General features: G+C 39.7%; 3 protein-coding genes across 7 annotated transcripts; 2 read left to right on the top strand and 1 right to left on the bottom strand.

The window, feature by feature from the left end:
- Window positions 1–9,204: 9,204 nt before the first annotated feature.
- On the top strand, window positions 9,205–76,708 carry CCDC175 (coiled-coil domain containing 175). Of its 4 annotated transcripts, XM_032344359.1 has the most exons (22): window positions 9,205–9,368; window positions 9,647–10,030; window positions 12,133–12,218; window positions 14,220–14,331; window positions 18,371–18,506; window positions 21,078–21,306; window positions 23,051–23,173; window positions 26,151–26,260; window positions 30,117–30,198; window positions 35,285–35,421; window positions 37,435–37,545; window positions 39,878–39,949; window positions 40,886–41,021; window positions 41,619–41,750; window positions 47,599–47,737; window positions 52,763–52,842; window positions 64,332–64,484; window positions 67,423–67,525; window positions 71,662–71,705; window positions 72,973–73,135; window positions 75,783–75,929; window positions 76,458–76,708. In XM_032344359.1, the coding sequence occupies exons 2-21, from the start codon at window positions 9,874–9,876 to the stop codon at window positions 75,872–75,874; spliced, it is 2,397 nt and encodes a 798-aa protein (XP_032200250.1). In that variant the 5' UTR covers window positions 9,205–9,368; window positions 9,647–9,873; the 3' UTR covers window positions 75,875–75,929; window positions 76,458–76,708. The 4 variants fall into 4 exon arrangements, with proteins under 4 accessions (XP_032200250.1, XP_032200249.1, XP_032200251.1 ...); XM_032344358.1 differs by lacking the exon at window positions 9,205–9,368 and having other exon boundaries at window positions 9,571–10,030; XM_032344360.1 differs by lacking the exons at window positions 9,205–9,368; window positions 18,371–18,506 and having other exon boundaries at window positions 9,571–10,030; window positions 21,083–21,306.
- Window positions 76,173–103,608, bottom strand: JKAMP (JNK1/MAPK8 associated membrane protein). 2 transcript variants are annotated; one of them, XM_032344364.1, is made up of 7 exons: window positions 103,485–103,608; window positions 100,922–101,013; window positions 100,194–100,348; window positions 91,916–92,122; window positions 89,465–89,646; window positions 85,794–85,870; window positions 76,173–77,222 (listed from the first exon to the last, which is right to left on the bottom strand). In XM_032344364.1, exons 1-7 carry the CDS (start codon window positions 103,486–103,488, stop codon window positions 77,004–77,006), a joined length of 936 nt encoding a protein of 311 aa, XP_032200255.1. In that variant the 5' UTR covers window positions 103,489–103,608; the 3' UTR covers window positions 76,173–77,003. The 2 variants fall into 2 exon arrangements, with proteins under 2 accessions (XP_032200255.1, XP_032200256.1); XM_032344365.1 differs by having other exon boundaries at window positions 100,922–100,995; window positions 103,485–103,574.
- A 37-nt stretch (window positions 103,609–103,645) lies between these two features.
- Window positions 103,646–116,860, top strand: L3HYPDH (trans-L-3-hydroxyproline dehydratase). The gene is made up of 5 exons (XM_032344362.1): window positions 103,646–104,255; window positions 108,751–108,920; window positions 111,789–111,911; window positions 112,001–112,138; window positions 115,564–116,860. The coding sequence occupies exons 1-5, from the start codon at window positions 103,748–103,750 to the stop codon at window positions 115,687–115,689; spliced, it is 1,065 nt and encodes a 354-aa protein (XP_032200253.1). The 5' UTR covers window positions 103,646–103,747; the 3' UTR covers window positions 115,690–116,860.
- Window positions 116,861–117,305: the final 445 nt, after the last annotated feature.

Genomic DNA, 117,305 nt, shown 5'->3' with positions numbered 1-117,305 from the left:
AGACACACAGACCAATGGAACAGAACAGAGAGTGCAGAAGTAAACCCAAGCAGATGGTTAACTAATTATCGACAAGGGCACCAAGAATACCCAGGGGGGAAAGGAGAGTTTCTTTAATAAATGGTACTGGGAAAACGATATCTACGTGGAAAACAATGAAATTGGACCCTTATCTTACACCATATAAAAAAATCAATTAAAAATGGACTAAAGACTTAAATATTTGACCTGAAGCCATAAAACTCATAAAAGAAAACATAGGGGGAAAGCTCCTTGACATTGGCCTTGGCAAGGATTTTTTGGATATGACACTGAGAGCTCAGGCAACAAAAGCAAAAATAAACAAGTGAGACTACATCAAACTAAATAGCTTCTGCACAGCAAAGGAAACAATCCACAACATGAAAATGCAGCCTATAGATTGAGGGAAAAAATGTTTGAATGGTGAGCTCACCTTACCACTGCACTGGGCAGAGCTCTCAACAGAGGGAAGCAGAGCAGGTGTGAGTCTGAGGGTCAGGCCAGGCTGACAGAGAGAGGGCCTAGGCCAGTGAGCCATACTGCTTTTCCTGTGTTTCTGTGTCCCCTCCCTATAGTCTAGGGCAGGAACAGAGCTGCTTCAGCAAGACTATTTGGTTGCTAGTAAAGTAAAAAACCACTGAAATATAGGAACCATAAATAGGCATTTATTGGAAGAACATAGGGAGTCCAAGGACTTAACTGCAGAGGATTTGAGTATTTTCCCAAACACACAATTTTGCAGCTTTGACCTTGGTGGTTGAAGATGGAGGTAGTTAAATTCAGGCGTTACCTAACAACCCTGCCATCAATAGAGGCAAAAAAGAAAGAGCACAAATCTGAAAGAGCTCTCTATCATGGCTTAATTTTACATACGCATTCATCCTGAACCAGAACATGCATCCACATTGCAGCAGAAAAAGAAATCCTCATAGTTGGAGCCATGGTGCCAATTCATTCGTCAACTCTGGAAGCTCATTCATCTGGAAGAACTGAGAATTCAAGTTCTCATTAACTCTGAAATCATGGTTAAGTAAGAATTACCATTTTTAAAATAATAACTGAGTAATAATTCTGGCACAGTAAATTTTACTTAGGACCAAACTTTTAACTATGTACAATTTAATCTGGTGATTCAAAATGTTCTTCAAGGTCTTATAATAGTAATGGCCATCAAGGCTGTCATGATTGTCAGCTCCTGCCATATGGGGCTATATATAAGAGTGGTGTGAGACCCTCAGGAAGTTGCCTTTTGCCTCCAGCACTTGTTTTCTAATAAATCCTGAACTGCAGAAGATTTTTGAATTCTACATTTTTAAAAGTTCTGAATAGATGAATCTTTCCTATTACCCATTTCAGCAACATCTTCAGCATCTATTATGTGCAAATTGCTGTGCTGGATGCTACAGGAGATTCAACAATGAGTAAAACACAGTCCCCACTTTTAAAGAGTTCATAGTACATGGATAATAGTCACAACTTAATTTATGGAGTGGCTCATCTTGTCTCAGACATTGTTTTAAACACTTCATGTTAATTTATCTAATTCCCATGAGTACCTTACAATGAAGGCCTGATTTTACAGATGAGAACACTGAGGCAGAAAGGTTACAAAGCTATGTAGTAATAGGATACTATGCAAAAAGGTATAAGACCATGGGATAATTTGCCACCCATGAAGTTTGAACAAAGTGCTTTGGAGGCTCTGGGATTATTGGGATCAAGGAAGGATTTATGGATGAGATCCCTTTTGAGATGGGCTGGCAACAGTGTGATTTCAGTAGGCTGAGAAACCAACTGTAATGCAGACTCTGATTTTGAACAGGTTGAATTTGACATGCTGTAGCTCAGTGGGATGAGAATGTTTAGTCTACAAAACTAATTAATACTGAGAGAAAAGATTGGGCAAGAGATACAGAGTTATTCACATAGATTCAACTGTCATGGGAGGAATTTAGAGAGCATGAAGAGAAGACCAGGTTGGAGCCCAGGCAGAATGCCCCTTCTTAGCAAACAGGAGGAAGGGGATGAGGAGCCAGCAAAGGAAGTGAAGAAGAAACAGCCAGAACCGATTAGGAAGTAAGTTTCTAGGGAAGGGCTGGGGATACTGGGTAATGGTGTCTAATCCTTCAGGCAAGAAGATAGTGGGAATGGGGCTTGAGAAAAGGCCATTAGAAGATGAGGAAAAGAATTCAGGGTGACGAGGTACATAACCACTGAGAGGTAGACCATACCTTTAAGAAGTTTGGTAATGAAGGGAAGTAGAGAAAGGGTGGCAGAAGGGTTCAGTAAGACGCCTGGGCAAGAGTTCTGAAGAACACATGAGGTGAGGGGGAGCTGATTGAGAAAGGTCCTTGAGGGGGTGGGAAGGAATGGGATTGAGAGCTGCGATGACTTACTTATATTTTTATTTTCCAAATGAGTCTGGAATGTCTCAACTGTAGCCATATATGGAAAGAACAGTCAGCCAGTGTTATCTGACATTTTCTAAATTTGCTAAAGACCAAAAAAGAGAGAGAAGACAGATTTTTAAATCAAATGGAGAGCTTACCTACTTCCGTGATCTTTACTGAATCATCTTCAGATGAATCATCATATCTAACACACTTTTTAAAAATAATTAAATTGATTAAAATAAGGGAAATAAAAATACTGCTACTTAAAGATCTTGAGTGTTGGAAATATCTATAAAAATGCTACATGAACTTTAACGATCATCATTGCTACTTTTCTAACTGAGGAGACCACCTGAAGCATCAGTGACTTAAGAGAATAATGAAGACATTCTTGCTAAAATGGCATTTTTGTTTCAGGCCCAATATCATAGTGGATTACTCTACAGATGCTCACTTAAGAAAATCACAACACCTGTAATTGATTATGATAATCTGTCCTACCATAAAGTGTTACATGAGGCAGACATAAACTGAACCACCAAGCAGCAGCCAGCAGGGAACAGCTTCATCTGTTCTCCAACAACATTCTCACAGCAGCATTGTGTGCACCACCAAATCCAAACTCCTGAGTTTAGAATTCAAGGCCTTTTTCAGTGAAATCACAATCCAATTTTCTTGCTGGGCTCCTGCTTTTCTTCTCTGCGCCCTCCATGCTCACCAGCCACACACCCCCGTGACTCTGCCTACATCTTCACCCTAGCCCCAACTCCCTGCCCTGGTGGTGTAGACCTGAGGCATCTCTGACACAGCTAACAGTGTCTCAGACCTGGAGTCAGAAGGATTGTTGTGTCACCGTGCCAAGGTTAGCCCCAAGATGATTGACTCTCATCTCTGTGTGATTTTCTGAAATATAGGATCATCATAATAATCACCCTGGAGAGTTATGATAAAGACTTCATAACTCATGGAGGCAGTTCTAAAATGTACATTTTATAAAAGCACAAAATGCTTTGGAAGTGGGGTACTACACTGCACCATACAGGAATTACATCTAGTTGTGAACTGTGCTTCAAAACCTAAACTTTCCCCTACCTTTAAGGCCTTTTTCTTGAGAACAGGGACCAGATCACATCCAAGTGTTTAACCAAAGCACTGATTAGTGCTGGTATGTGACAAAGCCTAATTGATCTGGATTGATCAGAGAAAGTAAGCTTGTAGAGAAGGAAAACGCAAAGAAAGGAGGATCTTGTGAGGTTGGCAGCTGACTTCTTTGCATTCCCACTTTTACTCTCTTCCTTTCCTCTTCTTTCACTTTCCTCTTTCTGTCTTGTTTTTCTTGAACTCTGTCTCCCCTTCACAAAGAGAATAAGAAGACTGACCCCCTCTCATGGTTCAAGTCTCCATTCTTCAGAGAGGCCCATCCTGGTGCTACCCATAGGTCTCTGTTGTATGATTCACTCAACACAATGTCCAGCACACAACAGGCAAAAAACCAACACATGAAACATGAAGTCTGATGTTGGCACGTGTGTGCCCATGGCTTTCTCTGGTGCCTGGCAGGCTTCTTTCCCTCTCTGCCAGCATTAAGCCTCAGAACTTTCCCTAACTGAACACTCCAGGCAGTCACTGCTGTCCAATAGAAATGACAAGGAGACAGAACCAATTTCCCACCTGTGGGACTGCAACTCTTGATTTAATTACAGTAATTTTCACAAAGAGTTAAATGACTGAGAGGTTTAAGGAAGGTGAGGGATATAGAAAGGACATTAGCATTTGTATTTCAGAAGAAATGCTTTTTATTTTCCATTTAGTAGAAGGAAAAGATAGGAAATACCATGGGGTCTGTGGTAAGGACATCGTTATTCTGCTGAAGCTTTGTAATTCCAATGTGTGAAGTTCCACTTTACAAATGAAGAATGGAGATGAAGAGTTTAAACTCCCTAAGCCAATCTAAAACCATTAACAAATTATGCAATTGGTATTTGATCCAAATCTCTCTAGCCCCAAGATATTGTTGATAATGGATGACAATAAGGAGTCAAGAGACAAAGGTGAAAAGGAGAACTCCGAACCAGGTGTTGTTCCAAACACCAACGTGGTCTGCCCACAGCATAGTTCCATCAAGGGCACTAATCCACCTATTTGCTTTCTAATAATCTGCCATTACCTAGGGGACTTGCTCTTCCTGCCGTTTTGCCATAACTAACTGTGTGATGGAGTCACAGAAGCTGAGAATTATAGTCTAACTATGTGACAGGCGCTTTAGAGGCAATGAGAAGTCCAAGGGGTAGGGAATCTTTGTCTAATGTATAATTGTCTTGCAGACCTAGTTGTAACGTCAATGCAAAGTCTTAAATGGGAGAGATCCTACCAATATAGGAAAGGACCAAGACACCCTTTCTATTCACTGCTAAAAACTTCACTAATTTCTTGGCAACTCTTAGGAAAGGCCCACCCAGCCAGCTATTTGGGGCCTGATGTTGAAGCTAATAAATATTAGTCTGGAGGACATATGTATGACTGACATTCCACTGGTAATCCTGTAGCTGTTTTGAAGCCTCTTCTCTCCTGCCAACTCTACAGAAGCTGGAAATCCAGACATTCACTGTTCTAAACCTCCTTTTCATGGGTGGTCTTGTGACCCAGCTCAGGCTACTGAGAAATAAGTGTCTTGAAAGGACTCTGGGCAGATTTCCTTCCCTGATGAAAGGAAAAAAGGGCTTCTACATGTCTCCCCTTTCCACCGCTTCCCAATTTGTACAAGGGCATGATGTCTAGGCTTATGATAGCCACCTGTGACCATGAAGCAACAAGCCAGAGGATGAAACACAACATGCTGAAGATGGCAGTGCATTAGACAAAAAGATCCTATTGATCAACCACTAATGGGGAGGCAAGCTCATGTGCCAGATATTAGGCCCTGTCCCTGGCACTGGTAGCGTCAAGAGTGAGGAAAACAGAGACCTGGTTTGCTAGAATCCTCACTTCTTTAGAATTTGAGCATGATGCAGTACTGAATCCTCATGGCTCCTGACATACTGAACACAAAGCATTGCAACCTGCAACCACTTTCCATAGGGGAGATGTTTGACACATATATCAAGAATGGTACTTTGGGGGAGCCTGGGTGGCTCATTGGGTTAAAGCCTTTGCCTTCGGCTCCTGTCATGATCCCAGGGTCCTGGGATTGAGCCCCGCATTGGGCTCTCTGCTCTGTAGGTAGCCTGCTTCCTCCTCTCTCTCTCTCTCTGCCTGCCTCTCTGCCTACTTGTGAGTTCTGTATGTCAAATAAATAAATAAAAACTTAAAAAAAAAAAAAAGAATAGCGCTTTGGCCGTGGCGGTCTAACCCAGGGTCTAGAAACAGAACTAAGAGGTTGAGGTTTTCCCTGGAGGTACTAGATTTATGGAAAGAAGCAACAACAAGAACAAAATCATTCTTGAAGACTATATAAACCTCAGATACTACAGAAATTCCAACGAGCCTAAATACAGGGGTATATATATTCCTGCACAAGTTAGGGGTCAAACTCCAGGCAGCAGCTGGGTTCTCCTGGCCCTGTCAGCAGCAAAAGGTAAACAAACAACTTGCTAACCACAACTCAACCAAAAAATCAACTTCAGCACGGGACTGGGGAATTCTAATATATTGTCCAGGCTACTAAGCAAAAGTCTGCCTTAAAAGTATTAACGGAAACAGAGATGCCTGGCTGGCTCATTTGGAAGAGCACATGACTCTTGATCTCCAGGTCATGAGTTGGAACCCCACATTGAGTATAAAGATTACTGAAGAAATAAATAAATAAACTTAAAGGAATTAACTGGAACATGAATGTATCATACTACTGAAATAAAAAGATGCACAAGAGAAGTAAGATGTGGCTTTTGACTCAGTGAACAGCATCTATAGCTAATGAAGGCTCAGAAAGCTTTTTTATATGCTCAACTATATTAAATTTGTATTTTGTTTTTTTATTTAAAAAAAGCTTTACTTTTTTTCTAATCACAAAGGTATACATGCTTATGGAAAAATATTTAAATACAGAAATAAAAAGTTCAATTTACCCATTGTATTAGTTTCCTATTGCTGCTATAACAAATCATCACACATTTAGTGGCTTAAAACAACAGAGATTTATTATCTTACCCTTCTGAAGGTCAGAAATCTCAGTGGGCTAAGGTCAAGGGGTCAGGAGGGCTAGGGTTCCTCTGGAAATTTGGGGGGAGAATATCTTTCCTTGCCTTTTCTACTTTCTGGAAACCATCTGCATTCCTTGGCTTATGGCCCTTCTTCCATTTTTAAAGGCAGCAAGGTAGTATCTTTGAGTCTCTAACCCTGATACTGATTCTCCTGTCTCTCTTCTTCACTTCTAGGGACTCTTGTGATTACAGTGGCCCCATCTGGATAATCTAGAATAGTTTCCCTATCTCAAGGTCTACTGATTTCAATCCCTAATTCCATCTGCAACCTTAATTATCTCTTACCATGTAACATAACATAGTCACAGGTTTCAGAGATTAGGATATCTTGAAGAGGCATTATTTTATCTACCACACCCATAATTTTACTAATCAGGATTAACCACAGTGAACATTTTAGTGAATAATACTTTCCAGACCAGTTTCCATGCATATGCATATAGAAATCTACTTCTATATGTTTATTTATGTGTGTGTATATATATATATATATATATATATATATATATATATAAATTGAATATTACGCTTGTCTTTTGCTACTTGCTTATTCCACTTGAGCTCTTGGGAAATGTGTGTGTATAAATTTATACCCATTATTTTTAATAGCTATCACTTTATCATTTTACCATTGAATTATGTTTTTTGAGTATATACCATGTGTTAAACACAGCATTAAGTGTTCACTTAATTTAGTCCTTACAACAATATTATAAACTAAGAGTTATTATTACCAACACTAACCCTTCAGAGCAAGGACACTGGAGGGCATTCATAGAAAGATCAACTTGCTCAAGAGACACCTCTTCCGTTTAGTGGTAGTACTCATTTGAACTACCCCATAATCATGTTCTTCACCATATGGTGACCTGCTTCCTAGGATATGCCAAACAGATGTCCCTTGGGTTATTTAAACCTAGTGTCCCACTATAAACCATTTTGGCTGTTTGTAATTTTTTACTATTAAAAGTAGCACTGATAAAACAAGATCATATGCATGTCCTTGGACATACCTATGATTTTTTTTTAAGAACAATTCTTCAAAGCATTACTATATGCTAAGATTCTTTATATGTATTTCCAAAATGTCTTCCAAAGTATAGTAATTCACACTCCCAGTGTCAACACTTTGAATTATTATTCCTTTTAATCTTAATAATATAATGAGGGAAATTGGTGTATAATTTTTTCTTTGATAATTTCTTTAAATGTTCTTTCACTATATTTTGGAGGATTTTTTTTTTCCTTTTATGAAGTGCCTATTCATGTTGTTTGCCCAGGTTTCTATTTGGGAATTGATTAAGTTCCCAAATAGAAAGAATGGTTTGGATTTTGTAAAGGTCATCCCACACAGAAGGAACCATGAGTCAAAACAGAAGCTGAAAATACCTCAGAAAGCATGTTCAGGAAAAAGACAGAAAATAGACACAAGTCATAAAATCCAGGGAGCACAGGGTGGCTCAGTCAGTTAAGCCTCTGACTTAGCTTGGGTCATGATCCCAAGGTCCTCGGATGGAGCCCGGCTTTGGGCTCCATGCTCAGCGGAGATCCTCCTTCTCCCTCTGCCTACTGCTCCCTCTGCTTGTGTTTTCTCTCTCTGGGACAAAAATATAAATAAGATCTTAGAAAATAAATAAATAAATAATAAGATCTTTAAAAAAAAAAAAAAAAAAGGTCATAAAATCTAAAACAAATCCAGTAAGGAAGGGGGGGTCACTGAATGCCCCCTTAGAGACTGGCCTCATTCATAGGCAATGGAGAGCAATGTGGTCCATATGAGGGATAAGTGGGAAGAATATGCTGGTAGCAGCATAAATTTTGGCTTGGGGGCGTCCAGTCTAGGTAGCCCATGAAGAGAGGAATTTCTCCCGGGGAATGTGCTACAAGGGCTATAGAAACGCAAGAGGACGTCAGGAAGACGCGGGAGAGGACAAAGCTGCCGCACCTTGCACGGCTGGGGCATGCGCGCCCCGACTGCTGTGCCCTGGCAAAGTGGGGGCGGCACCGCCTCCCACTGCTGCGGTCTCTGGAGCCCCCAAAACTACTGGGACTTGCACCCTACTGGGGTGGCCTGAAACTGCCACTCCTGGACACAGGAACAGAAATGGCTTCTTGGCCGTCTCATGTCCCGCCCGTGTCCCGGGTTGGCGGAACTTAGGAAACCATCTGGCAAGAGTTATTTGCGACATCTCTTTTCCAGGCTTCCTGCCTCTGCCACACCCGGGAGCGCCCAGAAAAGCAGGGAGAGATCTGAACGCCATAGACCCAGTCTCGCAAAAGCGGGGACCCAGGAGAGTGTCCCCGTCCGGGATATGGCTCTTCCCGGATTCTAGAACTAGTTTTGTTACCGACGTGCTAGGTCTTCTCCCAGGCAGTCCAGCGGAGTGATTCGGGGCAGAGGCTCAGGGTCCTCCAGGGAAAGCAGAAAATGTAACTACCTCAGAAGATTTTGTAAAAGTTAAAAGGGTTGTTGTAAAGGACTAAAAAGGTGCCTGCAGTGTAGTAAGCATTCAAGAAATGATAGCTGGTGTCGCTGTCACGATCTGATTTTAGCTTTGCCATCTGCAAACTTAAAAGAACAGGGTTAAGTCATCTTTGCTGATTTCTTGCCGGCTAGAGGAAAGAGGGACTGATCGTTGGCCTCAGTCTGAGCCTGGCACTGGGCCGAATTTTGGAGATGCAGAGAAAAATAAAGAATATCCCTGCCTCCAAGAGCTCACGGTTTGTTAAGAAGGAGGAAAACCACTGATTCCAGGTAAAACGTGCAAATGATAGACTAGATACAAGGAAAGTTCTAGAAGAGTACTGAGATGGGTTTGGCAGCAGAGTGGAAAGATCGATACGGACTCCACTTTAAATCCAAAATTATGCCCTGGGACCGTGGGCCGATCACTTAGTCATCCCTCCCAGTTTCCCAGTCTGGGAAAGCGGAGCTGGCAGAACCGGCCTCACAAAGCCGCTGTGAAATCACAGCTCCTCCTGGAGGATCTGGCACAGAGATGCGTTCCCAAGTGATCCTTATTATGATTCCAGGGCTCCAGACAAACGTCCAGGACCCGAACCAAGATCTGCAAACTCAGGGAGGAAAGGGCGGCTGGAGAGCGGCCCGCCCTCCGGCATCGGTTAATTACCGCCGCTGAAGTTAAAAGAACCTGGGAGGCCCCCACCCCGGGAGTCGCGCAGGGCCTCGGCGTCCCTGTCGCCCGTGGCAACCGGCCGTCCTGGCTTCAGGCCCGAGAGGCTCGGCGCAAAGCAGCAAGATGGCCCTGAGCTCCTGGTCCCCAGAGCTGGGGTTCAGCGAGAAGACGCTGCGGGCGGCGGCCGTCTCCACCGGCCCCTCCCTGGAGTTATGCACCTTCCCCTCCACCCTGGGCTCCTCGGTCGCGACCGCGGCGCTGGAGCAGCTCTTTGTCGTGGGTGAGAAGCCAGCGGGCACCTCGGAGGTGGCCCCTAGCCGGCACCTGGGGGGGTGGGGGGGTGGTGTCCTCAGCGGGGACCTCCCCGCGGGAACTCGGGGTGTCCCAGGCTAAGGCAGAGCCCTCTCAGACTCCTTGGCGAGGGGAGAGAGAGGCAGCGCGGTGGGACCCAGGGCTCAGCTCTCTTGTTCTAACGCCACGGGAGCGACTTGGCCCAGTTCACTCTAACAACTGGTGGCAAACTCCAGGCAAAGCCTGGTCGTGGCGGCCACTGCCGTTTGCCTGCGACTGGAATGCCCACCTGCATTTAGATTATACCTCTTAATTTCCGCTTCTCCCTTCTTTTCTTGGTAAGTTAACTTCCTCCAAAAGTTTGTCATGATAAAGTGGAGAGTTTAATAGGCAAACAAGAAAGGGAGTGTTTAAGAAGCTCCTGTTGTATTAGACAAGGAAAATTAAACAAGGATGTTTGGGAGATGCAAACATAGTAACTCTGCCTGGGGACAGGTTAAAATGCTTCTTTGGTTAGAAAGCCGAACCTGTAATCAAGGCACCTAAGTTTAAGGTAAGACAGGGTCCAAGAAAGGGCATTTCTTGTTGAGCTCATAAACCATTTCGGCCCAACAATAAGAGCTAGGGTCTTGAACTCTTCTTCGTACTTGATCAGCAGGTGCATTTCATCCCAGTACTTCTGTGCAAATATTTTACTGCTAATAATTTCTGAACTCTCAGAAAGTTTTTTGTAGGAAGAAACTTCATTAAGCCTCTGGTGGGAATTAGAGGATATGCAGCTTTCCAGCCAGTTTGCAAGTGGGAACAACTTGTGCTCATTCATTCCATTAGAAGTAGGGGAAGGCGAAAACAGACGAGACCTGTCTCTTCTAACACCTGCTTGCTTGCAAACTCAGTAACTGACTTTCTCCTGGTTTGAGAGCTTAGTTCATTAAGAGGATCTGAGTTTCCTGGAACTGAGGCCAGAAATTGTTTTTTAGGGGTGCCTGGGTGGCTCAGGTCATGATCTCAGGGTCCTGGGATCGAGCTCCACATCAGGCTCTCTGCTTGGCGGGGAGCCTGCTTCTTCCTCTCTCTCTGCCTGCCTCTTTGCCTACTTGAGATCGCTCTTTCTTTGTCAAATAAATAAATAAAATCTTTAAAAAAAATTTTTTTTTCCTTTACTCTTCTGAGGGGAGAGTATGGCCATTAAGGCTAAGGGCTTTGGAGTCAAACTTGAGTTTGCATCTAGACTCTCAGTGATGGGCTCTGTGACCTTGAACATATGATACACTCTCAAAAGTCAGATTTCTCCACTGTGAAATGGAAGTCATCATAAGATTATAGTAATCAACTTAGATAATGAATGTAAAGCATTAATCTCATCAAACTTATCCCACACATAAAGATGCAGGCCTGGAAGTCATTGGACAAAGTCTGGGTAACTTCCTGGCACCAGAGCCAAGGTAAGTATAGCTCCCTCTGTTCTCTGCCTTATATTCATTTTTCCCCTTCCTCCTTTCCATTTGGTACATATCTGGTCTTCATTACCATTACTAACATTTCATAAACCTCTCTTCTTATGTGCTTCCTACCTAGAGTGTGTGAAGGAAGAGAGACACCTTTCGTATGTCTGTCTACCTCACGCCTACCAGTTTTACAAATCTTTACTCTCATCCCAGGATTTAAATATTGGCACAGAAGTAAAAATGACATAAGGGACTTTGAAACCGTTAATTAAATGAGTGGATTTTTTGCAAAATATTTATATATGTACAAGTGTATGTACTATGAAAACATTCTCAAACCTACATTATAGGCCTGTTATATTTATTCCTTTCATAAAAATGCATTGAATTTTTTGTCCTGTTCTATATAAATTCCTTCTTTCTCTCATGAGAGAGGCAAAGATGGAATATCAAGAGGAGTTTGTCCTCAAGAAGCAATAAATGCATACCTAAGTGAGAATACTATCAATTAGGAAATACGTTCAGAAGAGATTCATATAAGTACTATAGGAATTCAGGTATCATTTTTAGCTGTGCGGGCATTTGTGCAGGCTGGACCAAAAAATAAGAGATCTTCATTTTCTAATCTTTTTTCTTTTTTTAGAACAATCATTGCAAAGTGACTATTTTAAATGCAACGAAGAAGCTAGGACCTTTCTTAAGGACATTGCTATCGCCGTTAAGAAATTGGTATGGTATTACCTATAAGAACTATTTTTTTTCAATCTTTCACTTATTTCTTCATCAACTTTTAATTTAGCACCAAGTCTATTCAAGATACTTGAGTAGCTGAATAGGGAAAATATCCCAAGTGAAGAAAATGTTTATCACAAGCATTTGCACAGGTGTTGATCAGCTGGGGAGTGCTGCCTGATTTTCCATGAAGAACCCCGAGTTAAGGACCTGTGCTGTGGATGGGGGGGGGGGAGGTGTTTGCATTGCAACCTGCTGAGGAGAGCAATACTGGTGATGGCGTTGCTCCATGAAGGGGCGGGCCACATGGGCAAATGCTTGACCCCAATATAGAAGCCATGTATGGTCCCTATTCACTCAGTTCTCCATAAGCAATTTCTTACATAACTGCTGAGAGATGACTTGGTACCTGTTCCACTGAGGTACAGTACTGGTCAGTGAAAACAAACCAACTCTTTGTTATGCTCACTGGGCCCCATCAAAGAAATAGTTAAAGAATTTCCTTTTGAAGCATCAGGTGTGTCTATATGGTCCTGGGTGATAGTTACAATGCTTCCCCAGCGGGATCAGGAGGGTGACGTCTCTTCATCTGATTTAAAAATATTGAAGAATCAACTGCATATCAAGTATCTAAAAATGTAGACACGTGCCTCTAAAGGAGTTTGAGTCTAAAGGCTGCTGAGAAAAGTTCATCTCCTTGATATTTTTCCTGTGATTATATGTACATGAGTATGTAGACTACAGCGTTACGCTCTATGGTCCAGGTAAAGCCTGGGAGCTGCTGTGTGTGATGCCACTGTGGCCCCGTGGAAACCTGCCTCTGCTTTGTTCTTTGAGTTTTATTTTCCTCCTGGGTTTGAAGGGGTCAAGATATTTAGTGTGGCTTACTGAAGTATCTAGTATGTCTCCATGTAATATATGAGGGGTGAAATCTCTTAGCGATAAATCCCTCCATCTTATAAAGCAATTAATTTTCACTATTCTGAAAGCACAGCATATTTACCCTGGGGGAAAAAGTTTTTTAAATAGACAAGTAAAAGGTGGAAAGTAAAAACCACCATACTCTCAGCACCCTAAAATAATCATAATTAACTCTTTAATGAATGTCTTTTCTACTTCCAGGAAATAGGCAATGCCTGTATTGAAATCTTTTTAATAGAAAAGTGATCATGTTATGTATACAATGAAGTAATCTGCTTTTTATGACTCATAAAATATAATGGCATTTTCGCAGGTCAAAAAAGAACTATAGCCATCACAACCAATTATTTAAGAGAAGATTTACCTTTTTTTTTTTTTTAAGATTTATTTATTTATTTATCTGATAGGCAGAGATTACAAGTAGGTAGAGAGGCAGGCAGGGGGCAGGGGGTTGGGGAGCGGGAAAGAAGGCTCCCCACTGAGCAGAGAGCCTGCTGCGGGGGCTCCATCCCAGGACCCTAGGATCATGACCCGAGCTGAAGGCAGAGGCTTTAACCCCCTGAGCCACCCAGGTGCCCCATGTACCTATTTTTTTTCCACTAACAGATTTTTTGGATGGATTTCCTTTTTTAAAATAAGCCTCACCAAAAAAACAAAGCATAAAAATCCCCACCAGACTATTTGTTTGGATTCATGGGTATGTATAAAAAAATATTGTTCTTTTTATACCTAAACATTTTTATAGGCATTTTCCATCTTTTAATTAATCAGCTTTTTTCCTCAGCATTACCGTTGTTTTTGGAGTCTCTCCTTTTAAGTTGAAATTGCATACAAGAAACAGAAGAAAAGATAATTTCTGAGAGGAAATCAGCAGAGATTAAAAGATGTCTTATTTTAACAACTGATTATAGAAGAGTGATTTTTCACACTTCCTATTCCAAAAAAAATACGAGCAGAAGGTGTTGAACAGAAATCAAAGCTTGATCTCTAAAAATATTTATAATAGGGCATTGCTTAGGAAATCAATTTTATTAGTTTACTGCCTTAACTTTTTAAATATATAATTCAAATTTTCAGGAAGAAATGAGAAAAGCCACAATCGATCTCCTGGAAATTGAAAGCATGGAACTCAGCAGACTATACTTTCTACTGGAAACTCTTCCTACTAGCATTGGCCGAGAATTGGAAGGTACTTTTAAGGTTATCAACCATAGAAATTTAGTTTATCTTACAAGAAAAGAGAGCCTACTACTTGTAGGAAGACACATTTAATAGTTAGGTCATGTCAAAATATAGCTAGAAAGCGTGCATGCACAACACAGAGATCCATATTAATTTCCCCTTACATTTTAAGTGGAAATGATATATATAAAACTTGAATTTATGTAATTTAGTATCTAGATAGACTAACGATATATAGATCAGTCCATTCCAAATTGGTATTTATTCAATTAAATTAGGCAGCTTGACTCACCTAAACCATTATTCTACTTTCTCTTTATAAATTTCAGAACTATAGTTGCCTCATATAAGTGAGGTGTCATATGATACTTATCCTTTTGTGACTGGCTAATTCCACTTGGCAGGTCTTCAAGATTCATCCATGTTATAGCATGTGTCGGAATTTTCCTTCATTTTAAGGCTGAACAATATTCCATTGTATGTGTATATGGTTTTTGGTGTATCTCTTCATCCACTGACAGACCCCTGGGTTGTTTTCACCTTTCAACTATTGTGAACAAAGCTGTTATAAACATGGTGATGCAAATATATGTTTGAGCCCCAGCTTCCCATCCTTTTGGGCATATATACAGAAGGAAATTGCTGGATCATATGGTCATATTGTACTTTTACTTTAAGTGTTGAGAAACTGCCATACTGCTTTCCCTGGTGGCTGCAGTAATTTACATTCCCACTGCAATGCCCAGGGATCCCAGTTTCTTCACATTCTTGTCAACCTTTGTTCTTTTCTGTTCCTTTTGTTTTTTTAGATACAGCCATTCCAATGGGTATGAATTGGTATCATGGTTTTGATTTGCATTTCCCTAATGACTAGTGATATTAAGCATTTTTTCATGTGCTTATTTCGAAATCGGCTTATCTTCTTTGGAGAAATACCTATTCAGGTCCTTTGTTCATCTTTTAAATAGGTTGTTTGGTTGTTATTGAGTTGTGGGGATTCTTCCTCATGGACTCTAATGTTAATCCTGTATCAGATGATTTGCAAATATTTTGACCCATTCCATGGTGTGCCTTTTCACCTGATATTGACTATCAATGTACAAAAGTTTTAAATTTTTAAAAAGATGTTTTTTATTCATTTAAGAGGGAGAGGGAGAAACAGACCTCCCTGCTGAACAGAGAGCCCAAAGTGAGGCTCAATCCCAGGACCCGGAGAACATGACCTGAGCTGAAGGCAGACACTCAATCCATTGAGCCACCCCTGCGCTCCCAAAAGTTTTAAATTTATGAAGTCTTTAAGTTTTAAATTTAAATTGATGTAGTCCATTTTATCTATATTTTCTTTTATTGCCTGTCCTTTTGGTGTCCTATCCAAGAAATCATTGCTAAATCCAGTGTCTTTAAGATTTCCTCCTATGTTTTCTTCTAAGAGTTTTATATTTTTAGCTCTTGCATTTAGGTTTTTGATTTGTTTCTGATTACATTTGGTATTTGGTGTAGGGTAAAAGTTCAATTTCATTTCCCCTGCTGTCCGGAGTGTTGGCTGAGGCTCACAGCTCAGGTCCTCTACAGGAAAGCCTACAAAAGCTTGACACTGCCCTTGGTCCCTTGTCTCCTCAGGTGCATCCCACGTTCAGGGAACAGTCACGGTGAAGAATAGAAAGGGTTGCCTCCCTTGCTCAATGGAGAACAACTACCAAGTGTCCACACAGCTCCAAAGCTTACTGCCGTTTAACCGCCCCCTCCCCCACCCAGGGGTCTAAATTAAAAACAAACAAAAGCAACAACAACAAATCACTTTTTAAGTCAATGTTTCACTTGTCCATTTATTGCCTTGCAGCTCCAAATCTACCTTCCTTTACTGTTAGGAGAGCTGGGCCTGTCTTTACCCCCTTTACCAGCCAGCACCATGTCGAGCTTTGTCAAGAGAGGGCACTGGAAGGGTACTGGAGGGAAAAGGGGGTCTCCTTCTGGCCCCAGAGTGCTCAGCTTGGCCTGTGCTTGCGGTGCACACAGCTGCTGCTTGTCAGGCTCCCATAAAGCCTGGCAGCTCTCCTCCACCACCACCACCCCACCCCCACCAAGGCAGGTTCCGCCATTCCCCACCCCAGGGCAGCTTCCTCCAGGACTTCCCACCTCCCCCCACACCTTAACCTGCAACTTCCTCCAGGCCCCCTGGGGCAGCTTCATGGTGGATTGCTACCAGTGAGGCACCACTGTGAGCAGCTTTCCTAGCACTCTTCAGATGGCCTTGCAGTGAGATCTGAAGTGTGGCAACTCCCTGTGGACAGGACCCCTTGATTCCCCCAGAAGGCAGATTTCCATAAGTTCTGCTAGCTCAGCATCTCGTGAATTTATTTGCCATCCTGTGAGCCACAGCCCTCTCCAATGAGGCCTGGATCTCAGGGCTGGAGGGGCTGTTTCCTCAAACTCTTCTCAGCCCTGAATCCCTTAGAGTTCTCTTCTCTCTCTTACTGTCCAATCCCTCATTACTCTAGTCGTCTCTTAGGCTTACTAATTCTCTATATTAAAATTTTCCTGTTCAATTTATAAGATTTCTATCTCCCAATTAGACATGGAATGATAGTCAGTTATAAAACAAGATGCATGGTGTTAGTGTGGTGTGCCAGGGAAAATACATAAACTCTATATACAGGGGAAAAAAAAAGACTTAGAAGAATCTGTGCTGAAGGCAGAATTAAAACTCTTTGTCTTAGTTTTATCATCAGGAAAAATATTTAGAAGGAAAAGCACATACTAGCATACTAGCTAAAGCGGTTCTTGATACCTACTGAATACCTAACCACATAAATTAAACTGGTCTTGCATTAAAAAACTCTGCTACTCAAAGTGTGATTCTTGGGTCAGAAGCATTAGCAGCACCTAAAGGCTTTTTATAAAATGCAGAATCTCTAGATTCTACTATATCAGAACTACTATATCAGAATTTGTATTTTGTATTAGGGGCACCGGGGTGGCTCAGTCAGTTAAGCATCTAACTCTTGGTTTCAGCTCAGGTCATGATCTTGGGGTCATGGGTTCGAGCCCCATGTCGGGCTCCATGTGGAGTCTGCTGCTCTCTACCCCTCCGCTCCTCCCCTCTCTCATGCACACTCTTGTATTCTCTCTCTAAAATAGATAAATAAATTCTTGAAAAGGATCTGTATTTCAATAATATCCCCAGGTGATATTTATGCATATTTGAGGCATCAAAGTTTGGGAAGTACAGCTACAAGTGAACTTAACAAGTAGCCTTGGAGAAATCACTTAGCTCTGTCAGGTGGCACTACCAGCTCGTCTAGAGAATTTTTGGTGTAGAAATGGGTAGTCAGTACCTTCTAAACATTGGTGTGAAAAAATACATTACTCCATCTATTGCGCACTGAGGTAGACCTCTGCAGGCTTACGTGATTACACTGATGTGTTATTTGTTGAGGAATAGTTAGTTCTTTAACACGCCGAGTTCCCCAGAAAACAGAGCGGGGGGCTTTTGCACTGTTATTTGGGAGCACAACCCAAGGGGGAGGCGAGCAGTATAAGGAGACCAAAGCAGGAGGAGGGAGAGCGGATATGGGGTGTAACCGGGTACTGAATGACGCTGAAAGCAAGTCCCTAAGCACGGGAACACGCTCCAAGACACACTGTTCCGTCTTCTCCTGTCCCTCATGGGTCCACTGTTTGCCCACCTCCCACACTTTGGGTTACACGTATACCGGTGTGCGTGTTTAAAGAAGTCCCGTGGCAGAGGGGACAAGGAGGTCCTGGACAGCAGGTGAGAAGTGCGAAGAATAAGCAGGAATGACATGCTGCTAGGCCACACCAATGTGACGTCATTGAGAGCCCATCAAAACCCGGTCCCCACAGCAGTAGCGGGAGTAGGAGAAAGAACTGATCAGTGAGATTGAAGCGGTCCAAAGGGGTAAGAGGTCCCTGCTGCAAGGACATAGTTAAAAGAGTATTTCAAAGAAAGACCTGTCTTTTTTCATGATTTGGAAATTCAGTATCAAGTGTGCCATTTCTCAAATAATTTTCTGCTTCCTTTTAAGAATGTGTCAGAGACGCACGCAGATTAAATCTTTTTGAGATAAATCAAATAAAGACGGACATTAACAGGATGGGTGATGACATACAGTCTCTGAAGATGAGAATACTTGATCTGAAAAGAATTAATGATGCTTTAGGGTATGTTTTTTTTTTGTTTTGTTTTGCTTTGTTTTTTTAATTCAGTACTGGCGGGAGTTGGGATCTGTGGCTGGAGTCTGAACATTGTCTTAAGGGGCCTGTCCTCTGGTCTGAGCTGGTGCGGGCCAAGTAGGAGGTAGATATCACCTAGAGCAGATGACTCTGGCTGATGAGGGGGGTGTGATGGCCACACAGAGCTGGGAGGAGAGCATAAACTCTTCAACCCCTGCAGTCCGAAGACCTGTAAAGTTTCAGAGGCCAACCAGCTTCTCAGCAGCTCCTACTGTGTGTGAATCACATGCCCCCTCCAAAGGGAGAGGCACACAGTAGTTTTGGTTTCCACTTTACTAAAGTTAAGTTTACAAACCTCTGCCACTAAAGCAAGAGATCTGGCTGGGTATAGTAAATACAGTATCAAACCAGACACATTGTAGCTAGTTTAGTTTCTTAAAGATATTTAGCCATAAACTGCTGGAGATCTGAGGATGGGTTTGGTTCCCAGCAGAGAATTAATTACAGACTTGATCCGTAATTGAACGAGATGATATATAACCGCTTGTAGCTCAGATTCTGAGACCTGTTAGTTTCTTTCCTTTATTCCTGAGCTGTGTCACCAGGACTTTACCCCATGCGCCTCCTTTCCTCCATCTGTAAAATGAGGATTGCAAGCTTGAATTTATGCAGCTCACAGAGGAAGAGACATATTCTGAAAGGAAAACCAACAAAACCTGAAGAAGGACTTGCATTGTGTGCAAATCTGTAAGGCTAACACATAGATATCAGAATGTCAGTTTGTCAGAGGAAGAAATGTTGAAAGAGCCCCCATGAAAGAAAGAAATCTTCTTGGGAAGCTGAAGTGATCAAGAGGTTGCTGGGTGCCCGTGCTATCAACGGGTCAGGTATTAGGTGGAGACCTTGAGGCCCAGGGATGCCTTTCCCCAGTTAGGGCCTCAGAACCCCCGTTCTGGGGGATGCTCCTTAAAAAAGAAAGTTCTTGATCACCTAAGCTTGAGAACTCTAACCCCTCATAGGGATTCACAATGTGGATTCACTAGCCACAATTGTCAGAGACAGCTGGGTGAACTAGCTTTCGATTCCTAAACTGATAAAAGGAAGATAATATCCAGACTGGCCAGCACCAGCACCCCTGTACAGACCAGCGGTTCTCAAACTTGAGGATACGTCAGAATCACTTGGAGTGCTTCTTAAAACCCAAACTACTAGAACTTTCCCTGGCACCCCAAATTTCCAATTGAGTAGGTGTAGGATGTGGGAGTAAGAATGTGCATTTCTGATGAGTGGCCAGGTGATACTAACGCCGCTTGTCCTGACCACACTTGGAGAGTCCCTGTTCTAGAGAAATCTTTATGGAAAGGTGAATGCCAGGCATAAGGTGGGTTGTTTGATGAGCTACTGTCACCCAGCTACAATGTCACTGCATCCATTTTTCAAAGAAAACTTTCCGCCAAGATGCAAACACTCTCTGACAGGTGGTCCTCTCCTGGACAGTCTCCCCGAAAAGGCAAGTTCTTTGCATAGGTTTTCCTTAGGTCCTGTGTTCAATGTCTGAGTTCTCTCTTCTCAACCCATCTCAATACACCTAGTCAGGTTTTTTTGTTTTGTGGGTTTTTTTTTTTAACTAGTTTTGCTTAGTTGCACTGAGGCTGCTCAATCCTTAGGTTGACTCATTCTTAGAAGGTTTCCTCTACTAGACCCACAAGGCACCCATTACCCAGCCTCTCTAGCCTGGGCTTTTAACTGCATTTCTGTGGTACAGCTGACTTCTAGAAAATAAACTTAACCAACAACCTGTTTCCATTTTCCTGAGGCTTCACACACAATCCCCCTGAACAACTGAAGTCTTTAGAGAAAGGAAAAAAGGTCTTAATGTTGTAGAAGTTTTTAAAAAAGGAAAAATCTAGAAATGGTGCCAGTTGTCTGTCCTTCCCATCTTGCATTGTTAGCCCTGGGTAGATGTTTCTCGCCATCGTAAGGTCTTCCTTAGATGGATGTGGCTAGCAACAGAGAGGTGAAGTTAATGTCTTATCTTGAACTCAGATTTGGCTGCAGCTGGGAGAGGATAAGAGAGTTCAGGTTAGGTTTCAAGCATCTTCTGAACAGTGAAGACAGATTCTACACACTCCTCCCTTGACTCCTGTCCACCAGAGGAGGGCTAGAGCACTGGCAGGGATGGATTGATTGCATGTTTCAGGATAAGGTAGTTGGAGCAATGCAACCTATCAGTCCATTTGTTTGGTCACATTCCACTCAACTGCTTGAAACTGTTTTTGAATCCTTGCATACTTTAGACCAATACATCCCATAGTTACTATCAAGAATGGGCTGGGTGGGGTAAGGCAGGACCACATAAAACTTTTGTAGCAATGAACAGTTGCAAGAGTGACATTCGTCTTGTGTTTCCTTCTCAACCGAGTTTAAGAGATCACAGAAACCTCTGAAGTAAGTATTCTTACAGTTTCCCTCTTTATGGTGTTCATCTCCACAAACAGACTTTAAATTCCTTTCCTAAAAACCAAACTTTACATTCCATGAGCCACCCTTTTCTCCTAGTAAAGAGCAAGTGTTGCTGGCGAAGAAGCATGAAGAGCTAGTGATGACGCTCAACCACACGATGGAAGAAAAAGCCTCTACGACTGTTTACATCAATGAGACCTACACCCAAATACACTTGAAGAGAAAAGAAATTGAATTGCAAAAACAACATCTCAAACAAATAGAGGAACAATTGGAAAAAGAGAAGGAGGAATTTTTGAAAAGAAAACAAAAATTGAATGAAGAGGTAAGTGGCATGATTCATTTAAAAAAAAAAAAAACAGAATTGTATAGAATCTCAGGCAGGAAATTCTCAAGGCTAACAAGCATTCCATGCAGTACTTCCTATGACCAGTGGGATGGGAATAGGTCAGAGACACAAGCACCCTGGAGCCTCTTAGAGTACACACTGGTCATGTCTTAGCATCTCAGGTCATGGGAAAGAATATGAGTGATAAGATTTGTAATATTGGGGTGGCCCTTTGCTCATAGGCAGCCTTACAGTGACAAGGACCTTGTGTTTTTGGTATCTCGTTGCCTCTGACTATTCTGAGACCATGTCTCTATGGACAAGACCAGGGAGTTCTGCCCTGCCAAGCCTTCAGCTCCAACTAAATGCACTGGAACAGAGCAACCTGCAGAAGGCATAGGCGGAGCCAAGGGCTGCAACATAAAAGACTATTTTGAGACTAGCAATTTGGGGAAAGTGGATGGGAATGACTACCACATCTTGGTGTCTGCTAGGCTATGTTAATCAAAATTCACCGTCAGAGTGGCTTGTGATGGTTCCTCTTTGCTGTGCTTCTGTTACCCCAGGAGAGGCAGGGCTGACTGCATGGGAGGTGTTCCCAGCCGACTTCCTTCTTCCCCATGTGTGGCAGTCTAGCTCATGACAAGAACTGCAGCTGGGTCCCTGCTGCAGTCCTCTCTGAGATGGGCATGACCATCATGCAGGAGAATTGGCTAGGGCTCACAACCCGGGTAGCGCCCACCAATGTTCCCTGAAGGCACGTGATAGGCTGGGGTAACAGCCTGTTAATTTCCTTTACTTCCTATGAGAAAGGAAAAATCTATTACAGCTATCTGAGTCTTCAAATTTGTAAGCTCTCCCCTAATACAAAATAATTTGCCAATACGATGTCTATGACCGCAAGACCTTGGGAGAAGTCTTTGGCTGAAGAATGAACACAGAATTCTGATTTTCAACAAAATGTGTTAATCCCCAGATTCCATTCCTACGCAACAGTGCCCTGGTGCTGAGCTAATTGGCCATGATCATGTTCATTCTTAAGACACTTTGGGTGCAACAGCTTTGACAGCAAGCCACCCAAATGTATGCTTTCATAATTCTTGGGTACAAAGCTGAATATGCTTTCTCAGGCTTTATTACTCATTTAGTTACGTTGTTCTTGATCATTTTACCAGACAAATGCATGATGTGTTTGATTTGGGTCTGACAAGTAATCACAATATGTTCGATCTTGGTAGAACGGTAAGAAGTTGTCCAAGACTGTGAGCTGCCCAGTCTTCAGTGATTTTTACTCTGTTTTTAGTCTGCTTTTCTTTCCCATTAAAAAAAAGGTGGGGGGGATTTAGATTTCCAGATCATTCATCATTTTTTTTCTTTGATTTTCCTGATCTTATTAGCACACTGTAAATCTGGTGGCCATTGCTATGATGTTTTACTAGTAGATTGCTACCATGGCAGTTTGCTTTTAGAATTTGCTGTTAAAGATCATTGTTTTATTGCTCTTATGAATTTACTGTTTCAACATTTATAATTATGGTTTATTCCTTATAGTTCACTATTTTTCCTGTGATGTTGCCAAACAAGCAAACCCTTTTGGGGGAGAGGGGGTGTGTTTCTGTTGTTGTTGACGGATGAACAATGGTATACTTAGACTGAGTCTGAATTAGATCAACAAAATGAAAACATTCCCTAAACTTTGTTCTCAAGTGTTTTGAATGGTTTATCATTTTTATCACCACAGATTGAGAGATGCAGAAAATCCTGTGAATTTAAGAGAGTGGAGACTTATAAAAAGAGGAAAGAATTGGATACATTAAAACTTCAAGAGTCAAAAATGAAAGAAAGAGTTACGACCAGCACAGTGGTAAGAAATAATAAGCTATGTTTTTTTCAAGCCTGTCCAGGGCACCTAGATATACACTGTGTTAAATATAACCAATAGCAGGTACTTTTTTTAAGGGAGTTAATTTTAACTCATCTTCACGCCATTCCAAGAGGATGTTTTTGACATGTTAACATTTTATGACATTTTCTTTAAAGTGTTGTAATGCAACTGTGCTTTCTTCTTCGGGAATATGGTCCGAGGAAGGAAGTTTGGAATGCCTTAGGTTCAAATTGCATTTGACGGACCAAAATATTTTAAAAATGAATTTTTAAAAAGATTTTATTTATTTATTTGAGAGAGAGGAGAGAGAGAGGACAAGTGGGGGTGAGGGACAAAGACAGAGACAGAAGTAGACTCCCCACTGAGCAGGAAGCCTGATGTGGGACTCAATCCCAGGACCCTGGGATCATGACCTGTGCTGAGGGCAGACACTTAACTGACTGAGCCACCCAGGCGTCCTAAAAATGAATTTTTTAAAATGCACTCAGAACTGACCAAATACATACAGAACCATATGTCACATCTCTGTGAAATTGCTTTATTGTACATCCCCAAATGAATAACCACAGGCAAATTCCTCACTTCTGCATGCACGATAATAAAACAGTTTAGTCTCTTCATATACATTGGCCACAGAAGCATTGATATGAAAAGGAGACTATTTGTCTGAATTAGAACATTCTTCGGTGTTTTGCTCTTCTATTTTTTCAAATTGATAGTATTCATTGAAAGCCAGCACTCCTAAATATTTCATGGCCGTCATACTTATTTTAAAGAAAATGGAAGCTTATGAAGGTGATTTAATGGGGGAAGTAAGTGATATTATCCCTTCTGTGTTAATTAAAACAGAACCGCCTACCAATCCTCTATCACAATGAGTTGAATTAATGAGTCTTTGGCGTATTCTGTCTGTACTGAGAGCTACTGGTAAAACTATATGGGGCCACAGCCATCACATTTCTTACCAGAAACACCATACTTCTTATCAGAATACTCAGTTAATTCCATTATACTTTTTATAGGGTGGTTCTGATTGTCTTAGTTACAGTGTGTCTATTATGATATCCAATTTATAGAACATAAATAGAATAAAAATTTCTCCCCAATATCTGCCTTTGAAAATATTTTTATTTGTTTTTTACTAGTAGATAGAGAAGCATGAGCGAGGCTCGGCTCAAAGAACGCAGGGGTTACACCACATAGACTTCATCTGCAGGCCCAAGCTCCTGTCTCTGGTTTGGGCCTCATAAATCTTAAGGAACTCCACCCACCCAGCTTGGGAAGACACAGTATCTATTCCTTAACCTGCACTCCAAAGATCTTTAGGACCATTCTGTAAGGCTGGAAGGTGACAAGGATAAACTCAGCTGCAGTGTCCTCTCCACCTCCCCCAAGCTAACCTGCCCACCCCGACCGACCTTACCAATGGAGAACAGCATTTCAAACACAAACTTGACTATCACAGAGACCTGGGGTTTAAATCTGTAATTTTACCAACCTGACGTTTCCTCACATGTAAAATGGGGTAATAACATTGCCTACTTCAAAGGGCTGGAGCTCAAATGAGGTCCTGCCAATAAGGCTGTTAGCCGAGTGTTTTATATTTGGTCACGGTGGGTGTTCGGGTTGTTACCCACTGAGATCAGAAAACCCATTTTGGCTCTGGATTGAGACAGCAAGGAATCTCAGGTTAACCTTCATGGGCTGCCCGTGGTTTCAACAACTCTGTAGCTCAGTCACGCTGAGGTGATGTTGCCAGAAAAGGCCAATCGTGTGTGATTCTCAAGATGGCTCCCAGGTCCAGGGCAGGGAGGACAGAGGGCAAGGTGGGCCCGATGTGGGACTTCACGGGTCCTCAGCATACAGCCCCTAATCCTTTAAACATTGTGCTCATGTTGAGAGCGGTTATAGGATGACAGACCCTTGTCGACTCTGTAACTAGTTATGACCCAGTAGTGGAGGCATGTGGATACGTTAGAGGAAGAAACAGCTGGTGGGGAGCTTTCGGCCACCTGTCTCACCTGGTAAGAATGGGAGCCCCTCTATGCTCCCCCGCAGGTGTTTCTGAGTCCACACTGATGGTCAGGGTTAGATGGCATTACCCAATCGGCCTGTGGACACTGCACACTGGGGAGTAGGGGAACTTGTCTGATCAGCTCTCTCTCCCCTCCATTCTCCTCTACAGCTGAAATGCAGACCAAGGCTCTATAGATGTTTGCCTCCCCTTTTTCATTTTCCATTTTTTTTTTTTTTTTTTTTTTGAGTAGGCTCCACACTGGCCTTGGAGCCCAACACAGGGCTTGAACTCCTCACCCTGAGATCAATGCTTGAGCTGAAATTAAGAGTTAGATGCTTAACTGACTGAGCTACGCATGTGCCCCTGCCTTCCCTTTTCTTTATTCCAAAACTGCATTGTAAAAATGTTTCATTATGAATTTTCTCTGTTCATACTTCATCCTTTTAAATCATGCTGACATTTTATCACAGTACCCAACTGTAGCATTTCTGAAATACTGATTAAATATTAGGAAAAATTCTCTTCAGTATAAGCATATTTCTCAAAGTAATTTGTTTTTACTTTTTTTGTAATGCTCATTCTAATATCATAGAATATTTTGACGATGATTATGAAAATGGAGATTTGTTTGGATTTTTTTTAAAGGTAGTCAAAATGAATTCATTATTTTGAAAGTTGTTTTTATAATTTTCACATTCTCACTGCTGTATTGGTTGGGCTCTCTCCAAAATGTTGGTTTTTTTCCTGATGATTTCAGGATTATTTCTGCCCAGGTTTGTTTTATGAAGAAACTATTTTAATAATTGTTTTTTATTTTAGCTAAAGGATACCCCCAATGTAAAAGTTGAATGGGTGTTACATGAGTATTTAGTGAATCAAACACTGTCATGAATCATTTGGTAAAAATTGAGTGCCATCATTTTATTGAATTTTCAATAGGTTCTTAGTGATCACAATTTAGAGATAGCACGACTACAAGAATCAATAAGACATTGGGAACATGAGGTCGAAGAAATGAAGAAATCCTGTAAGATACTGGAGGATAAAATGTAAGTTTGATACTTTATTTTTTAGCAAAGCATTTCTTTCATTTTTAAAAAAAAATTCTTTTTTATTAGATGAAAACTATATTCTCTTAATTTACTGAATTTTGTGATAGCTTTGTAAAACCACCTCTTCATTTGGAAATTAACCAGTCTTTCAGATGAACAAGAGGAAAAAAAAAGTTGGGGGATGAGGCAGTCATTAGGGAAAAGGCAGGGACTCTGTGGAATGAACTATTCTTACTTCAGTTCCTGACTCCCTACAAACAAATATGCTCCCAGGGGAAGGCATTGGCGGGACCTCCTGTAAGACTCACCTACCCTGGATATGACAGTTGTTCTTAGTTAGGGGGGACTCACAGAGCTTACTGAGAAAATACAAGGAAGTTTCAGGGCAAAAACTTTGACCCATGCTACTGGGACCATGAACTTGAGGAAATCTGTTCACCCCAATGTGCATAGTTCCTGCTTCCGTGTTTTATTCTGTCTTTACCTACATGCAGTGTCCTGTCATTGGTGAGCCTACAGCTCAGCATGGCCATTCGAAACCCTCTGAGTTTACCTGTCACAGGTCTTCCTGTCTTTGGAGATGGACCTGCAGACTTCTCCCAGGAGAATGCTCAGATTTCTCCTCAGAAGGTGTTTGGCCCAGCTCTGATGAGGAAGGTGGGGTCTTATAGTATAAATGTGCCTTCCAGGCCTACCCCTGGGTTCTCCTGATGGTTTAAAAGACAGATTTTGGACTTGGGTAGATTCCCCAGAAGGCAAGTACATGGATCCCATGTGGAATCTGATTATAGTATGGCTTATTCCCACTAAGATCACATGTATTGTAATTAAAATTATATCTTCTAAAACAGCAATGGCACAAAAAATGCTGTTTTACCAACATCTAGCCATAAAATAAGCAATAATCCTTATACTCAGTACCAGATTAATAAGTATAAAAGCTCAAGTAATACTACAATTAAAACTCAGAATAAAAAAATCTCTTTCTCTGAAAGTGATTCAATCGTTTTAGTTCATACGTATTTTAAAGAAAAACTAGCAAATAATCATGGAGGAAGATACAGACTAGCTCTTATTTCTAAGAGTTATGATTAAAAACCTTGTTACACTGATGAAGTTTTATTTATAAGCAGTCTTCATGTTAGCTAATTTGTTTTAAATACATTTAAGAAAGAAATGAGGATTCGTTGATCCATGTTTTTTAAGATTTTATTTATTTGAGAGAGAGAGCATAGGCAGGGGAGCAGCAGCGGGAGAAGGAGAAGCAGACTTCCTGCTGAGCAGGGTGCCTGATGTGGCTTGATCCCAGGACTCATGACCTGGTCATGTCCTGAGCCAAAGGCAGACACTCAACTGACTGAGCCACCCAGCTGCCCCTCACTGATCTATTTTTAATGGCACATCATATATTTTTTTTCAATTCCAAGAGTTTTCATTCATATGGAATCTCCCTAAAGAAAAGTACACTTGATTAATTTGGTGACTGAAGTTTTAGGTTATTAATAAAACTATACTTTTCCCTCTTTACTACCAAGCAAATTAAAAGAAAATTCTTGCATTCATTTTGTTTTTCTCCTTTAGTTCATTTTCTCTGTCTATGGAGGTGGGAAAAGGCACATAAATCTTGCTTGGTAGATTCGAAGAGTCAAAACAGTATTGCTTTGTAATAGTCTATAATATTCTTTTAAGAGCAAATTATACAAGAAACTAAAATAATTTGCACAAATTTGTCTTCTTATTAATCTACAAGCTTTAATTTTTCCTCCATGAAATCTTTAATTTGCAAGCTTGTTACATATTTTGAGGTCCAAATATTGAAGGAAAAACAAAAGTCACTCAGCCGTCTGTATGGGGACAGTTAAGAGTAACCCAAGTTAACCACAAGTCCACAGGAGGCATCGATAGTCTAAACGTTGTTCATTATTATTGATGTCCAACATGATGTGTTGGCAGCATAAAGGCAAATCCAGTGCCTACCTTTCTAAATGGGTATGGTCTTTCTTTGCCATTCAGCTGGTTTTCAGCACTTAGGAAGTGGGGGATTGGAAGCTGAATCTTGTCTATAAGTGACACGTCATCTGTGACCCAGAGTACATACTTGCTTTTGCAGTACAATTGCAGTGCAAGAGGCTGTGAAAAATAGAGATACTCTCTTAAAAGTGTTGGAATTATTTCAGATGTCGTGATTGCCAGTGAATTCTATCCTGCCAAACTGTAATGATCTAGACTCTTCCTTAAAGTTCTTGAATTCTTAATGGAATTTGACAAACTTCTACCTTCTTCTTCTTCTTCTTCTTCTTCTTCTTTTTTTTTTTTAAGATGTTATTTATTTACTTGAGAGACAGCAAGAGAGTACAGCGGGAGAGGGAGAAGCAGATTTCCTGCTAAGCAGGGAGCCCAATTTGGGGCTCGATCCCAGGACCCCAGGACCATAACCTGAGCCGAAGGCAGAGGCTTAACTGACTGAGCCACCCACACCCCCCACACTTCCACCTTCTTGAAATATTTCCTTCTTGTGGCCTCCCAAACATTATAGTCCTTTATGTCACTCACTACACTGCTCCTTCTCAGGATCCTTTATCAGTTCTAATTCTTCTTTCTGGCTCTGAATTTTGGAGTTCTTGGCCCTTCTCTATTCTCACCCTCCATACATCCAGTCTTATGGCTTTATATACCCTCTGTATCCCAGTAACTCCCAAATTTATATATCCAGCACTGAGGAGCAAATGCATAGACTCTACAGCTTATTGACCTCTCCAGTAGGAGGATATTTGTTAGATATCACAAACATAACATGTCCTAAACAGAACTCTTAATTTCCCACCTCACTGAAACAGCTCTTCCTTCAGCCTTCCATCCATTTACCTAGTTACTCCAGGGAAAACCTAGGAATCATCCACCATTCCGGTTTTCCTCACTACCTAACCCTAACCCAACTAACCAGCTAACCTAACCCAACTCAGATGCCAGCCAAATCCCAAGGTGTGTTGTTGCCTTTATCTTCAGAATATATCCTGAATCCAATTGTTTCTTACTGCCTCCACCACTACAATGTTAGTCTGAGCTACGATTCTCCCTTGTGGACCATTGTTATAGCCTTCTGCATTGTCTGTCTTCCTGTACTATTGTCTTTCTCCACTAAAGTAGCCATAGTCATCTTTACAAGATGGAAATCAGTTCAAGTCTCTCCTCTGCTTAAAAAAAAAAAATCCTCCCCCGGTTTTCTCTGAACTTGTACTTTGTCCTCAAGCCCCTACATGATCTAGTCTCTGTCTACCTCTCTAGCCTTCTCATAATCCTCTCCTCGTCAAATACGCAAAACTTGTTCCTGCCTCAGAGTATTATCTCTGGCTGTACCTTCTATGTGGAAAACTCTCTTCAGATTTCACCTATCTGGTCCCTTCTCATCATTCAGGTCCTTCACAAGTCACCTCAAGAGGCCCTCCCTTACCACCTGTCTGAAAGCATTCTGATTCTCAGGATTTCTCTGTCCTTCACTCTACTTTGTATTCTTTAAAGCACTTAACACTATCTGAAATTTATTATTATTATTGCTTTGATAAGTTGCTTATATTCTCAGTACTTCACTAGAGTGTAATTTCCATGAGGGTAACAACTTTGAACTATAATACTTATAACACCTGCAGAGTACAAGTGTCTGATAATTGTTTCTTAATAAAGACAGAACATATTACTTCATCAAAAGTAAAATTTTTTGCTTATTTTAATGAACATATCAATAAATGTGTTGTATAGGAAGATGGGGGCTGTAAGTTTCTGGTATCATAAATAATTGTGGCTTTGCTGGAAAACATGCCCTAATATGAATCTGTCTGGCTTCTTTTGATCATAGACAATTTTTTGTGAATACAAAAGAAACACTGGAAGGTTCATCTGGTATTGAAAAAGAGGAATACTTGCAGAAGATAAAACAGGTAGGAAGATGGAAATTAGGACTTTTAGGTTGTAATTCTTTTTTTTTTTTTTAATGATATTGAGGTATGTACCCTCTATCCCTACACTGTGAAGAGTTTTGATCAGGAAGGGATGCTATACTTTGTCAAATGCTTTTCTAGCATCTATTGAGAGTATAATATGGTTCTTGTTCTTTTATTGATGTATTGTATCACATTGATTTGTGGATGTTGAACCAACCTTGCAGCCCTGGAATAAATCCCACTTGGTCGTGGTGAATAATCCTTTTAATGTACTGTTGGATCCTATTGGCTAGTATTTTGGTGAGAATTTTCACATCTGTGTTCATCAAAGATATTGGTCTATAATTCTCTTTTTTGATGGGATCCTTGTCTGGTTTTGGGATCAAGGTGATGCTGGCCTCATAAAATTAGTTTGGAAGTTTTCCTTCCATTTCTATTTTTTGGAACAGTTTCAGGAGAATAGGAATTAATTCTTCTTTAATTGTTTGGTAGAATTCCCCTGGGAAGCTGTCTGGCCCTGGGCTCTTGTTTCTTGGGAGATTTTTGATGACTGCTTCAATCTCCTTACTGGTTATGGGTCTGTTCAGGTTTTCTATTTCTTCCTGGTTCAGTTGTGGTAGTTTATATGTCTCTAGGAATGCATCCATTTCTTCCAGATTGTCAAATTTTCTGGCGTATAGTTCTTAATGTTCTTATAATTGTTTGCATTTCTTTGGTGTTGGTTGTGATCTCTCCTCTTTCATTCATGATTTTATTTATTTGGGTCCTTTCTCTTTTCTTTTTGATAAGTTTGGCCAGGGGTTTATCAATCTTATTAATTAACCAATCTTATTAATTGGTTCTTTCAAAAAACCAGCTCCTAGTTTCATTGATTTGTTCTATTTGTTTTTTTGGTTTCTATTTCATTGATTTCTGCTCTGATCTTTATTATTTCTCTTCTCCTGCTGGGTTTAGGCTTTTTTTGTTGTTCTTTCTCCAGCTCCTTTAGGTGTAGAGTTAGGTTGTGTATTTGAGACCTTTCTTGTTTCTTGAGAAAGGCTTGTACCACTTATATATTTTCCTCTCAGGACTGCCTTTGCTCTGTCCTACAGATTTTGAACCACTGTGTTTTCATTATCAATTGTTTCCATGGATTTTTTTCAATTCTTCTTTAATTTCCTGGTTGACCCATTCATTCTTTAGAAGGATGCTCTTTAATCTCCATGTATTTAGTCTCCATGTATTTGAGTTCTTTCCAACTTTCCTCTTGTGATTGAGTTCTGGAGAATGTTCCATGAATGTTCCAGGTAGGAAGATGGAAATTAGGACTTTAGGTTGTAATTCATTTTTGTTTAATATTTTAAACATATTTGAAAAATGTGTAATTTTCTCAAAGTAGATTTTTCATGAATTAATAATAGTCATGGTCATTGACAGTAATTGATTTAAATATTTCTATCCCCTCCCAAAACTACTTTATCCCAAAGTATTTTAAATATATGAAAGAGCAAATGCTATCTGTGTGAAAATGAATCATTTGGTAACTTGTCATGTGGTTGTGGTTATTTTACATTAGAAATATCCAGACCAATGGATATTTTCATGTGAATTATTTAAAAAAAAAAAAAAAGGAACCTCCTTACTGTTGTGTGGTACTTATAAAGTCTAGCAACCTATACTACACTTAATAATGTCATGAAGTGTTTGAGTCAGATTAGGCCCTGAGAGAAATCTCTGGACACTTTAAATCTTAGGTTAAAAGAAATATCCTAAGTACATAATCATGGATGTAAACCAAATTTTATCCACAAGGTTCTTAGTAGAGCATTCATTGTGATAGTTGAAAAATTAGGGGGAAGATACAGTTAAAGTCCAACAAAAGGGTCTTGGCTAATTAAGTAATATCTCATAATATGTTACTACATGACAAATAGAACATAAAACATTGTAGGCGGATCTCGTCCAGAATGATTTGAGCTAATTAAATTCTTTCCACTTTTGGTTATGAGTTAGTAGCATTAGGGATGGCTTTTCTCCAGGTTAGACCTACTCTGATTCTTTTAGTTGTGAAGATGCTGAAAGACAGAAACTAGACAAGGTTGGTTGGTTGGTTGGTTGGTTGGTTTTTAAAATTGTCTTTCATTCTCTGGGCAAAGGATTTCTTTTTCCTTTCTATTTATTTCCTATTGGAGGAGCCACAAGGCAGGTTTCAGATAGTAGCTCCATAGTTTGTAGCCCCCCAGCTGTCTGGAAACCTGGGATCCCTGCACCGGCATGGCTTATTTGCTCGTAGGGGCAAATGCAGAGGGGTTTCCCCTTAATCCATAGCCTTCAGCCAAACTCCATGAGTACAAGTTAGTGACTGCTTCAAAGGAATCGGGGCTCTGACCCATTCATTATTTCCACTGGACTCTTGGTGGCAGACAGTCTTAATTCTCATGAGGTGTAATAAGCAAGCTCAGTGAAGACCTGAAATTCTATGCTAACTTTATTTTAATTTTCTTATTATAAAATTTCACACAGATACCGAAAAGTATATATACTGTAAATGTACAGACTTTATGTACAGATCTATCTTTTGATGGATGTAATTTATTAGTTATAATGAAGTCCAGTTTATCAACCTACTCCTTTTTGTTTTTTAAGTCCTATGTCATGAAGAAATTCTTCTCTCATGATCTTCTAGAAGCTTTATTGTTTGACTTTTCACATTTAGGACTGACTACAAGGCATCTGGAGTCTGTGTGTGTGCATGTGTACACTGTGAGAGGATGGTCAAGATTTATGTTTTTCCATAAGGTTGTCCAGTTAATTAGCATCATTTAATGAAAATCAGTCTTTGCCTGTTACTATATTGTAATGGCATATTTGTCATAAATTATATGTAGATCACAAATACATCATAAATATGTATGTAGATCTGTAGACTCTCTATTATGTTCCTTTGGACTTGTCTCTCCTCACATTAAAACCAGACTTTCTTAATTAGCACCTTTAACATAAGCCTTTATAGTTACTAGTATAAATCCAACTTTGTTTTTCAAGATTGCATCTATTCTTGGCCCTTTGAATTTCTATCAGTCTGCCAAAGAACCTGTTTACATTTTGACTGGAGTTGCATTATATCTATGGATCAGGTTGGGTCATATTTGTTAATATATTTTTTTAAGATTTTATTTATTTGTCATAGAGAGAGAAGCGAGAGCGAGCACAGGCAGACAGAGTGGCAGGCAGAGGCAGAGGGAGAAGCAGGCTCCCCGCCAAGCAAGGATCCCGATGTGGGACTCGATCCCAGGATGCTGGGATCATGACCCGAGCTGAAGGCAGCCATTTAACCAACTGAGCCACCCAAGCATCCCATGTTTGTTAATATTTTAAACCAATATTAATGTAATGTGACATAATGTTACATTTTTACAATATCGAGTCTTCTAACCCATGAACTCTGTGTGCCTCATTTACCTGAGGTCTTCTTTGTTTCCTTTGACATAGTTTGGTTTCACTATGAGATGTCCACGTATTCTTTTTTTATTTCTCCTGTGTGGGATTCATTGGGCTTCTTAAAGTCATGAATTACTGTATTTTATAAGTTCTGCAAAATTCTTAGTCATTATCTGTTCACATATTTCATTCTTTTTCCACTTCTTCTGAGACTCTGATCATATGTAGGTATGTACATTGTGTGTGTACAGTTATTTGTACTAATATACGTTTTCTCTCTGTATTTTACCCTTTCCTGTATTTTCTGCCTTTTGTCTCCCCCTGCTGTATTCTGGGCAGAATGGCCTTATTTTGGCTTTTATTTTTAGCTATTGCATTTTTTCATTGGTAATTTTCAAATCTGCTTTGTCATTCTTCACCATGTCTAATTCCTTGCTGTAACTTTCAAGTATTTCTAATATTTCTTTGATTATAGTAAGCACAGTACTTATATAGTGCAGTGTCTAATTCCATTCAGTAGCGGATGTTTTTGTAGATTTGTTTTCTGCAGTCTGTTGTTTCTGCCAATCTTTGTTCATGCTGTCTTACTTCCTTCTGTTCCTGGTGGAAAACTGTACACCAGACATTGTATTCAAATAAAAGAAATGTAGAAACAATCTGAAGTTTAGGATGATCGTTATCTTCCTCAGAAACAGACTTCCATTCATTCCCAACAGACGGCTGGGGCATGACTCATCTCCAGCCACTTTAATGCAACTTGACATTTCCTGGTGAACAAAATCAGGCTGGACCATGTCTTACTAGCTTCCAACTTCCCCTTCTCCAGGATGTGAAGCTTTTTGGGATCCCAGACTGAAGTGGTGGAAGGTTTCTCAGACTCAACACCTGGGGGAGCTGTACGTGTTGATTTTTGTCCCTCTTGTCAAGTAAGAAAGTGAAATTCCCCCAAGTGTCTTCTTCCATGTCAGTAAATGTCCTCAGAGTGAAAGGAGTTTTCAGTGCTAGATTGACTACTCTGGATTCTCAGTTTCTTGTAGAATTCCTCATTATCTTGTTTGTTCTCCAGCACTTCTAATATATTTTTTTTCATGCAGCTATTTTAGTAGTCCTCAGCCAGAAGGTTATTTTGAACTACTCAGCCCATGACTCGTACTAAACCTGACTTTCTTACCTCATTTGAAGTAATTCAATAGAAACATCTTAAGTACAAAGTTAAGTACAAAGTTCACTAATGAGCACTATTTTTGTCCTTGAATAGAAGTATTTAACAAGAGGCAGCCATAGTTTCTCATCCAAGAGGTTTTGAGGCAGAGCTAGTGTTGATGTTATATTTTCTTTTCCCAGGTGTAGGATGTACAGATCCTGCCAGATGATCTCAGTTTATTAATCCTGGTTCTTATTTCAATATGAATTATTATTCCATGGTTTTTCCATCGTGTTTACTACCTTTCTACATTTTTGTCATAATTTATAGGAGAGGCCCCAAGGTGTGTAATTGCATATTGGTTATAGAATTACATCACTCAGTAAATTTATGGCATACTTACTGTGTGCAAGGTAATTTGCCTAGTGCTGTGGAGTTGCCTGCATGACTGATGCCCCTCCAAGGAAATGTGAAGCACGTCCTCTACTTCAATTGCTTTGTTTTTTTTTTTTTTCCTAGATCGCTGAGCAACTACATAAAAATCGTTTACAGAACAAGGATCTACGGGAGAAATTTCAGACTCTTCTCAGACAATATAAGATTGTCTTAAGCGAGGAGGATAAACTTTATCTGCAGAAACAGAAAATTTACGAAGAGTATGTTTCTATCCATGATCCGTAAATGAATCAGCATGCCATAGTTATGGGGTGCCCTCCCTGGCCACAGAATGGTGACTCTCCACTTCAGCTTCTCCTAGTTTTCAAATCTGTTGACAACCGTGAAATATTATTTACCCCAAATACATAAGCACACTCCTAATCTGCCTCTCTATGCACTGTGTAATGCTTTCCTCCTTTGGGTCAGATCAGATCCATAAATACCGTGTGCATTATATTTACTTCTAAATCAGCTCCCCCCCCCCCAAAAAAAATCCTGCTGATCCTATGAGACTGTCTAGAGAAACTGTGAGATCCACCTTCATCAGAAACTGGCTCTGTACCTCTATTCCCTATCTCAGAGAAAGCTTTGGTCACTGAGACTGGGAAATTATTCACGGAAATTCCTATCTTTTACTACCTGTTGGACTCCATTCAAGCACCAAGGTTAGTCAATGCCACCTCCCCGAAGTGTCTCAGATATACCCCATTTTCTTCTCCAACTCCGTTCTCTAGTTTGTCCCTCCAAAGCTCTCCCCACTTGCAGCTTTTCCCCCTTCTCTCGTTGCCCTCCCTTCCGCCAGAATGATCCTTCTGAAACCTATATCCCCTTAAACATGGCTCAGTAGATAGTGGGCATTCACCAATAGTTTCTTAATGAATACAGAACAACATCTTGCAAGCATGAATTCTTTAAGCAATAATCCATCCCCACAGGTGACGTGAGATTACTGGGGCGCGTAATTACAGTGTCCGGGAGCACTGACGTGAAAACCGTGGGGCATTGGAGCTGCAGGCAGTTTTGCGATCATTATATCTCATCCAATTTGAATTGGTACTGAGAATCTGTTGTTAGGAGTTCTTTAGGCAAAAATTCCCCCAGAGCAATACTGTTATCAGTTTTAATCATAAAATGTGCTGGTGAGAAACAATTGTAACACTAAAACATTTACTGTCATTCCTGGTTTTTGTCTTCAAGTGGGGCTGCCCTAACTGAACCCCACACTCTCGGTGGTTTCAACAACAGAAATTGATTTCTCCATTCCAGAGGCTGGGTGTCCAAGATCAGGGTGCCTGCATGGTCAGGTTCTGATAAGAGCCCTTTTTCCTGGCTTGCACATGGCTGCCTTCTCACTGCGTTTTTACATAGTAGAGAGAGGATGAGGACAAGCTCTCTGGCGTCTCTTCTTATGAGGGCCTCCACCCCATCATGACCTCATCTAATCAGGCGACCTGATCTCTTCGCAAAAGCCCCATCTTCAAATACCATCACCCTGGGTGTTAGGGTGAATCTGTGGGGGACATAGTTGCGTCCATAGCAGTTTTGAAGATGAGACACAGAAACAGAACTATTTCTGTTACAGGAATGTCCCTATCAATGTCTGGAAAAAACTGACATTGAACAAAACTGTATGCTTCCCATTATTCTCTCTGCAAATGGGAGACAAAAATATAACCACTTTGTATAGAATGCCTCGTGGGTGCCATGCTACACACTGGCTTGTGCCCTTTTCATCACATTTAATCCTGACACATGGTGAGCATTTGTAGGCCCTATTTTATGAAGGGGGAAACTGAGGCTCATCCACAGGCAGAGTGTCTTCCTGAGGTCACACTGCTAGAAAGAGGTAAACCCAAAGTTTAAAGTTGTTATGACTGGTTCCTTCACTCTTCACAAAAGAACAAGGTAGAATTGATAAATGCATTACAAGGGACATCCCCACTCAGAGGGATGGAGTCTATAGAATCCTTCTTGTGGTTTATTAATTAATAATTAATTAATGCTGTTCCCATGGCTTGGGGATTTTTAGAAGTTTAGATTTAGCCACGACTAGCAAAAAGATTCTGTTTCTATTTTTACTCATTTGTTCAGTTAATAGTTTATGAGCTGAACTTCCCAGCCTACGTTCTTACATTCTTATTTGTGACTCTGTATCCTCCCTTGCTGAGGAGTGAAAATGATGATTTCACCCTTCCACATAGGATAACTCTGGGTTTTTTTTTTCATGGTAGGAATCAGAAACAACTGGTATTCATTTCTCAGAAAGAAAACTTCCTATCACAAAGAAAAGTAGACATCAAAAATATGGAAGAAGGACTTGTCACGCTCCATGATCTTCATCGGTAGGCCTTTGAAACTTTTCGTCTTCGTCTTCTCTGCATTTATTTTTTAACATACAATAACAACAGAGCTGACAACCTCTGATATCTTATAGAAAAGGAGACTTATAATTCACTGCCTCTGTTTTACAGTCTAGAAGTGTCATTATCATCGAACCTATCGTTGAAAGGTTAGGCAGGTCCTAAGTTCCATAAAAGCTACATGTCCATACAAGGACATGAGAAATGGACCCATTAACACTCCAGTAACAAGAATGTGCCTGAACATTGTCACAACACTGGCCCCCCTATGGTATTCATTTCTGCCACTCTAAATCCCTTTAATTTTTCTGGTTGAAAAAATAATGCTTGCACCTGATTTTAAAATTCAAATATAGAAATGTTTAGCTTAGAGGAGTAAAAGTTACCCTAATCTCCCTACCCTTCCCCCAAGATCTCACTGTTAACAGTTTGCTATATATGCTTTCCATATAGGAGTATGTTTGTACATCTAGAAATGGGATTGTCCTTTTCTGAAACTAGAATTTTTCCACTTACATTTGGGTAACTTACACAATGTTATGCTTCAGTTGTAGCCCAATAAAAATCTGGAAAAAATTTATCTGGGAGAAATGATAAATATGGTAAATGATAACATTTGGAGAACTTGGTAAAGGGTATAGGGGAATGTTTGTATTAGTTTTTACACTTTTCTGATTTTAAAACTATTTCAGAAGAATACAAAATTCTCTATATGTGACCTCATTCCTCATTCTTTCTTCAACTATATAATAATTCTTTTACAGATTATGTTGTGTTATTTAACCAGTCCCCTCCTGATGGACTTTGTTTTTGTGTTTTCTTTGTGTATATGTGTGTGTGTGTGTTTTCTATATTACAAGCACTATTCAAAGTTCATATCACATAAAGATATACTTTAACATGTATATCTCTATCCACCTGTACAACTATTTCTTTATAATAAAGTCCTTTAAAGTTGAATTACTGGATCAAAGGGGTTATATATTTTTTCATTTTTATAATTTGAATACATTTTGTTATTTGAATACAGGGCAGTGGAGCAACTAGCTTATAGTACTAAGATAGCGGTGATTGAATTTGACCTGTACCAACAGAAATCTAGAACATGCAGGATGTGTGGATTGCTTGTCCTTATACTGTTAAACAACATACTTAAACATCTGTTTCATGTGTTGGTTTCAGACGGGAAACTATGAACTCTTCACTGTGAAAGAGCAGGAAAACAGAATTAGTTTGAGTAGGGCTCCTATTTTCCACATGATTAATAGAGATTCCATAACTGGTTGTTATGCCATCATTGCTCTGGGCACCAGGAAGCTCAGAGACAAATTTGTGACCCAATAACTTCTTCCACTTAGGACTTTGTGTATTACTATTGTGTTATTTTATACTAGTTCAACTTCTCAGTGAATTAAACCAAATATATAAGTAAATAAAATCACTGAGGTTGGGGCACATTGTGAAGAAACTTGCAGTTCCAGGGAGGATAATAAATTTATTGAGGTAGGAAATCAAGAGCCCAGACTATGATTCAAATGGAGAAAAAGGACAGAACACGGTTGTTTCTAGTTTCACAGCATTACCTATTCTGTTTCAGTTATGAATATTTCTATTTTTCAAAAGACAAAGTCATATTTTATTTTTCTATGTCTGAAGCACTCAATAGGAAAAAAGGGAATAAAAATAATCAAGTCTTCTAAAACTTGTGTTAGACTCTTCATTCATCTTCTATCATCTCAGATTCACAAGAAAATCTTCCATCCTCAATTGTTACTTACCCCTAGTACAAAAATCAATATAGGCTTTCTCAACTATATGTTGCATCAAATTAGGACTCAGTCTAGAATTCAAAGTTCCTCACCAGTTTGTTGACCTTCACCTGTCCCATGTCACCATTATTACTTCCCTCAATGTCCTCTGTCTGCAGCAAGTCCATGTTGGTCAGAAGAGTCCTGACTTGCTTCTCCTTTTCCGTGTCTTTGCAAAAGATGATGTCCTTTCCATCATGGGATTTCACCTCCATTCTGCGAATCTGTCTTCCTCCCTCTGTTAAATATTAAACTCCAATAAGCTTTCCTCGATTGTCTCCCTAGACTCTTTCTTCCCTCCCTTGGGTGTCCACCACAATACTTGCACTTGTATGAAATCATAATTTTCTCTGAGTCTACCACTACCTTTAGTTGTTTCACTATGTTTGGTTTGTCTCCCAATTAGATGGTAATCTTCTTGTGCACAAGAATGATATGTCAAGTCTTTTATAAATTCTGCTGGCTTCCATAAATGCAAAACCCAACGTATGTTTTCTTGTTTTTAGAGCAACAAAGTCAGTTTATCGGAAACAAATAGAAATCCTGAGTGATAACCTGGAAAGAGAAAATCAGAGATGGTAAAAAAAAAAAAAATTCATTTGTGTTATGAGTAGTATATGTTTATCTTAATGAATGGTGCTCCAGCTTAGGGAGGAAGTCAGAGTACTTGTTGCTGCCTGGAGTCCAAGGAAATTAGTTTCCTAAATTAAATTTTGGGTTCTCTCAGGTCTAGATGTGTTTGTTATTTTGATGTTGGGACATTGAACAGAACCAGAGTTTCCCATTTCAATCAAGTGAACTCACCAAAGAGTGAAATTGCCGAGACTGGTGCAGTACCTCTTGCTTACCAGGCTTTGGTGTGGACCGACCAGTAGAGGAGCGCCGATAAATGTACGGGCTCTGAAGATGGGCTGCTTTGCTGCTCTGTCTCCCACCAGCTCTGTGCCCAAGGCCACATTATTTAGCAATCTCTCATCTCCCGTTCCTACAAAGTGGCCAATGATGGTAGCACTCACCCTGTGAAGGTCACCATGAATGGTAGATGATCTGTATCAAATATTGAGATGACTCCCTGGCACCTAGGAAGTATTTGCAAAAAATTAACTGTATTTTATTGTTGTTGTCATTGCTGTTAATATTATGTACAAGACTTCAATTGCAGAGTTTTACCCTCCTCCAGTGTAGCTTTTTTATGTGGCCATGGAGGGAAAAGTTTGGAGAACCCAGAAGATGAAATCCCTTATTAGCACTCTGGGTAATTTAGGGAATTTCACTACTATTCCTGCCTGGGTCTCTTCTCTTAGCCATCTGCTCCTGAACCTTTCCCATTTCTATCCTTTACCTAAAGAAGGGGAGCTGCCACATGTGGTCTGTCCACTGTCCTATTGGATGTATAATCATATTAAGATTGAATTCTTTTATCCAATTCTTTCATTCTAAGCGTTGAATTCTTTCATCTTTTCAGTACACCATTATGTCAATTTAACATTGATTCTTTGTGTTCGAATTTCTAGTGTTATAACTCAGTGGAGAGTAGCTTGTTTGAGAAAAAAACACGCCCGTTGGAGAAAGCAGATAAAAATTGAAATAGGAGAAATTTTAGATAAAACTCAGAGTTTGGAGCTCAGACGCGCTGAATTATTGCAAGAGGTAAAGGAAGTCTAAGAACTTAATAGGATTACTCCGAGTTAGTACAGCCTTAGAATTACTACCTCGTTATCAGTGATTCTCCTTCAACACCTGATTCAACCTTACCTTGTTAAAAGATGTTTTCCTTTCTGGCAATGTTTAGAGTGCATTGTTTAACTTTCCTAAGGAGTGTATCTATTTGTGGTGTATTAAGTGTAGGAATTTAGCAAACAAAGCAGCACTTCTCTCTGGAAGATGCTTTTGAAACAGGCCACCAGAAACTCATTTGATGTTAACTTTTAGGGAAGCTCTCTCTAAAAAAAAAAAAAAAAAGATACTAAACATCACTTTAGCTCTAGTATTGGCCCTCTGACCGCCGTCCCCACTCCGTATTTCCTCCTGTAGCTTATAGATAGTGTCTGGTGAATAAATTAACCTCTGTAGGGAAAATGAAGTGTTCCTCTCAGTGGTAACTGTGAAATAATATAAGCTAACACTGGAGCCACGTCTCATGCAAAGAGATATTCACTCTTGGCTGTTTGAAAATGTGAGGCTGAGGGCTACACAGGCAAATGGCAAGTCTTAAGGTTTAGGTTATTTTTTTTCCCCCCTTGTTAGACCACTGTACGCGAAAAAGAGATCACTGAATTTTTGGCAGAGATCGAAAAAGTTACATTAGAATTAAAACAAGCAGAGGAGAAATTTATTGTCAAAGAAAAAAAGTTAATTCAAGAGTTGAGCAAGTATGAGGTAAGTTTTGTTTTACATCTAAGAATGATTTTAGATGGCTCTGGGGGGAGGTGTATATTTCTTGCTATTCTAATGAGGTCGACATAAAATCTTCCAGTGTGAGCAAGGCTACAATTTCAGTATGCTCCTTTTTTTTTTTTTCCAGAAAAAAAGAGCAAAAAAGCATTTTTTTTTCTTTTTTTTCAGTTAGAACAGAAAATTAGACACTTCAGGTTGGGTAGAAGTGCTGGCAAAGTCCATGGGGACAGGTGGAGGACGCCAAAGAGCCACGGTGATCTGGCCCGGGGTTGGCTAGGGAAAGCAGCAGAGGGCTGGGGAGGCCAGTCAGGCCAAAGGCAGAAATCCTCATTAAAGAGAGGGCATCCCACTGAGTTGGGGCTGCGAGGAGCCAGTCTGGGGTGAGCATGGATGCTGAGCAAGGTAGAGAAAAAAGGCACGGAGTGTACCCAGGGGGCCCAGAGATGGCGGATCTCTGGAAAGACCATGGAAGACACAGCTTTTCAAGGTGATAGGGTTACCTTGAAAAGTGAGGGGGTGTTTCTGAGAGACCTACCTTGGTACACTGGAAGGAGGAGAAAAGAGATGGTGGGAGAAACCCTTCTGAACTTGATTCGTTTTGAAGAGGAACAGAGGTCTGGCTGCATGAAAGAAGGGCTTTCTTTGAAGACCACTGTCCCTTGCCAGAGCGGGGGAGCAGGGGGTCCTGACATTTCAAAGTATAGTTCTTGCCAAGCCTACACCTCCCTGCACAACCCCCACCAAATCCTGCAGAAATTGTCTGCAGATAACCGGTGCAAGAAAAGCCAGCTCCTTCTCACAGGAATGACAGAGAAGGAGCAGCTATGTCCTCCACACAAAAATAGGAGAAAAACAAGTGAAAGAGGGAACAATAGTTTCCAACAGGAGAAGAACACTCAGAAAGATGCGGTTGGAATGCATAACATCTGTGATCAAATGCTCCTACATAAATTAAAAAAAAAAAACACTGTAATTTCATAGAAGTGCCAAGGAAAGTCAGCAATGTAGAAACCTAGGAACTCAGGGAAGAGGGATCTGAAGGGGATAGTTGGAAATAAGATGAGTGAGATGGAAACTGGCACAACTTAGGGAACAAAGAAAGGAGAGAAAGCATTGCACGCATTCAGATAAATCAGAAAAAGTGGAAGGGAATCAGGGTGGGAAGTATTTATCCATCAGTTGCCATCTGTCTGGGTGCCTAGTATTCTCGATGCACAAAACTCTACACTTATGGTTCTCACATCCCAGTGGAGGGAGATTGAAAATAAACAAGATAAACAAGTGGAACATTTAGTATATTCAGTAGTGAGAAATGCTATAGAGGAAAATAAAGCAGGGAGCAGGGGTAGGGCGAGTGTGTGATGCAGCCCATGTGCGGAGGGAAGGAGGACCATCAGAGAAGGAAGGGGAAGTCCTGGAGGCCGTGAGGACCTGGGCTGTGTAGCTACGTGCAGAAGCGGGCTCCAGGCAGAGGGCATGCCCAACACAAAAGATTGAGGCAGGACTGTCCGCTCTGGGGAATAGCATGGAGGTGGTGTGGCTGGAGCAGATAGGAAGGAGAGGGAGCCATCTTCCGGAAGGAGATGTTGAGCTGGAACGAGGAGTGCAGAGGTTTATTAGGGAGGAACACCTGTGAAAGGACTGGGCAGGGGAAGCCATCGGACATTTTGGAACCCGCAAACACTCTGTGGGGTGCTCCTGAGCAAGGAGCACCTTGTTCGTTAGCGGAGCCCTGCCTGGGGCAGGAATGACCCCACCCATGCACCACCTCCTTGCTCAGTTGGTCGACTGGGGGCCACCCCACAAAGAGCATGATCTTCACTAGATGACCATGGAGACTCTGAAGGAGCCGACCACTGGAGGCTGGCAGTTGACCACACTCCTTGCCACAAGGCAGTGAGTCCTTCCTTGAGGGGCAATCCAAGAGGGAGGGTCATTCCCAGGTCTGCCACTTTATAGGCCATTGTGAGGACTTCGTCTTTTCTCTGCGTGGGCTGGAAAGCCAGTAGAGGGTTCCGATTGAAGGGTTGAAACAATCTGATTTTCATTTAAATAGGAGCTCTCTAGCTGCTATGTTGGGTAAAATTTAGGAAGGTGGTGGAGGCAGGAAGACCAGTGAGGAAGCCAGAACAATATTCCAAGTGGTTCAAGTAGCTGGAACCAGAGTGGTGACTAAGGAAGTGATTGAAAGCAGGCAGTCAGCATGTCGGGTATTTCCTGAGACAGAGCTGGCAGAGTTTACCATCATGCTTAATGGTGAACCAGTGGAGGCAGTTCCCTTCAAGCCAGCAGTGAGGTAAGGACACTAGGTTACATGGCATTGAGGCTTAAACAGTGCGATTAGGTGAGGTCAGTAGGCCGTCTTCCAGCGTACACCCCACTTGCCGGGCTGTGCGCCCGCCGCAGAACTGTGTCCACCTGTGTCTAATTCACACAAAGGCAGCTCACATGCCACTATTAAAAAGCAACAACCTTGGGGCGCCTGGGTGGCTCAGTGGGTTGGGCCGCTGCCTTCGGCTCAGGTCATGATCTCGGGGTCCTGGGATCAAGTCCCGCATCGGGCTCTCTGCTCAGCAGGGAGCCTGCTTCCTCCTCTCTCTCTCTCTCTCTCTGCCTGCCTCTCTGCCTACTTGTGATCTCTCTCTGTCAAATAAATAAATAAAATCTTAAAAAAAAAAAGCAACAACCTTGATAGATAATCCTCGTTAGTAACCCAGAGCAAACTGGAAATTGGAGTCGCATTTCTGCCTTTGTTTCGGGACGTGAGGAGCCACAGGTTTCTACACTATTCTGATCTAGTGCTGACACATTGATCATGAGTGGGATCGCTGGATCCTACAGCCTTGTGTCTGGCAGGGTTTGGTCAGAAAAGCAGAGTCCCCAGGACAAGGGTCTGTTAGAGGATGTGTCCTTCTGCGGTGGTGGGAGCTGCTTACACAGTCCAGTGAGGCTGTCAGCGTCCCGTCTGGAGCGGGGGCCTGAAGGCTGCAGGGCAGGCAGGTGGCAAGGGAAGGTGGACAGGAAGTCACAGGACAAGCTGGAAGGCATCCCGATGAGCAGGGACTGGGACCCGCATCAGTCTCTCTCTTTCCAAGGCTCCAATTCCAAGGGGTTGCCGCAAAGTCCAGAGCCCACCATCACTGAAGTAACCGTGCACGTGGCTCAGGAATCAGGGAACCTTGAAGGAACTGAAGAAGCTGCGGGTCTGACTGAGTCAGGAGACAAATGCTAGCTTGCCTGAGAGGCAGCAGCATGTGGTACCAAAACCCTCCCCGAGAGCATGAAACAAGAGTGTGGTTTCTTGTCAGGGAAGTGCTGGCAGCTAAGTTGGTATAGATAATGGGGATGAAATCATGCATTCACATACCTCCTGAGACCCCCAAGCTCTCCTTAGAGAACATAGTCTAGATAAGACACAATCGAGTTTCATAACACTGCAGTGGGGAAAAATGCACTCCTGATTCTTCATTGTAATAGATTTAAATTATGGTGGTGTGCTTTTTTGTAAAGATTTTATTTATTTGACACAGAGAAATCTCACATAGGCAGAGAGGCAGGCAAAGAGTGAGGGAGAAACAGGCTTCCTGCCGAGCAGAGAGCCTGATGCAGGGCTCGAGCCCAGAAGCCTGAGATCATGACCTGAGCTGAAGGCAGATACTTAACCAACTGAATCACCCAGGAGCCCCTATGGTGGTGTTTTGTTTAAAGATCTTACTCATTTATTTTAGAGAGAGAGAGAGCATGCAAGCAGGAAGAAGGACAGAAGGGGGAAAGAGAGGGACAAGCAGACGCCACACTGTGTGGAGCCTGGCAAGGGGCTCAGTCCCACAACCCTGAGATCATGACCTGAGCCAAAACCAAGTCAGCCCCCTAACTGATTGAGCCACCCAGGGAGCCCATTAAATTACAGTGCTTTTTTTTTTTTTTTTTTTAAGTTTATTTGACAGAAATCGTAAGTAGGCAGAGGGGCAGGCAGAGAGAGAGGAGGAAGCAGGATCCCTGCTGAGCAGAGAGCCCGACGCAGGGCTTGATCCCAGGACCCTGGGACCATGACCTGAGCCGAAAACAGAGGCCTTAACCCACTGAGCCACCCAGGTGTCCAAATTACAGTGTTTTTATCTATGTTTTTGTCTTACTATATTTATTCCTAAGGATCTAATGGCAGTTCAGGAGGGGACGTAAGGCTGGCATGTCACTGTATTAATTAGGGCACAGATAAGCTGCTTTATCAAAGAGTTGCCAAATACAGTGAACATAAACAAGACATGTGTAGTTAAGTGTTAGCAACCCTCTCTCCTTTATTGGGAAATTGATCTTGGCTTAACTTTCTGGGTCATTCCTGTAGAGCCTGGTAAAGTTAGACAACCAAAGTTGTATTATCAGGCAACATTGCTTGTATGGAATGACCCGTGATTGGTATGCTGCATCTCGATGGGAAGAGTAACTGGTGAGAAACTAGAACATTGGATTTCCTTGGGCTTTTGGTGCCTCTTCTGAGTGGACGTGTCCCTTTCTGGGACCTAGAAGTTATACCCAAACGATGCTGACTCCTATTGGAGCATGAGACTTCAAAACCAGAGGGGCTATCACATCCGCTCATGTGGTGTCTTCCTCTTCCATCTGAGTTATCACTTTGGTGGGGTCAAAGGACACTACTAGCCTCTGGTCAGCTGTGTTGTGAGGGTACCTCCTTGGGGAAGCATGCCAAGCATTGCCCTGTGGCACCCAGGGGTTCCCTCAGATTATGTGTGTGTGCAACTTGGATAAAAATAAAAAGTAAAAGCAAAAAAAAATTTTTTTAATAAACTGGGTCAAGTATGGCCTATTCAAATCTTAAGAATCTGAGTATCTAGTTGAGAAGATCCCCTGATGTGATGATTCCAGAAGAGGAATGTTTATGTCTCTTTCCCATAACAGGCCAAAGGGAAGGGGTCCAAGCTTGGTAGGGCAGCTCTGCCACCCTCAGCATGAGGCTGACATAGGCAGATCCAAGCGGCAGCTTCCCTTCTCATTCTTTTCCAGCCAGGCGAAGGAGGGAAGGACCAAGGGGGCATACGCTGCTCTCTGTGGAGGGGGGCGTGGGGACCCAGAAGTGGCACATATCACTTCTGCTCACAGACTCATTAATCACACCTACTTGCAAGGAAAGCTGAGAAATCATTGTAGTTGGCAGCCGTGCACTGAGCTAGAACGCAGAAGTCCTGATATTGAAGGACAGATTGGTTAGTAAATGTCAGCTGGCTGTCTCCACTCTAGTCCCCATGACAAACCCACCCTGACTTTCCAAGGTCCCATCTGGACCTTTCTAAGGTCCAACTATTATTTTCTTTGAAACTAAATAAGACCTGAACAATTAAGCAGGCATTTTCATATTTTGTTTGGGACGCTTTTTGCCCATGTAGTGTAGAAATATATACAATTATTTCTGCCTTTTCCCCATTTCTTACTTGTACCCACACTTCTTAGGACTTTTGTGTATTCTGTTTTATTCCCTATTCTCCCACACACACAAAATATGATCAACTAAGGGAGATTTTCTTAAATAGATGTTTAGGGTAACATTAATAGGATCTTAGCAGTAGAGCCAGAGAAACCAATGGATCTTTAGAAAGCCCATTGAATCTAATCTCCTTACTTTGTAGATTGTCAGAGAGTGAGTCAATCAGCCAAAATATATTGTTTAAATACGTAGTATGTGCCAAATGCCTTTCTGTGTATCTCAGGATAAGAGGGCACTAAGAGAAAACTCTCCCTCTTGAAGAACTTACATTCTGCTTTGGAGTGTAAATTGTGCAAATTCTGCTCACAATTAGCTTTATTTTCTTTAAAGAAAAAATATGTTAAGGCAACACAAAGTAATAAAGAAAAGGCAGAGGAACTAATCGAGTGTCTTCCACAACTTCAAGTGGCAGAAGAAGAGTACAAAAGCAAAAGTGGAAAATTTGAAGAGCTCAGTAATATTATTACAGGTAGGTATGAAGCTCTTAGTAATTGACCTTAAGCCAAGGTAAGGATTTCACTGTTCTCTTCTAACACAAGGGAGGGTCATCAGTCACAAGCCAGTGGTGAAATTGTCTAAACTTTTGCTATCACCTTTAATTCCCTCTTCTCTAATTTTTGCCTCATCTACTAATTTCTTCTCCTTTACATCACAGTCTTATTGTTGCTCTTGTTAAAATTTTTTTTCTCTTTTAAAGACTTTAAAATTAAGAATTAGTAGCAACAGTATTATGTGGTTTCTCTCTGTACTTTGTAAAGGTAGAAAGAACTCCTTTAACCTATGGAGTGTTTTTTTTTTTTTTAAGATTTATTTATTTTAGAAAGAACACAAGGAGGGAGAAGTGTGTAGGAAGAGAGAGAGAGAATCTTAAATAGACTACCCGCTGAATGTGGAGATAGAAATCAAAACAGTCTATGTCAAAAAGATACAATCATATGGAAACACAGTATGTTGAAATGTAAAACAAATATTTTGAAGTGAATAGTGGTAATTGCCAAGCAAAGTGAATTTTAAGAATGTAAAATGATAAGCCCCAAATAGCCAAAGTAATGTTGAAAAAGAAAACCAAGGTTGGAGGCATCACAATTCTGGACATCAAGCTGTATTACAAATCTATAATCACCACAACATAATGGTATTGGCACAAAAACAGACACATAGATCAATGGAACAGAATAGAAAACCCAGAAATGGACCCACAACTCTAGGGTCAATTAACTAGGGTCAAAGCAGGAAAGAATATCCAATGGAAAAAGACAGTCTCTTCAACAAATGGTATTAGGAAAAGTGGACAGCCACAAGCAGGAGAATAAAAGTGGACCACTTTCTTACACCATATAAAAAAACAGACTCAGAATGCATTAAAGACCTAAATGTGAGATAGGAATCCTTCAAAATCCTAGAGAACAACACAGGTGGAAACCTCTGTGACCTCAGCCACAGCACCTTCTTGCTAGACATGTCTTCAAAGGCAAGAAGCAAAAGCAAAAATGAACTATTGGGACTTTATCAAGATAAAAAGCTTCTGCACAGCAAAGGAAACAGTCAAAAAAACTAAAAGGCAACTTATGGAATGGGACAAGATATTTGCAAATGTCTTATCAGATAAAGGGCTAGTATCCAAAATCTATAATGTATCAAACTCAACAGTCCAAAAAACCAAAAAATCCAGTCAGGAAATGGGCAGAAGACATGAACAGACATTTCTCCAAAGAAGACATACAGATCGCCAAGAGACTCATGAAAAAATGTTCACTATCACTCAGCATCAGGGAATTAAAACCACAATGAGAGACCACCTCACACCAGTCAGAATGGCTAAAATTAACAACTAAGGAAACAATGGATGGTGGTGAGGATGCAGAAGAAGAGGAACTCTTACACTGTTGGTGGGAAAGCCTCTCTGGAAAACAGTATGGTGGTTCCTCAAAAAGTTAAAAATAGAACTACCCTATGACCTAGCAATTGCATTATTAGATATCTATCCAAAGAATACAAACTTAGTGATCTGAAGGGGCACCTGCACCCAATGTTTATAGCAGCAATATTCACAATAGTCAAACTATGGAAAGAGCATAGATGTCCATCAACAGATGAATGAATAAAGAAGATGTGATATGATGTGTGTGTGTGTGTGTGTGTGTGTGTCAGACACACAATGGAATATTCAGTCATCAAAAGAGATGAAATCTTGCCATTTGCAGTGATGTGGATGGAACTAGAGGCTATTGTGCTAAGTGAAAGTAAGTCAGAGAAAGACATATACCGTATGTTTTCACTCATATTTGGAATTTAAGAAATAAAACAGTTGAACATAGGACAAGGGAAGGAAAAATAAAATAAGACAAAGCAGTGAGGGAGACAAGCCATAAGAGATTCTTAATTATAGGAAACAAACTGAGAGTTATAGGAGAGGAGGTGGAAGGGGTAACTGGGTGATGGGCATTAAGGAGGGCACTTGAAGTAATGAGTACTGGCTGTGGTCTGCAACTGATGGATCACTAAATTCTATCTCTGAAATGAATGATATGGTATATGTTAATTAAATTGAATTTAAATAAAATTTTATTAAAAAGAATGTAAGATTATAAGAATAAGTACTTTGGATAATTGGTCTGGTTGCCATTCCTCCATTGATTTTCCACTTCTTGTCAGATTTTCATTTAGTTAACTCAGGTAGATTTTGGGGGGATTTTGCTACTTCTACCAAGAGTCATGATACACATGTACTCCATCCCCAATTTTCTGTTCTCCCAACCTTTCCTCCCATCCCTTCTTATGCTAAGATGGAGGATGTAAGAAACAGGATGAGTATGAAAATAAGCAATGTATTATCCTGTAATACAAGTTCTGATTCTCTTGAGGCAAAAGAGAGAACTACTAAAGAAAGTAGAGGAAATATAGGAAGGCAAGAGACAGGTAGAAAAGGGAACATAAGAGCAATGTGTTCCAGAGAGTAGAAAAATATGCTTTACCTGTAAGCGGTAAGACTTACAGGGGATAGAATAGGCTCAGTACATATAGAAAACAATGTAATGACTTTTGGCTAAATTTGATGGGTAAAACATGCATCTATCTTTGCTCCCTAATGAAACTTTATAACAAATATGTGTAAAAGATTTTTTTTTTTTTTAGGGAAAAATGTTATAAACTCATAGATATAGAGACTGGCGGAGAAGATATCCACAGGTAATAGACATCAACACATTTTTGGAAGGTGTGATTGGATAGAGGTATTAACAGGAAGGGGAATATGAAAAGCAAGTGCCTGCAGAAAAGCACACCATGAAAGCAAGACGTTCTATCCACAAGACCCGGCAAGTCTTGGGCATTGGAGGACCCTGATACCGTGAAGCTGAGATGAGTCATGGAGCTGAAGATTGGTTGAATGTCTTTATAAAAAGCAGTGAGACTGGCAGGTCAGATGCTGTCTTCTGTGCAGCTGAGTGATATTCCTCCGAATGCTAGCAGAGAAGTTGTTGCCCCAACAGATTCTAAACTGCAGGATATCAAATATGACTGAGAGTAGAAGACAGATGCTGTAGAGAGACCCCCCTGCCATGGGTCGGCTTGATGAAGCTGCCAGCTGTGTGTAACTATTCTCTAATCCCTCCCCCACCCCACTCTGAAGAAGGAGGTGGTTGGATTCTTCTTGAAGGAAACCAAACCATCTCAGAGAAAAGCCCGACATAATCTAGCATTTCAGGATCCCCCAACAAAATGGCTGGTCCCTTCCTTATCACTGTACAATGAAGCCCACCCAGGAACTGAAATTTTAGTGCCTCATGCTTAAATAGGAGTGGACAATCAAAGATCACCAGACACCTCAGGAAAAAATCCAAAATGAAATGTAGAAACTAAAGCAGACAGAATAACAGAAGTTGATGGAAACATAGATGACCCAAAGAATGTAAGAATACTTTTAAAGATAGATTCTTGGAGAATATATAGTCTCTCTGTATTATACATAATGTGTATTCATAGTCTCTACATATTATAGAAAATATACATTCTATATATTACAGAAGATATATCTTTAACTTATATTTGTACAAAAAATACTGCATTTATGAAAAAAGATGCTTAAAGAAATAATAGAAAACAAGAAAGAGCTCTTAGAAATGAAAAAAATAACAACCAAAATTTTAAAATTCAGTAGGAGGATTCTATGAAAAGTTGAGGAAATCTCTCCAAAAACAGAAGAAGAAGAAAAAAAAAAAGCTGAGGAACAGGATAAAATTTGAGTAAGAAAATTAGAAGACTATTCTGAGAGGTTGGATATCTAATTAAAAAGAAGGTCAGAGAAGATAAAATGGGAAAAATACAAAGATCAAGTTATCCAAGAAATAATACAAAAATATTTCTTAGAATTGGAGAATATGAGTTTCCTACTTGAAAAGGCCCATCAATCTCCAGTGCAATTTCTGAAAGAAAAGATACTAAGTAACATCACTTTGGGATTGCAGGAGAAAAAAAATATCCCAAAGGCTTCTAGAGAGAAAAAGCAGACCTTACACAAAAGATTAGTAATCCCAATGGTTTTAGACTTCTTAACTGTAGTTTTATACTAAACGTTAGAAGACATTGCCTTCAAAAATCTAAGAGAAAATAGTTTCCAACATTAGCTGCCCGTTGAAACTATTAGTCAACTACAAATATAAAACAGATTCATTCAGATACAAAAGATGTCAAAATATCTCATTTACTCTCTCAGGAAGTTAGTACGAAACTTGCTTCAACAAAGAAGGAACAAATCAGGAAAAAGAGGAGGATGTGAAATGCAGGAAATAGGAGTCCAACCCAAGGGGGCTGCAAAAGTCCCAGGTGTTCAGCTCTCCAGGAGACCTAAAGAGAAGGCAGTGGGGGAGGGAAGGCGAAGGGAGCTGGTAGATCACCTAAGGTGTTTGACCATGGTGGGAAGTAATATTTGGAAGATTTTAATTCTATTTTAGATTTTGATGAATTAATGTATACATGGAAAACTAAGCAAGTAAAAAAAAGTGAGGCTATTTTTATCTCCTAGAAAAACAAAAAATTATACAGGTGAGGAGGTATAATTTTACCACATTCCTCTGTGTCTCCTCTGTGAATAATATTTACGTTGTCATAATCTAAAGAGTTAAAATTCATTTTAAGAATATGGCTTTATGGCGATGTTGGAAGGGGGGAAACAAAGAGGTTGTAAGTGTGTGGGGGGGGACATGGGGTTGGGAGTAAGCATTTCTATGTTGGGAAGAAAGTGGAAAATGTCTTAAAATAGCAAATCAAGAAATAGCCATAGAAGCATTTATTAAGAAAATAGAAGAAAAAGTCTAAATGAGTTTAAAAATAGTTAATTCTGTGGAGTTAAACATAAGGGTGGGTACTGTGTTGGAAAGGAACTGACTTGTTTTTTGTTATGAGCCTTATAATAGTATATGATTTTTAAAATTAAGCACATGCCTTATTTTCGTTTTTAAAAACCAAATGTGGGTATTTATTTTTTCTCTTATAGCACAAAAGCAGGAGCAGAATTTGCTAAATGATTACATTTCTCAAATGTCAAAAGATTTTTCAAGATATTTTAACAACACGGTAAAGAGTCAATGCATTCATTCTTTCTTTTATTAGAATACTGATATATACAAACTGTACTTGTGTGGGTATACATATGTATACACAGAGACTCTGATGCAACTAACATGTAATCACAGGAAACTCACTGGGCAGCCCCCATTTTCTTATTTAAAGTAGAAATTGGAAGATGCGTTCTAATGTTCTTTTCAGATATATTATTCTGTTAATGTCTTGTGAAGATTAGAATAAGTGCACAGAGGTTGCAGAGGTGGGAAGGGAGTGGATAAAATGAGAGCAGGTGAAGAGACATTTACTACCTTCTTAAAATGTATAATCAGTTGTCAGTGATAAATGTGTGTATAGAGTTGGCCAATTTAAAATAGAAACATTCTATTTTTTGAGATGCACTGATATCAAAAGTAACTTTTATCACGTGGGTATAGAAAAAGATGAAAGGGAAGAGTACTATAGTAAGTATATTATATATGCAATTGTATTATATATGCAATTTCTTAGTACAATTCTGCTAGTGGTGATCATACAATGACTAAAGACTATGTGATTTATAACAGTATAATGACTATGAACCAAATACAAAATTCAGTAGAAAATTCTGAAAAATCCATAAAGTATTATTCTTTTCTCAAGAAATATTAAATCCTCCCTAAAAAAGCCTCAATAAATTCTACTTCCTTCCCCCCTATTTTTGTCATATAATTGTTTATATATCAAAGTATATTCATATTTTTATGAAGTTGTTTCAACAACTTGTTTTAACTTTCTTCTCAAAGTTTATGAAAAATTTCCACAAATCAGCTTTGGAGTTTTATTTATTGTTTATTCAATATCTATTAATTGTATATCTATTAATTATATAATTAATATATAGTGTTATGTTAGTTTCAAGTGTTGAATCATTCAATAGTACTATACATTACTCAGTGTTCATCACGATAAAGTGTGTATTTTAATTCTCTTCATTACCCATCCTGGCACCCACCTATCCTCTGGCAACCACAACTTTGTTCTCTGTATTTAAGAGTCTTTTTGTCTGTTTGTTTGTGTCCTTTTTTCTGTTTGTTTTGTTTCTTAAATGCCATGTCAGAGTGAAATCAGTATGGTAGTTGTCCTTCCTTGGCTACCTTATTTTACTCAGCATTATATATTCTAGGTCCGCCCATGTTATTCCAAATGGCAAAATCTCATTTTGTTTTTATGGCCGAGGAATATTCCATTGTATATATGTACCTTATGTCCTTTTTCTATTCATTTATCCATGGACACTTAGGTTGCTTCCATATCTTGGCTATTGTAAATAATGCTACAATAAACCAAAGGGAGGATATATCCTTTCAAATTAGCTTTTTCATATTCTTTGGGTAAATAACCAGGTAGTACGATTCCCGGATTGTAAGGTATTCCTATTTTTAATTTTTTGAGGAACCTCTGTAGTGTTTTCCACAATGGCTATACCAATTTGCATTCTCACCAAAAGAGCCCAAGGGTTCCTTTTTCTCCACATTCTATCGTTTTTTGAGTTTTTCATTTTAGCCATTCTGGCAGTGTGATGTGATATCTCATTGTGATTTTGCTTTGCATTTTCCTGCTGATGCTGAGCATATTTTCATGTGTCTATGGGCCATCTATCTGAATGTCTTCTTTAGAGAAATGTCTGTTCATGTATTTTGCCCATCCTTAAATTGGATTAGTTGGTTTTTTAGTGTTGAGTTGTGTAAGTTTTTTGTATTTTTGGTTACTAATATGTGTATGTCAGATATGTAATTTGCAAATATCTTCTCCCCATCATCTACCCAAGATCTACTCATCTTCTACCCATCATCTTCTTTGATCTTCTATCCATTAAAAGACACCTATGGTTGTCTTTTAGTTTTGTTGATTGTTTCCTTTGCTGTGCTTCTAGAAGCTTTTTGTTTTGACATAGTCCAAATGGTTTACTTTGCTTTTGTTTCCCTTGTCTCAGGAGATGTATCTAGAAAACGTTTGCTGTGGCTGATGTTGGAGAAATTATTGCCTGTGATCTATTCTAGAATTTTTATAGTATCAGGTCTTCCATTTAGGTCTTGAGTCCATTTTGAATTTATTTCGGTGTATGTTGTAAGAAGACGGTTTACTTTCATTCTTTTGCATGTAGATGTCTGGTTTCCCCACCACTGTCTGTTGAAGAGACTGTCTTTATTGCATATTCTTGCCTCCCCTGTTGAAGATTAATTGACCATATATTTGTGGGTTTTTTTTTCTAGGCTCTCTATTCTGTTCCATTGGTCTATATGTCTATTTTTGTGCCAGTACCATACTGCTTTCATTACTACTGCTTTGTAGAATGTCTTGAAATCTGGGGTTTTAATACCTCCAGTTTTGTTCCTTTTAAGCTTGCTTTGGCTATTCAGGGTCTTTTATTGTTCCATACAAATTTTAGTATTATTTTTTCTAGTTCTATGAGAAATACTGTTGGTATTTTGATAAGGATCACATTAAATCTACAGATTACTTTGGGTAGTACAAATATTTTAACAATAATTATTCTCCCATTCTATGAGTATGGGCTATCTTTCCATTTGTTTGTGTCATCTTCTATTTCTTTAATCAATGTTTTATAGTCACAGTACAAGTCTTTCACCTCCTTGATTAAGTTTATTCCTAGGTATTTTATTATTTTTGGTGTAATTGTAAATGGGACTGTTTCCTTAATTTCTCTTTCTGCTACCTCATTATTGGTGTATAGATATGTGACAGGTTTCTGTATATTGATTTTGTCTCCTGCTAACCTCATGATTCCATTTATCACTTTTAGTAGTTTTCTGGTAGAGTCTCCAGGGTTTTTTATATAGAGTATCATGTCATCTGCAAACAGTGAAATTTTTACTTACCAATTTGGATACCTTTTATTTCTTTTGCTTGTCTAATTGCGGTGGCTCCAACTTCCAGTACTATGTTGGACAAAAAAAAAACTTGTGGAGATCCTTGTCTTTTTTCTGATCTTAGGGAGAAAGCTGTCAGATTTCAACACTGAGTATGATGTTTGCTGTGGAATTTTCATTATGTTGAGGTATGTTTCCTCTAAAACTACTTTGTTGAGGGCTTTTTTTTGATGTCATACTTTGTCAAATGGTTTTTTTGCATCTATTGAAATAATCATATGGTTTGTCTCCATTCTTTTGTTGACATGATGTATTATGCTGATTGATTTGCAAATATTTAACCACACTTGTATCCCAGGAATAAATTCCACTTGAATCCTGGTGAATAATTTTTTAATGTATTGTTGAATTGCTAATATTTTGGTGAGAATTTTTGCTTCTATGTTCATCAGAGATACTGACCTAAATTTCCCTTTTTTGTAGTGTCTTTACATGGTTACAGGGTAATGCTGACTTCAAAGAATGAATTGGGAAGCTTTCCTTCATCTTCTATTTTTTGGAATAGTTTGAAAAGGATAGGTATTAACTCTTCTTTAAATGTTTGGTAGAACTTACCTGTAAATTTACCTGGACTTTTGTTTGTTAGGAGTTTTTTGGTTGCTTATTCAATTTCTTTGCTGGTAATCAGTCTGTTTAAATTTTCTATTTCTTCCTGATATAGTTTTGGGGGCTTCTATGTTTCTAGGTATATTTCCATTTCTTCTATGTTGTCTAATTTGTTGGCATATAATTTTTCATGATATTCTCTATCCTTTATATTTCTGTGGTGTTGGGTGTGATTTCTACTCTTTCATTTCTGATTTTCAGTTCTCTCTCTTTTACGATGAGTCTGGCTAACAGTTGATCAGTTTTGTTAAACTTTTCAAAGAACAGTTTCCAACTTCATCCATCTGTTCTATTGTTTTTTTGTTTGTTTTTAGTTTCTATTTCATTTATTTTTGCTCTAATCTTTATTATTTCCTTCATTCTACTGACTTTGGGCTTTGTTCTTCTTTTTCTATCTCCTTTAGGTAGAAAGTTAGGTTGTTTGTTTGAGATTTTTCTATCTTCTTGGGGTAGGCCTGTATTGTTATAAACTTCCCTTTCAGAACAGCTTTTGTTGTACCCCAAAGATTTTAGACTATTATGTTTTCATTTTTATTTATCTCTGTGTATTTTTTTAATTTCCTCTTTGATTTTTTTATATGACCCTTCATTGTTTAGTAGTATATTACTTAAGTTCCATGAATGTGCTCTTTCCAGATTTTCCTTGTGGCTGATTTCTAGTTTTACAGCATTGTGGTTGGAAAGGATGCATGGTAAAATTTCAGGGTTTTGCATTTTCTGGAATTTGTTTTGTGGCCTAATATGTGATATGTTCTGGAGAAGGTTCATGTGCACTTGAAAAGAATATGTATCCAGTGTTTCAGGATGGAATATTCTGAATATATTTGTTAAATCTGTTGGTCCAATGGGTCCTTCAAAAATCACTGTTTCCTTGTTGATTTTCTGTTTGGATGATCTATCCATCGATGTAAGTGGCATGTTAAAGTCTCCTACTACTATTGTATTACTATTGTTTACTTTCGTTTTTGTCATTGTTTGCTGTGTATTTGGGTGCTTCCATGTTGGGGGCATAAATACTTACACATATCTTCATGGTGGATTGTTATGATTATGATTCCCTTTATGATTCTATGTCTTTTGTTACAGTGTTTGTTTTAAAGTGTATTTTGTCTGATATAAATAATACTACCCTTTCTTTTCACTTCCCTTTGCATGATAAATGTTTTTCCATCCCTTCGACTGAAAAGAGTATCTTGTAGGTAGCAAGATGGGTCTTGTTTTCTTGTCCATTCCATTACCATATGTCTTTTGTTTGGAGTGTTTAGTCCATTATTAGTAGGTGTATGTACTTCGTGCCATTTTTAACTTGTTTTATGGTTGTTTTTGTAGTACTTCTCTCTTTTTTTGTTTTTTGTTTTTTTCTCTTGCTTGCTTCTCTCACAGTTTGCTGGAATTTTTAGTGACATACTCAGATTCGTTTCTCTTTATTTTTTGCATATCTATTAATGGTTTTTTATTTGTAGTTTCCATTAGATTTACCTAACTTCTTATATACACAGCAGATTATATTAGGTTGATAGTCACTTAAGTTTGAACCTATGATAAAAGCACTAAAATTTTATTCTTCCTCTCACCCCCAACATTTTAGGTATGTGATATCATACTTCATACCTTTTTATTTTGTGAAACCATGAATGATTTTTTTAAAAGATTTTTACTTATTATTTGACAGAGATTACAAGTCAGCAGAGAGGCAGGCAGAGAGAGGGAGGAGGAAGCAGGCTCCCCGCTGAGCAGAGAGCCCAATGCGGGACTCGATCCCAAGACCCTGAGATCATGACCTGAGCCAAAGGCAGCAGCTTAACCCACTGAGCCACCCAGGCTCCCCCCATTGAATGATTTTTATAGATATACTTTTGTGCTTCCTACTTTCTTAGTCCTGATTATGGTCTTTCCTGTCCACTCAAAGAATCCCCCTTAACATCTCTTGTAAGGCTGGCTGAATGGTCATACCTTTAACTTTTGGTTGTCTGGGAAACTCTATTTCTCCTTCTATTCTGAATTGTAGACTTACTGAGTAAAGTATTGTTGGATGCAGGAATTTTCCTTTTAGACTTTGAATATATCATGCCACTCCTGTCTCTCTGTGATATTTCTGCTGAAAAAAATCAGCTGATAGGTTAATGGGGTTTTCCTAGTATGTAAATTTCTTTTCTCTTGCTGCTTTAAACATTCTCTTTTTTGCTACATTTTGCCATTTTAATTACCACATGTCTTGGTGTGGATTTCCATGGGTTGTTTTGTTGGGGGTTCTCTGTGCATCTTGGATTAGGGATGTTTTCAACTTCCCCAGATTAGGGATGTTTTCAGCTATTTTATCTTCAAATAAATTTTCTTCCCCCTTATCTCTCCCTTCTCCTGGGATCCCTATAATGTGAATGTTATAACACTTGATGGTATCATTGAGTTCTCTTAATCTGTTTTCATTTTTATTAGTCATTTTTCCTACTCAGCTTGATTGCTTTCTATTACTTTATCCTCTGGGTCACTGATACATTTTTCTGCTTCCTCTAGTTTACTATTTATTCCCTCTAGTGTATTTTTAATTTCAGTTATTGACTCCTTTATGTCTGATTGATTCTCTTTTATGTTTCTATCTCTTTGTTGAGAGTCTCACTGAGGTCCTCTACTCTTAACTCCAGTGAGTATCTTTATGATTATTACTTTAAATTATATTACCGGGGGCACCTGAGTGGCTCAGTGGGTTAAAGCCTCTGCCTTCATCTCAGATCATGATCCCGTGGTCCTGGAATCAAGCCCTGCATCAGGCTCTCTGCTCAGTGGGGAGCCTGCTTTCTCCTCTCTCTCTGCCTGCCTCTCTGCCTACTTGTGATCTGTCTGTCAAATAAATAAATAAAAATATTTTTAACAAATAAATAAATAAATAAATAAATAAATAATATTACCCAGACTATTACTTATTTCCATTTCATTTAGATCTCTTGCTGTGATTTTGTCCTGTTCTTTCATCTGGGACATATTCTTCTGTCTCCTCATTTTGACTAGCTCTGTGTCTGTTCCCTTGTGGCAGGAATATCAGTTGGGTCTCCTGCTCTTGAAAGCAATGGACTTAGGAAGAAGTGATCCTGTAATGCTCTGCAGTGCAGTGTCTCTTGTGCACCAGAAATTGGTGCCTCAGGGGGATCTCGTGTGTGTGTTGCGTGTTCCTTATTTCTGTGGTAGAGCCATGTTTGCCTTCAGTCCAGCTGTCTGCAGTGGCTCTCTCTGAATATCTCAGGACTTCATCCCTGTGCTGTTAGCTATGTTTGGGGTCATGTTGGGCTTGAGCTGAGTCAGGCTAGGCATTTGCCGGAGCTGTGGTAGCACTGAACTGTAAGGTGCTCTCACTGTGTTTGTCCTCTAAGAAGCTTTCATTGGTGAGTGGGGCCTGCAGTCAGACCAGATGTCTGCCCCCAGCCCACTGCAGGGGTCTGAATCAGACAAATGTGTATGGTTATCTTCCCCTCTCCCTGGGACAGGCGTCACTTTGGAATGGTGTTGGCCTCAATCAGGGATGATTGCACAGTGTGAGGCTAGTGGCACTGCGTTGGAGGGAATCCTGCTAAGGGTGGGTCTACAAGAGAATGTGGGTGGGTAAACATTATTATAAAATTGTGTGCTGGTCTGCTGCAAGAGGGGACCTATGTCCTGGAGAACTGCCAAGGGCAGGTCTGTGGAAGAATACAGGGGTGGGGCATGAGGTGCCAGCAAGGTCATGGCTGCTCTGCTGTGGGAGGGGAGCTGGAGCCACTTTAGAAAACTGCCTCACCAGAATGGAGGGGGGAGGTTTGAGGAACAGTGTAAGGGCAGGGTGTGCTGCTAGTAAGCTAGGCAGGAGTGTCCAGGCTGCACTGGTTCCTGAAGGTGTCTATGTATTTAGTCTGGGGGTCTGGGAAAAGAAATGGTGCCTGCCAGCTCTTTTGTTCTGGAAGTCACCCAAAGATCCCTGCCCCTACAGTACATGCTCTGAGATTGGTAAATAAAATCTCCTTCCTGTGTACACCAGCCATTTTTCAAATTGCTGCTTCCATACTGTATATTGGTGGGGCTCTTCATTGTGATTTATTTTTAAGGGTGGGAACTACGTTTTCTGTTGCTCTCCATCCATTGCAAAGTCCAAACCACTATTCCAGGTGTTAAGCCCCATTTAACTGCAAGAACTCAAAGTTAGGCCCATCTGGTTTTCAAAGCCAGTGTTGTGGGGATTCATCTTCCCAGTGCGGCTCCCCCTTGCCTGGGATGGCTGATGAGGGGTCTTTTCTTTTCCCTCTCTGTGCCTGTGGTGTCTCTCTCTCCTACAGATCAGTTTGGCTCCTGGCCATGTCTCTGCACCTCCTATCCTTTTCAATGTGGCCTCTTCTCAACAGTTAGCTGTGGAGAGTCCATTCTGCCAGTTTTCAGGTTTCTTACTGGGTTATTTGCCCTGATATGGGTATTTTCTGTGTATTTCTGTGGGACAAAGTGTGCTTAGGAGTCTCCTATTCTGCCATCTCTCATTGTGGTTTTGATTTGCATTCCCTGATCATTAGTGATGTTGAAGATTTTTTCATATGTGTGTTGGCCATCTGTATGTCGTCTTTGGAAAAATGTCTTTTCATGTCCTCTGTGCATTTTTTAACTGGATTGTTTGGGCTTTTGGTGTTGAGTTGTATAAGTTCTTTATATATATTTTTGATATTAAGCACTTATCAAATATATCATTTGCAAATATCTTCTCCCATTCAGTAGGTTGCCTTTTGTTTTGTTAATGATTTCCATCACTGTGCAAAACTATTTATTTTGATGTAGTCCCAATAGTTTATTCTTGCTTTTTTCCTCTTTGCTTAAGGAAACATATCTAGGAAAATGTTTTTATGGCTGGTATCAAAGAAATTACTGCCTATGTTTTCATCTAAGAATTTTATGGTTTCCAGTCTCACATTTAGGTCTTTAGCCCATTTTGAGTTTATCTCTGTGTATAGGGTAATAAAATTGTCCAGTTTCATTCTTTTGCATGTAGATGTGCAGTTTTCCAAGCACTATTTTTATTTTTTAAGGGAGGTGCAGGGACAGAAGAAGAGGGAGAGAGAGAATCTCAAGCAGATTCCATGTCCAACATGAAGCCCAACTTGGGGCTTGATCCTGCAGCCCTGAGATCATGACCTGAGCTCTGAAATCAAGAGTCAGATGTTTAATTGACAGAGCCACCCAGACACCCCTAAAAGCACTAAGTTTTTACCAACCCCCCAAATTTATGTATATTATGTCATACTTTACATTTTTAAAAAAATGTATCCTTTGGCTTATTTTTATAGATATAATTGATTTTATTCCTTTTGTGCTTTACCTCTATATTGGTTTTATAAGTGATTAATCTACTTTTACTAAATGTTTGCTTTTATGTGTGAATTTTTTTTCCTTTTATAGTTTTCTTACTCCTGATTATGGCAGTTTTTTTTTTTTTCCCCCACTTAAAGGATGCCCATTAACATTTCTTATTAAGTCTGATTTGCTGAATAGAATATTCTCAGTTGTAGGTTCTTTTTTCTTTCAGCACTTTGAATATGTTATGCCACTTTCTTCTGGCCCATAAAGTTTCTGCTGAAAAATCAGCTGATAGGTTTATAGGGTTTTCCTTGTATATATTATTTTCTTTTGTTGTTTTTAAAATTCTCTATCACTATGTTTTGTCATTTTAATTATTATGTGTGGACTGCCTTGCATAAATTTTGTTGGGTGCTCTCTCTGCTTCCTGGGCCAGGACGTCTTTTTCTTTTCTCAAATTAGGACAGTTTTCAGCTATTATTTTTTCAAATAAATTTTCTGCCTCCTCTGTCTCTTCTGAGATCCTTATAATGCTTATGTTACTACACTTGGTGACATCACTGAGTGCCCTTAACCTATTCTCATTTTCTATTATATTTTTTCTCTTTGCTTTTCAGCTTGGTTGCTTTCCATTACATCTGTCTTCCAGATCACTGATCTGTTCTTCTGCCTCCTCTAATCTGCTATGGATTTCCTCTAATGTATTTTTCATTGCAGTTATTGAGTTCATCTCTGCCTCGGTTTTATATTCTGTATCTCTCTATGGAATGTCTAACTGAGATCTTCCACTCATTTCTCAAGTCCAGTAAGTATCCTTATGACCATGTATTTGAGTTGCCTAACCAGCATATTGCTTATTTCTATTTCATGTGGCTCTTTTGCTGTGGTTTTATCATGTTTTTTCCTTTAGCACTTACTCCTCTGTCTCCTCATTTTGTCTAGCTCTGCTTTTCCCCCCTATGTATTATAGAAGTTAGCTACATATCTTGATCTTGAAAGTAAGTAGTGGCCTTTTGAAGAGGAGGTCCGGTAGTACCCAATGATGCAATGCTCCCTGTTCATCAGAGTCAAGCATTTCAATGGCATCTTTTTTGTGGGTTGTGTGAACCCCACTATTGTGGCTAAACCATATTTCCCTATAGTCAGGTCCATTTGCCTATGTTATGTGCACCAGACAGTGTTTGGTCCCTGTGCTGTTAAAGGGACAGTCTGGGGCTGCTGAGGGCTTGTAGTTAGGTGATGTCAGCATTCAAACCAGAAGCCCCCTATCAGCCCATCTGCTGGGGTTGCACAGAGCCATAGGACATTCTCTTTTCTTTGTCCCTGAGAGGCTTTGTTGGTCGGTGGAGCTTGCACTGAGATCAGATGCCTGCCCCCAGTCTGCTGGGGCTGCCATCTCACTGATCAGCAGGGCACTCTCACTGTGCTGCCAGCCATAAGGTTCAGCTGTTGGGACTGTGGGCACACTGGCATGTGTGGATGTCTTCTTCTCTCTCCAGGGCAGGAGTCACTTTGGAGGGATGCCTTTGGAGTATGGCCAGTTGGATTGGGCATCTCTGCAGGGGAATGCAGGGGCAGGGTACTAGTTAACAAGATAGGTGGAGAGCATTCATCCTGCTTCCTGCAAGTGTCTGGCCAGCAAGGTTGATGGGAATCAGGGAGGAAGAGAAATGGCACCCATCACCACATTTGTTCTGTAATGATCTCCTAAAAATCCTTGCCCCTCCAACATACAATCTGAGATTAGTAAATAAATTTTCCTAACTACCCCAGGCAATGTCAAACAGCTGCTTCTATGCTGTGCCTCAGCAGGATTATTTGTTTTGTTGGCTCCTTAAAGGTGAAGGCTCAGTTTTCTTTTTTTTTTTTTAAGATTTTATTTATTTATTTGACAGAGAACACAAGTAGGCAGAGAGGCAGGCAGAGAGAGAGGAGGAAGCAGGCTCCCTGCTGAGCAGAGAGCCCGATGCGGGACTCGATCCCAGGACCCTGAGGTCATGACCTGAGCCGAAGGCAGCGGCTTAACCCACTGAGCCACCCAGGCGCCCAAGGCTCAGTTTCTTATTGTCCTCCAGTTCTCCAGCTTTCCCAGAGCAAAACCTATTGATTTTTGAAGTACCAGAGTTAAGCCTTGCTGATTGTAAAGACTCGTGAATTTAAGTCCCACTAGTTTTCAAAGTTAAAATATTACAGAGACTTCTCTTTCCAGTGTGGGTCCCTCATGCCTGGGGTACCTGGCATGAGGCCTGATCTTCTGGCTTCCTGTAGTATCTTTCCTGTTTGTGGTTGTTTTCTGGGATTTGGGTTCCTAAACATGTCTCTGCCACTCCTACACATTTCAACGTGGCCCTCTCTCTATGCAAGTCCGTTCTGCTAGTCTTTGGATCACTTTCAAAGATAGTTGCACAGATATAGCTATTATCTCAGTGTGTCCATGGTTGAGATGAGCTCAGGACCCTCTTGCTCCACCATCTTCCCAGAATTGAATCAACTCTGGAGTTTTAAATATCAAGTTTTTCTAAGGGAAGGTATACATAGCCTCTGCTGATGATTCAGGAATTAATTATAACCCCTCTCTGAATGTGGTTCAGGCAATCTAAAACACCGGTGCCCTGCTTATTTAACTCTGAGATAATTGTGGGTTTTATGTTTGAGCAGGAAAAAGTGAAGCAAGAACTCAAATACTTACGAGATCAAGAAAGCCATAAGATTAAAAACCATTTTGAAACTCTAAAGAACTTAGAAAATGAAATCTATGTGCATGACTTAAAAGTAGATGCTTTGCTCCTGGAAAATGAAAAATTGAGAAAAGTAAGTTCAAGAACACTTCACTTTGCATGATGGTTTTGGTTAGTTGCCTAGACCTATAATATAGTTACATGAGAAAGGGAGACTTAAAACTTTTGAAATAAAGACTAAGTACATATAAAATAGTGCACAAATCATAAGTGAAACACTAAGTGAATACACACAGGTAACCAGCGCCCAGATCTAGAAACAAAGCATTAATAGTATCCAGATATCATCTACGTCCTTTCCTGCCACTAACCTCCCCACAAAGTAAAGTAACAGTATACTGGCTTCTAACACCAAAGACTAGTTTTGTCTGTTTTTGAACATCATATGTATGGAATATTACAGTATGTACTCTTGCTCAATATTGTGTTTGCAAAGTACGTCTTTATTATATTGAATGCAGTTATAGTTTGTTCAGCCTTGGTTCCATACATAGTATTCAAGTGTATAACTATACTACAATTTACATACTCTTGGAGGGGGGTTACAGAATTTCTAGCTGGGGCTATTATGAATAGAGTTGTCATGAACATTCTAGTACATGTGTTTTCAGGAACATATGTACATAATTCTGTGGGGTATACCCCTCAAGTGGAATCACAGAGCCATAGAAATGTGGACAATCCACTCTTGTGCACAGTGCCATCTCCCAGAGAAGTTTCAGATCACTCCTAGTAGGGTATGTGAGAACACCACTGGCTCCACATTATTGCCAAACTTTGGTTATTTATTTTTTTTCCTACTTGACCATCTGGAGAGTTTGTAGTGGTATCCCATTGTGGTTTTAGTTTGCATTTTCCTGATGATCAAATGAAGCATCTATTCATGTGTTGGTGGCCATTTGTATACATCTTTGTTTAGTACCTGTTCAAGTGTTTTGCCCATTTAAAATTTTAAGTTGTCTGTCGTTTTTGTATTGATTGTATCATTCTTTCTTTCTTTTTTTTTTTTTTTTTAAGTAAACCACAGTGACCTCAAAGTAAGGATCTGTATCAGTGTATCCCAAGTGTTTTGCATAATGGCTCACATGGAAAAGGGACTCAGGCCCGTGTTATGCTCACAGTAACCTTTAATATGGATAATATATATTATGTCCCTTTTATAGATGAGGAAATCAAGGCTCTACATTTTTAATAACTTTTAACAGCTAGAAAAAGAAAAAGTCCCTTGGCAATAAGACTCTAAGGGAAAAATCCTTTTACCTGTCTGGGTACTCTTTTTCATCAGGTCAATTGCAACAGTTATACACCAATATCATGTGTTTCTGGTAGAATTAAAATGGCATAAGTGGTACTAATGTACTTTGAAAAAGTAAATGTGCTCCAGAGTCTGGGTACCAGCATCACTAACCTGCACATGTGTAATACATCTTCTTTCTTCTAGCCCTTGCAGCAGTCTTATAAGGCATTTCGTCTACCCGTGGAAATATTCCACAAGATTATCTTCCTGTCGAGATGACAGATAATTTATTAAAATACTTGGAATTTTTATTGCTACTTTGGTAATGGATAAGCAAATGGATGACTGTGTGAAAGACTGATTCTATAAGTTCTGTTTTCTAGTTTATTGTCTATCTACTAGGTCCTGAATAATGCTGTTTATCTTATTCACTCCCCACTCTGTTCTGCTGGTTACATCCCTTCTCTCAGCAGACATTTTAAGCACCCACCGAGTCCCTAGCCTTGGGGAAGTCTCAATGAATACAGAGATGGGTAAGACACCACCCCAAGTCCTTAGGAAGCTCATCATCTAGCTAAGGAAATGAGCAAATAAATGGATAAATTAAAATTCAGTATGTTTACACATTTGAGAGTTATGGGAAACCAGACAAGTCTACAAACTGTAATCCACATTCAAAGAGGGGGCAAGAATGTCATCTTGGATGTGGCCTGCAGAGGTTTTCATGCTGGTTTACTACAAAACTAGCCAACAAGTCACACAGACTGACACAAGATCAAGGGCCCATGAGTAGACCCTATAAAATGCTTATAAACAATTCTATGTCTTCTGTGGTAGTAGATGCAATTTCTTTAAAAAAAAAACCGTTCTACAGCATTTCAAAAAATGAATTTATTTGTTTGACATACACAGAGAGAGAGAGAGAAGGAGGGAGAGATATCACAAGTAGGCAGAGAGGCAGGCAGAGAGAAAGGGGGAAGCAGACTCCCCACTGAGCAGAGAGCCCGATGAGGGGCTCGATCCCAGGACTCTGGGATCATGACCTGAGCTGAAGGCAGAGGCTTAACCCACTGAGCCACCCAAGCGCCCCCTAGGTACAATTTCTAGGATTTTTTTTTTTAAATCAGTAATTTCTAGGGACTCAGGCCCATGTTATGCTCACAGTAACCTTTAATTTCCCTCTTGAAACAGAATCAGTGCCATTTTTCTATCCAAAGCCCATGCTTTCAAAGTTCCCAGAGACTTAAGCGTTTAGTATTCCTGAGCACTGGGTGGTCAGAACAGAAAACGATGAATTTAATACCCAAACCACTACTACCACCATCACTCAACCCAGTGAAACATCCGAATGGAGTGAGCAATTCTGTGGGGTCTCCAGACTTGATAACTCCTCTCTCTGAGGTCTTATGCTGAACCCCTCCAGTCTAGAAGCATGGCTGCCTTGGTACTTTTCCTGCACACACATTTTGCAACACAGAACACTTTTTTGTTTGTGGGCACGTTGCATTTAGGCAGAATACCTTTTGATACCTTTTTGTGGCAAATTATGTTCAGAATGCCATGTTTTGTCAGGTGCTTAAATGCTTATTGAGAAGCCAGATCCTTTCTCTCCTTCACCAGAATATAGCCTGGACAAGGGCTCTTCTCGCCACTGTTACCTTTGTACTGAGAGCAGTCAGTGGCATGAAGAATCAATAGATGTGTGCCAAATGACTGCATGGATAATTTACGGTAACTAAACTGCTTAAAGCAATCATATGTCTTTCATTTCCAGTATATTGCATATATGAAGAACAAGATAGAACAGTACAGAAAAGGAGAAGATGACCTCAAGTCCACATCAAGTGAACTGTCTTGTCAATTGACAGCTCATCAGAGTAAGTAATATATCATGGGTGATCTGAACATATAAAAAATAAGTTTTTTGTTTTATTTAAATAAATTTTACTGACTTGCATACAATAAAATGAGTTCATCTAAAGTTCAATGAGTTTTAATAAATGTACATGCCACTGTAACCACTGCTACTTCAAGCAAGATGGAGAACATATTATCCCTGCAAAATTTCTCACATCCCTTTGTTGTTGGTTTCCCACTCTGCAGTGCCTGGAACCCATCTTCCCTTCCCTCATTCCTTCCCTCTCCCATTTCCTCTCCCCTTCCCTTTCCTTTCCTTTTCTCTCCCCTTCCTTCCTTTCCTCCCTCCCTCTTTCTCTTTCCTTCATTTTTCTTTTCTTTCCTTCTTCCTTCCCTTCCCTTTCCTTCCTTCTTATTCTTTCTGTCCCCTTTTCTTCTCTTTCCCTCTCTCTCTCCTTCCTTCCTCCCTTCCTTCCTTCTTTCATCTTCTTCCCTTTCTTTCTTTCCTATTTTATTTTTATTTTGAGGGATAAAAAGTGAAAGATAGCATGAGAATAGGGGGAGGAGCAGAGGGGAAAGAGGGGGGAAGAACCTCAAGCAGACTCCACACTGAGAATGGAGCCTGATGTGGGGCTCAATCTCACATCCTGAGATCATGACCTGAGCCAAAACCAAGAGTTGAAGCTTAACCATCTAATCTACCCAGGTGCCCCAATCTGCTTTTTTTTTTCCTTTTTTTTTTTCAATTTATTTATTTTCAGAAAAACAGTATTCATTATTTTTTCACCACACCCAGTGCCCGATCTGCTTTTTGTCAATAAGGATTAGAAACAAATGGAATGATGAAATACACTTATGTACCTGGATTCTTGCACTCAGCAAATTTTTAAAAATAATTTTTTAAAATTATTTTTATTATGTTGTTAGTCACCATACAGTATATCATTAGTTTTTGATGTCATCTTCTAAGATTTATTGTTTACGTATAAAACCCAGTGCTCCATGCAAGAAGTACCCTCCTTAATACCCATCACCCAGCCAACCCATCCCCCTAAGCCCCTCCCCTCTAAAACCCTCAGTTTGTTTCTTGAGTCCACAGTCTCTCATGGTTTGTCTCCCCCTCCAATTTCCCCCTTTCATTTTTCCCTTCATCCTCCTAATGTCCTCCATGCTAGTCCTTATGTTCCACAAGTGAAACCATGATAATTGACTTTCTCTGCTTGACTTATTTCACTCAGCATATTCTCCTCCAGTTCTGTCCATGTTGATAGAAAATTTGGGTATTCATCCTTTCTGATGGCTGGGTAATATTCCACTGTGTATATGGACCACATCTTTATCTATTTGTCTCAGCAAACTTTTTTTTTTAGATCCATTCATCTATCATTGCCTTGCTCCTTTTTATAGCTCTGTAGTTGTATTCCATTATGTAGATGTACTATATTTTGTTTATTCATTCACCATTTGAAGGACATTTGGATTGTTTCCAGTACTTGGTTACTACTTGGTTACATGTATTTTTGTGAATATTTGTTTTCATTTCTCTTGGGTAAATACTGAGGTGTGGAATTGCTAGTCTTATCCGACTAGCAACAGGATACTCCACTCCTCACCAACATTTAAAATTGTCAAAACACTTAACATTTAAGCCATTTTAGTAGGTATATAATGGTATTTTGTTGTGATTTTTATTTGCATTTCTCTGATGACCGATGCTATTGAGTATTTTTTCATGTGCTTTTTGACCACTTGTATATCATCCTTTATGAAATGTCTTGAATCAATTATCTATTGCAGCATAACAAATTATTACAAATCACTTACTTTGCTCCTCAATTGGTCATTTGGTGGTAGAAATCACTCATGTCTTCTCTACATGACATGAGCTGGGGCAACTTGATGGCTGGGTGTAATTCAACAGCTGGGTCTGGAGTCATCTGCAGATATATCTACTCACTCAGTGTGACTGGTGTTGCTGCTGACTCACAGCCAGAATTTCCATGTAGTGGCTTGGCCTGCTGCGTTTCAAAAGATAAGATCCCAGGTACAAGGGAAGGGGACACAGATGCCACCACTAATGGGAGGGGTGTCAATGTGATGTTGTGGGAAGAGCATGTGGGAAGGAATATATTGTGGGGCCATCTCTGGAAAAGTCTGCCCCATTTTTGTCCGTATCTTTTGCTCATTACCTTGTGTTGTGTTGTTGAGTTAAAATCTTTGTGTATTCTAGAAATGAGTCCTTTTTCAGTATGAGGCTTCTCATTTTCTTTATATTGTCCTGAAAGAGCAAAAGTTCTTCCTGTGAGTAAAGTCTAGTTTATTTATTTCATCTTTTAAGGGTAGTACGTTTTGTGTTCTAAGATATTTTCACCTAAGCCAGGTTCTCCAAGATTTTTTCCTATGTTTTCTTTTGTAAGTTTTTAGTTTCAGCTCTTATGTCTAGATCTCCAATTCAAGTTCAAATTTTTGTACAGTGTGAGGTAAGAGTTGAATTTTATGTTTTCTCTCATGTATATCCAATTGTTCTAGCACCATTTTGAAAAGCTTATCTTAGCATTGTACTACTCCAATGACGTTTTCAAAAATCAATGTTATAAGTCTGTTTCTTATTCTGACTTTATACCAATACCACACTGTCCTGATTACTTTCATGCTCAATCTGGACGTCAGGTAATGTAAGTTCTCCATGTTTCTGGTTCTCTTTTACAATGATTTTGGCTATTATAGGTCCTTTGATTTTCTTGTAAGCTTTCAAAGATAGCTTATTTGTCTATAAGTACACGCCTGCTGGGATCTTAATTGGGTTTCTATTGAATCCATAAATCAATTTGAGGAGAACTGACATCTTAACAAAATAAAATCTTCCAATCCAAGAACATAGTATACATCTCCATTTATTTGGAACTTATTTTTCACAGCAAGATTTTACAGCTTTTAGGTGTTATATTAGTGGTCCTCAAGACCGTCCTTAGGCTCAATGATCAGCTAGGATTCACCAGGCTCAAGTTGTTACACTTCTTGTCCATTATAGTGAAGGATATGGAGTAAAACTAGCAAAGGGCAAAGGCATATGAGGCAAGTGTGGAGGAAACTAGATGCAAAATTGCAAATTGCCACCTGGTGTCGTTGCACAGATGCATTGATTTCCCCAGTAATGGTACGTGACAGCGCCTGCAAAGTGGTGCCATGAAGGGGCCCCTGGACTTGGGCATCCAAGGTACTTATTAGAGGCCGTTGGTCATGAAGATGTGCAGTGCCTGTGAAAACTCAGCTACTCAAGGTGTTCATGTGTTTCTTTTATGCTATTAGGATGGTAAATTGCACCAACTCATTTTTGAATGTTAAACCAATCTCCTGAGATAAAACCTGCTTGTTCAAAAGCTATTATTGTGGGGGCGCCTGAGTGGCTCAGTGGGTTAAAGCCTCTGCTTTCGGCTCAGGTCCTGAACCCAGGTTTCTGGGATGGAGCCCCTGCATCGGGCTCTCTGCTCAGCAGGGAGCCTGCTTTCCTTCCTCTCTCTCTGCCTGCCTCTCTGCCTACTTGTGATCTCTGTCAAATAAATTTAAAAAAAAGAAAGAAAGAAAGAAAGAAAGAAAGAAAGAAAGAAAGAAAGAAAGAAAGAAAGAAAGAAAGAAAGAAAGAAAGAAAGAAAGAAAGAGCTATTATTGTATTTATATATTGCTGGGTCCAATTTGCTAATCTTTGTACAGATTTTTGTGTCTGTGTGCAAACCTGCTTTGTTTTGCTTACACTTAGGTCTGGAAAGTACCCTCCAGCAGAAAGCCAGGTGATCGTTAAGGCTTGCCTCATTTGTCACCCCTCCTTTAAGTGTCCCATTTCTGTGCTGCCCATTCTCCAGTACCTGAAAACTGGATATTAAAACATATATTCAGGGTACCTCTTTGGCTTAGTCAATAGAGCATGTGACTCTTGATCTCAAGAATGTGAGTTCAAGTCCCATACCAGGCATGAAGCCTACTAAATTTAACATATTTCCTCCTTGTTTACAGTGAGTGGACAAGTCTAATTCAGTTATTCTGTCATTTTGGGAGTGGAAATTTTTAGATAAGCAATTTTTGAAAAACAAATAGCACTACTTTCATAAAAATTTTCACATTTCTGTAACCCTTGTATTTCAAAAATCTTTTATTTTAGCGGAGTATTTGGATTTGTGGGATGACTTTCATGCTACAGTTAAGGTGAGCTTTTTTTGCCTCCATAAATATAATATTCCTAATAATAATCACCTACCTAATGTTTGTGTGTATGTGTGTACCTGTGTGCCTCCATAAGGTAGGGGGCCAGGATTGGGGGGATCGACAGTGTTGGTACACTCATCATATCTTAACATGAGTGCTCTGTATTGTTAAAAAAAAAAAAAAAATTCACCTGAGTAAATTTGAAACATCTTATTGGCTCTGTTCAATGATTCATGAATCAGGCAACATCCCAGCTAGCAGATTAAAAGGTGTTCTGAGGAGCTATACAAGAGGCTGAAGGGAGCTGGAACCTGGTAGTTATACTAAGCACAAAAAGCAGGTTGATTATTGCAAGATTAGTTTCCTTTAGGGGTGGCAGGGATTATTAGGCAGATGACCTAACTGGTGCTGATGAGGTGGTTCCTGATAGACTGGTGTAAGATTCCATTTCTGAGAGAGCCAAAACTGTAATTAAATCGATTCTGTTTGGTGACGTGAGGCTTTGCCTAGGTGACTCCATTTGGAGCTGTTGTCTTTTTAGCGGGGCCAAATGTCACTAAAATCTTAATCTTTTGGGACACTGTCTTCCTCCTCTACCAATCTGGAGGATTGGTAGAGGAATCTACACCCCACCTCCACCTGCAAACACAAATCGCACACACACTATTTTAGGACAGATTTGTCAGGTCTGAAGTCCATCTGTCCTCCATGTTTTACCTGCCCTGCTCCTCTCACCGCTTCCCCCTCCCCCGCAAAGGCTGCTAGGTGGAGTTTAAATCCTGGCTTTGCCACTCTCTTGAGTATTTAAAGTTTACATATGATTCTGGCTCAGACTTTAACCTTTTCCAGATGAGGCTACTGAGGTTCACAGTTTAAGTAACTTTGCCCAAGACCAAACAGTTAATGAACCTATGGGGATTTAAAGCTCAGATCTAGCCTGGTTCCAAAGTTTTTTCTCTTCAGCTGTAAGCCATGCCGATTATGCCCTGAAGTTCCATGCAGCTCTGAAGGTGAGCGAGCTTCTTATTCAGCCCCCATCCCTGCCAAGGTTAGAGGTAGTGAGCATTCCATTCAATTGTCTCATTTGCTAATCTGTTTTCTTCTGAGATCTTCTACAGAACTTTGTAAATGCGATATGGACATTTATTTTGCATGAGTAATACCAATTTTACATACATATTTTTGTCTTAGATATGATTCACTCAATGTTTTTATTTATTTGGTTGGAATTTATATTCACACATCCCAAAATATTATTTTTTTAAAGGAACTGGTAAGCAGTGGTGATGAGATTTTGCAAGAAATAAAAAACCTAACAACAAAGCTGAAGGAAAGAGATGAAAACATTGAACATATCAGCATTTGGCTAGAAGGGAATCTTGACGAGTTGCGTGATCTTATGGAACAGGAATCGGAAACAGACCTCCATAGTAAGTAACTTCTCAAAGCTTTGGGTAACAAAGAACCTCGTTATTTTACTGTAGCCAGTACTATCAAAAAGGCATTTAAAAAACTAACCAAATAACGTCATTATCCCTAACAATCCCTCCCCCATTTATGTCACATTCACCTAAACATTTCTCATTTGTGGGGTCGAATGTGGCAATGCAGCAGTGTTGGAGAAATGTCCAAAAGAACTATGAGAGAACCTAACTGGGGAAGAGACTTGACCCTAGTTAAGGAATGGGGAGAGGGCTCTGAAGGACCAGAAATTGAGCTGAGAGCACAAGGAAGTTTTCTGGCTTCCTTAACTCCTCTTATTTCTGTTCCTGGAGCACTGGCACTGTGTGGGCTTTGAAGGTAGGTGGGCCTAGGCTCAGATATTGGCTCTGCTTATTACGTGTTATTTAATCTCTACTCCCCAGTTTCCCTGGTTGTAAAATATGGATAGTTAACTGCAAGTTATAGAGCATCAGACCCAAATTAGGCACTCATCAGATCTCTTGAAATCTAGCACCCTCCTGTGGGAGATGATAGTCAACCGCAGCTCCTTGGATTACCTGACCATCTCTGAGCCACCTGTAATCTAGCTTTTGGATTTTCCCTGTTGAATGGCTGTGCTCGAGGATGGAACTTCTAGGGGCGCCTGAGTGGCTCAGTGGGTTAAAGCCTCTGCCTTTGGCTCAGGTCATGATCCCAGGGTCCTGGGATCGAGTCCTGCATCGGGCTCTCTGCTCCTCAAGGAGGAGAGCCTGCTTCCTCCTCTCCCTCTGCCTGCCTCTCTGCCTACTTGTGATCTTTGTCTGTCAAATAAATAAATAAAAATCTTTTAAAGGATGGAACTTCTAGAGAAGGCCTTGATCTCTTCCAGCTCAACAGCTCTTGCTTGTCCTCTTCTGGACACCATCTGTCACTGCAGCTGTGCAGATCCTGGCCCTCTCCTTCCGGAATGCTGCACCAAGCTCCAGAAGCAGATGGAGCACCTTTGAGCCTGGCAAGAGAGCAAATGCTGCAGTCACTAAGCTGAATAAGACCCGGTCCCTGAACCTCGATGTGCATACACTGAGAGAACAAACAAGGAAAGAGCATATATAAGGGATTCCTTCTAGTGAGTGGCTGTGAGAGGATAAAGAGAGGAACCTCCAAGCTTTTTTTTAGGTGTTGGGAATACATAGGGATGTCTTCCTGAGAGGGCAATAGATGTGCTCTGGCCGAGGACTGCGATAGCATGGCTGAGTGGGTATGTGCTGGGGATTCCGACTGGCACATGTGGAGGACAGGCTTATCAGAACTTAAAATGCCAGATTTATCTTGAAAATGAAGATCGTTACTTTTTGCCTTAACATTCCTTCTTGCAAATAAAAGGTAAACAAGCTAACTCTCAGTGTGTACTCCTAAATCAAATAGTAACTGAGTATAGATTATTTTTTAAGAAGTATTAAAAATAATTGTTTTAAAATTCTAGAAGTCCCCAAGTCTTATATAACAAGTTACAGATAAATAACTTGTGTATTAACCAAATATTTTCACTTGATATGTGCAGTACAGAAAACTTTTTTTAAGGTCAAGGGATATTTTAAAAGAAATACCAAATTTGTCTACATTGTCATCACCTTTTTACTATGGTGATGAGGACCTGAGAGTTGTATTTTGATCATTTAATTCTGGAAAAGAAACATTAAGGCAGAATCAAAATTTCAGTAAGGTAATTTTAAAAGTTTGCTGAAAAATTGTCAAAAGGTCTTTTGGAAAAATTAAGCATCTGAACTAAGAAGAGTTTTCTCTAGAACTAAGAAGAGTTTTCTCTAAACTCTAAGAAGAGTTTATCATACTCTCAAGAATTAGAATCACCTGTAAGAGGTTTAAAAAAATCCTTCTGCTCAGCCTGTACCCTAGGCCAATTCTAAATCTCTCGGAGTGGGACCCAGGCATGTTTTAGACCTCTCTCCAGTGGGCTCCAATGGGTTGCCACATCTTGCAAACGAACAGTTTTAGACAAATAAATAACCATGTAATTGTTAAATTTATCAGTTGACCCAAATCAAAATATTTTGACCTTTAAATTACCTATCCAGCACTGGTTAGCAAAATAATTACCATGCACTATAGCAGTGAGAGTTGTAATGCCCTATAAGGACATAAGTTAAAACTGAACAAAGCTGAGCCAGGACGAAGGTGATTTGTTTATATGTTTAATAACCACGTTTTAACAGATCATTTAGTAACATTAGCAACCACAGTTGCTATGATTTGTTCTGGTCTTGTTCTTAAAGCCAATGAAAAATGCACATACCTATTTAAGTATTCCTGAGAATCTTTGCATTTGAAGAATTATAATTACTTGCATGATTTTTCCTCTTGCACACACATTTTTCTGCTAGAATAGGAAATCAGAAAAGATAACTGTTAAAATGGCGCCATTTTAACACTTGTCCCTCCATGTGGAGGGACAGATATGGTCCTGGTAATCAGATACGTGGCTCCCTACACCTCCCTCCCCTGCCACACCACGTCCCAGATTACACAATTGTCCAGTTGAGGATTCTTTGGGAAATTTAGAATTTTAATGCACACTAATAACCACCCAAACTTGTGTGACATACACAGAATTTTTGCATTTTATTTTTACTCTTACAGAAAAGAAGAAACAAATCCGTATCAAAAAAGTCCATCCCCCGGTGGTTGAATGTACTATGAAAAACATTAACAACGAAAAGCTAACAAAATAACTTGAAGGCTACAATTGCTGTGAATTTAAAAGGCACAAACAAAACTATAAAACAAGTGAGTGCACTTTCTTTCATATTTTGCAATGGTCAATGGATGTCCTAAGTTTAACAAACCTGCATAATCCCCACTAAATAGAATCTGTAAATAACCTTCTAAACAATACAAATGGAGAAAACGGGCAGATTATTAGGTTAAGTGCCAAAAAAACCTTATTTTGCTCCCACATGGATCTCTTAAAGGGTTCCGAGCATAAAATCCACAGCACACCTATTAATAACTAACCACAGAAAAACTGTATCTTGTATATATTCTGTATTTAGTTTTAGAAGGTATCAATTTTAAGATGCATCCTAATTCAGAGATGTCACAATGTGAAAAAAGTTTCAGGATCAATAAAATATGGCATTGTCTATATATCCTTCAAAAATGAGATCAAAGAGGAAGGGACTATGTGAATACATGTATTTATTCATTTGGACTACTTAAGTCTGAATTACTTCCACAAGTAGTGTGGCAAAATACAATTAAATGTCAACATCTGAGATTTTTTGTAGTTAAGCATTTTATTGTTTTTCTTAACAGAAACAATCATCAGAAGATGTCTTCAACCAAACTACCCATAAAAAGAAAACTTGTTATATAAATTATCCTCTATTTTTATAATCAAAATACTGTATTGGTAAAAATAAATAACAATAAACAACATACATCATTTTCATATTTGCTATCAGACCACAAGGTATGTTTGTCCTTATAATTCATTATATTTGAAAAACAAATTGAAATACAACAGACATGCACAATTAGGCCAATGCTTGGGATTTCAGATTATACTTACCAAGATATAGAGAAACATGATTTTGCTCTAAAGAATAAATTGTTGAGGAGGCAAGGGCTTCCTAACATGCTCCTAGTGTCATAGAATGCTAAAGTATATATTTAATGTAACAGGCTACTACAGCATTTTGTATTTTCCAACTCTAACCATAAAGTCTGTTAAGTCAAAAACAGAAAAAAAAAGTCCAAAACCCCCTAATCTTTCTTCCAGATACAATAGAAGAGTATTAATGCGTTTTATATATTTTTTTTTTACTAAGAACACTTTTTAGGTTTTTTGGTATTTTACATTCAGTGTCCGTTGGCTCCTTCGGAGAGTATCCGTGAAGGCTCAGTAAATTTTGCCGTGAACAAGTAAAAAAGAGCTGGTGTGGGTACCAAAGCCAAAAGGGGTAAATCCTGCTCGAGTTTATCCACTCTGGAAATGGATATTATTCCATAGGCGTGAAGTAACCAGTGGCTGAAGAGAACAATAAGTCTTTTCTTTCTCACCAGAAGATCATAGCAGTTCTATATAATTTTGTAAAAGAAAAGACAAATACAAGTTATTGGACTGAATAAGCTAGATAATTTATTACGTTATAATTTAACATGTATTACTTATTGGGAGGATGGCAGAATAGGAAGATTCTAAGCTCTCCTCATCCCACGGATACAAGGAGATAACACACATCAATGCAACTCACTCTGAAAATGACCCAAAGACTGGCAGCAGAAGACCTTTCACAGTTAGTTGTAGAGAGGAAGCCACATCAAAAAGGGTAAGAAGGGTGGAGTGACGGTTAGGAACCATGTGCTGAGAGAGACTAACCACAAGAAGCCCAAGGATCAGACCCTACACCAGCAGCCCTAGGCATGGGGGTCCAGCACTGCGAGGAGTCCCCCAGTGGGCCTTATTAAGAGGTTTTTGTTTTTGTTGTTTTACAATCAGGGGCCTTAGCTCCAGGAGAGCCAGAAAATAATAGAGAAACTGAGTACTCCCAGCCATTAAAGAGCCATCATAATAGGTAAGTGATGAATCACTAAATTCTACTCCTGAAACCAGTATTACACTAGAGGTTAACTAACTAGAATTAAAAAAAAAAAAAAAACAACAAAAAAGAGCCAGCATAACAACCTAACAGAAATACAGCTAGAAGCAGCAGTTTGAAAAGCACCAGGGGTGTATGAGAAGGAGATTTACTAATTTCAGAACGTTCACTGTAGGGGCAGGGATCTTTAGGAAACTTATCCAAGAACAAAAGAGCTAGCACATTCCCCGACCTCATTACCCAGACACTTGCAGGAACCAGCAGAACACTCTTCACCTAGCTTGCTACCACCACACCCAGCCCATGTTCTCTTGCAGATTCACTCAGCAGGTGTCCCTCCTGCCCCCACACACTCTGCACGCAACCCCAGGAGAGATGGCAGCATTCCAAAGTGGCTCCTGCCCTTATAACCAAAAGTGCAGAGGAAGTACCCTGCTGATCAGTGCCATGGTAGCTGCAACAGACAGATGGGAACAAGCATCTGGTGTGATTGCTAGGCCCACTGACCTATGAAAATCTCTCGGGGACAGGGAAGGGAGAGGTTAACCCTGGAGAGTGATTTAGCTGCAGCCCCAACACACAGAAGGGGGACAGGCATCTGGTCTGACTGCCAATCCTGCCCAACTACAGGCCCTCGGGCCCCAAACCCTGCCTGGTATGCCCTGAGCAGATGAAGGAAGCCACTGCAGCTGACTGGACTGACACAGCCCCAACAGCAAGGCCCATATACCCCACAGAGGAGGTACCCTTGCAGTGCCTGGTTCTGGTGAATGGCAGCACTGTGCCACAGGACCCCTTCTTCATAAGGCCACTACTTTCCAGATCAGGAGATGTAGCTGACTTTTCTAATACAAAGGAAAAAAACAGAGTTAGACAAAATGAGGAGACCAAGGAATAATCCCCAAAGGAAAGATAAGCAACATGCCTGATAAAGTAATGGTCATAATTGAGCAGAGGATCTCAGTGAGACCTTCAATAAAGATATACAAAATATAAAACACAACCAGTTGGAAATGAAGAACTAATAACTGAAATGAAAATTACACTCGAAATCAATAGAGAAGGGAGAAGAACAGATCAGTATCTGGAAGACTGGTGTAATGGAAAGCAGCCAACCTGAACAGCAAACAAACAAAAAAATGTACTAAAAAAGGAGAACAGGTTAAGTGACACCATCAAGCATAACAATAGTCACATAATAGGGATCCCAGAAGGTGCAGAAAATTTATTTGAAGAAATAAAAGCTGAAACTTCCCTAATCTGGGGAAGAAAACAGACATCCAGATGCAGGGAGCACAGACAGCACCTAACAAAACCCAAGACACAATAATTAAAATGGCAAAAGTAGTGATAGAGATCGTATAAGCAGCAAGAGAAGAGAAAGCAATTACACATAAAGGAAACTCCTTAAGACCGTATCAGGTGATTTTTCAGCAAAAACTCTGCAGGCCTGAAGGGAATGGCACAATATTTTCAAAATGGTTAAAGAAAAAAACCTGTAACCAAGAATACTCTATTCAGCAAGACTGTTATTGCAGCGCTGAGGGAGACAGGAGTTTTCCCAACCACTAAACCAGCCTTACAGGAGATGTTAAAGGGAATTCCGAGTGAAAAAACAAACAAACAAACAAACAAACAAACCCATAATAAGGAGTAAGAAAGCTATAAAAGGAAAAAATGTCACTGGTAAATGCAAACATGTAATAAAAGATTAACCACATATAAAACCATTATGGAGAGTAAAATGTAAAAACAGTAAAATCAGTTATATCTATAAAAAGCCGTCAAGGGACTGACAAAAGGATGTAGAGTATGACGACATATATGTAAAACACGGCAGGAATGGAGGGTAAAAATTTAGTGCTTTTACAATGGGTTCAAACGAAAGTGACCCACAACTTAATTTAGACTGCTATACATGTAAGAAGTTATAAATGAATGTAATGGTAACCATAAATCAAAAACCTATAAAATGCACACAAAAAGAAAGGAATCCAAGCATAACACTGAAGGCATCAAACCACAGGAAAGAGAAAAAAGAGGAGCAGAGAACTACAAAAATAACAGTGAGACAAGTAACAATGGCAATAAGTACATACCTATCAATAATTACTTTGAGTATAAATGGACTGAATACTACAATCCAAAGACATAGGGTACAGAATGGATAAAAAAACAAAAGCAAAATCCATCTAAGTGCTGCCTTTAACAGACTTTTCTTCAGACCTAAACACACATGTAAGATTGAAAGTGAAGGGACAGAAAAACACATCACGCAAACAGAAGTTAGAAGACAGTTGGGTTAGCAATACTTATATGGGACAAAATAGAATTTAAAACAAGGAGTGTACCAAGAGATAACTATATAATTATAAAGGGAACGATTCAACAAGAGGATAGAACAATTATAAATATCTATGCACCCAAAAAGGGAGCACCTAATACATAAAGCAACTATTAACAGATAGGAAGAAACTAACAGTAATACAATAATTGTTGGGGACTTCAATATTCCACTTTCATCAATGGATACATTATTCAGACAAATCAAAAAGGACACAATGGCTATGAATGACATGAGACCAGATGGACCTAAATGATATATTCATACATTCCACCCAAAAACAGTGGATTACACATTCTTTTCAAGTGTGCATGGGATCTTTTCCAGAATGGATCACGTGTTAGGCCACAAAAAAAGTCTCAACAAACTTAAAAAGATCAAAATCATGTCATGCATCTTTTCCAACCACAAAGGGATGAAACTAGGAATCATAAGAAAAAGTCTAGAAAGAACACAAATACATGGAGGCTAAATAACATGTTACTAAACGATTAATGGGTCAACCAAGATACCAAAGAGGAAATAAAAAAGTACATGAGACAAATGAAAACTACAATGGTTCAGTATCTTTCAGATGCAGAAAAAACTGTTCTAAGAGGAAAGATTATAGCAACAGAGGCCTACCTCAAGAAATAAACATCTCAAACAAAGTAACCTTACCGCTAAAGGACCGAGAGAAAGAACAAATCCCAAAACGAGAAGGAAGAAAATAATAAAGATTAGAGCAGACGTAAATGAAATAGAGGCAAAAGGAAGGAAGGAAGGAAGGAAGGAAGGAAGGAAAAGAAAGAAAAGAAAAGAAAAGAAAGAGAAAATTGAACAGATCAGTGAAACACGAGCTGGCTCTTTGATGATCAACAAAATTGATAAACCTTTAGCCAGACTCAGCAAGAAAAAAGGTCTCAAATAAAACCAGAAAAGGAGAAGAAATGACTGACACCACAGAAATAAAAAGGATGTTAAAGGAATATTATTATGAAAAATTACATGCCAATAAATTGGACAAGTTTAAAGAAATGGATACATTCCTAGAAGCATATAATCTCTCAAAAGTGAATCAGGAGGAAATAGAAAACTTGAACAGACCAATTATTATTAATGGAATGGAATCAGTAATCGAAACGCTCCCAAGAAAATAAAGTCCAAGACCAGATGGCATGACAAGTGAATTTTATCAGACATTTAAAAAAGAATTAATACCCATTCTTCTCAATCTATTCCAAAAAATAGAAAAGGAAGGAAAGCTTCCAAATTTATTCTACAAGGCCAGCATTACCCTGGTAACAAAATCAGATAAGGACACCACAAAAAAAGGGGGAAACTACAGGCCAGTACCTCTGATGAACATAGATGCAAAAAGCCTAAACAAAATATTGGTAAACCAAATGGAACAATACACTAAAAAAATTATTCTCCACAATCAAGTGGGTTTTATTCCAGGTTGCAAGGGTGGTTCAGTATTGACAAAATCAATATGATAATCACGTTAATGAGAGAAAGGATAAAAATCATAGCATCATTTAAACAGATGCAGAAAAAGCTTCTGACAAAGCACAACCATCTGTTTGTGATAAAAACCTCTCAACAAAGTAGGTCTAGAGGAAAGGAACCTCAACATAGTAAAGGCTGTATATAAAAACCTCACAGCTAATATCTTACTAAATGGTGAAAAACCAAGGGCTCTTCCTCTAAGATCAGGAACAAGGAAAGGACGTTCACTCTCACCACTTCAACAGAATACTAGAAGTTTTAGCCACAGAAACAAGAAAAAACAACAAAACAAAAGACATTCAAATTAGTAAGGAAGAAGTAAAACTTCCACAATTTGCAGATTACATGATACTATATATAGAAAACTCTAAAGACTCCACCAAAAAACTACCAGAACTGATAAATGAATTCAGTGAAGTCGCAGGATACAAAATTAATGAACAGAAATCTGTTGAATTTCTATACACTAATAACAAAGTAGCAGAATGAGAAATTAAACAATCTTATTTACATTGTACGAGAATAATAAAACATCTAGGAATAAACTAAACCAAGGAAGCGAGAGGCACCTGGGTAGTTCAGTCTTTAAGTGTTTGCCCTTGGCTCAGGTCATGATCCCAGGGTACCAGGACCAAACCCTGCATTGGGCTCTCTGCTCGGCGGGGAGCCTGCTTCTCCCTCTCTCACTCCCCCTACTTAAGTTCCCTCTCACTGTCTCTCTGTCAAATAAATGAATAAAATCTTTAAAAAACAACAACAACAAAACAAACAAAAATACACCAAGGAAACGGAAGACCTGTACTCTGAAAATTATAAAACACTAATGAGAGAAACGGAAGGTGACACAAACAAATGGAAACTCCATGCTCATGAACTGGAAGACCCATGTTAAAATGTTTATACCACCCAAAGAAATCTACAGATGTAATGCAATCCCTATCGAAACAGCAACAACATTTTCTACAGAAGTAGAATAATCGGAAAATTTGTTTGGAACCACAAAAAAATCCTAAATGGCCAAAGCAATCTTGAGAAAGAAAAAGCTGGAGTTATGACAATCCCAGATTTCAAGACACACTACAAAGCTGCAGTAATCAAAGCAGGAAGGTCCTGGCACAGAAAGAGACACATAGATCAACGGAATAGAATAGAAAGCCCTGAGATAAACCCATGCATAGAGTAATAATCTAGGACAAGGGAGGCAAGAGTATACAAAGGGAAAAAGTCTCTTCAATAAATGGCGCTATGAAAACTGTGCACCTACATGCAAAGGAATGAAGCCGGACCACTTTCTTACCCATACACAAAAATAAACTCAAAATAGATTAAAGGCCTAAATATGAGAACTGAAACCACAAAATTCCTAGAACAAAATAGGCAGTAATTTGACAATGGCTACCTAGGTCTCCTCAGGCAAGGGAAAAAGAAGCAAAAGCAAAGCATTGGGACTACACCAAAATAAAAAGCTGCTACATAGTGAAAGAAACCATCAACAAAACAAAAAGGCAGTCTAATGAAGGGGAGAAGGTATTTGCAAGTTATATATTTGATAAGGGGTTAATATGGATGTATATTTTATATGTGTGTGTGTGTGTATATATATATAAATTAATACAGATATGCATATATCTGTATATCCTATAACTTCTACAACTCAACACCCAACACTCAACATCCGTATATCCTGTAACTTCTACAACTCAACTTAATTTGATCTGATTTAAAAAAATGGGCAGAGGACTTAGACAGTTTTCCCAAGAAAGACTTAGAGATGGCCAATAGACATAGGAAAAGATGGTCAACATCACTAATCACCAGGGAAATTCAAAATCAAAACTACAATGAGATATCACCTTAGACTTGTCAGAGTAGCTAAAATCAAGAACACAAGAAACACACGTTGGCCAAGATGTGGAGAAAAAGGACCCTTGTGCACCGGGAATGCCAATTGGTGCAGTCATTGTGCTAAATAGTATGGAGGGTCCTCAAAAAATTAAAAATAGATTACCCAAATCCACTACTGGGTATTTACCCAAAGAAAATGAAAACACTAATCTGAAAAGATATGTGCACTTCATTATTTACATAGCCAAGATGATGGAAGCAACCCAAGTGTCCATAGACAGATGAATGGATAAAGGTGTGGTACACATAAACAATGGGATATTACTTAGCCATAAGAAAGGATGAGATCTTGCCATTTGCAACAATATGGAGAGACCTAGAAGGTATATTGCTAAGTGAAGTCTTTCAATCAGAGAAAGACAAATACCATATGATTTCACTCATAATGTGGAATTTAAGAAACAAAGGATAAAAAGGGGGAAAAAAAACAAAATAAAAGAAGAAAGACTCAAATACAGAGAACAAACTGGTGATTACGAGAGGGGAGGTAGGTGAAAAAAGGGGGTTGAGTACACAAATCATGAGCATAGAGTAATGTACAGAATTGCTGATTATACTGTACACTTGAAACTAACATAACACTGATGTTAATACTTCAATAAAAATAAAATGTACTGTTTCCACACAATAATCTCAGAATCACACAATGTTTGACCTAAAAAGGACCCAAGAAATTATTCAGTCTAATCACTACACTTTACAGATGAGGAAACTGAGGCTTCCAACAGCCATAATAAACAATCAGGGGCAGCACCAAAACAGGAGCCCATGTCTCTCAATTCTAGTCCACACCACCATTTAACCCTGGAAACACTACAGTTTCTTCTGAGAGATATGAACCAGAAGGGAACTCCACATGATGTGCCTTTTCCCTGCCCTGATCCACTGTAACTGAGTCTTATAGGCAGGAAGGAGGAGGTATATACACCCAACTTCCTCACTCTTAGTATTCTTGGAGTCTGCTGCCTGGATAATTAAAAAGGAGCACAAATGACATGTGAACAGCCTGATTTCCTTTAATCTTTGAACAGCTTTCTAATATGTAGAAATTGGAGGGAATAAGTGATTATAAAAGTAATATCTAAAGGAGCTAATAAACACACTAAAATGTAATTTGCAGAAGGTTACCAACTCTCTCTTATTAAATGACTCATTAACTCACCTAGAACTAGACTTTTCTTTTCCCTATTTCTGATTCATTACAAAGTGCTACTTGAAGTACATGAACATTTTATATAGGAGAGATTCCTAGAGCAGAGAGATCAGTTTCAAGCTAGTTTAGCTATCCATAGTAGTTACAGATAACAAACAAAAATTCGAAAACTTCATTTTATTGAAATATCCAATCATGTCTCCCTCAAAAATGAATCTGCTTATCTTCTTTAAAAATGTTGTGTTGTTGATTAAGGATTATAAAGCAGAAATGGAGACAGAATACAAAAGAAAAGATGTAAATCACCATAAAAATATTCTGTCTAGTTCCTCTACTATTATTCTGGCTGAAAGTCATTCCCTCTCATTCTTTCACTAATGTAAAAGAAAAAAGAGTAACAGCAATGACTCCAAAGTAGATAACAACTTACTTCCCCTGGGTTGAACTTATTTACAAAAGAATCTTGAGAAATCACACACCTTACCAACAGTAGTACAGCACCTGAAGATTGTGCCAAGGCACTAGATTAGCAAGCAACACTTTTATTCCTTTCAAGTTAAAGGAATAAATCAAAGAGTTCTAACAGTGGCCTTCCACTGAAATACTAAAAAGAGGCAGAAGACGGAGATCACAAAACAGGAACAGGGTCAAAACTAATGTGACTATGACATTATTTCCAAATCACCAAAATATTAGAATGCAAAAGTAAAAAACATCCATAATCAATAAAGTTGGGAAGAAAACTGAGTACAAAATGTATATAATTACTGATGACTGTCAGTGTTGCCAATGTAAAATAAAGTGTAAAATTAGTTCTACACACAATAAAGCATTTCATGTTTCCTTCAAAACAGTATTAATAACTTTCAACATTTCAATAATTAAACATTTTCTATGTGTGTAAGTTATGTGATATGATTGTTTTTTCTCCAATATGCTGGATAGTTGAGTCTACCACTGCATGAATTTCCCAAGCAAATACAGTCCAATATACAACCTTGCATAAACTTAAAATGCTAACAGCTACTGAGTGCCATCAAATAGCCATTCCTAAATCAATCAGCTGTACCATATCATATGTACTATTCTATTCAGTTGTTAAATTAAAAAACAATCAATCAAAAAAACCTTTAACAAAGGAAAAAAAGATTTCCTACCTCTATTTCAGAAGCTGACATGTACACAGCCAGAGTAACCAAAGACAATACTAATATAATGTATGGGAAGGCATAATCTGAAAAAAACAAACATTGGTATTATATTGAAAATTAAACAAATTTTCTGAATAAACCATCAAAAAAATTCAAACAGCATAATTCTCCTCATAGTGAAAACTTTCTCAACCAGTCCTATGAGAGACTTAAGTCCTAATGCCCTAAGGCAGGGGTCAGCAATCTTTCTGTAAAAGGCCAGATAGTAAATATTTTTGGCCTTGTGGGCCTCACAGTGACTGTCTCCATCACCCAAATCCCTGCTGCAGTGGGTACAGCCAGACAATCCAGAAATGAATGGGTGTGGCAATGTTCCAACAAAACTTTAGGGGTAATAAAATCCAAATTTCACATAATTTTCACGTTAAGAATTATTTTTCTTTTAATTTTAAAATTGTAAATTGTATTTTAAGTTGTAAATTGTAATTTTAAAAATGTAAAACTCCTTGGTCCAGCTTTGAAGACCCTACCTTGAGGCATCCATTGAATGTAAAGAATTAACTTCTGTCGTGCTTCGAGAACACTAGTATGTACCGAACTTGGGAGGACTGAGAAAGTAATTACTCAAATAATTTTGTTTTGTGGTCCAGAGGGGGGACACTGGTTGAGAAGAGCTACACAGTTTTAATAACTCTTTAGAAAAGTTCAGTGTCAATAAACCTCAAAGGACAAATGGATCATTCAGTGTTCTTTATGTCAAAATTCTAGATATTTCTACTGCAAGCAAAACTTTTCATAAAACACTATTTTTCTCTTAAAATGTTTTCAATTTATAGCACACTAAAACAAATGAACAAATTGAGAATAAAATCATGAATTATTTTTCATATAATTATTTTAAAACAAGTTCAATTTATGAAACCACTAATCATTCTACATCGCAGTGGAACCCATTTGGAAAAATTTCAAATGTTAATTCAGAAAGCAGAAGCCAGAAATTCTGACTTATCTATACAGGCCCAATTCCAACTTACTAAATAACTGAATGCCTTATTTGACATTTACCATCTTTTACTTCACAGACAGCGATTAGGTCCTCAACCAACCATTCAAAAACACCTCATTTAATTTATAAACAATATTGCTAATGCTACAAATTTAAGACTGAGTAGTAAAAAGCCATCTATGTTTAAAAAGAGGGAAAGGAAGTTTCTAACAAGGCCTAAACTTCGGGTAGTGGAGGGTGGTCTTGGGCTCAGGCATGGTTCTTACTCTAGGGTGTAAAATAATTTGAGATTTTGAGCAACTAGGCCCAAGGGTAAGGCCTGAGAATCTGCATTTTAGTTCCCCTAGTGGTTCTGAAGCAGATTACACTTAAAAATTGGCTTCAATAATAATTCCAAGGAGGTAAAATTTGTCACAGACCTCTTCCTAATACCTCCAGGGTCCCTCTCCCTAGACCCAGGTATCTTAAGCTACCAGAAGCTGCTTGCTGCTCTACTTTGCTCAGACATCTCTATTTCCTTGTTATGAACAGAATGTTTGTGTGCCCCAAAATTCTCCTGCTGAAATCCTAAACTTGCGATGTGTTGGGATTTGGAGGTGGAGCCTTTGGGAAGTGATCAGGACATGAGGGCAGAGCCCTTGTGAATGAAAATAGTGTGTTTACATAAGAGAGCCCTCCACCCCCAACTTCTGCCACATGAGGACACTGTGGGGGCTCTTATCCAGACACCAAATCTGCTGGTGCCTTGCTCTTGGACTTCCCATTCTCCAGGACTGTGAGAAAAAAATTTCTGTTGTATGCAAGCCACCTCGTCTATGGTACTTTTATAGCAGTCTGAAGTGACTAAGATACCCCAACAAACCAAAATTATCTACTTTTTTTTCCAATATCATAAAATTACAAGTTGGTATGACATCCTCTGACTACTCTCAGCAGACTGCATACATTTAGATTTAGTGCAAATGAACACTAACTCCTTGATCCTCACAATGAATGTGTTTTGAGCAGAGGCTTGTTAACAAAATGATCTGACGTTCTATGTGGGACAAAGCATTCTGCAATATCGGCAGCCACAGTATATGAAGCAGTGGGGTCTGGCAGTCTCCTGGGTTAACTTCCCAAATCCTGACCCACTTTCCACAGCTATTCCCCTCAAGAGGTTCTGCACAACAGCACCAGTTGTAGTCTAGGACACAGGGTGGAGGCTGACAATTCCTAAATCCTTTCCGCCTAGACAGCTCTCCTAAGTGCCAGACTGGTATAAATAATTACCTGTACTTTAGTGAATATTCCATGAACAGCTAAAACCAGATTCACTTCTCATCAACCTATTTTATTTGCTTCTTCTAATAACTGCTTCTATTGCTCTATTCACCAGTTACTAAGTCAGAAAAAGTCAGAAAGCTACTCTATCATATTCCCCTATTCCCTCACCTGTGTTTTTAATCAGTTACCTAGTTTAGTTAACTCTATCTTCAAAATACTCTCCATTTCCAGTGTTTCTCTACTTTAGGCCAGTCCGGCCTGGCTAGCTGCAATAACGTCTTACCTGATCCTCCAGGTCCTCCTCCCCCGCCAATCCATCCTCCACACTGCTACCAAGTTCTCTATCCAAAATGCAAACCTATGTATGTCACTCTGCTGTCTAAAATCCTTAAAGAGTAGGTCTCTATTCCCAAGAGCAAGAACAGCAACCTCAAACACCTCCAGAGGACAGCCAAGCAGGTGAATAAGGGAAGTGGGCCAAATCTAAGAAAATAGGGAATGGTGGGAGCTAGAAGGAACCTATACATTTTCAAATATTATGTAGGTCAACTGAAACAATGTATCAGTAAACTAGAATATGAGGGATAACAGACCTCTGACTAGTCTCCAGTTTCCTCTTCCCTTGGCCTCACCTTCACAGTGCCATCCTCCTCCAGAACCAAATTCATTACCATGCTACATTATGATGCCAATCTTGCCTAGTTCCTTTAGGCCAGAAGCCTTGTCCTCTGTAACCGGCAGGGTTCATATAAAAGATGGCATCTAACAGCCCTGCAATATTCAATGTCACATATTCAAGTAAGTACTATACTACATTCTCTCCGCTACTTATAGCTTTCTTACTAGTATGTCAGTCCTTTAACACCAACTTTTTCTTATTCTTCTTTTGAGTCACAATTCAGCCTACATAGTTACTGAATAAATAAATAGCTATATTAAAATAAAGAATACACTGAGGATTCTTTTATTGTACCTAAAAAGCTTTGATAAAGGAACTCAAAAACTGAAGACATAAAACAAACAACAAACCTAAAGACATAACTTAAGGATAATATACGTTAGTATATATTATCAAACAATAGTTTCTATATATTATATGTAAAAATAAGTTCTTATTTTTTAATTTATACTCAGGTTTTAAAAATATTCCTACTTAGGTTCAAAGCTTCAGATTCAAAGTATTCTTTAAATAGAAATCAGCTTTGATTAGTCTGAGAACATTCCATTCCAAGAAGCCCTTTTTTTTACGTTTTTTATAGGACTGATTATGTTTTAGCAAAAATATGTATTTTCAAGGATTAAAAAAACTATTTTGAAGAAAAATTTCCAAAATTATACTTAAGGAAAATAGTTTATCACACATAAAAATAAAATATATTTCATTGACTTGACCCATCAAACTTACATAAAAGGCCTCCGCCAACTGCCTGAAGCACAGTTAAAATTGGGAAGAAGTACAGTGCAGCATAAATACTTTTAAATCGATCAGACTTTCCTAACCCACAGGCAATCTTCTTTACGAGAAGTGGTCGGAGCAGCATCATCAATACCAAGCAGAATGCATAATAGATAAATACAATGGTGTATCTGTAAAATAGAACAAGGAATCATAACACAGAGAATAAGTTTTAAAATACCTACTGATCAATTTAAAATCAAAGATGCTAAAAAAGATTTTAAAAGTATATTAAGTCAACGTATTAATTCATAAGGTTTCAGTATTGTAAACATTTTTATAGTAAGTTTCTAGTAATAGAAATTTACATGCTTTTCCATGTTTCATCTAATCAAGTTCCCCTCAAAACTACAATTAGGGTAAAGTATCCTGGCATTTCTCAATTTGTAAGGAACTAGGCTATATATATGCCAATGGAGAAAATAACCTCCATTAGTCAATGTAATAGTGTTCCAATGATAATTTTATGCCATCACTTTTTGTTGACTCACGAAAGAAAAAAATTTCTGTAACTTTTGGTAGTCCTATAGCCTTTTTTTTTTTAAGTTTTTTTTTTTTTTTTTTTAAATAATCTCTATGCCCAACCTGGGACTTGAACTCACAACCCTGAAATCAAGAGTTGCATGCTCTTCTGACTGAGCCAGCCAGGTACCCTGGGTAGTTCTGCTGCTTTTTGAAAAGTTTAGCCCCAGTAAACAATATGTAAAGTAAATATGAATAAACCCAGTGTTGATACCATAAAATCTCTTAATTTTCAAAAACCGCTGTTGTGTGTAATTAATAAAAAAAGGCAGACAGGCCACTGCACTGTGACTACTGGAAAAGCTGCTGAGAAAAAAAAAAATACCTACTTAATTCAAAGATGGTGAAACATATCCTGATCAATGAAGTTGTGTAAAGATGTGGCCGCAGAATGAGGACGGAGAGCACCTATTTGCCATCTCTGTTCTAAGTATTTGTTGACTTCCCTACTATATGCTTTATAGATAGTATAAAAAACATTTATATATGTGACCAGCAAGTGAGTCTGATTTTTTTTAAATAAAATGGTTATATACAATATCTGATTCCCTTTTTAAGCTCTCCAAATAGGACCAGGTTAAGTCCTGCAGTCCCCTGGATAGTATATGAGAAGAGAATAATCAAAGCTGAGAGTTATAGCTCTGACACCAACCAAGAACACATTATCAGTCATTTATATATAGTCTTACATGTAAATTGTATGTATATACAGGGACAGATGGCATATATACAGGAAATAAATAATTTACAGGGCTTAATGGTAGGCAGGTGGAAAGATGTTCATACCTCTGTATCTGGAACTTTTTTAAAAATTACCCTTTTACATATGTGAATGTGTTTTTCACACTTAGTACGCTTAAGAAACTGCACAAAGAGGACTATTTTCTTGAGCATATTATGTAATGGTAACTTGCTATATAAGAATGTCAATACCAGACTCTTTATTACACCTTTACCAAGAAAAACACATCAAAATGAACACGAGGAGAAATTCTAAAAACGAAGTAGTCTAGGACAGTATTATACAGAATCTTATGAATTTGGCATTTTTTTTTTAAAGATTTATTTATTTGGCAGATAGATAGCACAAGTAGACAGAGTGGCAGGCAGAGGGATTTGGAGAAGCAGACCCCCTGCTGAGCAGGGAGGCCCGATGCAGAGCTTGATCCCAGGACCCTAAGCTGAAGGCAGCTGCTTAATTGACAAAGCCACCGGGTGCCCCAAATTTGGTATTTTTAAGACAAAACATTCTCATGGAAATTATAAACATTAGTTGTGTAAAAAAACAGAAACAAAACCAAAAAAACCACTAACCCAAGCACCCTAATTACAATGCCAGCTACTACTTTATTAAGTGCTTCTTGTATGTAAGCACTGCACATAGTATCTGATATGTGCAGACTTAATACTCACAATCACGTTATAAGGTACCATTATTCCCATTTTTACCAATGGGAAAAATGGAGGTTATGAGAGGCTCTTAACACAATTATGTTACCACAGCAGTTCAGGATTCAAACTCAAGCTTATTTTTAGTCCTAAAACCCATACTCTTTCCTCTGTGTCAGATATTGCTTCTCTGTTGCGTATCATGAAGATCTTCCTTATAAATCCCTTTTAAAGAAACAAATGCCGCTTATTTTAGAAATGCTTATATACCCTTCAATACCAACATAAAAACATGTTCATAAAAACATGCATTATACCAAAATGTATTTCTATTCCCATCTATTAGACTGTGTATCCTTCAAGAGCAGAAAATCATCTCTGCATATCTCCCAGTTCCTGGAAGCCATTCTTCAATACTCAACCTATTGAAATGAGTAAAATCTATAGTTGTCATTTTCTAAGTGATCTTCGGTCTGTGAAAATACTTACAGTGGGTAAACGGCTTCATGAGTGCAGTGCACCGTGGTGATGTAGTCGGGACTCGGGTTGTAGAGCATAGTGTACCAATCGGAGAGCATCAGGACTCGGCAGGAGCGGATGTAAAGGACACCGACGGGGTCGCTCACAAGTAAGGTGGTAAGAGCTGCCATGGTGCATTCGAATAGCGCAGTGACGTGCTGGAAAAGTGCGCTGGAACTAGGAAAGCAAAAGCAGCACAATTACCGGAAAGTTTTCAGGATTTCAATGGATTTTAAGAAAACCTGTATGTTTCAAAATACAGGTTCTAAAAGGATCTTTTAACTGATAAATCCTGAAGCTAAAATATCTTCTAAATAGGTTAAGAAACGCCAAACATAAAAACCACTTGAGAAGAGTTTAACCATCTATATTAAAAAGGGATACGCATCCCAGATAACACGGTGCCAGTACTATCTAAATGTACAGAAGAGCATAAAGTATCTTTAGTGCCCTGCCAAACTGTTAAGATTGTCTTAGTATCTATGCATTTTAAATGATGTTAAATATCAAAAGCACATAAAAGATTACATGTAATATATATTAGTTATAAAGTGTAATAATATAGTAAACACTATAAGCTCATCATCTAACCTAGTAACTAGAACATTAACCTACATTTACCTCTGTTCTTTCCTCATTCTCCACTCCTGGCTCTCCCCAAAGAGGTAACCATTATACTAAATTGTCTTTATCACTTTTTCTGGTTTTTATCCCAATTAGATTATGTTTCATAATCTGTCTAGTTTTGCTTATTTTTTTAAAGATTAATTTATTTGAAAGAGAGGGTGGGGGAGGCAAAAAGAATCTCAAGCAGACTCCCTGCTAAGCACGGACACAGGTTGAGCCTGACACAGGGCTCAACCTCATGACCCTGAGATCATGGCCTGAGCCGAAACCAAGAATTAGACGCTTAACTAACTGAGCTCCCCAGGCACCCCAAGTTTTGGCTATTTTTAAGCACTATTAAAGTGATATTTGTCTTGAGATTTTTTTTTTTTTCATTCGAAATTACATTTCCAAGATTCATCCATGGCGTTGCTTTAGCTAAAGTTCATTTTCACTGCTATATAATATTCTACTGCATGCCCATTCCATCATTTATCCACATTTACTTTTTTAAGTATGTTGTCAATGCCTTCCTCTCAGTTTATAAGTTGAATTTTCACTTTCTTGTGATATTTATAAACAGATGTTCTCAATTTTAATAGAATTTATTTTATCAATTTTTAAATTTCTGGTTAGCATTTTAATATTCTGAGAAATCCTTATTCCAAGAAGAATATTAACCTACATTTTCTTCTAGGTTTAAAGGTTTTGCTTTTCACATTTAAGTCTTTCACTCACCTAGAATAGATTTCTGTGTATAATCTAAGGTAGGGTGTGACTAGATTTTCCCATTTGGGTATCCCAACTGTCCCAGCAGCAGCACATTACTGAGGAGTTTACTGTCCCTCCTAACCCCCCACGCCCCCAAACCACCATGCCACTTCTACCATACAAGTTTCAGAGATTACTGGTCTGTTTTTAGGTTCTGTATTTTGTTCCTGGGGTCCAATTTTATCCCTGAGACAAAGGAATATGACAATCATTCTTGATATTACATACATTCTTCTACTTCTTCAGTGGTCTTGGCCATTCTTGGGCCTTTGGACTTCCATATAGATTTTAGAGTTAGCTTGTCATGTTCCACAATATGAATCCAATGTAGCTTAGCTACCTCAGTCTTAGCTATCTCACAATACCATGGTACTATAAATGAAATATAGGAAGATAAAAGATCCTGTATATTTATCTTACAGCCAGCCTCTTTACTAAGCTTTCTTACCATTTCTATTATCTAGTCTACAGATGTTTTTGAGTTTTCTATCTGAACAATGTTTATCTATCACTGCATAGCAAACCAAAATTTAGTGGTTTGACAACCACCATTCATTATTTCTCACTAATCTGTGATCTGACTGGGCTCACCTGGGCAGTCCTATCTGTTCCACATGATACCAATCCGGGATGTACTCATCTAAAGGCTTGACTTGGCTGCAGTGTTCAAAACAGGCTGTATGGCTGGAGTAGATGCCAGCTGTCAGCTGTCAGCACAAAAGAAGGCTGCTGACCAGAGCACCATGTGGTGTCTCGTTTTTGGTGGTCTGCAGGGTAATTACGTGAACAGGTATGAGTTTCTTATTTCTTCTGCTTAGAATGTATTTTGCTTCCCCAGGAGCAATTTTGTGAATCTGTTTTTCACTATGTCTGTAAAATCCGAAGCTAATATGTCTTTAAATATTGACTCTCCTTCATTTTCTCTATTTTTTCTGAAGACTCTGATTAAAAGCTATGTACAAAGCGTTAATAAAACTTTTCCTCTGCACAGGAGACTCTGACTTTCAGTTAACTAGCTCAGTTCCTCTGGAAGCCTGATAAGGGTAACATGTCAACTTTATTGCCGGGTAACACTGTTTAGGAGACGAACAACTCCTTGATTGATAGACTGTACCGGGACTGGGGAGAACTATAAATAAGCAATAAATATCTGATGGGACACTATGATCTGGCCTTCTTGAGTTCAGCAATTCTTGTAAATTGGCATGTTCTCTGCAGGGCTCTGGAAGCTATACTTATGGAGAGGTTTCAGAAAGAATGGCTCCTTTAGGGCATAAGAACTTAAACCTGGACTCCCACACCCACTCAGTGTGGACTTTATCTTCCTCCAGCTGAACTCAACTGCTTCAAAAGCTGACACTGCCCTGTAGGCAAGCTGTGTTCGTTCTGGGCAAGACTGGTTCTTGGTATGACCTAGGGTTGTCTACCTCTGGTAGACTGAATGTTTAACTGAACCTAGGTGGATTCCCACAGGGATTATAGACACACACTACAGCTTCTCATTCTATGCTCCATTTCCCTTAATATATTTCATATTTTCTATCTCCTTTTCTCTCAGCATTGCATTATTTTTTAAATTTTGTTTTTTTCCAGTGTTCCAAAATTCATTGTTTGTGCACCACACCCAGTGCTCCATGCAATATGTACCCTCCACAATACCCACCACCAGGCTCACCCAACTCCTACCCCACCAAAACCCTCAGTTGTCTCAGGCCACAGTCTCTCATGGTTCGTCCCCCTCTCCGATTTCCCCCAACTCACTTCTCCTCTCCATCTCCCAATGTCCACAGATACATGTATTTCCTAATTCACTAATTCTATCTTCAACTGTTCAATCTGCTGACCTACCATTTTAAAAATTTCATTTCTAGAAGTTCCTTTTGTTTTTTAAACCAACCTGTTTGTTCATTCCCAATAACCTCTTGTTGACTCTTGGAGGTCTTTGGGTCTATTTCTTTAAGCACTACAAGGTAACCTACAGTCCATTATCTACAGTCCTTTAGAAGCACACCTATATTGCCTGTTAAGTTTACCCACTCTCAGTCACAGTGCTGATCTTAGGGCCTAAACTAAGGATGCAGGAAGCCTTCCAGCCTCTTAAAAGGCTGGAGCCCAAGCTAGTGGTGGGCACGATGCTGGAAGGCTTCCTGCATCCTTAGTTTAGGCCCTAAGACTCTTACTCATTAATATCTGTGAATGACCTCATACTCTGTGATAACCAAATAAAATCAGCACTGTGACTGAGAGTGGGTAAAGTTAACAGACAATATAGGTAGATAATGGACTGAGGCTGCCTCAGATTCAGGACCTGCTGTGGTCAGCAATAAACCACAGGCAATGCTCCCATTCCTACTGTCTGCTTTGTCACTCTGGCCCCAGCTTAAGGTTGGCTTGTGTTCTCTTTTTTTTAACGATTTTATTTACTTTTTTGACAGACAGAAATCACAAGCAGGCAGAGAGGTGGGGGTAAGGCGGGGGGGAGAGGCAGAGAGGGAGGGGGTAAGCAGGATCCCCACAGAGCAGAGAGCCCAATGTGGGGCTCGATCCCAGGACCCTGGCATCACGACCCGAGCCGAAGGCAGAGGCTTAACCCACTGAGCCACCCAGGGGTCCTTGGCTTGTGTTTTCTAAAAATGGATTCTTGGAGATCTCCCCTGCCTCCAATGAAACCAGCAAGGTCTTTAAACAGTGTGTCTTTTCCAAATTTCAGTTATTTCCCACAGGAGGGTCGCTTGGAGCTCCTAATGAGCCCATATCGTAGGAAGAACTCCTGCATGATTTTACACAGATGGAAAGAGTGCATACGTAAACAAACATAATTTCACATAATATAATCTAATATTTTGCTTCATTGTAGAATTCATATTTTTAGAAGCAACATCCCAACCTCATCATTTCTTGCTATTACTTTAGTAACCTTACTTGTCTCTCATTGTGCCCCTTTCAAACTGTCTGCAGTCAACAACACGATCTTTACAGAACAAAATTGGGATTCTAAAACTCCTCTTAGTAGGCTACTTGTTGAGTTCCATCTGTCTTTCAGGAAAAACACCCCTTACCAGCATTGTTTTCCACCCCTCCCAGCCACGCTACTTTCCTTTTCTCCTCGCACCTCCACACACATGGGCATCCTTCACTCACCCATCTGGCAAGCTGTGCATCCTTCAAGATCAGCTCTGGAAGTTATCCCCAGGTCTTAGGAATACTTCCTAAGATTCCTGTAGCCTCAACTCTCTACCCTGGTCTCATTTAGTCCCCGTCTCTCATAGGACCCTCAGCTCTCACCTCTTCATTATACTGTGTGCTTTTTTGCCTCCATACTTTGGCACATCTTCTTCTTACTGATAGACTTTTTCCTCAATTTCTATCAAAATCTACTCACTTTGCAAAGTCCAGCTTAAAGTCAGTTTTTTTCTGTGACACTGCCCTATTCTGAGAAGGAAAAATTAACTTCTTTCTTCTTCATGCCAGCCTTAAAACTCTCCATAAACCCCTATTACAGAACCTCACAAACACTATGATGGCTTGTCTTTCTCATCCACCGGACTGGGAGCAGCCACATTTCAGTCCTCTCTGAATCTTGCAATGCAGCACAGCATTTGGCACACTGCAAACATCCCTAGTGACCGCTCAATACATTCTAAAAGTTATAAATTATATAAAAACAAGTCACATAAGCAGCACAGCTTCTGACCATACTGCATAAAAATATGTAATTCTGCTTATCTTTGCCCTGGTCCTAAAGAAAAACAAATTTAATACTACACTCTGGGGAAAGCAAGAGTACCAGAAAGGAAAGTTTTGATGAGAGTCTGGCCAATGCATTCCCAAAGGGTGACTTCACCCCTAAGAGGGCAAAAATTGGTTCTTGGGGATAAAATAATCTTACATTTGTGGGGCGCCTGGGTGGCTCAGTGGTTTGGGCTGCTGCCTTCGGCTCGGGTCATGATCTCAGGGTCCTGGGATCGAGCCCCGCATTGGGCTCCCTGCTCCGCAGGAAGCCTGCTTCCCTCTCTCTCTCTGTCTCTCTCTGCCTGCCTCTCTGCCTACTTGTGATCTCTGTCTGTCAAATAAATAAATAAAATCTTTAAAAAAAAATAATCTTACATTTGTTATATATAGCACATAGGTGCATACATGACATAGATAGTGATGATATTAAAATTTCATAGGCATAGGTGAAATTAGGAAAAAAGTATCTGAAAAGCCTCCTGATTTAAGGAAGTGACAATGAATAAAAGGTTGAGAAACACTGGGCTAGTCTCAGACAGCTAGGCCTCTACTTCCTTGATCATAAGGGCAACATCTCTGGAAAATGCAAGAGATGGCTCTGGTGTCCTTTGCTGTCAATTTCCTAGGCAAAGCAAACCTAAGTTATGCAAACTCCTTCTTCTTTTTAAACATACCTGCTTTCCTGCCTGAGAACTAATCACTCCTCTGTTCTACCCTCAAACCCAACCCCACACTCTGCTCCAAGACTCTCCCTCAAAACATAACTGATGTTTTAATTCAAATGCATTTGGTGAGGTGCATCTCTCTAACCCCATCTCTTCCCTGCTTATGGCTGAGACGTTCCAACCAACTAGCTGAGCAATTACTCCACTTCAGCTTTCAGTTTATCACGTCTCCTTTCTTGCCCTCGTCTCTCATCATTCTAGAACAAAAATTAAAAGCAAGATGAGAGGTACTTTTTTAAAAACCTTTTTTACGGATCCATCTGAAAAAGAACCAATACTTTTCCAATATAAATAATCAGCGTGGATTTATTAGGTGGGATCCAGAAAACTACTAATTCTAATTCTGTCTGCCCATCCTTCCCATTCACACTACTGGAGTCTGGTCATCCCTACTGCTTGCAAACAGCCTTCTAATATACCTCGCCTCTCATCTACTCTCTATCGAAGTTACCTTCCTAAAATATAGAGCCAGTGATGTGTAAACCAAAATCTTCACCAATAAATCATCCACGAGGGGCGCCTGGGTGGCTCAGTGGGTTAAGCCGCTGACTTCGGCTCAGGTCATGATCTCAGAGTCCTGGGATTGGGTCCCGCATCGGGTTCTCTGCTCAGCAGAGAGCCTGCTTCCCTCTCTCTCTCTCTCTGCCTGCCTCTCCATCTACTTGTGATTTCTCTCTGTCAAATAAATAAATAAAAATCTTTAAAAAAAAAAAAAAAAATCATCCACGCAGCAGATACTAAATGAGCATCTGTTACGTGCCAGCAGCTGTGCTGGTCTCTGGAAATTCCATGGAGAACAGAGATGGCCACTGCCCTCATGGACTTCCAGTTGGGAGACAGGAGGAAACAAACATAATTATACATTGTGTTGACTACTAAATACAAAACAAAAACAATAAAATGAAGAATACTATTAAAAAAAAAGAAATAAGGGGGGCAGACCTACTTTAAATTGAGTCTGGGAGGGTCTCTACAACTAGGAGTAATTTAAACTGAAATCTGAAAGAAAAGGCAGCTAGGTAAAAAGCTGCAGTCAAGAGGGACAAGAGAGCATCTGAGGCAGAGAAGAGCTGGCGAAAGGGAAAGATGCTGAGAAGCTGGAGGAACTAAAGGCCGGTAGGGCTTGAATGTACTAATTTGGCTGCTCATTCCCAGTATAAACTTCACATCCTCACCAAAGAACCTTCCCATTCTGGGGGTGCCTGGGAGGCTCAGTCGGTTAGGCGACTGACTCAGTGTCAGCTCAGGTCACGCTCAGGGTGCTGGAACAGAGCCCCACACGAAGCTCCATGCTCAGTGCAGAGTCCGCTTGTCCCTATCCCTCTGCTCCTCCCCCTGCTTGCACGAGTACACAGTCTTTCTCACAGACAAACATACCTTCACATTCTGGCCTCAACCTGTTTTTCCCACTCTCCTAGTTACTACCTTTGATGTGCAATCCACACTCTGATCACCCCACTACTTCCAGTCCCACCTGCAGCACAGCACATATTTCACACTGCCATGCCACTGTCCGTGCTATTTCCTCTGCCTAAAATGTTTTTTTGAAGTCTTTCAGATCACACCAGGCACAATTCATCTCTTCCATTCTTTGTGATTCCAGAGCATTTTGGTCATAATGCTTTTTTTTTTTTTAAAGATGTATCTAGTTACGTAAGAGAGAGAAAGGGAGGCTGAGTGCATGCAAGCTGAGGGGGTGCTAAGGGAGAGAATCTTAAGCAGACCCCCCCCACCCCGAGCACAGAGCCTACACAGGGCTGGATCCCATGACCTGAGATCATGACCTGAGCCAAAACCAAGAGGTGGACATCTAACCCACTGAGCCACCCAGGCATCCCTCATAACACGTTTATACTTTTTTTTGTTCATACACTTTTAAAATTGATTTATAATTAGTTGCATATGCATTTGTCTTCTCTACAAAATTAGAGAAGTTTATTATTATAAACCACATCAGCTTTTTCTGTACCTCCTCCCCAATCATCTAACCATAAAACATAGGGCTCAATAAATGCTTGTTGATTTTAATGTTTTAGTATCAGTATTCATAATTAGGTTGCAGCTATATTATCTTAATATTATACTAGATTACTAGTATTAAATTAAATCACAAAGCATTTGTTCTCCAACAATACAGTTTTGTAATCATAACCAATTCTTTATAGAGAACCCATAGAGATTATAATTGAGAAATGAAAAAAAAATTCCTTCCTTATCATTTAGAGTAAAACAAAGGATATTTCCCTTTATAATTACTAAGACATGCCCTATCCTTAAGTTTTCTTGCCACAGTCAAATATCATCAGAATATAAAGCAAAAACAGGTTCACCACAATTATTTAATAAGGTCTTCTAAATGATCATTATTCCAACATCAGTCCGTCCGTCCAGATACATTCATAGAAAGTGCTAACCTCTTTTTCCCTGAGTACCATTCGATGAAGAACCAATGTAAAACAAGGGGAAGCATAGCCATAAATCCAAGATACAGCCAATCATAAAGTTCTGGAGACTCTGTGCATGGCTGACAGTATTTCTGTGCATTTGTTCTCTGTCCTCTTGGACACACCTATAACATAAGAACAATATTTTTTGTACAGATATTATTTTAGGGATTTATCTTAATATCCCAAAGTCATTCTATAAAGACATCCCATTTCAGTTTAAACATGTATACATGTGCATCTTTTAGAAATAAAAAAGAAAGTGCATTGTAAAATATATCTACATTGTATTTGATATATCTGTATAACACTCTTTTAAAAGATTCCTTTTACTAAGTTACTAAAACAGTTGACTAACATTAAATGACAAACTTAGTTAATAACGCTACATAAAAATAATTACAGAGAAAAATTCTGGAGTTTTAATGTTAACTTACTGCCCAAGTCATTGCACTATAGCATTAATAAGTATTAGAAATTACTATAAAATTATAAAATGCTTTAAAAAAATGTTAATTGAGACTGTCAAGAAAGATGTATTACAATTAATATGACAACACAAATAAGAATTTTATTAATGTGTCATAGTTTTATAAATTGAGTATAATGAAGAAAAAAGATATTCTACAAGTGAAAATATTTCAAAAGCAAAAAGATTTTAGCAACAAAACAACATCGAAATGTTAAGTAAGACTTACCCCACATTCTCCATATATTTCAGTTGAACCATTTTTAAATAATAGGGTCTTCCCACAGTAAAGTCCAAGGCATGCTGGTTGAATATCGACAGCTTTTTAAAAACAAATGCCAGTAAAGTAACATCTTTTGTGATTATAAAATAATGTAATAACAGTTGAAGCACCTGGCAGAAATATCTCAACACAGTTGTTAAAAATGATACAGATTAACAAAAGTCTTGATGCACTTACTTTTAAAATCTAAAATTCCCCTTTTACACCTTGTCACTGCAGAAAGTTATACTGAAACCTTGTTGTTAATGCTATTGCTTCTGGTTAAGAGCCATCAACCAGCAGAGTGGGATCTATCCCCAGAATTCAAAGCTTAACCTGGTATGTCTCCAGTGGCTCCAGCAGCTAGTCCCCCTTGATTAGATGGACTAGACTTTTGCAGTTCCACTTTTTAATTAGAAAGCTAACAGAGGATCACCACCCCTTATTTTTGCCCAGTCAGAACATGCACACATACACACATACACAAAGACACACACAATATCACCTTCGTTCTTAATAGAACACATTTTAATACCAGAAAAGCAGAAAAGACATAATTTCAAAATAAAGGTCAGGCCATTAAAGTAAATAAATTCACCTTAAGAAAAAGCTTACAACATTGTCCTAACTTTGGTCATGTTTGCTGAAGACAGGTGAAAATTTCATCAAGGTTGTCACTGGGCCTCTGATCAGTATCAGGGATACTGATATCTACCTGAGAATCAACCCCCTGCTTTCAAGGCTTGGACAAAATAAAAAGCAGCTTTTCTTCACAAAAAAATACCTCAGGGCCTACAGATTGTCTTTGGCCTCACCAACAAAAAGCTATTAAGCGTGCTTTGTTTTTTCTTCATCGGAGACATCTGATTTCCTTCGTTCAGTGATTCATTGATTCAATAAACATGCATTAAGTATCAGACTCCCTGGCTATGAACTTCTTAAAGAGCCACCGAGCAACATAACAAGAGTCCCTGCCCTCAAAGAACCTACAGCTTAGAGAAGAATAAATCTGAAACAACTGTGGTCAAATGTGAATTAATCTGGAAAATTGTGCATTTTATGACTACTGTAGGGACCAAGGGCAGGCTCCCAAAATGAGCCACTCTGGAATACTGATTATTTTAAATAAAAGTTACTTAAGAAACAACAGGGGCAAGGACATTCACACCTCTTCTGTCTCCCTGAAAGCAGTATAAAGATATCCTTATTAACACTGATAATGACTTTAAGGTCAAAAAAGCTGCAGAAATAAACCTTGTTACTTTTTTGCCAGTCTACTACCTTAGCCCAAACACCTGTTTTCCTTTTCCGGTAAATTCCTCACAAATTTATTGCCTCTTTGTTGATAATGTATAAAGAACTGCCTGTCTTGGTCATTTCTTTAGGTCTCAATTTTCATAACTAGGCCTCCATGAACACATAAAACTTTTTTTTTTCTGTTCATCTGTCTCATGTAAACTTAATTTTTAGTCCAGCTGGAAGATCCTGAAGGTAGAGAAGACTTTTTCCTTCCTTTCACTATTGAATAATTTCCCAAATTCTTCATGAATTCACAATAGAGACTGCTTGGTCCACAAAGCCCTTTCTCCTTTCAAATTCAAGTGGACTTTTGATTTCTTTCTCCCTGTACTGCTGAGAAACAATAGAAAGAGCACAAACTAAAATGTTTCAAGTTTAATATTTTTACTTTTGCCAAATTCCTGATTTTTTTAAATCCCTGGGCTTCTTTACCTTATTTGGCATTTAATTCTTAATCAATTGTATTCACTATGCCCTAAACTACTAAGACAAAAATGAACGGTTTCAGAGTTTTTGAGAAGACAGAAGTTAAAGAACTAGAGGCTTCTTCCACATGTGTTTTGCATCTAGTAGGTGTTTAGTAAATACGTCTGAATGTGAATAATCTGAAATTCTCAAAACCCAAGGCCCGAAAACAACCATGATAAACTGAAATCAGCTCATCATGGACCAACCAAAACTACGGCTCCCGGTGTCCGTTTGATATCCCTTTCCCCTTCCCCTTCCCCTTCCCCTTCACTGGACGGTGGCTAAAATATTATGACTTTTTTTTTCTTTTTTCCAACGGTCTTGTCCCTTTGTGAAGCGCCCTATAACTTAACGCCTGATGCTCAAGCGGGCGACTTCAGCAGCGAAGAGCTTCCTCTGCCCTCACTGGCTGTCGGCCTTACTAACGCCCGCGCTTTAAATTCTGAAGTCGACCCTCACGAATGCTAAACAAAGGGACTAAAAGGGACCGAAGCGACCTCTCGCACTCGACCAAGGCCTGGCCTTTTGCCCTGGCACACACAGCCCGTTCCCCTCTACGGCGTGCCTCCTCCGCAGCCCGAGAGGGGCCGAGGCGACCCGGACCCCCAGGAAGAGTCCAGGGATGGGGCGAGGCTGTGCGAGCAAGGGGCAAGGATGCGCCGCTATCCGCTGGCCGCCCGCCGGGGCAGAGCCCAAAGCCGCCGGCGTGGGGAAGAGACGGGGACTAAGACAAACGCTTCCTGACCCTTCGGGGACCACTCACCCATTGGCCGCTTGCAGGTCTCCCCGAAGGAGCTCCGGGATCAGCCGCCACGGTAGCAGCGCCCGGACATCCGGCCCGCAGCAGCCTCGGCGGCTCCGCCTCCTGGTAACCCGGGCGACCACCCCGAAGCCCCGCCCCCTCACCCTTCCGGTCTCTGCTCCGACGCCCCGCCCCGGAGGGACGCTCTCCCGCGGAGTAGGCGGTTAGGCCGTGGGCTCCAGGTTCGCACTGCGGGAAAGTCGCCGCGTCCCGGGACTCCGGCGATGGAGAAGGCGCTGGCGATGCCGCGGCTGCCCCCGCACGACCCGGGGACTCCGGCGCTGTCGGTGGTGGACATGCACACGGGCGGCGAGCCCCTGCGCATCGTGCTGGCGGGGTGTCCGGAAGTGGCTGGCCCCACTCTGCTGGCCAAGCGGCGCTACATGCGCCAGCACCTGGACTATCTGCGACGACGGCTCATGTTCGAGCCCCGGGGTCACCGGGACATGTACGGAGCTGTGCTGGTGCCTAGCGAGTTGCCGGAGGCGCACCTGGGCGTCCTGTTCCTGCACAACGAAGGCTACAGCTCCATGTGCGGCCATGCAGTGCTGGCGCTGGGCCGCTTCGCCCTCGACTTCGGGCTGGTACCCGCACCCCCGGCCGGCGTCCGCGAGGCCCGAGTCAACATCCACTGCCCGTGCGGGCTGGTGGCCGCCTTCGTGGAATGCGAGGGCGGCCGCAGCTGTGGCAGGGTGCGCTTCCACAGCGTCCCGGCCTTCGCGCTGGCCACAGGTAAAGGACGAGACCCTCCCAGCCCTGGGACGCAACTAACTGCACTGCCTCTCTGGCCTGAAACTCACGCAGTGCAATTAACCCACCCACAAGCCTTTGCAGTTAATAAAAAGATAACTCAATGCAAATGTCTGTCAGCATGTTAGCCTTGCAGATTTGTTCCGTGTATGCCGCAGATTATTTCGTCTGGGTCTTGAGAGGGGCTTGAGGAGTACAGAATTCCGTGTCTCTCTTACTCAGCGCCTCATGCCTCACTGTCAGGCATTCCTAGAGATTGCACAGTTGGGTAAGTCAGATAGGGTCAAGGCAAGAGCAAAGAACAGCCAAAGTGCCAGGGTTCACTGGCTGGTTCAGAAGACACTTACTAGACATTGCCCCCTGACAAGTTACTAAACCCTGTCTTGTTTTCCTCACCTGTGAAAGTGCCTTCCCCATTTCTTTGGGAAATAATTAAATAAGAATGAATGAACTAAGCAGTTTATAAACCGGGAAGACATAGATGTTGCTGATTTTATTCTTGAAGAACAAAAATAGCTGTTGTCTGAGTCCAAATCCTGATAACCCCTTAAAGCTATGCAACCTTAATCAAATTACTAACTTCTCTGTGCCTGTATTTTTTCACTTGTTATCTCATTGAGTTTTTGGTGAGGATTTACTGAGAGTATGCAAAGTACTTAAAAATTTTTAAAAATACATTTCGAGAGACAGGAGGACTGTAGTTTAACACCCAGTGCTCATCATAACAAGTGCCTCAATACCCATCACCCATTTAGTCTAGGCCCCCACCTCCCCTCCAGCAACCCTCAGTTTGTTCTCGATCATTAAGAGCCTCTTATGGTTTGCCCCGCTCTTTTTTTTTTCTTCTCCCTAGGTTCATCTGTTTCGTTCTTAAATTCCAAATGAATGAAATCATACGATATTTTCCTCTAATTTCGCTTAGCATAATACACTAGGGTATTATGCTAAGCCATCCACATTGTTGCAAATAGCAAGGTTTCATTCTTTCGATGGCTAAGTAATATTCCACTAAATACAGGTAGGTACATACATATATACATGCCACATCTGCATACATTCATCAGTTAATGGACATTTGGGTTCTTTCCATAATTTGGCTATTGTTGATAATGCTTCTATAAACATCAGGGGCATGCTATTATATCTTGATCTTTCTTGAGGATTTGGATTCTAGATTAGCCTAATTATGAATGAGGCAGTAATAGCCCAGGCATTTGCTAGTCTTAGAGCAACCTCAGACAGCTGAAACACACAGATTGATAAGAATTCCCCTGGGGAAACTTTGACCTCTAGGAGAGAATGTCGTCACATCTGGATAGGGAGGGCACTTGATATAGACAGGAGTTTGGTTAGGACTGCATCTCAAAAATCTCAGCAGTTTAAATAGTTTCGCTACCCAATTTCTCCTTAGGCAACCCCAGCAGCAGACTGGAAGCACTCTAGGTTCGAGGGAAATGACAGCTGGCAGCAGGGTCACCAATGACATCATAGTTCAGGGCTGGCTGGGGCAGGGCAGCCAATCTGTAAGCACATAGTTCCTGAGAGCAACACTGTGTGACTGTTCGATAATTGGTAGGCCATAATGGTCACTTTGAGTCATTAAAAAAGATCCTAAATTCTCTACTTTGAATAATGCTAAAAGGGTGGACTGACAAGTGTTCAAGGTTACTGCTCTACCCCCTCTCCATCTTGATGACCTTGCAAAAGGGATTCCACGCTTCAAGGTCATCATCTGCAAAATGAAGATGACAACAGTACCCACCTCAGAGGATTGCTGAGTTGTTTTCCCTTCCACACTGCTAAAATGAAAACTTCATTGTGTTACTGTGTTCGAGTGCTAGAACAGTAGGTAGTCAATATTTGTTGAATGGGTAACTAAGTAAATGAAATTGGGAGAAGAATATGGTGATTAACAAGTGTAAATATCCTCTTAAGAACCCTATTCCCCTTGGAAATTAAATTTTTGGCCTTACCATTAACATTAACGTATTGCCCGTTTGTGCCAAGCACTCCCCCCGCATTATCACATGGAATTCACACAACAGTCCTTTCAGACGGGAATAATAGTTCCATTTTTTTTCTTTTTTGTTTAGCTCTTTCATTTTTTTGTAGTTGAAAAAAACAAATATAACATGAGATCTACCCTGTTAACAAATTTTTAGGTATGCAGTATAGCGCTAATTATAAGCACAATGCGGAACAGCATGTCTCTATAACTTCCTCCAACTGCATGACTAAATCTCTGTATCTATCAGGCAGTAACACCCTGTTCCCCCTCCCAACCTTGTGCCTTGCAACTATTATTCTGCTGTTTCTAAGAGTTGAAAAATTTATACACCTAATTCATGGGAGATTTTGCAGTGTTATTTCTATGACTGCCTTAATTTACTTAGCATAATAGCCTCAAGGTTTGTCTATGTTGTAGCACAGGACAGAACAGTCTTCATTTTTATGGCTGGATAATATTCCATTGTATATATCACATTTTTTTTTTATCTCTTCATCCCTTTAGCAGTTCCACTTTATACATGAGGACACCAAAGCCACACTTAGCTTTCCAGCTTCCAGCAGCCTCTCTTTTCCATCTACTTCCTCATTCTCCTTTCGTTAAGGCTGATTTTTATGTTACACTAGCATCAAGATAGAGACATGTTTCAATCACAGTTGCTCTTAAGTTCCACAGGCATATTTCACTTTTTTCACTATAAATTTGCTCTGTTTTGACACATCATGTGTTAGAAGGGCTCTGGGGGCTAGCCTGGGACTGAGAGCATACTGACTGGTATCTTTGTATGACTCAGTGTGCAAACTCAGGCATGCAAGCTGTATTTTATTTTTCAGAGTTTCTGAATTTGAGACCCGATCCTACCTTGTTGATTTGCCTAGTCTCGTCGGTCTACATGCTGTCCCCTTTCCTGATACATGTGTAGCAAATCTTTCTTAAAAGAGCCAAGGTCTTGGGGCGCCTGGGTGCCTCAGTGGGTTAAAGCCTCTGCCTTTGGCTCAGGTCACGATCCTAGGTTCTTGGGATTGAGCCCTGCATCCGGCTCTCTGCTCAGCAGGGAGCCTGCTTCCCTTCTCCTCTCTCTGCCTGCCTCTCTGCCTACTTGTGATCTCTGTCAAATAAATAAATAAAATCTTAAAAAAAAAAAAAAGAGTTAAGGTCTTGAAGAAGAGAACCTTTTGGTCACCAGCCTACATGGTCAACCAGTGAAGCATCATCTTCCCCTGGCCATGTGGCCCCTGTCCCTGCCTCCCCTCCTCTTTGCTACCTCTGTTACACCCTGTAGCCTCCCCTAGTGCTGGGAGAAGTCAGCATAGGTCCTCTGCACTCCAGACCCGCCACTTCTTTCCTCGGTCCAGAGGAAATTTCTCTACTGACCAAGAGAAATACGGTGACCCTTCAGGACACTGAAGTTCTATGGAAACTTGGACACTTGGGCTTCATGGAAATCCAAGATCTTTCCCCCCAGATCTTGGGTTTCCATAAAACCTTCTTTCTCCCCCACCATGCACTCTCCCAGAGGTAGTGATCACCAAGACAGCTGGAATTGGGGAGGAGGAAGAGGAAAATGCAAGAAGGGGTAAAACAGTTTGAATATCCCAAAATATTATCCAGCCCCATTCTTTTGGAAATAAAAATTTAGGACTTCAAACAACTGACATTCTGGTGAAACTTTGGGAAAGCTGGGGACTTAGAATAATCTCAAACCCTAACACAAAAAAATACGGTAAACATCAGTGATTCTATAATGGCTTTATTCTGAGTATTTGCCTGCTTCATGAGATGAAAATACATAGATGAATTAGTATATATAACTTACATAGAAAAATCTTTTTTTCATTTTGTTTTGACATTATAGCTGAAGAAAGCCAATTTGTGAATAGGATCCAAAATCCTATATTAAATTATTCCTATTAGGGACACCTGGGTGGCTCAGTAGGTTGAGCGTCTGGCTTCAGCTCAGGTCATGATCCCAGATCCCTGAAATCAAGTCCTCCATCAGGCTCCTTGCTCAGCAGGTAGCCTGCTTCTTCCTCTGCCTTCTGCCCCCTGTGCTTGTGTTCTCGCTCTCTCTCCCTGACAAATAAATAAAATCTTTAAACGATTCCTAATAGTAGAATGAGAGGGGACTTTTATTTTCTGCCCTTGTTTTCACATGTTGATGCCTCAGGATTTCCCTTCTCTCCGCCTTTATAAGGTTTTCTAGCAAAGATCCTCAAAGTAGTTAACAAAATAAGTATACATAATTTAAGAAAAACATGGCATTAGATGTTCTCCGACTTAGATGAATATCATTAAGTTAAAAATAGATCACTCAGCTAAATGTCTATTATTATTGATGCTTACTCATTTTAAAAATGCTTCATTCTATAAGAAAAAGTACCCCTCCACCAAAATACACATATTAAAAATGCTCTGAATTGTACTGCCAAAATACTATAACAAACTTATTTTCAAACACATCTTTTTTAGATCTCTTAGTGGATGTTCCTGGTCATGGAAAGATGGCGGTAGATATTGCATATGGTGGGGCATTTTATGCATTTGTTAGCGCTGAAAGGTTGGGACTTGACATTTGTTCTGCAAAGACAAGGGACCTTGTGGATGCAGCGAGTGCAGTGACGGAAGCAGTCAAAGCTCAGGTCAGTACAAACACTGCTTTCATCACAAGGTGCCCGCCCCTGTGGCATGGAGGGAATGTAAATTACACATCTATGCAGTTAAATATCTACATATTTAAATTATTAATAGGACTAAAAATAAGGCATTGGTTAGGATCTTGGGCTCTATAACAAGACTATCTAGGAGTCCCAGTGTTGCCACTTCAAAGTTTTTCACAACCTTAAATGAGTTCCAAAACCTTCCTGTCGTGAGATGGGAATTGCAAAATACTTGCTTCAGAGGGTGTTATAAGAATGAAGTCAGACAATAGGTACCAAGGACTTAGAATAGTGCCTACCTACAATAAATGTTCAAGAAGTAACTTGTTAATTTTAATTATATACATACTAGTATAATTTGTGGTTATTTACACATACAGAAAATGTATCAAATAGTATTTCACTAATTTGAAATGCATATGCTTTGTGGTCATTCTCCAAGACTTGCAGACAATGAATGTCAATTATAGCTCCCAAATAGATTTCATTAAATCTGTTCAGACCTTGTCTTATTTCACAAAGAACATTAATTCCTAATTAGTAAATTTTTCCTATATTGCTAAGAAGTTACCTAAATGACCACTCGAGTAAGTCAAGTTTTGGTTTGGGAAAACTACTATGATAAAATCAGTTTAGATAATAAATATATCTAGAATATTCTTTCATTTCTAGCACAAGTCTGCCATTTTACACTTAAAGTTGGGACATGTAAATAAAACTCATGTACAGTATTTGCATGTTTTAGCATGTAAGAATTTCATCGCTATTCTAAGTAAAAAATAACTTGTGAAAGAGTGCCTATATACTTGTATTAATAATTACTATAGGCCTATTTAACATACTTGCAACTTTAACATAATTTTTTAATTTAAACAAGATGAAAATAGGGGCACTTGGGTGGCTCAGTGGGTTAAAGCCTCTGCCTTCAGTTCAGGTCTCATGGGATTGAGCTCTGCATCGGGGTCTCTGCCCAGCAGGGAGCCTGCTTCCTCCTCTCTGTCTGCCTCTCTGCCTACTTGTGATCTCTGTCAAATAAATAAATAAAATCTTGAAAAAAAATTAAAAATAAAATGTTTTTAAAAAGATGAAAATATATACTTTATTTCTGTTCTAAATTGTCATTTATCTAGGACTATAACTACCAATAGCTAGAATTAGTTTATCACAGCAATTTCTGAGGTTCTGAATTTATATCAATTTTCTGTTCACTAAGCAGACAGCTAATAGTTTGAGTTAAAATTTGGCATGAAATAACTTCACTTTATTTTTAATGAGATTAAGAGAAAAAGGCATAGTTTTCTTAATAAAAGGAGCAATTTTGGACTTGTCATTAAAGCACGAACTTCTTACCAAGGTGAGAAGGGGTAGACTTTGAGGGAGGAGGCATTCTGAGAAAAACAGGAGAAAATCTTGTATGAGAGGATCATATATAATATTATCTATTGGTGCTGAATCAGGCAGCAGAATAACTTTGTGAACTGCTGACCATTCACACCACTGAGGTAGAGTTAGGGAAAGGCCATTTTGGTAGGGACTGAAGTTAGTACACATTCATTTTTATTCATTTTAAAAAAGTGTTTATTTAAATTCCAGTTTGTTCACAGATGGTATAATGTGAGTTTCAGGTGTAGTCCTTCTTTTAACAAACATTTACCTAGAATTTAGTGAGACGCACATGACGCTATGTTAGATGCTAGAGACTCCAGGAGAAAACAAACCTGCCGTCCAGAAGCTCAGTCTGGTGGGGGAAGCAGACGTGAAGAGTGAGAGGTAATGGTTCTGTGGTACAGATGGGGCATGGGGGCTTGAGGAGGATGGAGAGCAAAGATCAGCAGGGAGACCTCTTAAACTTGGTTTTGGATGGACTCTGGATTTTAAGAACCCAAATCTATCTACTTATTCCCGATGACAGGTAAGTAGTAGCAGAATGTACTAATTGTAAGGATGCATGTGGAGTGAGATAATAGTTTGAGAGCTAACAGATGTCACAGAAGCTGAGGAAAAGTTAACCTAGACCTCCCGAGAAGCGCAGGAAGCACTTGGGCCTGACCTTGCTTTACCACTGAAGGGACTTAGCATCCAGTGCGTGCTCTCTCTGAGTTTACCTGTTGCTTTTTATAACACCAGCTGACTTCATCCTTTACAGATTTTTTTTTTCCCCTTCCAACCATTCTCTTACCTACTAGCTTCTGCATTCTTATAACTTCGGCTTGCTCAAAATTCTCTTCTGAGAGCTGAGTGAAGAAGCTTACCTAACACCCAATTCCGGCCTCTTCGGTTTCTAAAGTAACACACTTACAAAGAAGAAGCTAAGGGTGTCACTCACCCTCCCTGCCTCCTCCCAGCCTCTTCCAAGTCCTCATCTCTGCCATGGAATTCACCTCAGCTCTAGATGTTCACCGTCCGGTTCTTCTGCCTTATCCCCTTCAAGCTCATGAGAGGAAGCACAGGACCGTCTTAGCCTGTCCTGTTTGAGCAGCCGTGGTCAGTCTGTGGAGTAACCATCCTGGGGTCAGTGCTTCAAAGAGTGGGAGTGTTTGGAGAGTCTGTGTGTATATAAAATAGGACTGTTCCTTTAGCAGAGGCTATATGCAGGACAAATTCCCTAGACAGGACTCAAGGTATGACAGGAATCCTAACTAATCCAGTGAAACTATGTTTATTCATCTAGACAAAGACATCATTTCCTGCCTTGACCCAAAAGTATTTTAAAAATGACAGAGTGAAAAGTTATGCCTCAGAGGACCCCATCTATATCATTTACAAGGATAAATTTGAATCAAAATATATATTTTGTAGTAATCTACATGACAATTTATATTACATGATGATTTTCTTTGTCATTTGCAGTTTCAAATCAGTCATCCTGAGAGTGAAGACCTCTCCTTTCTGTACGGAACCATAGTGACAGATGGAAAAGACACTTATAGTGAGGAACCAACGACCAACATCTGTGTGTTTGCAGATGAACAGGTATTAAAACTGTAACGTTTGGCTCAAAAGCCGGACAGCATGCAACTGGAACACTGTGCATGCTCTCACCTTCATTTACTCTGAAACAGGTTGACCGAAGTCCTACTGGCTCAGGAGTGACGGCCCGAATTGCCTTACAGTACCACAAAGGGCTTCTAGAACTGAACCAGACCAGAGCCTTTAAAAGCAGTACCACCGGCTCAGTATTCACGGGCAAGGCTGTGAGGGTGAGTGACTCCTGTAGCTGCTTCTGTGCAAGTGTGCTACTTTGGACACTGAAGAGGCCTGAGCTGGGTGTTAGGTCCCAGCTCTCAAAAGAGAATTTTATTTTATTTATTTATTTTTTTAAAAGATTTTATTTATTTATTTGACAGAGACCAGAAGTAGGCAGAGAGAGAGAGAGAGAGAGAGAGAGAGAAGCAGGCTCCCTGCTGAGCAGAGAGCCCGATGCGGGACTCGATCCCAGGACCCTGAGATCATGACCTGAGCCGAAGGCAGCGGCTTAACCCACTGAGCCAGCCAGGCGCCCCATCTCAAAAGAGAATTTTAAAGCAGGCCTGTAAAAACTTCTGTTCAGCTAGGATATTGGTTCTCAAAATGTGGCTTGGAAGCCCTGGCGGTCACCAAGTTCCTTTCCATGGGTCCCACAAGGTCAAAACTTAGTATGCATTAACATTAAGACATTATTTGCTTTTCACTTTTATTGTCTCACGAGTGTATGGTAGACTCTGCAGAGTCTACACCACAGGTGATAAGCCAACTGACTGAATGCAGAAGCAGGTACAAGAATCTAGCTGTCTTCTATAAAACCATACGTTAAGGAGGTTTGCAAAAATGTAAAACACAAGCCATTTTCCTCACTAAAATTTTTTTGCTTTGGCAAATACAGTTATTTTCCCAAAAATATGTTGTTTGCAATAACATGCAATGGGTTTATTATTTTTTAATGAATTAATGAATAAATACCTTTAATTCTCTCAATTTAGTTAATATTAATAGATATAACCTACCTGGAGCACCTGGGTGGCTCAGTGGGTTAAAGCCTCTGCCTTTGGCTCAGGTCATGATCCCAGGGTCCTGGGATCAAGCCCCGCATCGGGCTCTCTGCTCAGCAGGGAGCCTGCTTCCCTCTCTCTCTCTCTCTCTCTCCCTCTGCCTGCCTCTCTGCCTATTTGTGATCTCTGTCTGTCAAATAAATAAAATCTTTAAAAAAATAGATATAATCTATGTAAACAAAAATTCTTAGAAAATCTTGTTTTATTCTATTTATTTGTCAGAGAGAGAGAGAGAGAGTACACGCACATAAGTAAGAGGAGCCGCAGGCAGAGGGAGAAGCAGTCTCCATGCTGAGAAAGGAGCCTGATGGAGAACTTGATCCCAGGACCCTGGGATCATGACCTGAGCAGAAAGCAGATGCTTAACCAACTGAGCAACCAAGGGGCCCCTAGATGCTCAAATCTTAAGGCATTAAGGAGTCCTGGAACCAAAAAGTTTGAGAACCACTAACTTAGGGTTTGGATTTTTTTTATCCTTTTTGTTTTTATTCTATAGGAGTGTTTCATTTTTTATAATAGGTTGTGAAAATCCCGAAAAGTTGTGAAAAATAAAACTTTTGTAATAGAATCAAATTTCAAATGTGCTAACAGAAATAAATTCTGTTCACTAATAAATAGTAGTAAATGAAATCTAAACTAAGTAAATTTAGGAAAGAATTTAGTAGATACATTTAGTAAATGAATCTATTCATAAAAAGTCCTTTAACAAAACAAAATATTGTAATACAGACTTTTATATCCTAATTTGGTGTTTTTGAAGTTTGATTTTTCTGAATATTGAGTTTTCTTTTAGGTTAGGGATTCTTATTAAATATAGTGATTTTATGTAAAAATTTGGAATTGTCTTCAAGTCTGAGATTGAAGATAAAATAATCTACAACATTTATTGGGTGCTTCACTGTAAAGTTCCAAGCTAAGTACTTTATGCATACCTTTTCAAGGCACCTGAGTGGCTCAGTCACTTAAGTGTTCAATTCTTGATTTCAGCTCAGGTCGTGATCTCAGGGTTGTGAGATTGAGCCCCACATTGGACTCTGAGTTGGGCATGGAGCCTGCTTAAGATTCTCTCTCTCACTCTCCCTCTGTGAGTGTCTCTAAAATAAATAAAGTAAAAAAAAAAAATATATATATATATATATATATATATTCCATCTTAATTCTCACAAGAAACTTGGCAAGTCAGTACTGTTATTATCCTTTTTAAACAGGTGATAAAATGGAGAATTAGAGAGTTTAGGTAATTTGCCAGAGGTCAAACAGTTAGTGAATATCGGACCCAAACTCTGAACGTGGACCCCTCTGTGTAGACCCTACACTGTTAACACTACTATATTGTTATTGGACAAAGCAAGTTTTCAATGAGGCTTTTATTACAGCAGATTTATAAAAAGATAATGAAATTACTGTATCCTAATCTAGTAATTGGTATTTTATCACAAGATTTAGTTATTCTCATGTTTAAAAGTTAAGAAATAAGGGGCAGTTGGGTGGGTTGGTTGGTTGAGTGTCCAACTCTTGGTTTTGGCTCAGGTCAGAATCTTGGGGTTCTGAGATCAAGCCCCCCCCCCCCCCGCCATGCTCAGCAGGGAGTCTGCTTCTCTCCCTCTCCTTCTGCCCCTTCCCCTGTTGATGCTTGCATGCGTGCGCACTCTCCCTAACAAATCAATACATCTTTAAAAAATTAAGAAATAAAAAGGATACTCTGTAGTTAAGATTTGGAGTTATTTCTTTTGTAGCTAATAGTCATACTTGACAGGACATCTTCACTCTCACCATATGCCTTCCCTTTCTGTCCTGACGCTTCCAAGCTCTCCCATGGCAATGGCGCCATCCTGGTCTCTCTCTCTGCCCCAGCTTCCTCTCTCTGTCCTTCCACCTATGGGTCCCCAGCATTCCATCCTTAGTTTCCTTCTCACCTCTTCTGCATCTTGATGCCACTGGGCAATTTTACCCTCTTTTGAGACTTCAGCTCCCAATCACACACTGGTGATGACTCCTGAACCTTCCCCCCTCCCATGCCTACTAGGTGCTTCTTTCCTGAGTCTAACACTCGTATTCCCAGCTGTCCACCAAACTCACCTTGAAATGACGGTCTCGGAGACATGTCATCTTGTCAAAAAGCTCTTCCTTCCTTCCTAAATGTGCTCCTCCTATCTCATTCGCTATCTTGATTAATGGGAGTCCCTGCTTCACTCCCCAGCCGGGAACTATGCTCACACTGAACTTATTCCTACTCCTCACCTCCCACATGCGTCCGTCCCCAGGCCTGCCGATTCTACCTGCAAAGTATCTCTGTTTTGTTGTTCTCCCTCCTCCCTAAAAACTGCCCTAGTGACTCGAGAGCCCATCAATGAATGAAGGTTACCTCTGAAGAAGTTTCTAGGTTTCTAATTGCTTTCCTCTCTGATTTGTCCTCATTTTGCAGCTAAACTTATCTAAAACACGAATCCGATTGTGTCACTCTCCTTAAAAACCTTCCATTACCTACTAGATTAACCCTTGGGTTTTCTTTAAAATGGTAAAAACCAAGAATATGGCTCTAGCCAGACACAATGTAAGTGCAGTCTTTTGATATTATATTCCTTTCCTCTTCTCAGGAAGCAAAATGTGGGGATTTTAAAGCTGTTATAGTGGAAGTGTCTGGACAAGCCCATTACACAGGTACAGCAAGTTTTATAGTGGAAGATGACGACCCACTGAAGGACGGATTCCTTCTCAAGTGACTTCAGTACTCCTCAGGGCTTTCTCTGAATTATGTGGAAAATGATACCCAATTGTATGACTTCCATTCTTTCTGAAGTGTTATGCTGTAACTAAATATAATCATTATACCTCATATTTGCACATGTAATTGGTATAAATGTCACCTATGTCTAACCTACAAAATGCTGAAAATTCCAAATATTTGTCTAGTTATTAACATACCAGGTAAAATTAATACCTCAGTCTTGTTACTTTTAAAATGTTATTCTATGCTACTTACTGTAATATTTTGTTGTAGATGCTCTTTGAATTATAACTTGATTTGTAGCCCTCACGACGACTCTTACAAGTTCAGTATTTTAGTCTTCCAGGTTTTGAGTAAGATAATGTCCTCTCTTCGAGCAGGATGTAAAGGAGATGGGTTTCTGTGGGTACTAAACTCTTAGCCTACACAGCCTGGGAAGGACTAGGGTGGGCCAGCTTCTGGGGACAGATGTTGTGGCTCCTACCAGGATGTTCTCTGTGCTGCAAAGCCCAGCTCCTCCTCCAAGGTAACTGAGGTGCCATTAGCTGATGTGAGGAGACCAATGAATAATCAGATTTCTGCTACATCTTTATGGCCCTTATAAAAGGGATTGTTTCTGCATTATAAACACGGGAAATTGATGAATTACTAGAGTAGGGTGAGTCTCCTACACAACTAAACACATGCCCCATAGATTTAGGCCTGAAAGAAATGTTAACTATTAATTCTTGCTAGTTAATTGTCTGTGAATCTGTTAAGAATAATATTTGATCAGGGCGCCTGGGTGGCTCAGTTGGTTAAGTGTCTGACTTTTGGTTTTGGCTCAGGTTATGATCTCAGGGTCATGAGATCGAGCCCTGAGTCAGGCTCAGTGTGGAGTCTGCTTGAGATTCTTTCTCCTGCTCTGCTCTTCACTGCCCCTCTACTCTCTCTTGCGCTCTCACTCCCTAAAAGAAATAAGTGAAATCTTTGAAAATAAATAAACAAAGTAAAACTTGATCATTTTTCAGTCACTAAAAATGAGGTATTAAAAAGTTATTCAATACGTGCTGCTCTCAATAGACAGCAGATTCCTGTGAAGTATTTGTTTTTCTGAGCATATGGAAACTGAAGTAATTAATATTAACTGATTTTGTCATCCAGTTATTAAGTGTGTGATTGAATTACCAGATCAAAATGAAAGATTTTTAGCTTTATAATTTATAGTTAATGTTCTTGATTTCCCTATTATATAAAATTAATGTTTTCCATTCATTCTCTATAAAATTCTATGGTAAAGAAATCACTTATCTTAAAAAAAATGACACTATCACTAGCTTAATATCACAAGAGATTTTCTACATGTCAGTGAGATTTGTTGTACTTTCCTTTTAAAATGAAAATAGACAGGAGCCTGGATGTCTCAGTTAAGTGTCAGCCTTTGCCTCAGGTCATGATCCCAGGGTTCTGGGATTGAACCCCCGCATGGGGCTCCCTGCTCGGGGGTGGGGGTGGGGGTGGTGTCTGATTCTCCTTCTCGCACTCCTCCTGCTTGTGTACTCTCTCTCTCTAATAAATAAATAAAATATTTTAAAATAAATAAAATGAAAATTGAACTATTATTTGTTCTCC

Source organism: Mustela erminea, chromosome 5 (assembly GCF_009829155.1).
Source record: "Mustela erminea isolate mMusErm1 chromosome 5, mMusErm1.Pri, whole genome shotgun sequence".
Taxonomy (NCBI): Eukaryota; Metazoa; Chordata; class Mammalia; order Carnivora; family Mustelidae; genus Mustela; species Mustela erminea.
This window is presented reverse-complemented; position numbering and strand designations above follow the sequence as displayed.

Excerpts from the sequence above, each read along its gene's own strand:
- L3HYPDH (XM_032344362.1), top strand. The coding sequence starts at position 103,748 with ATGGAGAAGGCGCTGGCGATGCCGCGGCTGCCCCCGCACGACCCGGGG. Across the intron at positions 104,256-108,750 it reads GGCCTTCGCGCTGGCCACAG|ATCTCTTAGTGGATGTTCCT; the intron begins GTAAAGGACGAG and ends CATCTTTTTTAG. Across the intron at positions 112,139-115,563 it reads TCACGGGCAAGGCTGTGAGG|GAAGCAAAATGTGGGGATTT; the intron begins GTGAGTGACTCC and ends TCCTCTTCTCAG.
- JKAMP (XM_032344364.1), bottom strand. Across the intron at positions 100,349-100,921 it reads AAATATATGGAGAATGTGGG|GTGTGTCCAAGAGGACAGAG; the intron begins GTAAGTCTTACT and ends CTTATGTTATAG. Across the intron at positions 89,647-91,915 it reads CATGAAGCCGTTTACCCACT|ATACACCATTGTATTTATCT; the intron begins GTAAGTATTTTC and ends TCTATTTTACAG.
- CCDC175 (XM_032344359.1), top strand. The coding sequence starts at position 9,874 with ATGGCCCTGAGCTCCTGGTCCCCAGAGCTGGGGTTCAGCGAGAAGACG. Across the intron at positions 18,507-21,077 it reads AGAATTAATGATGCTTTAGG|TAAAGAGCAAGTGTTGCTGG; the intron begins GTATGTTTTTTT and ends CTTTTCTCCTAG. Across the intron at positions 41,751-47,598 it reads AAGAGTTGAGCAAGTATGAG|AAAAAATATGTTAAGGCAAC; the intron begins GTAAGTTTTGTT and ends TTTTCTTTAAAG.